We start from the raw sequence: 129158 nt of genomic DNA, 5'->3' as shown, positions 1-129158 counted from the left end.
AAGTGAAATATTTTTTCATTACAGCGTTAAGCAACTGTCAGGTAACAAAATAACTAAATAAATATCGTGATATTACCAGGATGTGAAATAGTCCGTTTAAATTTCAAAGCAGCACTATTATCCAGTTTTAAATCCGTGTAATAACTGTATCAACGACCTGCATGTACGTCGACATAAATTTCAGAATACGATAATTGTTTCAGTATTGCGAGCTTCAGGCCGATGAAGTCAAAAGCACGAATACAGCTCTCTCTGGTTCGGCTTGAAATCAGACATGAATGAAGAATGAATGAATGACTATGGCTGAGCGCCACATTGGAAATATTTCAGCCACACCGTGATGAGAATTAAAATCAGAAGGTTTGTCAAGAACTTGTCGAAGGCCCGTGGTTTATTTCGGATAATCTGGGTTCGTCCTTCCACAAACGTGGAGTGTTATCTATCAGTCATGAGTGGGCTGAAGGTGTTAACACCATCAAGTAAACAATGAATAAAATAAACTAATGTATAATCATTTTCCCCCACAGCTTTGAAAACTGTTGACTCCTTTTGCACTCCGCAGATATTCCGCCAAATTACGTGTATGTTATGATTAGCTAGCGTGTCCTTCAACTACTAAGCATCGCGAGGTGGCGTGCTCGAATCCAGCTCGAATGTTGCCCTGAAAACTGCTATCAGCCAGCTCTCGGACCGTTAGAACCGGCGCAATGCTTCCGACCTGTATGAAGGTTGTCATATTTGAACAGTGCAGGGTATAGGGCAGAACTCTGAAAGCACTTTCCACTGGACAACTCCCTACTGTATATGTCTGTAGGCCTCATTTTCACTTCTGTTAATTTAAAACTATAGTGACGTGGCTTCGAGTAGTTATTAGTCTACTTTGGAATCTTTTTTGTTTCAGGGGGATTTCTTCTTCATTATGCTACAGGGTTACGACTTGTAAAACACCCTGTGTATGCTACATTTCAGGTATAGGGCCTACTGCCAGCCTATTTCATTCACTTGAAATTGTCGGTGCATCATCACGTGCTCGTTAACTCGGCTCTGACTGGATCCTGCCACGAACCAAGCTCGCGCCACGTCTGCGCATCGGATAATCAATTTCAATGCCGACAACATATGAGCGAAATCTGCGGTAAATACAGGTAAAGTCGAATTGTCGCCAGCAGACTTACCCGTTCCCCGACTTCTGCATTCTAATACCAGAAGCTTCCCGGCGAGGCAGGTTGATTAAAATGCCAGGCACAATTTAACATCCGCCTGACAATGTTGACATACAGACCGTACATTCAATCTGTTATTTTACCATTACCTCTATTAGGCAGACAAACTGTTTAGTCCTGCGTGTACAGCTTCACCGCAAGGTCAGTGTTAATTGGGCTATTGCGATGTTACGCTGTTGATAAAACATGCAGTGTCACCAGACATTCTCAGAAGACCTATACGAGAATAACATGAAACATGAAACAATGAGACACTGGATAAATTGTGATGTAACACCTCGTCAACCTTAACGGAAGAACGAGGCAGGACATACCAAAACCTTAACTCGCTTACTGTCAAGTTGATGTGTGATTAGCGGACTTGTACATAACGTTTCCAAAAAAAAAGGGGAGGGGTCTCTAAATATTACGGCCTCACACACGCACCTGTCCAGCCTACTCCCTTGGAGGGCCCCAGCTGGCTTCACGTAAGTGAAGTTTTCCGCTCGAGACCACATTCTCCACTCCGAGCAGACTCTATTGAGGGTTTACGTAAGAACATTTCCCCAGTAGCTGGTGTCCTTCCCATCTCTGTCTACTTTCCGTTTGAGCACTGTCTGGTTTTGCTCTAATCTCTGCCTGGTTTCTTTCCGAGCTCTGTTGGGTTTGCTCTACATATAATCCTCCTCGTCACAATACAAGTGAAAAGTTGTCAAGTTCGGGGTTATGTTGCGATTCAGTGAATGCGTCAGCTATTAGTTTCGTATTAAAAACCAAATAATGCCTGACGCTCAGCATAAGATGACCAGGCCAAATACTGGTCGAATATCAGTACATAATGTCAAGCTGGACGTCATGCCTGGTGTTTTCGGCATGGCGTTCCAGTGAGTCAGCACTATAAATATGTCGGTGTTGTGTCCAGTCTGCTTCCAGTCTGACACGTAGTGATATGAATGAAAAAATGTTGAAAGCTACGTTAAAGCTCAATGAAACAAACACTCAAAATACGAAACAGCAAACCCTTGAGTGCTTTTGTCTTGTATGATACATTTAATAGTGCATTGACCGCCAGCAATTACTGGTGATTAAAAGTTTGCACTAATGTGAATTGTTTTCACAGTTTCTGGAAAAAATAAATTTATTTAATTAAGAAATCTTTCAGACTTCTGGCTTAACGAAGTTAGATGTCTATTAAGAACCAACAAAGGCATCGTGTATTTCTGTGACAAATATTTCGAAAGTCACGAGTAAGAAGTGTCCCAGGAAATTGACTCCAGAGGATTTGTCTTCTCCCAGATGGAGTTACTGTTATTCTAATACTGAACCAATTTTAATGGGGCTAACAGCACTTCTGTGGTACAGATTCACAGCTATCAGCTACGATCCATTATTGAGTGGCTTGAATGTCCTGCTGTCTGCCTGTCTCTATTGGAGAAACGTCGAGCTGCCCAAGTTTTTTAAGGTGACAACCATCGACTCTTTTTTTTTCAAGAATCGTGGGGTGTCATTTCAAACAAATATTTTTTAAAAAGCTACACCAGAGTCACCGTTAATGAATGCTCTTTCGTTCCGGCTGTGCCGCATTCATTTGCATAGTTGAATTTAATACGTAGCATAGTTGATAGTTTTCGTGGCGGTGTTACATGAAGTTTTAGCGCAACCGCATTAGGACGGTTGGTCTATGGGAGTCCAGTCGGTTGTACACTGTATAGGTTACTACATGAGCATACACTGGGTGTGTAAGGTTATGTAATGAAGCAAATCCCACCCTAGGTCCATTGCTTAATAATATGAGTGACCTCTTAGACGCAATGAAGTACAACACATTAGCGGATTATTTTAGGGGTCATAATTCTACAAAGACCGTTAAACATGACGTTAGAATTTATACTCTTACCATCTATCCATACACGCTAAAGAATTGGTAGACAACAATTCCAGACAGCAAAGCAATTAACTGTACCAACGAAAGTTGGTGTATTGCCATAAGAAATGAGAAAATAGCTTGCATTTCTTCCGTATACCGTGACAGCCACAAATTCCTAGCTGTTATTTTTTTTTCATCACTCTGCTGTTACATACAGTTTCTGTGTGAGTTTCCATTGCAGGTGATGCCTGATGACTGTGTCGCTTACAAAGATCGGCATGGTTTTGATATCGGCTTATATCAAGACACCTTCCCAATATCTGTACCCCTCTATTCTTCAAAAAGAAGCGGTTGGTGAGACAAAGGATTGACGTCACAACAGACGTTTAAAGTCGTCTAAAAGGTGTATGGTGTTCCCAGATAGCTCAGTGGGATGTCTACCATACACCAAACGAAGTTGCACTCAGGTGGTTCAAGTCGTCACACTTCACTACTCACACCACTAATTCAAGTGTGGATTCTTGAAAAATAATCAACTGCTCAGTCAATAGCGTAACGTCAGCGCAAACATCTGGAGACGATCCTGTTCTCTGAGTGTTCTGCACTCAGAGAAACGAAATAGAGTGGAGTGATTCAGGGGAATTAACTCGTCCTGTAACGCCTACTCTCTAAACCTGGCATCCTGTAAAGTCTATACGATGTCCTGTATGATTTTGTTCATCGTTATTAAGTTGTATTTAACTGTACGTGTATATTGCATTTAATTTCAAAACAGTGTTTTTCGACCTCTGCAAACGTCAACCGCTTTTCGTTGTTTCCTATTTGTGTCATTCATAATCATTAACGTATGCTCATGCATGCTGTAAGCAGTGAGCTATAGGCATATGTATACAAGCGAAGAACTATAGACTTCGTTTCGGCAAGGAACACTACAAACGAAACACCTAGAAGCACAGCTTTTAATAGCCTAAGTGAGACAAGGGAGAAAGACAGTGTAACAAAGTTCAGTGATGTGGCAATATAAGTAAGAACTTATCGAAGCATTTTTCTGCTCTTTTCAGAGAAAGGCACTTCAGAAGAAAAACCTTTTCAATAAAATATCACCAGATTTTCAGTATGGATTGTCTAGACGCTACACTATCACTGTTTACTCCTCATGCCCTGGATGTTTAAAATGCTTCAGTATCGTGCATTATTTGCCTGGCAAAATAAAATTTGGTATCGCCCCAAAATAATCTAGACGTTATATTTTCTTATATTTATAATTTGTTTCAAGGATGTTAATGAAATTATAAATATATCGAAAAGTTTGTCCTTATTTGTGAGATTTGTTCCTCAGGCAACGCGTCAGTTCAAGAAAGTCTCACCACAGGATTTCGACAAAAGCTTAGACTGAAAGATTCTACAGCTTGTTTGCTTATATCTGCTACTCGATAAGCATGACTGTAATACATCATGACGTCTAAGTTGACTGCGCATGCAATTCTTAAGTGAGACACGGCATTAGAGTTTTAAGTATTTTAAGTAATTTTATATATGATAGTTTTTATTAAGAAAGGCCTTGTAAGTATTATTAAAAGGTGTAAACTTGTAAAATCAAAGTTGATAAATGTGGCATATGGTTTATAATTGTGAAATTTCAATGTTGTATCACACTCGGGGAAAAGTACTAGTCACTATTTCGAAATGTCAACAGTTATGAAATATCACCATAACTGTTTGTGCCTCCCAAAGAAAGGCATAATTACATCTGCATCGTGTTAATATTACATAGCATCTACCATTGTAATCGCCACATCCTTTTATTTATCTCTAACTAATGAAAGGTTTAATCGCGTTGTATATCTCTATAATGTGGTCTGACGTACGATTTCAGAAAACTCAGAAACTAATGCTGTGATCTCAGTACAAGGGGGATAACTCTTGAGGAACTGTCAAAACCTGCGCTGTTTATAGGTTATAGTCTACTATAATCGACGTACAGTTTGTGTAGTAATTTCCCCAGGAATATTCTCCAGAAAATGTACTAATACTCATTTATCAAAATGACATATCCAGTATAATTATAGACGTACAGCATAGAGTAAGACCAGAGCAGCGACGACAGTGTGGTAGCTGACAAATAAGTCACACGTAACCGGTGAAATCCAATGTCCTGGCAATTTACCTCAGTTAGGCTTTTATTCTGTTTATGTAAATGCTTAAATAGTAGCAAACTACACACGTCCAGCACCATGGGTTAAGCAGAATTAGGTAAAAAAAAATATTCAGCGGTGTAATTTACAATGTATTAGATATCACTGGTTTAGATTTACTCAAATGTTAAATGCCATCACATTTAATATATAATCACATTTAAACCACAAAATTTCCACCATTTTTTCAAAATCAGCTGGGCTTCAGGCACTATCGTTTAGTCACCATACAAACAGAGAAAGTTTGCCTTGCTGACAATCACACACCTCTAATGAGATGGCGGGTTCTCTGGGTCCTAATGGTTAGCATGTCAGCGCGGAGCAAAAACCCGGGAGTTTCTCACCAATGTGGTTGCTGTCCAGATCGCGCTGGCTTCCTTTCCGCTCGTAGGTAGGAAGGTGTGGCAACATCCTGCGGATGGTCGTGGATTTCCCCCGGGCTCTGCCCGCTTTGCTCCCACCATAATGCTCTCCGCCGTAGTATAAGTAAGATATTCTTGAGTATGGCGTAAAGCATGAATCAAATAAATAAATAAATAGATCTAATTAGATACCTCATTGATGTCCTCTTCACATTTTCACTTTACGACAGATTTTTATACATGAACGATTAATGTTCAGATATACCTTGTAGTCGAGGTCATTCAATCTGACAACCACTAAAAAGATTCATTTGTTGGGAAAAGCGGTAATCCCATCTATGAAAATCAAAAGAAAAATAATTATAAATAGAAGTATTCTAGACTATCTGAAAAATAAAAAGAAAGGTAAGTGTTTGCGTGACTGAATCCAGACACGTGACATGTAAACAGCAAGCGGGAGGATATCTGGCGGATAGCTGAGCAGTGCTGTGTGGGGTGTTCTGTCCAGTGTTGGTGCAGCAACTGGGGAGGATATCTGGCGGATAGCTGAGCAGTGCTGTGTGGGGTGTTTTGTCCAATGTTGGTGCAGCAACTGGGGAGGATATCTGGCGGAGTGTTCTAATGATGCACAATCTGAGGAAAGTACCTTGAGAAATATTGATACCGTGTGTGTAAAAGCAGTGTTTGCTGAGGATGCCTTCTTACGGACATATAACCAACATTTTACCTGAAAGACATCGATATACCACAGGATGCTTTCACTGGCGTCCAATTTCCATAACTCTGGAAAGACCTTGCACTTTCCACCACAAAGATCCATTATACTGAACCTCAAAACACCAGACATCCATATATTTAACTCTGTTTAGAAGCTACGCGTGATTTCGATTTCGATGGTTTCGATTTTTCGAGGAAGTTTTGGAGAACAGTAGACACATTGTTCTAAATAGACGCAAAAACTACAGGCTTTTTTGATCAACATACATTGGCTTCCCACTACATGCGCAGAGTTACATGTCGCTTAGTTACCAAACGCTGGCGGATTTTCCTGATGTATAAACTTTGTTTTTCAACTAATCTTTTCTCGTCCGACGGCACGAACGTTAATGAATTATTGACGAGGAGCTCTATGTGTTCTGAGCATTTTACATACTTGTTCGCTGGTTGCATCTAACAATGCCTGGACATAAAGAACACGATTAAGTCTGCTGCCTCTGTCCCTACTGTCGAAATATGCATCTGCATGCTTCCGAAAAGAGGAATCAAACACGGCTTTGTTGAGGTTGACAGACACAACGATATGCCGGATGTCGACTCGATTAGCTCAATTTCATTCATAAACAAGGTGAATATATATTCCTTGAGTTTTGTTTTTTTTTTCGATTTGTGTGGTTCTCTCTAGAAACTAAAGCCTCTTGTGAACAATGTATAGCATATGAAGACAAATACCATAAAAGCCCGCCTTCCTGTATCGACTGAGCATTGATTGATTAGTCCGATATAACGTTGAAAATTTTACAAAACTAAGCGCCTGGTGAGCCACTTGCATCCCAGCCAGTCCAGCTCTTGTGAGTTAGGATGGATGGACGCCTGGCAGTGACAGCTTTGTTTCTCGTAACAAGTAAGTGAAGACAGCGTTAGTATAAATTTGCTCTTAAAATATAAATGCATGGGCAAATATAATACATCACAAAAGGAAATTTCTTTGCCTTTTCAATTAGGTCTCATAAATGAGGGAAAATATCACATTAATTCTGAAATGTTTTTCTCATAAATGTCGTCAAGGTAGGCCGTATCCTTAAAAAGTTATGTTCAAGTATATTGACAATTTCTTTGCTTTCTAACGCTTCACACAGTTCTGTTTTAGCTATGGTTTTAGGGAACGTATATGTTACATTTACATGAAAGTACAACCTCTAACTGAGGTAAATCGACAAGGGGCCATATTTCACCGGTTACGTGCGGCCATGCGCCATCACACTGGTTTTGTTTTACTCTTTGTACTATTGTCCTGTCTGTTATATTATGAAAAATATATTTTGCAGATTTGCCAGGGTTAACATGGTAAAAGCAACACTATTAATGGTGTCCTGAAATATGGCGGATATGGTTACCTGAAAATTAAAATATTATTTAACGTTTTCTCCGTAATTGTATAAGCCGTATATAACTGCACTATCACGTGACTCTCGGAGGAAAATGTCTGCAGAAAATTTGAGCCATGACAGTTGCCCAAGACAGTTGTCCATGACAGTTGCCCTTAATATCGGCTACTTTCTGACAGTCACCGTTTTTTGTTTTTTTTTTTGAAGATGCCAGCAGCGAAACACGGTCTCATAATACGTTCAAGGTCATGTGATCCCGCAGAGAGGCGGTACATACGTTTAGCCGCCATTTTGTCTATCGTCACATGACCTTTTCTTATCGTCGCTGATTGGTTGAACTAATAAAAATTGAATGAAGTGACATACGGAAAGTTTTCTCCGTAATTGTATAAGCCGTCTATAACTGCACTATCACGTGACTCTCGGAGGAACCATGACAGTTGCCCAAGACAGTTGCCCATGACAGTTGCCTTACTCTTTAAACTAAACAATGATATTTAACACTGTGAAGATGGCGAGGAGTGATTGCACATATAAGAGTTATCTGACCACTTTCATAACGTGTGAATATTTCAACACTCTTCAAAAGGTGTTCATTAAAAGTGTTGTTTATTTTAACTCTGTGTCAATTGTTGGTTTAAGATGTTGGCTAACCAGCTCTCAAGAATTCAAGAACTTTTATTGGAGACGGAATATGAACACTTAATAAAAAGTAATAATAAAATGGTCAGATAACTAATTGTAGTCATCCTAGAACTGAACATTTACTTAATTAGGTTGAAGCTTTAGCTGCCAAAGAGCTACCGCCACTGAAGCATCATACCGAAGAGACCAGACTTGATACCCCATCCAGTCAGATTACATTGACATCGTGTTAACCAGTCCTGTTTTCTTTCTCTAACCTCTCAGTGCTGAGTTCCAAACGAGGAAGCAACAAGTACCATTTTAAAATCTTTTGTATTACCCGACCTGGGTTTGATCCCATGCCTCCAGACGCGAGCGCTCGATCTAACCATTCGGCTACCAAAGCCTACCGTGCCTCAAGAACAAATTTTATGTGTTACGGTTATCGTAATACCGACCAATACCTTATATCATCAAATATTGTGTTTTGATTTATTATTTATTTATTTATTTGATTGGTGTTTTACGCCGTACTCAAGAATATTTCACGACGGCGGCCAGCATTATGGTAGGAGAAAAACGGGCAGAGCCGGGGGAAACCCACGACCATCCGCAGGTTCCTGACAGACCTAGTGTTTTGATTAACTGTATCTAAATAAAGATATTGAACTTTAATAGCCTACGCTCAATTGTTTTCAATATACCCAAATTTTTACAGTGGAATTATCTATTGTTTACCTTTCCGTCCACGGTTTAGTCTTACAGATTTGCAGTACACTTTGCATAGCTACAGGGGAGTACTACCTTGATCCATACAGTGGACGCTGTATGCAAGTATTTGATGATACATTCTCGTGGGAAAATGCTGTGAAGTTTTGTAAAAAACAAGGCGCAGAACTGGGAAAGATAACAAGCCAAAACGATCAAAACTTTTACAACGTCCTTCTACAAGATGACAAAAGAAGCTTCTGGACCCAGATGAATGACAAACACAAAGGTAATGGATACATTTTAATTGTCATGAAGTATCTAAATGAAACTATTTGTTCGTCGGTTAGGTCTGACACTGTCGCACTGTCGTCGCTATTCTGATTTTTAATCTCCATGCTGTAAGTCTTTTTATATTGCTTTCTTTTCAAAGCGCACCAGCTTCAGGTGAATAGTCTGTATAGTGTGTTGTTCGTTCCTTCTATTGTTCATTCCCTCCTTCGCGATGACGTTTTCTGAGCTAGAGAACAATGGACAATTCTTGCACCCGACTCACCATTGGGCAGGAAAAACTACTCTAGTGGTTTATCAGTTTTTGTGCCATAACGGTCACCAAAAACCTAGATATCATTCCAGCTGAAAAATAATTTAAAGTGAAAGAAAGCTAAAATATGAAGTAAGATTCAGCATACAGACAACTGAAAGTTATGCGTAAAAATACTTTCACTATTATTTTGGATTTTTTCAAATACTTAAACACTGTAAGGGGCTTTATGAGCCATATTGACGGTGTCTAAGAACTCTGACGTCACATCACCTTTTCATGATGACCAGAATGAATGGATTTTTGGGAACATTATTTCAGTAATCTTCTACTCATTTGTAAAAGAGCTATTTCAACATTCAGTGTCGTGATCAGAGATGGAAATATTTCCTATGACGTCAGAGTTCCTGAACAAATAGTTCTTAAAGCCCACCTTAGAATTCAAATGTTTGATCGCCTCTAATTCTTTTCACAAAAATCTGAAAAAAAAGGTTTTATTAACTGGTATTTTTAATGATGTCTACATCGATTTTCTTTAAATTTCGCTTATATGCCTCCGTGGCCGAGGTAGTTAACGTACCAACTCGGCGCAATGAACCAGGAGCCTCTCATCAGTGCAGTCGTTGTGAGTTCAACCTGTCGATGGCTGTGGGTTTCCCTAGGGCTATTTCACTGAAATATTCTTGAGTACAGCGAAAACAACCAACCAAACAAAATAAAATCAAAAATAAAAATATTTATAAATAAGTAAATAAATAATTAAATAAATAAATTAAATTCCTCTTATGTTTTACCAGAGAATACGTTTGCCTTTCTGGATGGGAGCATTTTAAGCTATACGAACTGGATGTTGGACCAGCCTGATGGCCACCTGGTGGGTTCCGCTGAAGGCGATTGTGTGCGAGTTTTGTGGTTCAAATCCTGGTCTGAGCAAATGTGGTTGGACAGTGCCAGATGGGACGATTATCAGTGTCAGAAGGAACTCGCCTTTGTCTGCGAGATACCAGGTAAGGATACGCATATGCCTAATACATTACTGATTTATTTTACTACTCTAAAAACTCGATTCGGGGGCCTCCGTGGACCTCCTCCCTTCCACCCTAATGGTGGCCGCCGTCGTATAAGTGAAATATTTCTTGAGTACGGCGTAAAAAAACACTCAAATAAATAAATAAATACTCTGAAAACTGACTTGTTTAATAGACGGAATGCTACGTTTTTTGAGAGATGGCAGAATAAAGATTATGTTATTGCGACAGACAGCAGTTATATATGACTGTTATATTATTCCAACAGAATACTTCTGTTGATCTAATGGGGCTATTGTGCTGACGGGGATCTCCGTGGCTCAGTTGGTTAGCGCCCTAGCTCAGCGTAATGACACAGGAGTCTCTCACCAATGCGCTCGCTGTGAGTTCAAGTCCAGCTCATGCTGGCTTCCTCTGCGGCCGTAAGTGGGAAGGTCTGCCAGCAACCTGAGGATAGTCGTGTGTTTCCCCCGGGCTCTGCCCAGTTTCCACCCACCATAATGCTGGCCGCCGTCGTATAAGTGAAATATTCTTGAGCACGGCGTAAAACACCAATCAAATAAATAAATAAATAAAATATTGTGGTGACTATCATCTATGACTATGTTGCAGTGACATGATTTATTCTATCGCCAGCCAGAAAACATAACATTATGTTTAATATAACAGATTATTCTTTAGAGTGTACGATTTTTTTTTAATGGTGTAAAAGATTGTCCGAACAATTCCTAGATGAAACTTATGCATATATCAACAGATTTACTGATACAGGTGTAGTAGTATATATACATTTATGATAAACTAAGTAATATAGCGATTAGCTGATAAAAAGAATATGTAAGAAAAAACCCGTGGAACATCTGCCGGATAGTCTTATCCTGATGATTTGATTTTCCGGCTTCGCAAGTTATATTGACAAAATTTCCATTTGTTATTAATATTAATACTGGGGGAAAACAAGGTTTGTTCAACGAACTTTAGACTGTCATCGATCGATTAATGTCACTAAAACCCCACGAGTAGTTAGAGCGTTGAATGTGTCCTTATAACAGCAAAGTCTATTCACCAGAAGGTGTTCTCGTTTCAGCAACTTTGCGTTTGTCGAATGAAGTCAATGTTGGAATATAACTTTCTCATCAAGTTTGAAGAATGGACGATCTTTTCTGGGTTCAATCAGTTTCCACCTCTTCATGCCAAACTGACCGCCATGGTATATAGGCCTGTATGTACGGTCATAGTGGTTGTCGCGCTTCTACAGATGCTTTTGTTTCAGACAAACAAATTAAAAGAAACAAAACAGGGGCGTGTTGAATTGATCTGCTTATCGCAAGTTTGTTCAGACGGTTGCTTAGTAACACGCACTCAGCGCTTTTTGCTTTGAAAACATACCTTGAATAAACCATATGTTATAAAAGAGGATGCTATATTATTCCCGTGACATAGTTTGCACAGCAGTGACAGTGGGCTGTTTAGCAATGTTCTTTACTGGCATTAGTGGCCCTTTGTCCTCTTCTGAGTTATCTGAACTGTCTCATACAGAATAAGCTGGGTGAAACATGCTGTGTCAAAACCCGTCAGTTTAAGATCCGCAAACCAATAGATCTCTTTTATGAATGGGCCTCCCATTTCATGTCATTCACTGAAATTGGGATATAATACATATTGTACATTGTGGCTTGGCATCAGTTCTGTGACAAGGACAATGATGTACTTCATACACTTTCATATTTCTTTGGTGGTTTGTGTTAGACGTTGTTTTGGGAATTGATCTTACTACCCTGGAACGTCCATAATGGTTGACGGCGGGTACACAAATGTCTGTTGCGACGCATACATCCAGTCTGTCCACTGTAGCAATGTTAGCGATTCTTTCTACCATCTCTATCCCATCGTGCTTTCTTTACACTGATTTTTTCCCAGACCCTTACCCCGTGTATGTTAGCGACATAATTAAAAAAAGTACAGCACTGAGAGTAAGACCACAGCATCGACGACAGTGTGATAGCTGGAAAATGGTCACACGTAACCAGTTAAAAACGGACTCTTGTCAATTTACTTGAGTCGGGGTTTGATTCTAACTATACATGTAAATGCATAAATAATAGCAAATAACACGCCCCCTAGCACCATGGCTTAAGCAGAAACAGGTAAAAAAAATAATTGCAATTTATTAGCCGTCACTGGTTTAGAATTACTCAAAATGCTGTTTTGTTTTCGTGCTCTTCGAAATAGTAGCCCAATGATAGAGTTTCCATGCTCGTCGATCTGCCTAAAGCAGGATGAGATTGTTATTACCCACTACAAGCATTCCCTACTCATAAAGGTGACAATCACTACTGAAGGCTCACACTTCGGGTTTTATCGCCCACTATAAGCGTTTCGTAGTTATTCATTGAAGCTCACTGCAGTAAGCCCATGCCACGAGACTTTTACAGATTTCTTGAAGCTCACTGCAGTAAGCCCATGCCACGAGACTTTTACAGATTTCTTGAAGCTCACTGCAGTAAGCCCATGCCACGAGACTTGTACAGATTTCTTGAAGCTCACTGCAGTAAGCCCATACCACGAGACTTTTACAGATTTCTTGAGCTCACTGCACATCTTTTTTTAACAGTCTTACTCAAATTATAAAGACCTTCACGTGTTTTTTTGAGTACACAGCATTTTGCAGTTTTAAATCCTAAGGCACCGAACACATAGGGTCCAACACTAAATCACAAGCAGTATGGAATGATAAATATGATGTCATAGTTATATATTTGCACACATCTAGTGAAGGAAGTTCATGATATAGTTTCCACTAAATTGCATTTGCCATCACTGCATTTTTCACCTTTTTCAAGCCATAGTGATTTGAGGCGTCTATCGAATTGTCGTCAACGCTCTACTTTTACTCTCTATAACTGTTGTCTTTTGTACTGCATACCTGTATAATCCAGGGTTCTGCCTGTAGATTATTGGTAGCCGAAAGCTGGATTTGCATCGAAGGGTAGATTATCAGGCTGACAAATCCCCCCCCCCTCTCCCAGGGTTTACCCCGTTTTACTTCCCTTACGTTACACCCCTGTGAATTAACACATGCATCAAAAGAATAATCTGAATTCCTCATGCCATTTTCAGCGAATCCGACTTGCGTCCCTTTACCTGGATACGACATTAGGACGTCAACGAAAGGTGTAGAAACGATAAGTTCGTCCACCCTCATTACTACCATGACATTCTCTTCAAGTACGTCTGGTATTGCTGACTCTACATCCACACCAGCAGCAACAACAACAACCAGCCCAGATGCCTCCATTGCCAGCACAGGAGGCCACAGCAACCACACTTGACTACGACGAAACAAGCACTGGCAGTGCAACTGAGGCAACCACTGAGGCAACCACTGAAGCAACCACTGAGACACCTGAAACTCAAGGTCACATCACATCTTCCTCGAGTCTTTGTGCACGCTGGTACTACTTACGTGGAGTCGGCGGCGACGACACCTATCCTTGACGCTGTCACGAAGATTACCGTCGAAAGCACTGTTTACTGCTGTGACGGCCCAAGAACTTCCGGCGCCACAGAAGAAGACGTCAAGATCATTGAGAGGGCGGAGAAGGCGGCAGATGTCCAAGTTCGTGAAAAAAAATGTCCCCATCCCTCGTCAGTACCTTACCTATATTGTGGCTGGATCGACGTTCTTGGGAATACCGCTTATGATCGTAAGTATATGTAGTATTAGGTAGGTCTACAGTTCTGTACCTATCCTACTGATAAGCTGATAGACGGCGAGCAAGTGACCGCTTCGGTGGCATTCTGGTTAGAACGTCCAACCCGAAATCAGCAGACCTGGGATCAACCCGTTTCGGATCATTCCAAAGACTTTTAAAAGGGCACTTGTTTCTCCCTCAGCGCCGAGAGGTTAGAGCAAGGAAACAAGACTGGTTGGCTCGGTGTCAGTATAATGTGAAGTTTGTAGAGTGTCATGTCTGGTGTCTTTCGCATCATACTTTAGTGGCTGAAGCACTTTGGCGGCATGAACTCGTACTGCCACAAAAAGACATATTATACGTATGCACCACCTAATGGTTCTTTGTCGTCATATGACTAAGAATTTGTTAAGTACTCCAAGGGAGAACTCCATGCATAGGGAGAGATACCAAAATTGGGCGAGTGCAGAGGCAGCCAAAACCCCAAAGTCAATATGGCGGACTTATGTTGGCGAGAAGGGCACATCATGTTTGATCATAAATGTTAGTAGCGTATGTAACAGGTGGTGGGATAATTATGCTTTGAAAGACTGCGCAAGACATGGTGTTATTGAAAACAGTTATTATTATTAAAGGTTGGGCCCGAACTTTTTCGTCAGTATGTAGCGTCAGTATGTAGTGTTCGCCCAAGGATCCGTGCTACAACTGGTAAGTTTCCCGCCCAATTTTCATGAGCTATTCATTGGCACTCCGTCCATCAACGTATCATCGGTAACAAGAAGATCTTCAACACTACAATACTGACAGCAAAAGGATCATACTTAATATCGCATAAATCAGACACTTGATGTGACCTGTACAGAGAACAGAAAGTGCAACGTGAACAATTATGGGCGAAGTTAACTAGACTAGAAATTGGCTCTCTACCCACTAGAATTCTAAAACTAATTTTTATTTTGGTCTTGCCAAGTATTAAAATATTAGAATATAACACTAATTCTTCATTCATTTCGCATATGAAGGCGCATATTTCAGAGCAATTTATACACATATATAATAAGATTAATAAAATAGAAAAATATAATTTTGTAGGTCTACACAGAATAATGCCACAAAAATACACTTAAACAAACATTTTGCTGGGTTGACACGCAAACCACTAGGCCCCAAAGATCTAGTCCTCACGACTATACGGCTCTAGCGTTTTAAAAACAACAATGTGTTCTGTTCAAAGAGACACTAATGTAGCTAGGTCTTGTCACTGTGTGGAGTTTTAACTGCTTGTGGTTCTGCTATAGTAAAACACACTATTCTCCACCCGCACTGTTCAGCACTCGAGGCAATGATGTCTCCGTCTCGAAAATAAAGTTATGGACTTTAACGTTACGAATTTGTAACTTCCAGTTACATGTAGTGATAAGGACACGAAACGTATCGGTGTGCAGGCCTTATGGTTTTATATGTCTCATTCGAATGACAATCCATGAAATCCTTTTGAATCAATGAGGCATATTGAAATCACCACACTTTACAAATAATCTAACAAATGTTACAAAGTAAAAGTTCTTTTTTAGTGAGCAATATATACAACAATTTTGCACCCACCCGCCAACGCTCCATTTTTCATTGTCCTCTCGTTAACATTACTCCTGTCACACCAGCGTATGTCATACTCGTACTGAGCTCGACCTGTCAGTGAAAATATAGACGTCAGTAGGTGGGAAAGTTAGGTGCCAAAGGCCTATGGTTTATTCCTGGGACTCAAGTTCCCTTTACCCATGAAGAGCAACAAGGGCGACTGCCATCGTAATAGTACAATATTCTACGCATAGAAGTATATAATCGTGTATCAATTGTCAAGGATGGGTCTCCGTGGCTCAGTTGGTTAGCGCCCTAGCGCAGTGTATTGACCACAGGAGCCTCTCACCAATGCGCTCGCTGTGAGTTCAAGTCCAGCTCATGCTGCCTTCCTCTCCGACCGTAAGTGGGAAGTGCGGACGGTTGTGGGTTTTCCTTCGGGCTCTCACCGGTTTCCTCCCACCATAATGCTGGCCACCGTCGTATAAGTGAAATATTCTTGAGTACGGCGTAAAACACCAATGAAATAAATAAATAAGCAATTGTGAAGGATCTAGGACGTTGTAGGTCAATAATGGCAAGGAAAATTGCCCAAAACAAAGGTCGACACAAAGAATAATAACTTAGGAAGTATATAATTAATGTCATGTAAAGAGAGAAAGTCAGTTCAGTTGTCAATGATACCTAAAAAAACGATGCTAATGTATTGGGAACATTGGTATAATGACTATCCGAATTGTGTGCCATGATAGGTTTATTAGTTGTCGTTAATCAAAAATATGTATCTTAGTTGCACTTTAATAGCACCAGTTCGTACACGATGCACAATCACATACCCTGGAGTTAAACACCATTAGCTTGTCTGCAGTTGACAAGAGTCGTTTTAGTTTCCAAACGAATGCGTCACGTGTCATGTGCTTCTGTACATGCCTTGTATAACATGATAGAACTTTCTTTACGCTATACGCAGATGTTTGTCCTTGAGGATATGGTGTAATAACTAATACTTCTCGTCCTGTATTCCCAAAAGGTTGCCGTGATCGTCTGCAGGTACTGCTGCCTGGTCGGAGGAGCAGGACGTAAAGTTGAAGACGACAAAGACGAAGAAGAATACCCTATGAAGAGTTTCAAAATGTAACGGTTTCTAGCCCATCCACATCACAGTGACTGTTTAAGAGGGTATCTACTGGTGTTGTGTCATGGTATTTTTAGGGCTCGGGAAATCTCTTAGCAATAAGGGCGTCCCATGTTGCAAATATCTGACGACACTAAATTATCAAGTGAATATGAAATGCTATATAAAACCACACGTCTGCACACGAATAGTTAAGGTTTACAGGTATGGAATACTGTACCATATTTTACACCTGGTATTTGTGAGAATGTCTTACTTTGTCATGTGGTGCATGGATAGCGTCTTGTAATATACGAAGCTCCAAGTCCCAAAAAACCACAGATTATTTCAGCTTAAACTTGTTTGCTACATTTCTACATCACAGGGATGTAAATAAGATACGGACGCGATAATTAGTGTTGCTCCTTTTGGCAAATTTTGCAGACACATGAATGTGTCTTCTACAGGCTCATTTTGCACAGATATGAATGTATCTACTTTTGGCACGTTTTGTAGAGATATGAATGTAGCTTCCTTTGGCTCATTTTCTACAGACGTGGCTAGTTTTGTATAGATATGAATGTGAATGTAGCTTTCTTTGGCATATTTTGTGCAGACATGAATGTAATTAAAAGAGAGAGGAGAGAATGATTTAGTTTCGTTAATATATTGAGAGAGGAATACCAAACTGTTGTAGTTTCTTAAGGCACCTTAGTACACACATACATTTGATTCTTTCAGTTTTTTAATTAGCTATTTCCATTTAACCCTGAATGAGAAAGAAACCGCATATCATTTTAAAATTTCGGTAGAGCTTTCTTTGTATAGACCTGAATGTAATGAAGAGAAATGTAAGAGAAGGGATTTACTTAATTCTCGGGCTTTCTTAATTGCGTGCACATGTGCGTGGTTATTTTCTTTATGCCAGTTCACTTTGATAAAGCTAGTCAGAAATAGGTATGGCTTCTTTTAAAAATGGTTTTATGAGTAAACAACTTTAAATAACGCAATGAAATGAATTACATCTTGAATTACGATGTCGGGCGAAATGGGCAGGGTCTGGAAGTTTTGCTAAAATTGTTCAAACCTTGATTTTTCACAATAAATCTCCATTCCTTAGCACACTGTGTGTTTAACCTCATCGATTTTTATCAATCATCACTCTCAGTTTCTTCTTGATATTTTATCATTCTTTTCTATATGGACTTGAATATCTATTTCCATTTAGGCATTCTTATAGCTTCTACAGTTAGTATTTATTTATTTATTTGATTGTGTTTTACGTTATACTTAAAGAATATTTCACGTACGACGGCGGCCAGCATTATGTTGGGCGGAAACCGGGTAGAGACTGCAATTACTGACGGCAATCCAATAATGCTATAAAGATGATGCTCTGTAAAGTGAGATAGCAACCGGTTTATTGATACGCACTGTTAAAAATTTCACTGTCAATGTAATCTGTTCATGTGCGTGTACACGTGGGCAGTGTACCACGGTATACGCATGCGTACACATTAATCGGTGGAGAATTCATTTGTACTATACAAATAAAGAAATAATTTACTGGCATCACAATGCAGACTACTTTAATTCACTTTGTTTAGACACACCGTGTGTACTTCTCAATGTCCTACCAAATGCACGTACAGAGTACTGGTGAGGAGATGAAAAGCACGGAATGAATAATTGTGTTTTTTAAGTCCTCTCAGCCCAGTTGTTTGAAAGAGTAGCTAATACTGGTATAAAGTCATATTTTATATTTAAATTTTAGCAAAACTCAGCAGCCAATTCAACTGTCCAAAGTCAAAGTATAACAGCAGCAGGTTTAGTTCATTTTTACTGGCAAACATTTTTTTAGGCTAACTGAAGACTTGGCTTAAAGTTAAATCGGGTACTAAGTATTAGACCAGTTTTGAACAACCGGGCCCAGGAGAAAAACTCACTGATCACTCTTCCTCCCAATTCTGAACACGGTTGCTATGGAGTTTGGACAACTTCAAGCTTTCTGACAGATCCCCAATCCTCAACACAGCTTCACTTTTGTCACAACCATTTCATCTGTGTCCTGGTCAGCCATTAATGAGGCAAACTCCTCCAGAACCCCATCTTCTCTCATGAGGCGACAATAATTACGCTCTACAATAAAACCAGGCGACCAGCTGTTAGTACCATATTCAGTATTTTTTATTCGAAGCACCAGATTCCTTTATTTATTTATTTATTTATTTATTTATTTATTTGATTGGTGTTTTACCCCGTACTCAAGAATATTTCACTTATACGACGGCGGCCAGCATTATGGTGGGAGGAAACCGGTGAGAGCCCGGGGGAAACCCACAATCATCCTCAGGTTGCTGCAGACCTTCCCACTTACGGGCGGAGAGGAAGCCAGCATGAGTTGGACTTGAACTCACAGTGAGCGCATTGGTGAGAGGCTCTTGGGTCATTACGCTGCACTAGCGCGCTAACCAACTGAGCCACGATATTAGTAGTCATTTGTCCCATTAATGATTGAAATTCAGGGAATTTCGTGGACAGGAAATTTTTGCTTTCCCCGGCATTCCCCCATTGGTTTAGATCTTTTAGTTGCTCTGCTTATTTAATTGTTGTTAAACTTTGTTGAAGACAAGTGGTTTTAGGGAAGATAAACACCAGTGTTTCTTTATTTATTTATTTAATGTTTTACGCTGTACTCAAGTATATTTCACTAATACGACGGCGGCCAGCATTAAAGTGAGTAGAAACCGGGGAAGAGCTTAGGTAAAACTTAACACGTATGACCGCAGAGGAAGCCAGCATATGATCTGGACTCAAAGTGACCACATTTGTGTCATTGTGCTAAACGGTAACATGGTAACAAATTGGCCAACTAAGATGTAACTAACCACACATACACGAGACTAGTTCATTTAAGGATTTACTGTAATTTTTTTTCAGCTCATTAGGGTAAGAACAAAAAAAAACGCTGATTCCATCAAACGATTTCTGACTTCAGTCAAAATGTGAAATACGCCATTAAAGCTTATTTTTCGGCTTTAGAAATTAAAATTTTGTCCACGACATTGATGTTATGTCACTTTGTTGTCGTTCCTCTGGTTTTACTCGCTATGTTGTAGTCTTTTATTTACTTTATTTATTTACTTGATTGGAGTTTTGCGCTCGCGCAACGGCAGCCAGTATTATGGTGAAAGGAAACCGAGTCGGAAAAAGCCCACGGCCATGCGCAGGTTGGTCGCAGACCTTCCCACGTACGACCGCAGAGGAAGCCAACATAAACTCACAGCAATTGAGAGGCTTCTGGGTCATTCTGCTACGCTGGTACACTAACCACTAGGCCTGTGAGGCTCCCAGTAATCTTTCATATTTTACTTATACGATGGCGGTAAAAGTTTATGACCGGAAGAAAACGCTATACTCAAATTATACCGCTATCAACCTGCTACAGTTAAACAAAGGAAAGTTGGAGAGGAGTCTGTGACCACACTGGAAGTGGACTCTTCGGCAGAAACAAGAAGAATACTTTAGGTCGGAAACCCATGGACTTGCTCGGGAAAATCAAATTCACTTAATTTGGGGTCAAAGTTGTCTCAGTGATATTTTTGTGGTATTTTATGCAGTAAGGGCATGTTGCAAAAAAACAGATACCTTTCTTTCAGATCTTCACTTACTCAAAATGGTACATAATCTCTGGTTGATGTTTCCCCCAACACACCAGAGCTGTCATCTGTACATGGAATATACGAAATATAGTTAGAACACAAGCGAACGTTAATAAAACAAAATGATTGTCCGTTTAAAGATATAATTTTCCTCCTCGTGGATTCGCAATTCCGACATTGTCGGAGGTGTCAGCTGTGTCAATCACTTTTACTTTAACCGAGGTTATTTACATGGACTTCTTTATTTTAACACAGCGAGTCCAGTTATCTTAACCCTCTGATCACGATTTATTTTATACTGAAACACAGTATACGTAACATTGCATCGGTTTATTAAAGGCGGTATATCTAGACAAACGAGGTCAACTGTCTTAACAAACTGGGTCAATTATCTTGAAACAGAGCATATGTCTATTGCCTATAAAACAAAACTCTGTTCAGTATTATAACATGTGTGAGAACATCTGTACATTATCTGTTCGAAAGGTGCTATTCATTTCAGCTGCGTTGCGCGATTGGGAGACTTAGTAAACAGCATCTAACTGGCTAAAAACATTTGAACACCTTGGACCGCTATCTGTTCCCTCAATCGCCTAAAGCTTGCCTCCCAGTCGCCGCAACCGACTGGCCAGTTAGGTCGCACGCTCGAATCCAGCAACAGAAAACATGGAGACGTACATGTAAATGTTAATATTCATAAAAAATACCGTTTGATTGATTGGTGATGAAAATTAAAGGCCACTTCTATCTAAGATTATTGTGAAGGTTTCATAAAATTGCTGTAAACTCACAATATCTTCACTCAAGTCGTCAATCTCTACCAAATACATCTTCTCCTCCCGTGAAATGATAAAAGCCAAAATTCCAGAGGCACAGAAACTGTTCGAATTCGGAAGATGTAACAAACTTCCTGTGGACAAATAGGGACATAAGTGGTATTGATGAAAACTGAGTGATAGGTTCACAGAGGTTAATGAAGAAAGAAAGAGAAGAAAAATGATGAGGAGTCGATTATAATTGTATTCTGACTGTTGGTGAATAACAAACAAACAAAAAACAATTAAAGTACATGCCCTTGAGCTGTGATGCATGGATGGATACCTGTACAACTAAATGCGCTAATTTTGTGTTGGAACTCATTCAAAAAGATATTCAAATATTAAACTACGCCGCTTATCGACTTTCGTTTACAACAGGCAAAAAAAAATTTGATTCCGCAGAGCAAAATTTCGTTGAGAGCATGTAAGATTTTAAGAAATTTCGCAGTAATTATTTTGATCACTTAATGGACTGCGGCAAGCGATGTAGATTATTTACCAATGCAGGGGTTTTTGTTTCATAAAACAAGCGTTATTTACTATTTAAAGTTTACTTATTAGACCTATACACCTACCTGAGAGGAATAACGCCATAGGATTCTGTAGGGATCAACGATGTCTTCGTAAGTATTGTACTACAGAAAATACAACGAAATTGTTTTGTGATATTTGGGAAATGCTAAATTATAGCACTAACTGGAACAACACTAATACGTTCTATATCGCCTGTTCATTTTTGCATTTGTTTTTTATACTTTCAATTGGTGTTTTGTTTGTTTACTGTACAGTTGTACTATAATATTTGTGTTTACTGTGCTTTCTGAATGTTTTTTTGTATTATTGTTCATTTTCTATATTAGATTCGCCTATATCCATCTGTCTGTAAAATCATACGCGCTACCAAATTTGCCTTTATTTAGAGTCACGTAACAACCCAAGCTCTACAAACCCCATCAGCTCAGTTTCGACACCAAAAACTCGTTGCCTCGGGTGACGTCATAATTATTCAAAAGCAAGTTGCACGCTGGACCATGGGCGTGAAGAGTGATTTGTTTTACAATGGCTGCACCAGCCAGCGGTTAGAACAAACTCCAAGCAATAACAAAGCCTACACTACTGTCTCTGTGAATAGCTCAGTCGCAGAAACTCCTAATAGCCATCTCTAAAACCATACTCCCATGAAATCATGGATATCATGAAAATAAAAATCCCTTATAAAGGTTATATTATACTAAAAGGTATAAACAATTTCCAACATGGCAGTGTCAAAGAGTTTACAGTAACTGGTTCCGCTTCTTCAAAACATGTTGAACTCCGCATGTTGAATATCCAGCATGCCACAGGTTTTTGAATGATTATGACGTCACCCGAGGCAATTGGTTCTCGCCGTTGAAACAGACCAAATGGACTTTAATATTACGATTTAGAAAAAGTGTTCTAACTGCAATGTCTTTGTAAAAATATGGATGTCCAACGTATCAAGGTTTAGGGCTTAGGTTTTTACGTGACACTGACTAAACGCAATTATGGTAGCGAGTATGACTGATTTCACAGACAGCTGAATACAGCCAACTCTATAAAAGAAATAGACTATAGGATATAGGAGCCCAAAGTTGGCTGCAGTCTAAAGTACACCGAACCAATGAGGCTAGACAACGACCCCCAAAATCCACCGAACCAGCACAGCTGGAGAAGCGACACACATTTTAAAACTCACCAACGGAGGGGGGATGGACAAGCAGCTTGCAGTCGAAACTCACCCTAACAGGGTGGTTCAAATTTTCCACAGTGTAAAAGCCAAGGACACCGTAAATCCCAGAATAAAACTCACGATACCAATGTAGCTGATTAAGCAGCCCGCAGTTAAAACCCACCAGACCAATGTAGCTGAACAAGCTGCCGCGGTCTAGACCCAACAGACCAATGTAGCTGAACAAGCTGCCCGCAGTCAAAACCCACCAGACCAGTGTGGCTAAACAAGCTGCCCGCGGTCTAGACCCAACAGACCAATGTAGCTGAACAAGCTGCCCGTGGTATAAACCCACCAGACCAATGTAGCTGAACAAGCAGCCCGCAGTCAAAACCCACCAGACCAGTGTGGCTAAACAAGCTGCCCGCGGTCTAGACCCAACAGACCAATGTAGCTGAACAAGCTGCCCGTGGTCTAAACCCACCAGACCAGTGTAGCTGAACAAGCTGCCCGTGGCCTAAACCCAACAGACCAATGTGGCTGAACACGCAGCCCGCGGTCAAAACCCACCAGACCAATGTGGCTGAACAAGCAGCCCGCGGTCTAAACCCAACAGACCATTGTGGCTGAACAAGCAGCCCGTGGTCTAAACTCACCAGACCAATGTGACTGAACAAGCAGCCCGCGGTCTAAACCCAACAGACCATTGTGGCTAAACAAACAGCCCGCGGTCTAAACCCACCAGATCAATGTGGCTGAACAAGCAGCGCACGGTCTAAACCCACCAGATCAATGTGGCTGAACAAGCAGCCCGCGGTCTAAACCCAACAGACCATTGTGGCTGAACAAGCAGCCCGCGGTCTAAACCCACCAGACCAATGTAGCTGAACAAGCAGCCCGCGGTCTAAACCCAACAGACCATTGTGGCTGAACAAACAACCCGCGGTCTAAACCCACCAGATCAATGTGGCTGAACAAGCAGCCCACGGTCTAAACCCTCTAGACCAATGTGGCTGAACAAACAGCCCGCGGACTAAACCCAACAGACCAATGTAGCTGAACAAACAGCCCGCGGACTAAACCCACCAGACCAATGTAGCTGAACAAGCAGCCCGCGGTCTAAACCCACCAGATCAATGTGGCGGAACAAGCAGCATCCTAATCCCAAGGCCACACGATCAGTTTTGATGGATAAGCAGTCCGCAGCCCAAAATCCATCTGATCAGGGTGCCCGGATAAGCAGTATGTATTCTAGATCTAAAAGGTTATGGAGCGACCGACAATGCTATAGTATATGGCCTGTTAATAAAATATCCTTTAATCCCTCAATTTATTGTTTGTTTTCAAAAGACAATATCAAACACAACAGCCTATAGTATGGTGTGGATTTTATTTTTACCAATTATTCTGTTGGCCAACCAATGTCCTTCAGATCAAAATCAATAACCTGACATTGATTACTGATAAATGATCTGCTACTGGTTGTAGGTCTAACACATGTGTAGCATAAAACACGTGTAAACTACGCTCAACTGTGCATGGTCTATGTTCAGCGTGCAGTTATTTCTTCCCTCTATTTCTGATAATCCTATAATATAATGGTATTAATAAAATTTATTTATTTATTTATTTGAGTGGTATTTTACGCCGCACTCAAGAATATCTCACTTATACGACGGCGGCCAGCAATATGGTGGGAGGAAACCGTGCAGAGCCCGGCGGAAACCTACGACCATCCGCAGGTTGCTGCAGACCATCCGCAGGTTGCTCTCACTCACGGCCGGAGAGGAAGAGAAGCATGAGCTGGGCTTGAACTCATAGCGACCGCACTGGAGTGAGGCTCCTGGGTCATTACGCTGCCCTAGCGCGCTAACAAACTGAGCCACGGAGGCCCCAGTATTAATAAGATATCTCTATACAGAGGGTGTATTTAAAAGAAATGTTCTGTTGTTTCAACTTGTAACCTTCTATAATTCGACTTACCAAGGACAGAAGTACATATCCTATCATCATCATCATCATCATCATCATCATCATCATCATCATCATCACCACCACCACCACCACCAGCACCACCACCACCACCACCATCGCCATCGCCATCGCCATCATCGTCGTCGTCGTAGTCGTCGTCGTCGTCGTCATCGTCATCATCACAAAAACAACAAGAACAATAATCACAACAACAACAGCAAAACATATAATAGCATATAATATAAACAATAATAATAATAATAATAGATTACCGATAACTTCAGACGTAAAACGGCCGTACGTGGGAAAGCCTTGCATGCGGATTGTTGTGGGTTTTCTCCGGGCCCTGCATGGTTTCCTCGCATAATAATGCTGATCGTCGTCGTATAAGTGAAACATTCTGGAGTTCTGTCTGTTAACCTCTTGTCTATAGGTTTATTTCCTCTTCACGTCTCCGTTTGCCTGACAGCTTATTAACGCTAAGTAAAGGTGAGAACAGAATGATCACCTCACATCAAAATGTAAATGGTTTAAATCTGAATTACGGTTAAACCGATATTAATCATAACACTGACGTCTTTCTTACATTTTGCAATGTCTGTCTGTAATTAAAAATAAAGTAAAATTCTGAAATTACAGCCTTACTTGTAACACTGCCATGCCGATTATGACCGCTTGCCAGCTCTTCTTTACAGCCGGTTTACGACCTTCGAGGGAAAGCAACTATTAAGTTTTCCGTATGCCAGTGTGCCATTGATAGGACAAATTTCTTTCTTGGTAATACATTAACGTCACTATTTCTGTATAGTTAAGCTATTGAAGCAAAATGGTACCGGTACGTTACAAGTACAGTAGGGTAAAAACCGAAAATGATGTGTTGGAACTCTCCTTTGCTGACAGGAAATGTAGAGCGATCTAGTCCAAAAATCACGTAAATAAAATCTTTTTTTGAATAAATAAAATGATTTTTGAATATGGTACCATATTTTTACTGAATTTTTTACTTTTTTACGGCGAAAAAGTCCAGGCGTAAAAGGCTGAATGGTGAATTCTTACTGCTGATGGCTGTTATTAAGGAAAAGACATTAAGGAGAGAGTTGGAAAAGACGACGGGACCGAATGATTCCCGGCGTAATACCCCCATTAACAACTTCAGGTTCTCACTCTTAAGTATTACGTCCACGTATTCATCTTCAGGTATCTGTGTTGCATAAAAATAGTTGAAAATGTGCGAGAAACTTCTGGTCTGCCAGTAACCTGGTGACAGTCGTGGGTTTTCCCCGGGCTGTGCCCTGTATCCTCCCACCATAATGCTAAGTGAAAAATTCTTGAGTACGGCGTATTTCTATATAAATGGCATACTAGAACAACGGCTGACAGGTATACGGGCCAAGAATTGATTGACTGATGGATTGTTTAGTGTTGAACGCCGTACTCAGGCTTTTTGCACAAAGGGATTCTAGCTATAATAGATTGTTAGCCCTACAATCAATTTTAAAATCGATTGTAAAGATAGGCTACGCTGCTTGCACAAATGAATTGTAAGTCTTGCCATATTTGACATGTACATAAAGATGTTGTGTGTAAATAGACAATGTACCAGTTAATGATTTTTTTCTTGCGTGCTAATTCAAAGGCAATCACGACCCGCCACTGGCATTTGTACTAAAAGTACAGCAGAGACATTATAAGATGTGCCTATGTCTAGTTTAATACGAGTCATCTGTATTTGATTTGCTTAAAATTTATTTCTTAACATGGATACTTTCTGTTATTAACGTTGATGATCAACATAGAGAAGCCAGATTGTCAACTCAGCAGCATCTCGTAACACAAACAGTCCATTTATCTCCACAATGCCTTAGTGTGTGTGGCAAATCATTGCGCTCAGAGTTGTCTTCATACAATGAAGGTAATCGTAATCCTATTTAACAGAAATCAATTATCTAAAATATAGTCTATGACATTCTTGATCGTTTGGAACAGGTTTTGAAACCAAAGCTATGGTACAGTACACGCTGTTCTGACCTGGTGCCTGGAATGGAAGATATTGGCTCAAAGGATGGATAAAAAGGAACTCTGCCCGAGTATTATGCATATAATAAAGCAAGTTATGCAAAAGAAAAAATGAATTTTTTCCCCATTTTAGGCATATTTCACATCTATGAAAATCTCATTTTTTTTATATTTTCCGTAATTATTCGAAAATTTGCGGAAATGACGTCAGCGATGAATTCAATGGGAACGCGGGACAAGTTTTTGGACTAACCCACAGAGTTGGTTCCACAGCCATTACCGTTGACGTCACATGATTGAAGACCACTTAGTTTCCTAATTGACCGCTGGGTCAATAAGATAATTAGTCTTCAAAAAGAGAGCTGAGACGCTTTTTTTACCGTTATATGCTGGGACACATCCTTATCTGCACATTATGATCAAAAACCAACTGTTTCATGTATACTATACCACCGGAACTATCTTATAACGGGCATTCAACTTTCAATATGTTTTGTAACACTGGGCATTGGGTAGCATAGAAAGGGTGGAACGGAAAATCTAAAAGTTAAAAATTAAAAGGAAACCCAAAATAATCTGACTGAATAATGTTCATGATCCATAGGTGATACCTATAGTAAAGACATCCGTATAAACCACGAAACATAGCAGCTATGATTACCTTGGAATCACAAAATTTGTAATAAACGTGTTTGTCTTATTTTACCATAGAACATATGAGAGATCATATATGTATGGTAAAGGTTAACTGTAAAACGGTAATTTTATCTGAACCTATAAGAAAGTGTTGAATACATACCAGAGCGTACATGACGACAATTCTCTGTAACGCTATAAGACCATTGTTTGCGATCTGAAAAAAGGTTTCATGATAAACTTTGATGACTGGCTGTTTGATGAACAGTAACGTTTTATGATAAACTTAAATGTTGTATGATGACGGGTTTATTGATGAACTGTAACGTTTTATAATGAACTGAAAGGTTGCATGATGAATGTTGTTTGATGAACTGTAACGTTTTATGATTAACTTAAAGGTTCTATCAAGACTGGCTGTTTGATGAGCTGTATTGTTTTCTAAGGAACTCAAAAGTAGTACGATGACGAGTTGATTGATGAGCTGTAACCTTTTATGATGAACTTAAAGGTTGTATGATGACGGGTTGTTGATGAACTTTCACGTTTTATGATGAACTTAAAGGTTGTGTGATGAAGGATTGTTTGATGAACTGCAACGTTTTAGGATAAACTTAGAGGTTGTATGATGACTGGTTGTTTGATGAACTTAAAGGCTGTATGATGACATGTCGTTTGATGAAATGTGACGTTATATGACGAACTTAAAGGTTGTATGATGACGGGTTATTTGATCAACTGTACCTTTGTACGATGAACTTAAAGGTTGTATGACGACTGGGTGTTTGGTGAACTGTAACTTTTATGATGAACTTAAATGTTGTATGATGACGGGTTGTTTGATGAACTGTAACTTTTATGATGAACTTAAATGTTGTATGATGACGGGTTGTTTGATGAACTGTAACGTTACATGATAAACTTAGGGGGTGTTTAAGAAACCGTAATAAAAAAAAATGCGGTGTTTATTGTTGTCAGATTGTCTGATCCCTATAGGGATGTGCATCGGGCCAGTATGTTTGGTAAAATGGCTTGCTGCGTATAGATTCAAATACATACTTTTCATTCAAAAACTTCATCTTTTTAACTCATAAGTCCTGTTACCGTGTCTCAACTAAGGCATACTAAGTTAGAAAAAGGTCACTTTTTCAACTCATCTACCCATTCTGGAAAATTGGTCAGTAAACAATATTCAAGCAAGATATCAATGGGTGCCTATTACAAACCTGTGATAATCTTTCATAAATACTTGTAGATATGCAAGCTTTAAACCTAAAAGAAAAGATAACACTAGTAGATCAAATGTAAATGTGCATCTATAAAATATCCCACCTAAAGTTTATAAAACGTACGTTTTTATTAGCGTGATCTTGAATGACCGAGATATTGCAGTTACAAGTAAGCCAAATAGCGCGCATTTCGAAAATCGAAAGCGAGACCATGTTATCATTTTTAACCAGTCAGGGGCGAGTTATGTTATTTACCCGGGATTACACTTGTTTCCGAAAACACCGTCAACGTGTTTTCGGTTTCTCTAACTCGTAAGTAGATTTTTAGATTTGAAGTCTATCTAAACAGTTACCTATAACACGACAGAACAAAATGCCTCTGGCCGTTTAGATCTGTTCCACATGTCTCCCGAAATAATATATCATTTGACGTCATTTCTTTTAAAGTTTGAGAGCTGTGTTAGCTTTAATGCTATCACACGTACATGTGTTACTTAGAACTTTATTTCGCACCAGTCCTGCTTCAAGTTTCAATCTGATATGGAAACCGCTCGATCGGATTTATATGTAGTAATTTTTTTCCTAACATTATTTGTTAAAAGCTGTTGACTCATCATCTTTTAGTTTGTACCTGGTCTTAGTTTCTATGTTTTGGTATTAATGTAGATTTTCAAAGGCACGTTGCGTTGACTTATTTATTTGGTTGATGTTTTATCTTGTCTTTTTCATGTACATGTTCTTATGAAGTATTTGATTCACTTACTTATTTGACTGGTGGCCATCATTATGGTGGGTGGAAACCGAGCATAGCCAGGGGAAATCCACGACCACCTGGGCTTGTGACAGACCTTCCCACGAAAATGTACGATCGGAAATGAAGCCAGCATGAGCTGGACTTGAACTTACAGCGCACCGGTGAGAAGCTCCACCGTCATTGCACTGCACAAGTACGCTGACCACTGAGGTCCCCATGGCTCACTGGAATTTAAAATAAGACCTTATGTTAAGATTCCCACCAGATAGAAAGTTGTTACACAAGGACACAACAATTATGCTCAAGTGAATTTGTAGTTAGCAGATGTACCTCTTTTAACATCGGGTACCTGTCCATGACCTTGAGTATGAGGTCAACCTGGGGACGAATTAAAGTGATGCCGTCTGCTGCCCCTGGATTCCCAAGACAGGCCAGCCCAGCAATCTGCACACACAAGTTTTCCGGATGTTGGCGTGTCGTCTGCATTACCAACTGGAACAAAATCCCTTCATTCAAAGATCATACGAAACAAGGGTTTCCAATAATGAGTTAATGGTTGACACATATGACACATACGCGTATTACGAACAACACAAATCAGCTAAAATAGATGCAATATTTTTTTTTAATATTTTACGCCAGACCCAAAATATATTTTTACTTACATGACTGCTGTAAAGACTTTATGGATAACGGAAAACTTGCGGGGGGGAGGCATTGATGAAACCACCGCACCTCGTTATGTACCCCATATTGATCCCGATTTAAAGCATCAACCACACCAACAAGAGCTAGATTCGACCTACAACCTCTCTGAACAAAGGACAGCGCATTCCCAGTAGACAGCACGTAGGCTACACCTGGTGCAGTCTGTTGTCTATACGACAACAAGAACTTCTGACAGGGTGATTAACCGACAGTGTCATTAAGCTAAGTACTGATGATGGAAATGTACAGGACTGTTCTATTTTAAACTCTTATAAGTGACACTGTTCTTCAAATATATGGCCGAGATGAAAAACCAATACATCCCAGGAGGGGGCATAACTCTGCAAATTTTACAGCCATGTGATGATAGAAACGTTAAAACAACACGTATTCTAACGCTAAGTGAATCGGTTCTGTAGATTTAATTTAATTTAATGCTTCTTTCCCTAACGAAGAAAGCCCACAACGAAGGGCCACTAGAGGTTCTCTTCAATAGACACAGAGGAGATATAGCGCCAAAATGTTTCCTAATGGGCAACACCATACCATAATGCAAACAGCCAAACTGGCGGGCGTCTAATAATGTACAACATCCTATATACAGGCTGGGACAAACACTCTATTAGAAGACAACCATACCTTAACCGATTCCGAAGTCAACGGCTCGGCTTCGTCGCTTTGGATGCAGATTGTTTTGAGCGCGTGATACTTGAATGAAGGCCTGTTAGGGTACTGCCTTAGTGTTTCAGTCAGCTGTCACCTGAAAACAATCGAAAATGACTAAATAAATCTTGACTTATCATCATTTGTTTACGCCAAGCAGTGAACACTTTTTCTTGTTTTCGGGCAAGGCCCTCTGACAAAGGAGTCCATTTGATTCCAGGTGTTTAACGATGATTAACGACTGTCAAAGTCTTAGGTATTAAATATTTTGTCAATCAAACCTTTTTCACCGAGAGGTGCGAAGTCTGTGCAGTCCTACACAGGAATACACTGTAAAGGGTGATTTTTCTTTGGTTCACTTTTCATGAACATGTCTATTTGTGTTTATATCTACTCCAGAAAGCAATCTGCGTGTTGGAGTGTCAGCAAACGTAAACACATAAATAAATATAACACGTCCAGCACAGCGAGTAAGAACACAGCAGCGACGACAGTGTGATGCTTGGCAAATAATCAAATGCATCCGGTGAAATACGGTCTCATGTCAGTTTACCTCAGATATAGGGTTTTATTCTAATCTAACTCTTCATGTAAATGCTTAAATAGTAGCAAATCACAGGCACCCCGGCACCATATCTTACGCAGAATTAGGTTAAAAAAAATCAGTGATGTCAAATGCAATATATTAGACGTCACTATCCCACAATTACACAAAATGTTGTCATCACATTTAACATACAATGGCAATAAAAAAAAAGTAGATTTAAAACATAAACGTGCGTTTAAACCATTTTTACGCATATTGGAATATACAGTAGAGAGGCATAGAAAGCTCAAAGCTGATTTTGTTGCGTCAGTGGGTGTTTCGAGACCACTCATCATATTCACCGTACGTCTCCACTGTATTTTTGGCCCAGTTCACGGTATGCTGAATAACCTTCTAAACCTTCCGCTCAAAAACGAAAACAATAATTCAAATTCTTCAAGAGGCCACATTAAAATGTTTACTATGGCAAATAAGGAAAAGGTAGTCAACTTACAATGACCGTTCTCGTTGAGGTTTCAGACAAAAACGTCTCGGCGACACTAGCAACACCAATGAGGAACAATCCTAAAAATCCTTTTTTGTAAGACAACACTAGATCAAATTTTATTTTATTCACTAGTATATTTTATATATATTTGTATACGCCATCCGAACCCTGATTTGCCTGATTTTTAGATATACGAGCGTGGGGTACGGTGACGCGACATCGTGTTCCCGGTTTATCTAACATCTATGCGTAGAAACAGACATTCACAGAATGGTGCCCCCAATGGAATTTCAGATCAAAAAGCTGATTTATTGAGGTATCACGCACGTCAAAAAAAATTGCCTGAGGCTGGGTAGGTGTGTCCTTCTTCCGACTTAACTCAAGTTACACTATTTGTTGTCATTTTTTTTAAGGGATAGAGAATCGAATCTGACTGGCTGGGATGAGAGATATTTATACTTAAACGTGGTCACTGCTGTGGAGTTTAACCCAGAAAACTCAGGATTATCTCTTCTGTCGGCTAGTCAGCGTCGATTCTGTATGCCTTTAAGATATGTAGTCCGCTATTCATTGCTGCTCTTGTCATGATGACATTTTGTGAGCAAACTGTTGACATATTATCCATGCATTAAAAACCTTCATTTTGGTACGTGTGTTTCTCATTGGGACGCCAAGCATTTCTCGACGATGATAACAGATCGGACAGCTACTTACACACTTTGTATAAATTCGCCACTTTGATACGCTTTACTTTCTCTGCAACAGACGATTCGAGTTTATCGATTCTTTGCACTATCGAAAAACCCTGATACGAGTGAAATTTAACTTCACCAGAGTTAAATCAGTGTTCATCAGAATCAGCTATCTTCACGTGAAAATACTTTGTAAACCGCGTATTCACAGTATTCACATAACAGGCATAGAGACAGGGTGGCGACTACCGAGTCTTCCATTTCCACCGTTAGCCCAAAAGTGAATAATAAATAGCCTTCACATTAAAAACCCAGTCACAATCAAAGAACAAGGTAAAAATTTGGCCGGTATGCACCTTTCCACCTCACTCAATCACAGTAACTTTACAACAACATGTTATGGCTTACAACGGTACAGTCATTTCCATTGGTCATGCTGGATTATGTTAATTAGCCATCTGTATCAGATTTGTGTGTTCTTTCAATAGAGGTAGTACAGACAAAATGCTACGGGCCTCTGCATGAGGAGAGTAAACACTCATCAATACGTGTCAATGAGTTCCATAATTACTTGGTCAAGACGGGGCATGTCGTTAACTCCAATCAACTAGACCAATGACCATTAAATTAGACGACCAGGCTAAATTACTAACAGGACCATTGTAAGGTATTTCCTGTCTGTCACCGAATAGTGTGTATAACAGGGTCTTTTTTACCTGCGTTCACGTTCTAGTTAGTTTCAACTAAACTGGTAGCTTCTATGGCTCATTTATTTATATATTTGATTGGGGTTTTACGCCGTACTCAAGAATATTTCACTTACACCGCGAAGGCCAGCGTTATGGTGGGACATATCTCAGGGGAAACCCACGACCGTCAGCAATTTGCTGGCAGACTTCACGTACGGTCGAAGAGGAAGCCAGCAGCATGAGTTGGACTTAGCTAACAGCCACTGCGCTGGTGACAGGCTTCCGGGCCATTGCGCTGCTCTGGCACACTAACCACCTCGGTCACGCAGGCTCCATCTGTGGTCTAAGATTTATTTATTTGATTGGTGTTTTACGCCGTACTCAAGAATACTTTACTTATACGACGGCGGCCAGCATTATGGTACGATCTATACGTACCTGATATTGACAATCACATACACGTATATATTCTTCACGTGAAAAATATATGAGAATTTCGCAGTTTCTTTATTCAATCCCCATGCAGCGATGCCCATTTTACCCGTAACTATTTCGTCCATTAAGACACCTGTTTGAGAAGTCAAATTTGGAAATTGTTTCTGTTTCGACACAGAACATGAATTGTGGTGTATCATTTTCAGTATAGTGACAGCTATTTTATGTCGCCTCACCAACAAGGATAAGTAAACCGATACCTGGAAATTATCTCAGGCAGCTTTACATGTTTTTTTTTCTTTGTTTATTTTAGTTTTTAATTCAATGTATCTTTCAAAGCAACGTCTGACATGTTACGGCTAAGTACGAAGCAAGACAATACAAAAATATTCGGGGTTGAATACAGATTTCCGGAACATTATCGTAAATTCCAGCTTGTTTATGTTCTACCGACAGCTGAAGGTCACCAAATCACATGAACAATCTTTTTCTTGTCCATCTACATACAAGCAATGTTGAGTATCTCAGTGAGTCTACAGGACCCTGGTTGGCCGAGTGGTCTAACACATCTAACATCTGGAGACGACTATTCTCACATGGATATGGCTGAAACGTGTCCTTGTTTCCAGTAATGTTCAGTTTCAATTCTTTTCACCCTGGCTATTAGCAGTCCGCTTCACCATGACGTTTTGTGCAAAAAAAACGACAAAAAAAACCCCAAAATAAACCTCTACTGTGGCTACTATGTCGCAGATTTAAGTTTTTCAGTAAGTAAACATTAAATTTTATTGTATGTGGAATAATAATGATTACTATATTACTGACGAAAATTCCCGTCGAGAGCTGAATGTAGACGACTCTCTAAAAGGAATAGACTATAGCTTGACAAAAGTCCTCGATTCCTCCGTGATCCCAGAGCCTGTTGTTTCACTGTGAGCAGCTTGAATCTGCGCAACCACCAAAACTTGTAGTGTATTATCTAGAAAGGTTTTCAATGACTAATGAGCTCGCAATAAACTGTCGCTGATTCAATCAGAAGGCGCGAGATAACCGACGAAAGGCGGTGGTTTACCCTTGACTCTTCGGTTTCTTCCACCAAACCCGGTCGTACTATAAGTGAAAAGCCTTAGGAACGGCGTTCAATATAATTAAAAAGCAGAACACAGAGAGTAGCCTAAAACCGGAGCAGTGGTGACAGTGTTATAGCTGGCAATGGCCACACGTAACCGGTGAAATATAGCCTTTTGTCATTTTACCGCAGGCTCTTATTCTAACCGTTCATGTAAATGCTTAAATAGTAGCAATCTACACGACCCATACCACCATGGCTTAAATAGAATGGGAAGCTGTCAAACGGCAGCAGGACCTTGACGTCATTTTATTGACGCCAAATATTCCTCAGTTCATCATGATGATGTCACAATAAAGACAGTACGACGTTACAACAGAAACTGATACATTGTAGCGGTGTGCACTTTAAGTTACAATCCATTCGTGACATAAGCCATAGTGTAATACTTTCCCGAGGTCCTGCTTCACACTAGCGCCACCTCAGGGGAGTAAAAATATGTCGCCTCTCCATTAGTTAAAATAATGCATTGATGTTAATTGCAATTTATTAAACGTCACTGGATTAGAATTACTCAAAATGCTGTGTTGTCATCGTATTTAACATACAATAACATTAAAACAACACAAGGGACCAGGGCCCAGTTTCACGAAGCTCTCTTAACGTTACGAGCTCGCATCTATCATGGCGACGCAATGTCAAAATTACTATTCAAATAATTGAATAAGTAAGCCTTATAGCATAGTACAACTTAAATGAATAAATGAATGCTTGGGCTTTAACGTCGTACTTAACAATTCAGCGATATGACGACGAGGACTCATTAGGTGTATGTATATATATACATATGTACTGTGTCTCCTTGTCGCTGGGCGAGTACTTGCCGCCTAGTACTCTGCCATGAACATTCTGTGGCCGTCTACTGCATGTATAGCCTCTTCGGAATTGAGGTATAGTTGCGAAAGAGAGCGTTGGGGTGGTGTCCTAGTTGCTCGGGGTGATAAGCAAAAGCACTACTGGAATATTCTTGAGCTCGGCGTAAGACGCAAATCAAAGAAAATGAAATAACTAAGGATCCCAATCAGATGGGAAATCGTCCCCTGTCGCTCAGGTCGATTACCAACCTGTGCACAGTGACAGATCGTCTGCGAAATGATGCATGGCCTTCCCCAATGTGCGGTTGAAGTTGTTATGTAACAGCTGTAGCCGCTGAAATAGGCCCGGATAAAATATTCCATGCTAACCATCAGTCTACTGTATGGTCTTAAATGCATAAGATAATTTTCCGTCCAATGTTAGAATTTGAAACTAGTGACGTCTCACGAATTATACCTTGAATATATGACAGTGTCTTTAATAAACATTTGTTAAGTGTACGATATGCTGTTAGCTGATGTAAATAGCGCTCAGCTTTCATTGGAAGAATACTGGATACAATAAGCAGAGATTTACATTATTACATTTAAATTTATCTAACAGATATCTTGACATTACATGAAAAAATATAAAAAAGAATTTCTTGTGCGGTTTAAATTAGTAACCCCCTCCATAATCTCATTTTGTTAAGCCCTAAAGATGTACGCAATTATAGGAATCGAACTCGTTATCCTATTCGACACAAGGTTTCAAGGCACCCGTGTTACCACTGGACCTATGGTGAATGTTCTCTGAACATTTAGATTATTTCTTTTTTCTCTATTTATAAAATATGATTGCTTGAACCTGCAGCATACTTCGTTATGGCTTACTACTCAGTAACTAGACAACATATATGGGGAAATGATTTTGGTTCACGTAATCATATTTTTATGAAGGAAATTCCGAAGGAAAACGCCTTAAAATAGCAAAATCTGCTATTGACCCTAGTTTTGTCTTCTGATAAAAAGTAAAGACACCATCATTCCAATTTTTCACACACATGTTCTTTAGAAATTGTACTTTATATTCAAGTAAGTTTTACCTGTATTTCTGCATGGAAAAAAAATAACACCTCATTGCTACACCGAAGTGGGACTACTTCCTAGGTTGTTGCAAGGGTCCTTTGTCCATATACATCCGAATAACTCTCTGATACACGCACATATTTTAGCTTAAACAAATTAATGAGTTAAGACAATATAAAAATTTTAAAAGTTTTGGTTCATGGCACTTTTTACCAGTTCTGTGTGCTCTATCTTGAGGATCAAGAGCTTTACTCTGCATACGGTCACTAACAGCTGTTGTTAGATTCTTGCAGAACGTCCATAGTTTGTCACTGAAGACTACGAGTAGATGGAACCTTTGTTTTCTTCGTTTTCATCATCATGAGACAACAAAGAGCCGACAGCAAAACCGACAATCCTGGAAAGAAATTCGTGCAAGCATCATTGTCAAAGCTGATAAAAAAATAGAGGCGAACTGACTTCATTTATTGATGTATTATTTAACATTATAACCAACCCTCAAACCACCAACATTTGAAAAGCTACTGACAAACTTTCTGTGACGTATAGATTCCATACCGGTCGAAGAGAAGTGGTCTTCAACGAACGTCAGACTGCGAGAGACTTCTGGGTCATTACGCTGCGCTAGCGCGCTAACCAACTGAGCCACGGAAGCCCCTGATAGCATATAAAAAATGACTTCACAGAGACTTACCTGCTGTGTAAAAAGAGAACTTGAAATCCCTTGAAATCTGCCGAAACCAACCTAAATGAACAAAATACAGAATTTAATTAAAATATCAGAGCGCCTGAAATGTACAAGACATCTTTTTCCTTTGGTAAAGGAAAAACACTCAACATCCAAAAGAAAATAAAATGCTAAGTTCCCGTTTTTGAAAATTTTCAGCAATTTCTTCTCTCTTTTGTTCTTCTAAAGGTAAAGCTTTTGTAATCATTGAACTGTTGTGTGATTTGTATAATACTACGTAATAGAGTAATGGCACATTTCACGCAGCAGTCCAACGCCTTACCTGCTAAGGGCGGTCCAATGATGAATCCGATGCCTATGGCAAACATCTCCAGGCCTACTGCTATGTGGAGGCTTTCCAGGCCGACTAAGTCCACAAAAATAGGTACGTACAGTCCAGGTTCCACGTTGTAATAAAACGACACCAAGTAGAAACAAATCAGGCGACCAAGCTGGGAGTGAGATACGGAAGGTAGAACGCACAAAGCGGATCCACAAATCGAGTACGCCCCTAACAGCAAGCAAAATTTGTCAAGACTTTCTCCGCGTCGGAGATTGCTGGAGCCTAACCCTGTCAAGAGCTTAGACATTATACCCGCAAGTCCCATTGTTAAGTATATCATTTGGATATTAAATAAAGAGGCCCCTTGGGTCAGTGAATAACTTGGTAAATAAACGTACACAATACTGATTGCTAGATTATTAAAACAGGACGACAACACCATGAAGAGAAAGGCTTTGTTCTTTAATAGTTGGTGGATCTCAGATAAGTATTCAGTCCGCTTCCTCCCAGTACCGTTATGGTCTGATAACGTTTCCAACGGTTTGCGCAATGCTGTTTGCCGGCGTAGTTCAAACGTTGATGGTCTTGATAATGATGCTGTGACACACAAATTGAGCACCATCCCCGAGAATATAAGTAAAGCTCCCCTCCAGCCGTAATGCTTTTCTAAGAGCGTAAGGCACGCTGGAGCTACCATGACACCCACGGGTACACCAATAACGGCGATACTACTTGCTATACTAAGACGACGATCAAAATAGTATCCGACAACAGCGAAGACTGGTGTAGTGACTAAACCAAAGCCCATACCTACAAAGAGAACACGTTTTAATTTGCGGAACCCCAAAAAGTTCTACATATATTTGTATGTTTTCTTCTTGGCGTTTAATGCCAACATATAACGATATGATGTACCACGTGGGCACAGTATATGTCACCACACCTACTAGCCCTTGACCTGCCTCATGGTGACTGGTAAGTCAAGAAGTACCAATACAACTAAATTTTAACGTTTTTAATATGACTAAAATTTGTACATTTATTTTTCCTTCGAAATAACCAAACACCTCATGGTGACTGGTAAGTCAAGAAGTACCAATACAACTAAATTTTAACGTTTTTAATATGACTAAAATTTGTACATTTATTTTTCCTTCGAAATAACCAAACAAAGTATTAACCGCCAAGAAACATGTCGTCAAACATTGCTAATGTAAACCGATGTGGTTCTCTGTGATGCACCCTTGTCAAAACACAATGTAATAGCGCAGTCAAAGTGCTAAATACAGTGTGACCTTGAAATACAGTATGACATTGCAGGTCTACGCCTGCAATAATCCTGCTATGCATAAGCATATATTCCACCTCAGTGTGATGCCGTACATATCGTTTAAGTTGGAGGTGGTCAACAAGGTATGCTGTAGTCCCGCAGTCACCCTTTCAACATTTCATAAGAACAATATTTATGATATTTTCAGTTGATTGCGCAATGTTCCATTTATGTCCTTTTAGGTTCAGATGACCTTCGACCTTCGACACCTTTGATTTACAGACTAGCATGTCATATTAGTGGAAGACATATGGTATTCAAAGAACGTGTGTCCGCGTTAACAGCTCAACGAGCAATGTTGACGGGTTTTTGTCACCCTAGCTGAACAGTGAGACAGACCGTATACAAATTCACTGCCCAAAGCCGTGTTGTGGATTGCAGTTGCGGTTTTTTGCGTCTAGTTTTAAACTGACCTTAACGTCTAACAACTTAACCCTGTGTCCGTTGTGACACTCTTTAATCGGCAAAGGTTGTCCAGGGAAACTTAATAGAAATAAATCACCTGCCAAAATGCCGACAGTGAGAAATGCCATGCCAAAGCTGTCAGTCTGCGATCCAACTGCGAGTGACCCGGAGCCAAGAACGCCCCCTATGAACATGCAAGTCCGACAACTCCATCTGTTGCTTATTGCACTAGCTACTGGGCCTGAAATCAAAAAGGGACAGGCAATTCACAAGACCAATGACGGTTAATAAATTGCAATTAACATCACTGCATTTTTTACCTAATTCTGCTTAAGTCACAGGGTTAAGGGATGTGTAAATTTGTGATATTTAAGAATTTAGATGAACAGATAAAACCCTAACTGATCTAAACTAACAAGAGGGCGTATTTCACCGGTTACGTCTGACCATTTGCCAACTATCACACTGTTTTCGCACTGTTGTGCTAGACTTATATAATTGATAGAAACCAACGTGGGTGCTGCATGTGTAACATCGCTCCAGATGTGGGTCAAAAGGACCCATACCACTATGTTATCATATAAATACTATTGTCCCTACTAGGAAAACTTCTGAAGTGGCTTCGCTTCAGACGTGCTAGTAGTTGTGTGTTGTGTCGCCCGATACTGTGTCTGTGTGTGTGTTTTTTTTTTGTTTTGTTTTTTTTTTTTTATATATATAAATGCGTGAGCTAATTAATATGACTGTTTAGAATACACACTGTATTAGGATGTCTGTTTGCTTGGTATTTTACGTCGTACTCATGAATGTTTCACTCATGCGACGGCGGCCAGCGTTATGGTGAGAGGAAACCGGGCAAAGCACATGGGACAGGTGAACAGATAAACGCATGTAGGTGTTTGTACCCTCGTGCAATCTGACGACAAGCTAACACCTAACACGTGACACGTCACTACGTACAAATTTTGGCAGCATATAGCTTTCATTATCTATAGTATATGTATACGATATATCATCCATGCATATTAGCACTAAAATACGATGTACATATTTATTACGGCATAAAACACCAATTAAATAAATATTACAATTATATGTATAATTTATTTAATTGGTGAGGTTATGTCTCACGGGATCTGACACCTGAATACCTTTGTCTTTCTCGGTCACTTCACTTCACTCTCACTTTATGGTGAGTGGAAACCGGACAGAGGCCGGGGTAATCTGACGACTACCCGCTAATAGACCTTTCTACGTACGAAAACCAGTGTAAGAAATGATAGGAATCGAACTCACAATCTGAAAAAGCCAGCTGGATTATTAGCTTCCCATGTTGCCACCTTTTCTTCTATGTAGAGTTCCTGCTGATCTAGCTAGATACATTACCATTTTTTCTTCTATGTTATATAGTGTTATTGCTGATCTAACTATATGCATTACCACTTTTTCTCCAGGTTGAGGGCTAATACTGCTACTTAAAACTTTAAGACAATAGGTTTAATCCTTACCACCAAGTTATGGTTTGTCGAAACGACATATCCTATGACCTTACATTTGATTCGAGTTGACATCTAATGTCAGTTCAACTTTGCGGAACAATGCAACTATATGCGTGTATCAGTTAAAAGCCTTCTCACTCCTACGCGTAATTTGGGTTCCAAATCGGTTTGGTTTATAAAGCTTTGTGAAATTAAACTGCCGCTGTGTTCTTGAGAAATAATGAGGCGACGAATATATCGGCTCACCAAAAAGGCTAAGTAGCCCTGAACACAACGACCCGATCCAAGCCGTTTTTACCGCGCTCTCGCCCATGGCTTCCATCAGATAGATATGAATGAAGCCCACAGCACTTACACATCCGCCAACGAACACCTGTAAACACAAAAATACTTTAAGCATATTAATCAACATCTACTATATTACAGATAAATATAGAATATAATTAAAAGCGTAGGGCAAAGGTAATACCAGAACAGGGACGACAGTATGATAGCTGGAAAATGGTCACACCTAACCAGTGAAATAGGTCCTCTTGTCAATTTACCACAGTCAGGGTTTTATTGTAACTTTTCACATAAATGCATAAATAGTAGCAATTTACCACAAGTCAGGGTTTTATTGTAACTTTCTCACATAAATGCATAAATAGTAGCAATTTACACGCTTCCTGAACCATGGCGTGAGCAGAATTAGGTAAAAAAAATGTTAACAGCAATTTATTAGAAGTCACTAGTCTAGAATTACTCAAAATGCTCTGTTGTCATCACATTTAACATACAAACACATTAAATCAATGCATGTATGTGAGGACGGTCACTGGGACATGCATGTGAGGACGGTCACTGGGACATGCATGTGAGGACGGTCACTGAGACATGTATGTGAGGACGGTCACTAAAACATTGATGTGGGACGGTCACTGAGATATGCATGTGAGGACCGGTCACTGAGACATGCATGTGAGGACGGTCACTGAAACATTGATGTGGGACGGTCACTGAGATATGCATGTGGGGACGGTCACTGAGACATGTATGTGAGGATGGTCACAGACATGCATGTGAGGACGGTCACTGAAACATGGATGTGGGGACGGTCACTGAGACATGTATATGGGGACGGTCAGGATTATGAGTGGAGGCAAGCAAGCTGTTAACCTATGCCAACATTTCTATGGCTCCTTTCTCACAAGCCTGGCAAGGCAGGCACCAATGCTTATTGCCCACACTAATCTTCACGGCTGAGTTTCAGCGCTAAAACATTAACATTGTCGCTATGGAAAATTAATAAAGGTCCGAGGCCACATCTTTTATAAAGCTCATGTGCTAGACCTATATAATCGATGAACGTAAAGTGGGTTTTTTATTCTACTATTTTGCAAGGGAACTACAAAAATTCCAACTCGCATGAGTATAGCAAGACGGCAAAAAAATGTATATGTGATTCGTAGGTTGTTGCCAGCCATTACCCATTCGATCGTCCTCCATGCAGACGTAGTGCGGATTTTAGCCTTCATCACAGACATGTCAACAGCCTTTGGCAAGTCATTCTACTCACCATGGTCACAAAGCCAGCGAACAAGGCCACCCACGCCCAGCCTTTGTCTACGTCATTAAGGTGCCTTGGAGTTTGCGTTATCTCGATTTCAATATCAGCTTTGTGGTTCATCTCCTCAATGTCGCTGTCCACATTATTGCAGGCGGCATCCATCATGACAGATCGTTCAAAGAGTGGTCTCCTTAAAAATATAACGCAAACACTGGATACTAGATAATTGTAAAGTGAAGTTTGAAAATCATAGATATTGTTCTCTTGATAGATGGAAATGCTGAGCAGGTATGGCATTTTCGATATTGTGCCAGTAAAGCATTATGAAATACTTTACGACTCCTATGCATGCAGTTACCATCGTGGTATGCAACATAAAACAGCACATAGAGTAAAACCAGAGCACCGACGATAGTGTGATCGTTGGCAAAGGATCACACGTAAACGCTGATATACGTCCTCAATAGAGTAAAACCAGAGCACCGACGATAGTGTGATCGTTGGCAAAGGATCACACGTAAACGCTGATATACGTCCCTACATAGAGTAAAACCAGAGCACCGACGATAGTGTGATGGTTGGCAAAGGATCACACGTAAACGCTGATATACGTCCTCACATAGAGTAAAACCAGAGCACCGACGATAGTGTGATGGTTGGCAAAGGATCACACGTAAACGCTGATATACGTCCTCTTATCATCTACCTCAGTTTGGGTTTTATTCTGGCAGATCATGTAAGTGCTTAAATAGTAGCAAATTACCCCACTGGCACAGCGACTTTAACAAAAGTAGGTTTAAAAAATGCAGAGATGTTACTGGAAATTTATTAGACGTCATTGGCCTAGACGGTACTCGAAATGCTGTGTTGTCATCTCATTTAGTTGAATGCAAACAATGCAAAGGACCTGGCCTCGGGGACGTCTAATCCGCCAACAGCATGCAAACTGCTTACATCAACGAAATTTTTCCCTATGGTTCGATTTGGTCGATTTGGATAGTTGGATTTTGGCTTGAAGACTGAATATTTAGCCTTTATGAAGTGAAAGAATATGAGATTGGTAAAGCCATCCTTTAAAATATTGCTAGCCTTTTAATATCTTTTACTGAACTCAGTACATTTTATGTTTTCAAGGTTATAGGTTTTGTTGCATGTTAGACGGTGGGCAGAGAATGCGTGATCAGATATGATGCGAATGTATGTGTTTTTTTTCTTCATTTTATTGGTTAATCGATCAATCAACCAAAGCAACTGGAAAAAAAGGGCGTTCTCAAGAATATTTCACTAATATAACAGTGGTCAGTTTCCTGGAAGTAGCTGGCCAGAGTGCCCGAACTAAACCACCGACCAAGTCGAGGCCAGAGTGCCCGAACTAAACCACGGACCAAGTCGTGGCCAGAGTGCCCGAACTAAACCACGGACCAGGGACCAAGTCGAGATCAGAGTGCCCGAACTAAACCACGGACCAAGTCGAGGCCAGAGTGCCCGACCTAAACCACGGACCACGGACCCAGTCGAGATCAGAGTGCCCCGAACTAAACCACGGACCAAGTCGAGGCCAGAGTGCCCGACCTAAACCACGGACCAAGTCGAGACACATTGCATTAATAGGCGAGGTAAGTTGCCAAATCAAAGATACTTAATAAAACACACAGCACATACAACAATATATTTGTTATAATGACGAACTCTATTTACTTGAAAGTCGTGGCTGATTAGAAACGAACCAAATGATTACAAACGCGCACCATTCCTGTACTCCTTAGTCCTTATTCAATGAACTGTAGTTTATTATATGAAAGACCACCATAACCGATAATGGTATCAACCATCCTGGTTGAATGAAACTGAAAAGAACTAGGAAAGTATATAAAATACTAAATTAGGAACAGTTTTTTTTTAATGATGTTGTAAAAGCGCTAAGTACGTTCTAGGCGGATGAGTGATATGAGTGTTCAAATCGAGTACCATGCTAATATATAAGTTGCCGATAATAAAACATATATCTCAGTTGCGTTTTAATTGCAACTCTTCATACATCAATGCAGCGAGCTAATTCAATGCGATGAATACATGCCCCTAGCCCCATGCTATGCAGAATTACACACATTCATATCATGAAGCAAAGTGCCAGAGATTACGGACGCCACATTTACTTAAAAGAGAATTATACACACTGTAAACAATATATACTCATTGTAAACAACATATACACACTGTAAACAATATATACTCATTGTAAACAACATATACACACTGTAAACAATATATACTCATTGTAAATAACATATACTCATTGTAAACAATACATACTCATTGTAAAGACCAAGGAGTTTGATTTCAGTTATATGCATAATAGACGTTGCAACATATCAACCGGAAGTATTGCAACTTGCCCCAAACATATGAGTTTTAACTGTTTGCGATTCTGTGGTTATCAACGATTTTGATAATTAAATCAGTTTTTGGGATGCTCAACACATGTATTAATCACATAATTCAGTTATAACGAGCTAAGGTCAAATGCAAACAAGGTAACGAAAACAAATTGGCTTTGGGCCCCTTTGAAAAACGATTTGGAGGGATGGATGTATTGATCACATAATCCATTTGTAACGATCTAAGGTCAAACGTTACCTTTAGCAATGGTGTTAACGCAATTAACATGTCAGTAAAACAGTAAGAAATATGCATCCAGGATAATTTGGGTACATTTGGGTAATTAATCCATTCGTCATTTTAGTTCATTTGGACAAGTATGAATCCCCTGAGTGTGTAGTTTCACGTAGGAACTATGAACATGTGTTACAGCTAGTCATTCATTTTTCACTGTAAGTGTTCAACTGATTGTTTGCTTAGGATTACTACAGATGACTGTTTTCAGAATCCGTGTAACAAGACTTGTGGCAGTGCTAGACATTGTGCTGTCTGATACCATGCTAGGTAAATAACTTTCCGTGAAGTTACACATTTTCTGAATATCGTGGCAGGTATGTACAGTTAATTAAGGGCCGTGTTAAAACATTCAGTGATGTCAGTTGTTTAGTTGGTTTGTGCAGACAGGTAAATGACAGCATTGTTCACATTACTGAATGCGCAGTGTATTGTTGTATTAGGTGATGTTCCAGTGAGATCTGACCACTAAGTCAAATATCATGTTTTTAATAGTTACATTAAAACATGTGTAAGTTAGCTAATTCTCTATTACCAGAGTTACTGTTCATGTTAACTTTAAAAGTCATAAAACATAAAACAGTTTATAGTTACACAGTCATGGTATTCATGCATGTAAGACTCATATAATGAAAGGTGTAACTGAGATGGCTGTATGAAAGCCACAGGCTAGTTTAGTTTAAAAGGATCTGCATGGACAATATGCAGCTTGTACCATACAATTAGAGGTTTTCAGCTACTGTGTTTTAATTGTTTACCGACCGTACAATAATATTTCATATGCATATCAGTTAATGGTGTGTATTGAACTAACCACGCCAATTACTTTGGAGTCTGTGGTACTACTCTGTGGTATGGGACTACTGGAGTTCTTATGTAATGGTATACTGGGTAGGCACGTAAAGTAAGTAACATATAGATATCACATTTGTTTTGGTCTTTTGCTATCATGGCTACTCAACAATTGTTTCTTTTGTCTGTTGTAGACACCACTGATGGGATACCCCGGTATCACTCCCTGGTCACTGTTCATTGCTCACTGTTTCTGATAGTTTGGAATAAATGCACTATTTCTGAAAGATACTATTTTGTCTTTCCATTTCTCACATTTTTAGCATTATATCGGTCAGACAATGTACGACGAAATATTTATTTATAGCTTGCGAAACAGCCCAATTGTCAACAAATTTAGACACGAACCGCATGTCGAAGAAATCTTATATGGCGTTCCACCAATACTTGACCTACCTTCTAAAGCAGAGCGCAATCTTTGAAGAACCAAGACGACATGCTACACTGAGAAGTCAATAGCTAGAAAAATCTTGGGCAAATCCAGCCATTTCCAATATTCAGGGTGGGTCCTTGAAAATTGACAAAGCACTCAATGGTTTGAAACCCAGCTAGTCACCAGGGAACTAAGATCGCTTCTCCGAAGTTGTAGTTGTGGTTCTTACTGTGGGTGTCGCCTGAGGCCCCCTACACAGCTGCCTTCACCGCCATGAGTTGACGAATGGGTGCAGAGTGTATCAAACAGAAGCGGTTTTCACATGCATGTAGGTCAAGCTGGCCCGTTTAAAGTCGGTATACGAATTGAGCACAGGTGAACTATAAACACATTTAACATTCATGAAAAAAAATCGTTGAAAATATTTTTCGTGAGCCAGTGAAATACAACAAGTGTAATGTTTCGGTGATCAAGGAAAGAAAAAAGTAGCATACTGGTGATTTCGTCTTAATTTAGCACAGGTAACAATGCCCCATCTCGGCACAGAACAATTTACCCTGATTTTTCAAGCTAGCTCAGCAGGTTCATGAAGGTTGTCTAAGACGATTTACACACTATCTTCTAAGGAAGCCGGACGCGGCCATATTCCCTCGTAAATATATGCCCTAAACCAGGTTGTATAAGATATATATACGACAATTCTGACAGTGCCTTATGGGGCAAGCCGGATGCGGCCATGCTCTCGCCAAACATCTGCCCAACGCCAGGTTGTCTAGAAGATAATTCAACGTACATGTATCTTCTATGGAATCTGCATGTGGCCAAGATCCCTCCAAAACATCTGCCTTACACCAGCTGGTCTATACGACAATTCAGACGATCCGCAAACACGTGTTTATCTTGCGACAGGGTCTGAATGTCGAATTTTTTTACTGAAGACTGTAACTTTCCCTTCAGTCTTAAGAGAAGGCGAAATTCTGACCAAAAAATGCATGACAGCGCAAGATTCGGCTGTGATTCAGCCGATATTTAGTGTACATCGCAAGATTTAGTCATGATTCATTCGAGATTTGTTGGCAGAACGTGCTATTGCTCAAAATATCGTGTTGTCCACAAATCTCGTCAGGATGTTGCTTGTCCAGAGAAGAGTTGCCATTTAAGCTTGAGCACATACATCAGTTATTTCGAGCAGATTCTCACGCAAGTCCGAGATTTACACGAGATTCTTGACTAAAACTCACGTAAGTGACACGCTGTTTTCCTTATCACGACAGAATCTCGAATAAATCTCGCCCTGCCGTTTAAATATCGCTGTTTCTGGTTTGGGGGGCAAGTGGCTGAAAGAGAGTATGTTCATATCAAAAACTTTTTTCTCTCTAAACTAACAGAGCACGAATTTCGGATCAAGTAGAGCGTCCCCGATCCATGCTGGGGTATATTTAGCTGCAGTGAACTAATTAAACGGTTAATTTACTGACGAAAAAAAGGAACAACCTTGCTCGTCTAACAACAAACTCTCCATGCAGCCTTACAAGTAAAGATAACAACACCTTCCACCTCCACCCGCCCAAGGTCAGACATGCGTAATTCACGCGCATTTTTACCCGCGGCGTGATTAGTGGTGGGGCTTTCAAAGGCTAATACTGTTATACAAATAATATTCATTTTTGTACTGTTATTTTGCCTCTAGATAAAATATGTCACAATTTTGCCTGATTTTAATAGAACGGTTTTTTTCCCCTCAGGTCTGCTACCCACTCCCTTGGGTGTTGCCATAATGACAAAATACTATTACTTCACATACCTCTGGAGCGGTTTAAAAATGGAGATAGAGAAAAATTACAAGATGCGTGGCGATATATAATTAATCATATAAGTATAATTAAAGACATAGGCCTACAGTATAGAGAGTAAAACCAGAGCAGCGACGACAGTGTGATAGCTGGCAAATGGTCACAAGTAACCAATGAAATACGTCCTCTTGTTATTTCACCTCAGTAACTGGACAGTTTGTACATATACATATCCATATTCTCAGATGAAGTCGACCATTTTAAAGGAAAATCAACTCGCTCGTTTGATCTATAAACAGTTACCATGTGAGCATATATCACACAAAAGCAGTGTAAAGTAGAACCCGACAGTCGATCTAACACTCTTACTGTAAAGCGACGATTTGATTGCCACGGTCAGTCTATCCATTACCTTTAATGTCCAGCAGACTTGACTTCGCTTAGGTGGATATGCACAAGGCGACGTCACTTGCTAGCATGGTTACGAAATACAGATTTACCCAGATTTGTGAGAGTCCTGTACTAATGGCACGACGTGGATGTTTTGGGCAAACATCAGTAAATTATGGATCTATTCGTGTACCAGGCGTCAACCAATAAGGACGTTCTAGGTCAATGACCCCAATGCCAATTCTCAAAAACGACGTGTAACACAAACTACCAAAGAACTAAGAAAGTATATAAAGTACGAAAAAAGGATTGAATCATGCAAAGAGAAGAAGTCAACAGTTTTTTATCCTATTAAGTTAAACACACAGGGTTCGATTTTTTAAGAGTATTTTCGAATTTTCAATCAGCTTTTTGCACTTTTAGAACATTAGCTGGTGTATTGCTTTGAACTGTATACATCTTGCATTGTATGAGCAATTGTGTGATTAAGCTTTGTGGAAATCATGATTACAAAAATATGTCCTGGGAAAATCGGCCCTAATAAAACAGTAAATACAGGTTAAACGAAAACCAATTTATTAAGACTTTTCATAAGACACCATTTTGGTTTTCTCCAATATTGTCTCTGGTTGCAGAAAGTCTATTTTTAGGCAAATATTCTGTTTTCTTTGTCTTCATCATCATTATACCACAGAAAGACGCAAGGATAAACGATCCACCTGGAAAAAAATAAACACATATTTGTGTCAATAACATGGGTGTTATCAATTCCCGGTACTTTCAAGAAGAGAAAATTAAGAAGTCTAACTCCAGTATCGGAACCATGAAAAAAGTACATGCATGGAGAAATGTCGTGTCGTGAGAAATGTATATCCTTTTCTTTTTCATTCAGCTTATTGCCATCACAGGAATTCTTTAGTTATACAACGATGATCAGGTTTATGGGTGGAAGAGGAAAACCGGAGCAACCCGCAGTAAACCACCGTGCTTCTCCATGTATACCATCAATTTCTCAGACTTAAATCCACGGTCGTACATGGGAAGGTCTGTCAACAACCTGCGGGTTTCCCCCGGTCTCTACCGGATACCGTGAGCAGGCTAAAACAAAAATCAAAAACTAAAATAAACAAGAAAAGTTTTAGTCGATGTGAAACAGGCTAGAAACTTTTTTCTAGTTGGCTAATTAAATTAGTCCTATAAGCCAAATGAATTGGCCTTTAAGTGATTCTGGCCCAAGGTTACACGTCACTACTAGGCAGTTCACTCACCCGCTGAATAAATGGAATATTCGTAGTCGCCAGAAATCTGTCGAATCCAGGCTAAATAGAAACAAAACATATAATGTAATTCAAATTCTAACTTGCAGGTGTGAGCTATGGTCATCTATAAATTTTGATTTTGGATGCTCACATGGAAGGCCAATTGCCTCATAATATATAATTATAACAAGTATCATTAGATATGTGAGGGTTTTAGTTGTTATAAAATTTTGGTATTTTGTGAAACTGGCTCGAGTGATAACAATCAGATCAAAAAGACCTCAAAGGGGTCGTAACGTTATGCCAGTCGTAAATACCAAGGCGGCATATGCCGTTAGTATGCGACGTCATGGTGATTAGGCCAGCGTAACGTTACGACCCCTTTAAGAAACAGCCCCCAGATAGATTACATTGGACGAACTGTGCTTGAATCATGTCTTCTCTGCAAATTATTCTTAGATCGGAAACTTAAAATCTGTTAGCTACATGCAGATATACCTTAAAGCGACCTACTGACCTTGAACATCACTAAGTCAAAAGGAATTTCGAACAGCCGTAATTACTATGAGCGAGAGACCTGATAAATATGGTCTGAACAATACAACTATTTCTCTTTTTCTCGTTTTATTTTTTGTAAAATTCCTTTATATCAGCTTAAAACATTTTGAATTTGACGCAAGTGATATATTTTAAATCGTAAAACTTGCACAATTCATCCCCCAACGATCACCCCTCCCACCGAGCCCCCATCTCCAGTAATACCTATCAGTATTTACCATTAAAGTATGATCCTTACAGTTCATGTCATTTCATTTCATTTATTCCACCTGATGTAAGTGTACATAGGTGTGTGAAACACAGCTTGTGTGTAAATTAATAACAAATATCAAATAATTGTAAACACTGTATCAAAATGATCCCTGGCTGGAGCGGAAACCCCGAGGAGTTTATATTATCCCATATTTGAGGAGAGAAGGTATATGGACACACAGCATTTCCAATTATATGTCAAATAACTGTATAAACAAGAATAATGCACACACGTTCAAATATATTCATATACATTATATAGTGAGGAAATATTAGCTACATATCAAATATCTAGATGGAGACAGAATTTTACTTAAGTAAAAAATGATGACACAGGTTTAATCTCTCTAACAGGAACTTGAAAAGTGACAAAGATGGCATACACACGGAGAGTACCAGAATTTATGGGTTAATAGTAGTATTGCGTAAGTATTAATTAGTGCTAGCGGCAACATTTTCTGCTGAATAAATAAAGGCTTGGTGTGTTCAAGTCTTTTGGGAAAAGTTATGATTCGCAGAGCTCTTATTTGTAGCAAGATAATAGGGACTAAATATGTTTGATAAATATTACCCCTGACAACACTGCAATAAGAGAGACAGGGGTTTACAAGGGTATAGTATAACGTAACCAAGGCTTTTTACTTAATGACTCTTTAACAAGGTTAATACAGCCTAAATTTTAGACGCTTTTTTAGAAATTTCGTTTATATGTGTGGTCCAGGTAAGCTTTTCATTTAGGAATACAACCAAGAATTTAAAAGTTTTAGTCATTTTTTATTTCTGATGCGGCAATTACAACATAAGGCAAAAAGTCATTTTTCTTCTTCTTACGTACAGGAGTGAAGTACATGAATTGATGTTCTTACAACATTTAAGGATACTTTATTGCTGCATAGCCATAAATAAATCTTCTCTATTTCTTCATTTATTAATGTGGTTAACGTACGCGTTTCATCGTGAGACAAGAGCAAGCTTGTATCATCTGCGAACAGTGTTTTATCAAGAAACTCCGATGAATTTATGATATCACCTACGTAAAGTAATGAATAAAATAGTACCTAAAATGGAGCCCTGAGTGACGCCGCATGTTATGGAATCTTGCCGAGTAAGATTCATGGTCTACCATGTCAAATGCTCTAGACCACTTACGTCTAATAAATTGCAATTAACGTCACTGCATTTTTTCTTATTTTTTCACCTTATTCTGCTTACGCCATGGTGCTACTATACATTAACATGAACAGTAAGAATAATACCCTGACTGAGATATATTGACAAGAGGCGGTATTTCACCTGTAACGTGTGACCATTTGCCAGCTGTCACACTGTCGTCGCTGCTCTGGGTTTACTCTCTATGCTGTACGTATTTAATTATACTAGATAAGTCAAGAAAAAGTGCTATGCTATATTTTTTTATGTTCTTTAGCCGCAATAAGCTTTTAGGTTAAGCAATAAGGTAAAGGTTAATGCTTGTATGCCGTGCGGAATGATAAGATCTGAAGCCGAATTGATTCGGATTTAGTATTTTCGTTGTTAGAAGTCATTAAACTGATCAGCAATTAACTGCGGAATTTTTTAAAACAGTTGTGTTAAATCTAAATGTGTCAGTGAGACGCTGCTTTTCCTATTCAGTATCTCCGAGGTAAACTTCTAAGTCCCTTTGATGCTGTTGTTAACTTCACTAAACTGTTTATCACAGTATGTTTTGCGTGCAATCCTAAGTGTGTGATTAAGTTTATTTCTATTCTGGCGATATTGCCTTGTTATTCTATGGTAGCTGTTTCTAAAATGAAGTTTATAACGTCTGTTTTCTCCTTTCTGGATTTTAGAATTGCAGGTGTTTATTCCAAGGTTGATATTATTTACCCCATTCTGTGTTGATGAAAGGAAAGCTTATATCGTATATGGGGGCCTCCGTGGCTCAATTGGTTAGCGCGCTAGTGCAGCGTAATGACCCATCTCACCAATGCGATCGCTGTGAGTTCAAGTCCAGCTCATGCGGGCTTCCTCTCCGGCCGTGTGTGGGCAGGTCTACCAGCAACCTGCGGATGGCCGTGGGTTTCCCCTGGGCTTGGCCCGGTTTCCTCCCACCATAATGCTGTCCGCCGTCTTATAAGTGAAATATTCTTGAGTACGTAAAACACCAATCAAATAAATAAATAAATGCATCGTGTTTGTCACAAACGGTGTCCGAGAGTGACTCGTTAGGCTCGTTATTATCAAAGACGGATTGCCAATATACGCTTGCCACAAGGGATTTAAACTCCTCTTTATTTTTTCGAGAAGTATCCCGAATATGGATTGGATAAGGATCAAAAATTGTCATTGTAAGTGGGCATGGATTTATTGAAATGAAAAACTGGAAGATGATCTGAAATATCCGTTAATTGTATGCCAGAGATTATGCTATTTTCGTGGTAATTAACAAAAATATTATGTATTAGAGTTCCTATGTTTGAAATGATTCCTGTTGATTTCGTGATTTTCGGGAAAAAATAAAACGATTGTACGGTGAGAAAATAAAACATTTAGATGACTGATGATTCTCGCACTTGAATAAATCAATGTTAAAATCTTCAAAGTGCCGAGTTTCCTTTCATGTTTTATAGTGTTTAAAATAGTTAGTAATCTAACAGTTAGTACATGTAATTAAAACAGTTAACATCTTTCCCTGGAGGTCTGTCGAAGATTCCTTGAATATCTTCAGTTATTATCAATAGACTTTCATATTCGCCATTATCATGAAAGTGGGTTAAATCTTCTCGCACAATATAATTACCAAGAGAGTCGTATATATACAATGCTCGCCCACCACCTTTGCGTTTGGAACTCGAAGTGGAGTACAGAGTATAGTTACGTATATCAAACATGAAGGATGTTTCTGAGTTCAGTCAGCTTTCAGGAATACCAGTTACTGAAAATTACTGACACTGGAGGTTTGAATTATAACGCATTATTTCGTCAAAGTGCTTTTGCAGACTTCTACCATTAAGGAGAAGTAATTTGAATAGCTTGTCAGGACCACTAAGAAAGGGTTGTACAAGATTATTTAACCAGTTCTCTTGGTAATAATTTCATTGATGTGAGATTATGCCACTCCAGTACTCCTGCTCTTCTAGTAAATCACTAGTCATATATCGAGTATCATCAGTGTCATTAATATGAATGGGATTAAAGCACAAGTCCTCAAAATTTTTAGGCCCTTATCTGTAATGTTGCTAGCCATTGTCAAGTCGACTAAAAACCGATATGGTAGAGAGATAAATCTACATCACAATGTCATTTATTTATTTATGTGAGTGATGTTTTACGCCGGACTAAAGAATATTTCACTTATTCGACTGCGGCCAACATAATATGGTGGGAGGAAACCGTGCAGAGCCCATGGGAAACACATGATCATCTGTGTAGGTTGCACCACTTATAGTGTGATATAAGACTTACAGCATGAAAAGCAATTCCAGAGCAGCGATGACAGTGTGATAATTGGAAAATGGTCACAAGTATCTGGTGAAATACAGTCTCTTATCAGTTTACTCCACTTAGGGTTATCTTCTGACTGTTTATACAAATGTTTAAATAGTAGCGAAATACACGCCTCAAGAACGATAACTTAAACAGAATTAGTTGACTGTAATGTATCAGACGTCATTGGTTTAGGATTGCTCAAAACGCTGTGCTCTCATCACATTTAACATACAATAATATTAAAACAACGCAAAGCGACCAGGGGCCTCTTGCACAAAGCAATTGTAGCCTGTAACTACCAAGATATGTCTTTAACATGAGTCGCCATGGTAGTTACAATCAACTTGAAACGATCGCTTCGTGCAAGCGACCCGTGGACTTCTTGTTCACTGCAGTAACTTACCTGCCAGTGGTGGGCCAACCATAAATCCCGATCCAATGCCAAACATCAACATTCCCACCGCTGTGTTCAAGTTTCTCAAACCGACCAAATCAACGGAGAGAGGCACACAGTGGAGGATCAACGCTGAGGTAAAAAGACACACACAGAAGCAAATCAGACGGCCTATCTGGGAGTTCGAGACCAAAGGCAGGATACACAAAGTTGTGCCGGCCATGGAGTGAGCCCCTAACAGCAAACAAAACTTGTCCAGACTTTCTCCGCGTCAAAGTTTGAAGGATCCCAACCCTGTCAGCAGTTTTGGCGTTATATTTCCTAAACCCATAGCTAGATATATCATCTGTAGCTTGCTGAAAGAGGCACCTTTGGTCATTGTGTAGCGAGGCAAATGAAGAATCAAAAATACAAATACTTATATTACTAGGAAAAGTTGTCAGCATGAAAAGAATGAAAGCCTTGTATTTCAGCACCTCTAAAATATCAGAGAACAATGAAAAGTGATTGCCGATGTGGCGCTTCCCTTGCTTCAGAACATGATTCGTTTGCGAAGAGCTTTCACGACGTTCGAGAACAAATGGTCTCATTAAAGCCGCAAAGACGCAAAAATGTAATAAAACGCCAGAGAAAAGGAGTAATCCCCCTCTCCATCCGTAATCTCTCTCCAGCAGGGCCAAGAATGCCGGTGCGGTCATGGAGCCCACGGGTACCCCATACTTAGAGATACCGCTGGCAAACCTCCGACGACGCTCAAAATGGTACCCAAGCACCGTCGACGCCGGGGTAACAACCAGCCCAAATCCCACACCTGAAAATTGAAAACGTCAATGATTACACTGTAGGGATTTCATCCATGAAGTGTTACATTAGTTACACAGAACCTTTTTCACTTTTGCTTTACCAGGCGCAGGACAATCTGATGGCAAAACGTTTAAGCAGTTTGGCATATACAACATCAACGCTCACCCGTGACTGAATAATACGTGTGCTCAGTATAACAGTATCAAAACGCACGTAATGTTTCTATGTATTGTACAGCAGGAGAACATAAGAGCCCAAGTCTTTAGGCGGAGACTCAGTCTCAAAGTTCACTGATATCATAAATATGCTGTTGTCGTGTTTTCAATTTTTGACTGCTTCATTGCAGGACTGTCAAGGAATGTTAGGTTTCGCATGACAGCAGAGGGATTTGTGGGACTAGGGCAATACGGGGGAACACTTGGGCTGACTAGATATTGTCTTTACAGATAACTCAAAGTCAATAACCGCAAAATCAATGTCAATAATGTGTCAATAATAAAGTCAATACATATACATGATTTGCCCAACACAGCGCAGCACCTTTGCTGCCTCTTTCCCATGCCCTTCCTATATACTCTGTTGATTACATGTCATTCCTATATCTACAAACGTGGTAAGGTTTTTCAGCCACCTGCGGATGGCCGTGGATTTCCACGGGGATCTGCCCGGTTTCGTCCCACAGTAATGCTGGTCGCCATCGTACAAGTGAAAAGTTCTTGAGTACGGCGTAGAACACCAATCAAATAAATAAATAAATAAACAAACATATCTACAAATGATATTGCGAATGGCTCGTGCTGAAAGAATTCCTATTTTGAAGATAAAATACCTCGCTCTGTATTACAAATTCCGAGGCAACGACGGAGCGAGTTAATAAGGCTGTGCAGTAGATGGGTAGCGATGCGAAATAACGAGGTAGCAACGCAAGGTAGCGAGGCGAGTCATCTCGCTACCTCGCTGCCTCAACCTTTGTAAAACAGAGAGAGGTAGCAAGGTAGCGAAGTAACGTATCAGCGAGGCAAAGACGTCACGAAATGTCCTATCAGCTTCCATACTTGGAATATATTATTACCTGGTAAAACGCCTATTGTGAGGAACGCCATTCCCAGGCTGTTTGCTTGTGAGCCAAGAGCTAGATAACCAGGCCCAAGTACGCCCCCTATGAGTAAACAAGTTCGACAACTCCATCTGTTGCTTATAATGCTTGCCACTGGACCTAAAAATATACACATGTTCAGAATGTATGTTCCCAGTTGTTTTCAAGTTCTTTCCTGAGCTGTGACATTTTATAAGGACTTCGACCTCAGCAAAGTATTGCGTTTTTTTAAACTTGTTTTTTCTTAACTATGTATTTAATTGTATATATTGTAGCTGTATTTGATTTATATATTTATTTGATGGGTTTTTTACATCGTACTGAAAAATATATTACTCATGCGACGGCAGGCTGCACTATGCATGGGAGGTGCAAACTAGGCACGGACCGGGAGAATCCCACGACCATCCACAGGTTACTTGCAGACCTTCACACGTACGTCCAGAGAGGAAGCCAACATGAACTAAACTTGAACTCACAGTGACCGCTTGGCTGAGGTAGAAACGATGATCACAGCGACGCTCAAAACCAGAAATGTGTAAAGCCATAAAAATGTATATGTACATACAATTTGAGGTTTACACACTCGTGATTTTAGGATTAAGTGGAAGTGGAACTTACCATTGACACGCAAGAAGCAAATAAGACCACCCACGACCATTTCTGTCACCAAAGCAAAAGTCTAAAAGCAAAAGAAATACGTTTAATGCAAGCCATGGAACCATTGCAAACAGTAACATTAGATAGCTCAACCATAAAGAGACAGACTTCAAAATTCTGCACATATAAATATGTATTTATTATTTGATTGGTGTTTTACGCCATACTCAAGCATATTTCACTTATACGACGACTGTCAGCATTATGATGGAAGGAAACCGGACAAAGCCACGGCCATCCGAAGGTTGCTGCAGAACCTTCACATGTTCGTCCGAAGAGGAAGCTAGCATGAGCTGGACTTGCTGGAATCTACAACTTTTACAAATCCTGTTTTCACTGGTTAATTCGAAGTATATATATTTGTTCTGTGTATCTGTTTATTGCTCCCATTGTTTATTAAAGCCGTACTTAAATTATATATATGACATATTAAATTAAAGAGAATTTAATATTCTATATAACAGTGATGAGGCAGTTAATTGTCTGGATAAACGAACTAATTGTATGAAAGACAAGCAAATGTTGATACTGTTGATACAGGGTTTCTTAAGGTTTGATACAACATGAGACCACTCCGCCCAACGAAAATACCCGTTAATGCTATTGAAAACAAACTATGGCTGAGTGCATTTGTCCTAAGAAGGGCTATTACCAACCTGTTCGTATCGTCGGGGTTGCTTCTCTTCAAACTGTCATTAAGGGAAGATCATTCCTAAGTCAGCGAAAAATCCGCACAGATAATCCTTCCTTTATCACGTGTCATTCATCGAGGACGAGATTTTGACCTTCTAGGTTCTAGAAGATAAGACCTTTTTTATACCTCTCATATTACATCCCCTATTAAACTAAAACCAACGCATCTGACGCGATCATATTAACAGAGCCTATATAAACATGCCAATGACTAAAGAAAGCGGTCGAAAATCTGCAAAGGAATAAATATACTCATATATTCGCGTGCATAGATATAAGCATTGCACACTAACCTCAGAGAGTGTCAACGGCCAAGTCCTAGCTCATTTCCTCCTTGAACTAAACGTGTTATAGTCCATTTCTTTTCGCCAGTCGTCTATATTCAGCTGTATGTAAAATCAGTCATGGTACCAAAATTGCCATAAGCCAGTGACAAGGAACAGCACAAGCTCTACACATGGATATGTTGGAAGTCCATATTATTGCAAGAAATATGAAGTTAGAAAACTTTTTCTAATCCATAATGTTAAAGTTCATAAGCTTGGTTTCGATGGTAAGAACCCACTGCCTTGGGTGAGGTCATAATTATTTAAAAAAAAAAACAGTGCCAAGCGGGATACTGGGCGGACTTCAGCGTGTTTTGACAAGGGGTGACACCAGTTACCTAAACTGATATCGATTTAACTGTAAGCCGTGTTACTGACACAGCCATATTTGAAATTGTTTACACGTTTTAGCATGATATAACCTTAATAAATGAATTTTGTTTTATCTCTTGTAGTATATGATATCGCGGCGGTATGGATTTAGAGACGGATGTTAAAGCCATGTAGTCTATTCGCAGAGACAGTAGTGTATGCTGTGTTACTGCGTGTAGTTTGTGAGGCAATCCATATGATTATCCCCATACTCACTGATAAGGTATAACCACGCAAAGGGTGATTGGAGTTGACAACCGACTGACATATGCTTTGTACTGTTAAAGAGTTTATTTATTTATTTGATTGGTGTTTTACCCCGCACTCAGGAATATTTCCCATATACGACTGTGGAAACCATTATGGTGGGAGGAAACCAGGGAGAAACCCACGACTACCCGCAGGTTGCTGGGGGATCTTCCCTCGTTCGACCGGAGAGGAAGCTAGCATGAGCTGGACTTGAACTCACAGCGACCACATTGGTGGGAGACTAGCGGGTCATTGCGCCGGGCTGGCATGCTAACACTCTCGGCCACACAAGCCCCCTGTTAAATAATTGTGACCTCAGCAAATTGCAAACTGCCTAATTATCAGTGGCTTCATTGCAACGTCACATAACAACGCGCCATCGTTATCCAAGGCAGCTTGGCCACATGGGATCAACATGTTAACAGCTTAGGAGATAAATTGTTTCAGTTTCATCAAAACAAGGTTAGTATCCATCACCAAGTAAGCAAATATTTATCCATGTTAATACTGATGACCAATGAGAGCATACTTGATAAACTTGTGACGGAATGGTATAGATATATACCAACGATCTTGTCACATGACCAAACCAAACCCAGAGAGAGACTCCTTCCAAAGCCCACAGTTCAGGAGTTAATGACTACCAGATGTGGGATCGAACATTGTCACTTCACCATGCCTCAGCCAGAGGTTAGCATGCCTGTGACTAGCTGCACACAAAGGACACTTGGCTTTGCAAAGAAATGGTTTAAGCGTACTCAGTACTACAAACTTTGCGTTAAAAAGTGTAGTAGACCCTACATGCAAGCATTCCAGAAAAAGCACAAAAATATTAACAACACAGGAAATAACATTACAATACATGTACCATCTTGAAATTACCAGCGAAAATCTCCGTTTTACCACAGTCCAAAGCTGGGAAGTAATAAATTTAGAAAGTTTCAGTGATTTGCTGATAAATATCTCAATAATAAAAATCCTAGAGCACTTACGTAAACATGACTTAAAACTTTTAGATAACTTCTTGGTGAGTTACACAAAAGATAAGGAATGTATGCGTAGAGACATTGGTACATCAGCTGTCAACCAAGAAAGACTTTCTAGGTCAATAACTACAAGGCCAATTCCCAAAACGACGTATAACACAAAGAACCAAAGAACTAAGAAAACTTATGAAGTACGATAAAATGACAGGATCAAAGAGGAGCAGTCATCAGTTTTCAATGATGTTAGACTGAGTGAAATCTGTGTTCAAATCGTGTATCATACTGTTGTACATATAAGTTGTCGATAACAAAATACGTATCACAGTTGCTTTGATTGCTATTAACTGTTCCTATGTCGAACGTGGCGATCTAATTAAACACGATGAATATATTGTCCCTAGCCTCGAGATAAGCGGTATTAGGCACAACCATATCAAATGAGTGTACCAGAGATTCTGGACGCTCTGAACTCGAAGTGAAAAGGCGCTTGATGAAATTGCCATAACACAGTAGATTTTGCAGTAATAACTTGTGACAAGGCGAGATATGTACACGCCATATGCAAGACCCTTCGGTATACTATTGTCCAAGGAAAGATAATTTACAATGTCAAAATGGAAACTATCCCTCTTGTCGTAAAATCTAAGAGTGCGGAAAGCGTTTCGATCTTTGTACAAATATAGGTGCAGTCGAACGGGTAGAATATATACATATGTATATATGTATACCCGCTTGTTGTACACAAACAATTAAAACACGTGTATAATGTTTAACAATTAAGGAGCATACGAAATTACCAGGATATGACACGAGATTGAACCACGGATGTCCCCCTTACATGGCGGGCTCCCCACCAACCGGTCATCGCAAGAGGGTTTTTTTTGTGATTCAGACAAGACATGATTTCAGGTTGTAATTAACTGCTGAATCCATTCGGTTCTCAAGAAGGTACAAATGAAAACGCAAACATAACAGGAATTGAATTCTACTAATCACTGTCCGGATGGTAAAAGTTGACTTCAGTTTGACTGGTAGAATAAACTCTCTCGAAACATAGGATAAAATCAGAAAGCCTCATGACAAGCTCGGGCTACAATTTGGAACGATATACGGAAACAAACTGAACGCAATGCATTTTACAGTAACTGGGCATGCGCCTAGCTGACTACACGTAAAACGGCCCTCTGTCTTGGAATGTACGCAAAAAAAATGTCGGTGACTTTCACGGGTTTTCAGTCACTTGCAGCAAAATATTGCAATAAAAACTGTTGCCATCTGTGGGTTTAGTGCCCAAAGCTACACCAAATAAATTCACATGATCTACTTAAAATAATTTACATACAGAAAGGCTTCATACTAAAACGTTTCAATTGCCATGGTACTGTAGTCACATACGCCAATTTTGAAGCCTATCGTTTCAATAGTTCTGGAGAAGAAGATTGTTCAAGGGTTTTTATATAAATCCAGTATGGTCGCCAAGTCGTTTGATCTAGGCCACTACATTTTTATAAGCAATACTTCACATCATATGAGAATTAAGTAAAAACAAATGATTCACTGGTCTAGAATTACACGTACTCAAAATGCTGTCATCACATTTAACTTACAATCACATTAAAACAGTGCAAAGGGACCAGGCCTTGGGGATGCTTAGTCCGCCAGCAGAATCCTGTTTTAGGCAGGAATACAATATAATTAAAAACGTACAGCACAGAAGGTAAAACCGGAACAACGACGACAGTGTGACAGACGAACGACATGGAGAGTAAAACCAGAGCAGCGACGACAATGTGCTAGACGAACGACACAGTAAAACGAGAGCAGCGACCACAGCGTGCTAACAAACGGTCACACGTAACCGGTGAAATATGGCCCTTCTCAGTTTACCTCAATCAGGGTTTCATTCTATCTGTTCATATAAAAGCATAAATGTTAAGTTTTTTTCAACCACGAGACCCACACAGAATTGGTTCTTCCGCTCAAGCCAATCGTCGGTTAAACGCCCACGTTATATATTTCTTACCCGATTCCTCCGAGAAGCAGACGTGTAGAGCAGCAGTCGTGTTATCCCCATTCACCACGGGTGCGGTACTACTATTAGAGGCGCCTCATATATGCGCAGTCGGCGATTCCGCATTCGAGGGATTAGCGGGCGAAGGTTATAGACCCAGTATTGCGGGACCTTCGGGAGATTAATGATCAATATTTAGCAGTAGTTTAAGTGGTTGCCCGCTCCCAAGTGTATTAGCGAGTAGGTCTATGGTGAAAAAGCTAGAACTCTAAGACACATAAGAGCCACTTCGGCCGTATATAGGCGGCTGGGTGAGGAGCTGGAAGGAGTGTGTTACAAGCATGGCCCTTGATAAGTGGGCTAGGAATGTTTAATGCATAAGTAGCAGAGAAGGCACACCAAAAATGCTTGACTAATTCTCAAGCTTACTTACCAGTGCAATCCCACTTTAAAAATCACCTGGACTTTTGCAAGGGCATGGGGCTACAGACGCTTAAATGCAAAACTCGCTCACAATTTTTGACAGAAAACGGCTTCCCGCTTGCGTGATGAACTTTCTGACCTCTGCTGATCCAGATGTTTGTACGGTCCATTGTGCTCTTCAGCTGGCGGTCAGCGTGAACTTCATTATACATCCACGCACACAGCCTGCCGTCTATAATCGACCGATACCTGCATTATGCATGGCTGGCTAAGAAGTCGTCTGCCACGTGCCTGCGTGACCGCGAACGCTCCTGCACTTCGCTCTTGGGAGTCAGCTGACAGCAGACGACGAGGGTGAAAGATAACATGGGAAAGTCTAGAGAAACCAACAACACTGGAGGATATTCAGGGAAGTACGTCTGATAATAACCAGAAATTATAGTATGTAAGATAACAGGACAATGTGCACGGCATATATAAATTGTGAACATCAGCAAAATCCGGTTTTAGACTTATGAGGCCGTAGAGTTTTGTTTTAACTCCCATGTTATTTAGACAATGTTTTCACCGCCCTGTCTAAACGAGTATTCGTGTTGGCGCGAGTAAAACGGCAAATGCCCGGATGTCCGCGGTCTCGAATAGCCAGGCTAGGTTCTCAGGCGACATTACGCTGTAAGATGCATCGAGACTTGTAACCACCGCATTGCTGATGAAGACAAGAACATCGAACATACTAGCTAAGCATACAGTGTTATCTAAATCATCACAACTCGGGCTTTTCAAATTGTTCAATATACGATACCAACACAACAGGACTCGGGCTTTGTTTTAACAAGGGATTAACCTCATAATCCTTACAGCCCATGCGTCGCTCTCTGCTTATCACTTTATATCACTGTCACCAGCAGACAAGCTTGACCTTTGGAGCTTGTAAGAAGTACGTACATGCTGGATTGTTTAAGCTTAGTCTCCTTGCGTGTGCCCTCCCGCGGAACACTGTAGAAAGATCTGGTCAAATCGACTAAACAGATCTTGGTACAGGCGCGTCCCATCAAATAATGTGGCGACCAAACAATGAAGGCTCGAAATGACCAGATATCTTATGGTCAGATTTTCTTCGGCCGCCAGAATAGGGTCAAAGTATTCATTAAAAGATTGATACAAAGAACCAATACAATTTTGTTAATAATATTTGTTATGACCCTACTTTGTGATCAAGAAAATGCGACCACAGAAAATGCGACCTCATCAGTTTTGGTTGCTTCCACCAAAAGTAATGGTTATGTTGACCCTATTCTGGCGACCAATAAAATGGGACCAAAATGGTCCTGGTCGTTTTGACCAATCTTATAATTGTTACCGGGGCCTCCGTGGCTCAGTTGGTTAGAGCGCTAGCGCAGCGTAATGACCCAGGAGACTCTCACCAATGCTGTCGCTGTGAGTTCAAGTCCGGCTCATGCTGGCTGCCTCTCCGGCCGTAAGTGGGAAGGTCTGCTAGCAACCTGCGGATGGTCGTGGGTTTTCCCGGGCCCTGCTCGGTTCCCATCCACCAGAATGCTGGCCGCCGTCGTATAAGTGAAATATTCTTGAGTACAGCGTAAAACACCAATCAAATAAATAAATAAATAAAATAAAAAAACAAATAAAATATAATTGTTACCTTCACCCTGTTCTGGCGACCAACGAAAATAAGTTCTATTTCGTCAGTTATACAGACGAACATACCTACCCCCATATTAAGCAATTCTTGTCATTTTTATTATTCTGACATATACTGTCACCATTGTATAGGGGTGGTGAGATTTAAAGTCCGTTGTAAAAAATACTACCTGATGGCAATTTCAACTTAATGTTTCATAGATTCAAAGAACGATTATTCTTTCTTATACTTTCTGGATAAATGTAGGTGGCTTCAAAACACAAAGTGCATGTTGGTTCCCATGTGTCGCACAGACACGTCTACGCCTGAATAAAAAGTTACCATTTAACTTTCTTCTGAAATCACGTGGATGTGTTTTCTAATGGATGTAAGGGGGCACTTTAAATAACCTCTTGAGTAACATGACACACATCCTTTAGGTAGTCCAATTGTCGATAGAAAGCCGATGTTCTCTTTCTTGTATGAATTACTTTGTTTCATACCATAACATTTCAGGTACTATTACAAATATGGTTTCCCTTCTGACACTTCTGTGCGCGTGCAGTTAACATCAACCGCGCTATATATACTAATGACTCAAAACCTTCAAGCATTTCCAGTGCAACGTGAATAACACGGGATGAAACCTGGGTTGGGTCATACCAAAGACTTTTAAACTGATGCTTGCTACTTGTTTGGGGCTCAACAATGACAGGTTAGAACAAGGAAACATGACTGGTTGGCCCGGTGTCAATATAATGAGACTAGATGGGAGGTCATATCTGGTGTCTTCGGCATGATACTTCAGTGGCGGTAGCACTTTGGCGTGTCCTGTCACAAGGAGATACAGTATATGTACACACCTATTGACTCCTCGTCGTTGTATGACTGAAAGTACGATGTTAAACCCCAAGCAAACACATACATACACACTATCGATTGTCCATGATTATGACCTAAAATATAGATAGTCCAGTTATATGTGGTTCAGACCTCAGTAAAACATCTGCAATTGATAACTTCAGAAAGAAAAGAGCAAGCTAATTCAGAAGTGACCACGTGTGATTCAGAAATACGGTGAACAATGTGCTTTTGACCGTTACCGTGTACTACATATGCGTGATTCGGCAGAAGGGTCTTTAGCATAGTGAACAACATGTGAATCAGAATTATCTCGAACGATGTCTGATTCAGAACATGCAAGAAGAATGAGTTATTCAGAAGTACGGTGGACAATGTACGGTTCTAGCCTTAGTGAAACACCCGCCATTTATAACTTCAAAAAGGAACGGGTGATTCACAAAGAACCAAATCTGATTCTGAAAAAATTTTGAACGAAGCGCGACTGAGAAGCAACATGAACCAAATGTGATTCAGATAGATCTTGTGTCATACTTGATGCAAAAACATCGTGAACAACGAGTGATTCAGAGTTCCAGTGAACGATATGTGATTCAGAACAGTAAACCATGCTCTTGTTCAACTATGTGTTGTTCAACTAACGAAATATACGCGATCCATAATGGTATTGTATATAAACAGCTCTCAATCGGTAGGTTAAATCACTCAGTGATGTTTTAACATCGGTCAGGCAATGGTTTAGTTTTAAACAACACGTTGAAACAACTCAATGCATTTACATAGGTAACCATTTGCAATGATACATGTGTATGTCAAAAAAATACAAGGTTACATTTAGCAAGTAAAACTATACCTTGATTACATAAATGTAATTACATAAACACGTTGTATGAACGTTTAGCGTGATCCAGGTTGTCAACGTCAAGATATGTCACAAACATAATAACCTTTAACTTCACCGGCACCACACAGCAGGTATGCGGTGACACTCAATTGGAAAACTGTCATATTCAATCCCATTCACTTTTATCAGTGTACTGTGACTTAAAAAAAACAATAAAATCCTCATCGAGACCAGCCATCTGTACACCTCAAGTATATCAATAAAGTACACGGTCCTCTTATCCTCATCGAGACCAGCCATCAGTACACCTCAAGTATATCAGTAAAGGGCACAGTCCTCTTATCCTCATCGAGATCAGCCATCTGTACACCTCAAGTATATCAATAAAGGGCACAGTCCTCTTATCCTCATCGAGACCAGCCATCTGTACACCTCAAGTATATCAGTAAAAGGCACAGTCCTCTTATCCTCATCGAGATCAGCCATCTGTACACCTCAAGTATATCAATAAAGGGCACAGTCCTCTTATCCTCATCGAGACCAGCCATCTGTACACCTCAAGTATATCAATAAAGGGCACAGTCCTCTTATCCTCATCGAGACCAGCCATCAGTACACCTCAAGTATATCAGTAAAAGGCACAGTCCTCTTATCCTCATCGAGATCAGCCATCTGTACACCTCAAGTATATCAATAAAGGGCACAGTCCTCTTATCCTCATCGAGACCAGCCATCTGTACACCTCAAGTATATCAGTAAAAGGCACAGTCCTCTTATCCTCATCGAGATCAGCCATCTGTACACCTCAAGTATATCAGTAAAGGGCACAGTCCTCTTATCCTCATCGAGACCAGCCATCTGTACACCTCAAGTATATCAGTAAAGGGCACAGTCCTCTTATCCTCATCGAGACCAGCCATCTGTACACCTCAAGAATATGAATAAAAGGCACAGTCGTCTTATCCTCATCGAGACCAGCCATCTGTACACCTCAAGTATATCAATAAAGGACATAGTCCTCTTATAACAAGCCGAATCCAAAACATATTCAAAAATTATAAAGTATTTAATGCAACACTTAGTACACCATATTTATCTGTAGGGTTGAAAAGATTAAAGCTTGGGGACATGGGGACACCAATAAAACAACAAGAATAGTGAAAATATGATAACATAACAACATACACTGATATCCATACGTTTAAAATCATATGATGGAATGCAAGTTTAAAATATGCATTCCATTGTGGGAAGTCTATTTGGAAATCCGATTGAATAAATGGAGGAGTGAGTGATTATGACCTAACGCCAGTTCTGCAATATAGATCATGCCGAGGACAATCAAGAAACTAATGTGTGGGAAAATGGTGTCCTTTGTTTGCAGAGATTTACAGAGGTATACACGTATATATCTTTGAACAGGCTTACCTGTTACATGAATGGTGGATTGATAGTCTCCCGACAACGGCAGGACCCTGGCTGAATAGAATGAAAATTATGTACAAAATCGAGTTTCAAATACCAACCAGAAAAGTGCATGATTTCAAACAACGACGTAAGTGTGCCAGTCCACAACCATATGGTTAGTTATGGTTGTGTTTGGACGAAATTTGGTGGACAGCTTCTCCTGGGCATAAACATCAATACATTAAATTTTGGTGCTGATCCGGATCTGAACTCTTCACTCCTTTAACCCTGGAGTTACTACTGGGCATTTACTGACCACAACACACTTTACAATACGAAGTCGGGATATCCCGGGTTTAAAGTCGAGTCGGGTCATATCAAAGACTTTAAATATCGTACTTGCTCCTGCTCCGCTTGGCGCTCAGCGCTGAAAGGTTAGATCAAGGAAACACAACTGGTTGACCCCGAGTCAGTAAAATGTACTTGGGTGAGGTGCCATGTCCGGTGTCGAGGATAGATTTCAGTAAATTCACATCTAATGACTCCTCGGCGTCATATGACTGAAAAATTGTTAATTAAGACGTTAAACCCCAAGCATACATTCAGAGGTTATACAACGAGCGATCCAACGTTATGATGGATATCACTATTGTCTACCAATTTTTAGAATCACCTCCAGATCATTCAGAGACGAGTTTCGCTGGCTTTCTCATAGTCTTGAGGATGAGAGGCCTTTTTGCCGTCTGAAAACAAGATAATAACATTACACAACACAACATAGGCCACCAAAACAAGCCTCGCAATGAGTAATAGTTATAGCTGACAAGTAAAAGAAATGTACAGTTTTATTCGAAAGCACATTATTTACATCTGTACTCACTTTCCTTCAAAAACAGTTTTTAAATTTCTCGGTTGCTAGGGTGGACTCGGCTGCACTTCCCAAAATTAAGATCATCGTTTTCACAATATAATTGACTATAGTTCATTTCTGTTCATTATTAACACACAAATTAAAGACTTTTAGCAAACAATTTGTCAATCGCCTTTTTAGATGGCGTACATCTCATTGGTTTCAATCAAATCATTCCACGAGTTAATCTTTTTCCGGACGATGCCGAATGCGGCCGACTCAAATTGAAAATGGCTGTTAGCGAAGTTTGGCTTGCCGCCGATGTAACAGATACGTTTCTTTTAATTGTGACGGTTATGGTGTTCATTATTCTCGAATAACTAGGTGATATGAAGTAAGAATTACTGCAGGATTACGGGTAAGATGTTTTTGTTGCGTACAGCTTTGACATGTCAAGGACAGCACACGCGGAAGGACCCAGTCAGTAAATGTTAGCAAATGGACAGATCTGTATTTCTGAAAACAAACCTGGGAAGAGTGAAACAGTTCTCATATCTATCGCTGACCCAGATTGCACTGGTTCTTGGTAGCCGGAGAAAACGAAAGTAAGTCAAGTTTTTTGTCGAGTCCATATCATCAGTTTTAAAAAAACACAGTTGCAATAAAAGTGAGATACCGTAAAAAGGAAATAAGGTTAAAAGGAAATGTGTTATTAAAATAACAGCAGTGAATGTTAATTTATAATTAGTACACTGTGACTGACCTGCCAAACACGTGCAGGCCTCCATCCCCATTGTAACAACATACAAGACTTCCTGTATGTAGGCAGTTGTGACAATTTTATTTGGAATAATTTAAATAAGCATAGATATTTTTTTGTCTTTCTCTTTTCCAATATGGATCGGGGGTGGGGGGGGGGGGCGTTTGCTACTGAAAAGGGTTCAGTTTTTCCTCATGAAATCTGCTTTTTTGAATGAATGTATAATGTGTAATAACCTTTTTTCATTGATATTAGGCCTGCTGATTTCTTCAGATATTCACTAATAATAATCTAAGTTACTTTTGAGTTACATCTGTCTATATAATGTTTGTAAATTTCTTATGCAAAGTAATGCTGTTTAGAATCATTCCATCAGACTCGATAATAACCAAATCCAGGTGTGAAATATTTTTATAAATTTGCTATGATTTCACTTCAGACAGGTTGATGGAACTTGCAATATCTGAGTTCCCCCGGCCGGTATATCTAAAGAAACATACAGATTTAATTCATTCACTATGACCACCTCTTGTTTCCTTGAAGTTTTGAATTTTTAGTTAAAGTAGTGTTTTCAGTTCTCAAAACCAGTGGGAAAACATAGACAAACAATGGTGAAACCATTTACCTTAAGGAATCGCTGCGGTGGTAACTCCGAGTGGAAAGGTCAAGGCCTGCTATTTTGCCTAAAAATAGTCCCAATTTTTAAACGTTTTTTTCATTGGTTAAAACGTTATGACGTTAACCAGTTAACATGCCTTGTTTAACTACATAATCTAGGCCACAATATCACTCCGCCACTTCGAAACATTTGTTTTGATTAACTACTTGAAGCCAGAAACCATAATTTCACTTGTTGATTATTACAACAATAGCGAATCGCTCGCGAGTGGAAATATTTGGTTTGTAGTGTGAGAAACATACATACATACATACATACATACATAAATATAAATATATATTTATTATAATATATTTATATCACAATATAAAGTGCCTTTCCTTCTTGCCATGATTTAATTGATTGGGGTTTTACTTGATATTTCACCTACCCTATGGCAGCGAAGACATGGTGTTATCGAGTTGCAATTACCAGAAAAACATCGACTGGAGAAAGATGTAACTACGTCCACAAAGTGATGGAGCGTAGTGTAGAGATGTCTGAACTCTTTACCGTTATGAAATACAACACAAATACAGAGTATTGCCCCTTCGTCTGTAGTTGTGGATTTGATCATTGAGCTGTGGTTGAGGTTTGCGCTTCCACAGTACCGTCCAGTTCATGGTCCAGTTTTCACACTCTAATTGTCTGACAAATTTTACGTCGGGCGGTCTGACAAATTTTTGACATTCTGTTTGTTGACCTGTGTCATTCACGTCAAGAAAGGTATGAGCACAATTCGACATTTTTATCAGCTTGTCAAGTCAGCTTGCTGCAGGTAAAATGTTACCTTTCCTCCAAGTAATTCACGTCTGAAGTTTGATCAAATGCATTAATTAAAGCCACAGAACTGACAGGCCGCGCAATAATATGTATGTAAGCATTGTCATGAACTCTTAGAATTAAATTTCGACTGAAGTCACGTGACTATTTTTCGCTACGGTGAATTTTTACACTGTTTTGATGATATAGTTTGCATTTTTTTTATTATTTCATCTATATTTGTAGTGAATAATATAATTTTTTGAATGATGTTTAACGCCGTACTCAAGACTTTTTTCCATATATATGTATATACATGGTGTCGTTACATTTCATAAAGAATATCGCCCTATTCAGATGCCGAATTTTACGAACGTTACTACGATTCTCAGAGAGGGGTATGGTTTCCCTTCTTCACAGGTGCTAGCGTAGAAAGAGGTCATGGACCGGGGAATGTCATAAGAGGCTTATTCAACTCAGAAGTACCCATCTTTAAATCAGTAGGTGAAACAGTGGGTAAGCAGGCCTTACACACGGGTTTACAAATAGCGGGGGATGTGGTAGGACGGGAGAATTTTAAAGAGTCGGCCACACGTCGAAAGCGAGAAGCGGTTAGATCTCTGATAAACAATGCTGTGCATCGTTATGATCAGCCTGCAAAAAAAATAATAATTCGCAATGTATTGCTGTTTCGGCACAAGGACATTGCTTCAACACGTTCTTTACCATGTCACAGACAGTGTCAGAATTGATCACTCTGGGGTTATTGACATGGAGGGTAAAACTACGTACCTTGGTTGTGGAATGTGATGTTCAGATCTGTGGAATCTATATTAAAAATGATGCCTTGTGGAGTCAAACTAAAGCTAATTCCAATCTCTGATCTGCAGGTTACGAATCAGGATGACCACTGTCACTAAATAGAAGAAGTGGATTGTTTGAGAGGTATCTCCGTCGTTTTGGAAGACAAACTCTCTCCCGAAAGCTCAGATGTCCCCTTCGCTTTCGTTATCATTAACGAAGAGGCGGCAGCAAGAAGAAAGGATAGTCCTGAAAGTGCAAGGTTTAGAATACAAATCAAAAGTTCATAAATGTGCATTGCTTTATCAATGATAAACCCTAAGTTTTCTATCCAGGAATGCGTTTTTCGAATTTAAACCATTGGTAATGGTGGCAAAATGTCAGCCATCTTAAGATAAACTGTTCTATTATCTTATTTATTTCTTCGATTGCAGTTTAACGCCATGCATACTCAAGAATATTTCCTTTATTCGGTTGTGGTCAGTTTATGGGCTGGAGAAAACGGGAGTGTGAGGCGTAAACCACCGATCGTTGACAAGTTATTGATGAACTGTCTCACGTGTGACGTGTAGCTACGCTGACGGGACGAAGTGTTAGAAAGGGAGAATGTACAAATTCCTTGTCAAAGGCCGGAAATGAACTCTTACTTCGTGTGTCCTCACGACTGAAAGACAAGCGGCTTTAACAACTTGACCACGACCCGATCCACAAAATATTCTGGTATTTCTGTGTGCTTGCTTAAGGTTTTAACGTCGGCCATGCCAAAAGAGTATCACCATTCACAAAGTTGGTCCAAAATATGTGTAGCACTGTCTTCTGGGAAAATCATGCAGAAGACATCGCTCCACCCATCGTAGAAGTACTTACCATGCCGCCTTATGCTCATGGCCAAGCCAGGCGAGAGTCAAGTTTGACGATTTTGACACTCAGGCATGACTCAGCGTAGGATTGAACGTTGATATAAATATATATTTATTATAATATATTTATATCACAATATAAAGTGCCTTTCCTTCTTGCCATGATTTAATTGATTGGGGTTTTACTTGATATTTCACCTACCCTATGGCAGCGAAGACATGGTGTTATCAAGTTGCAATTACCAGAAAAAACATCGACTAGAGAAAGATGTAACTACGTCCACAAAGTGATGGAGCGTAGTGTAGAGATGTCTGAACTCTTTACCGTTATGAAATACAACACAAATACAGAGTATTGCCCCTTCGTCTGTAGTTGTGGATTTGATCATTGAGCTGTGCTTGAGGTTTGCGCTTCCACAGTACTGTCCAGTTCATGGTCCAGCATAAAAGTTCATAAATCAACTTTTAATGGGGTTAGGAGGTAGACAGAAACCAGAAAACACGATGTTGTGATACCCCAGGGTTAGCGACGTCAGCAGAAACAGCTGCTTTCTTGCTTTACAGAAATAACTCGTCCTTAATTGGTTAAAACATATAATTTGCTGGCGCTTTCAATTCCCTTAGTGGGCTTGTTTTAGCTTACTTTGAAGTGCGAAATCTCGGTTTTGCAACAACACTCAAGTAAAATATGTACGCCTTTTAAAAATTAATGTGGGATACTTTATCGATGGATATATAAATTTGGTGTGTAGTGTTGTCTTTAACATTAAGTTTTAAAAACCCTAGCTAATAACTATGTCTGTGAAATGAATGAAAACATTCCGTCTTAATAACATAGCTAGCTATGCCTTAAGATCCCCATATACATTTGCAAAACTTCGCTTGATTTCAGACAACCTACCTCCTAAGTAAAGACAGGAGTTATAGTCGTTTGAAATCTGCTGAACCCAGGCTGCAAAGGAAAAAACGACCTGAATCAGACATATTTGGTTCATTTTAGCTTATATGTGGACAAGTCACTAAAAAAATGGACGATTATATAACCAGCTAAGGGAAATAGATGCTTAATGAGATGTACTTTAATACGTTAAGTACGCAAGTTAAAAAAATATTCATTGTTTTTCCTTCTAATGATCATATTTTATTTATATTTTACAGGGATTGTGATGTCCACCTTCTTAATTGTTTTCAGAGGCATTTAGATGCTGATGCGGGAATACACTAACACGTTGTTTCTTATGGATATAAATCTTGGCTTATCAACACAGAGATAACGACGATCTTGATATCGATGTCAGTAACTAGATCGAAACGTTGTTTTAATAAACCAAGAAATTGTATACTGAACTGAATTTGCTGGTGATTAGAAAAAAATGTTACAAATGTTGGACCTGAACGTGCAGTTGAAATTCTCCAGGAAGGCTGTTCCACTGTAGCTCTTGCACGTGCCATTAGATGCAGTAGAATTCTGTTTACGCCCATAAACCAGACTTATCCACTAGCAACACACTTCATTCTATATGGGTATGTTTGGAACACATGTGAATTTCATTTTTGGTTCAGTATATATCAATAGGGAACATCGTGTTAGTGTCCACCCCTTTAATACCTGCTAATGCAGGTCCAAAGATGAACCCGACACCTATGGCAAACATCTCAAGGCCCAAGGCCATATTCAGATTCCTCAAGCCAAGTCCACGGAGATAGGCACGTACAGCGGAGGCTTTGTGTTGTAATAAAACGACACCAAAAAAAAGCAAGCCAGACGGCCAAGCTGGGAGTGTGACACGGAAGGTAGAACACAGAGTTGTCCCGGCCACTGAGTAGGCCCCTAATATCAAGCAAAACCGATCGATCCCTTCCCTTGATCGGACTTTTCCGCTTCCTAGCCCAGTGAGGAAATCATGTTGGCACAGCCTATTGCCATATAAATCGCATGAAAATCAGGCAGGGTTGCTCCTGGCACCAAGCAGTACTTTGGCAGATGTAAATATGCTCATTGCCAACTTACTAAGAAACAGGGTTATCACATAAAATATAAGACTTTTGTTGTTTAATACTTCATATGTCTCTTTAGTGACAGAGCAAGATTTGCGGACGTAATTTGTGCAGATTATTTTGACGGCCTAAGAAGAGCTGCTGTTACACAAATATTCAGCGTTATCCCTGCGAATAGAAGCACATATCCTCGCCAACCGTAATGGGTCTCTAAAAATGTCAAGCAGACCGGCGCTCTCGTAATTCCCATTGGAACACCGACAAACACTATGCCAAGGGCAATATTCAGACGACGGGAAAAATAGTAACCCATGACAACCGTTGAAGGTGCTAAGACCAAACCAAAAGCAACGCCTGTAAAGAGAAAATTGCTTAACAGTTAAAGGATAAATTACAAATTTGCAAGTGATATGTGTATCAGTGGTACAAAAATCATTGTGAATGTTTCACAAATTACACCATTTGTATACTGGTCAGTACCATGTTATGTAGACGTGCAATATATCAATATCTCAGACGTATTGTACATTACCTGCCAAGAGGCCGATTGCAAGGAACGTCATACCGAGACCGTTTGTCTGGTAGCCTATAGCTAGAGCCCCCGGTCCTAAATCGCCCCCTATAAATATTGAAGTTCGACAACTCCATCGGCTGCTTATCGCACTAGTCAAAGGCCTTTCAGGGGCAAAATAAAAACAGAATCACATATGTACACTGGTATATCTCAAAACGGACAGGTGCTCTTTGAAAATAACTTTGGGAATGAAGGAATCTTTCAGAATCAGTGCACATACTTCAGATAGTGTTGTTTTCTGATAACCCTTATTGTTGTGCTCCTGTTCCCATTTCTGACTACACTTGTGGTGTGCGATACTACAACATATTTCAGGCTGATTTTCGTAACTCTTGAATTTGAGCAATAGTCCTGTAAGACGTTGAACAGTCTTTACATTTGAAAACACGTCGAATTTAGACAATTTATCTACAATGAAAATTGGATATATTTAGAACTATACCTGCTAACGGATGCAGAGCAATGAAGATAGCCCCCACCCAGGATGTTTTGGTGTCACTCTCCCCAAACGCATCGAGCAGGTAGAGATGTATGAAACCCACTGCACTGATACATCCTCCAATAATTATCTGTAAGAAGATATTTTCATATTCTTTATTCTTTAACACCCCAAACAGCAACTAATGCAATGTGAATTATGCAAAAAGCGTAGGAAGAAGGGGGTCTACAAAACACTTTTTAATTCTCTTAAAGAAAACTAAATCCGACTTCGAAGAGCAGATTTCATGAGTCATGGTTAATTATGAGTTGTATGTCGTCTTCTCGTGCCCTACATGCAGCAGAAGAATCTCAATTAACTCTCGTGTCAAAACACTTTATATCTTGAAACACAGCAAGTGAAGTAAATGATATTAACAGCTAAAGTATCAAAACGTGTAACAGAGCAGTGTGATAATCATTCAAATGCTGAGCATCAAATTTTGCGATTAAATATCTTTGAGCCATTTATTTTGGAAAACGAAAACCTATAAACTTCTTGGAATTACAAATTGAAGTCGTATAACTGAAATATTCCTTAGTATACGACATAAAACACCAATCAAATAAATTAAAAAATCAATCAACTATGAACAGTAGTAATTATTTCTTTTCACGGCTCACTAAAAATTTATTGTCAGCAGCACTTTGATGACAAGGGCTCGCCCTGCCACAAGAAGACACGTTATATGTATGCACACCTCTTCGACGTCATATGACTTGAAATGTTTTAAGTACGACGTAAAACCCCAAGCACGCACAGCCGGTAACGCTACCCAGGAGCAGCCCTGGTCTGTGTCCTTCACCTTCTTTCTTCCATGAAAGCCCTCTATGTTAACATCTTCCTCATGACGACTCTTGCCTGTTTCAGTGGAACACAGTATCTCCAACTCCTCCATTTTGTTACCTGGTGTACACCTGATCCCGCAAAAATCTCGTACTCACTCACATTATCTGGGGTCCGAGGGACAGTCCTGTAACAGTATAATGGACAGTTTCTGAATACAACAGGATGGTGTCAGGGAACTCGGACTGGTTTTCTGCCAGATGGCCTGCCCCCAGATGTCTTCTGTTCGCCATTATAGAAGCTAGCTCACGTGCATTAGACTTATCATAATTTCTGCCGATTCCTGGTTTCAAAGGCGACAGCAATAGACCTTATGAACATATGCACAGATAAAGTATCTCGCATTAAACTGAAAATGCATATCTCTTTATTTTTGTGATGTTATAGAATTATATCGCTGTTTTGCCTTTTAGCCATAAATGCGATACGAATGACTCGACATTGTGTTCCCGGTTGCTCTAACATACGACCTCGTAATGATTCCTGGCTAAAAGATTTATTCAGGATTTTGTGGATCTTCCAAGAATGTCCTTCAGTTGCAGTTCCAAGAAATACCACTCCTGCTTAGGCAATGCCTTTAAAGTAAAGCTAGACTGGGTATTTCCCGGTTTAGATTATGTTAATCACAACACTTTGTATGTAGATGTTTCCTGCTTGTCTTATGTTTTGTCACTGTAAACAAAATATTGTATTTATCCGGCTGAAGGCCAGAAGCCCCTCACCAAAGCAATCACCGTGCATTCAAGTTCAGCTCATGCTGACTTGCTCTCCAAATCGTACACGGGAAAGTCTTCCAGCACCCTGCGAATGACAGTGAGTTACCTCCCACAATAATGCCTGCCGCCGTCGTATAAATGAAATAAATAAATAAATCCCAGGTGGAGCCGTGATATCGTACAAATCAGCCCACAAGTCCGTAAAATACTGACAACGCCTGAAGAGCTTTTATCACAAAACTAGGATGTAGGATGTAGGATGGTTCGTATATTCATAGTCTCCAAACACGAACTATTTTCAACAAAACACAGACTAAATTGTTAACATTCAACGCACCCTCTACCAAGGAATCTCTTGAACTATCACCCAGATTTGGCCTGTATAGAGTAACCACAACAACAATCGACGCAATTAAGTTGTCAAGAAGACACTTTTATTGCTTTCAGTTTAACATACAAACAAAGGAGACACAAGCACGTTCGCCACAGCTTAAGACAAATAATGTGCCTTTTTGAAAAATTTGAGAGAAAATTGTACGCAGTTTGGTCACGTTTCCTAACATTTTCGAATTTACGTATGCGTCGTTCACACTGCAGCTGGGTGGAATTTGAAGTGTATTAAAAGTTTAGTGAATATATGACTGACCTTCTTAGTGAAACGCCTTAATTTGGCCAAAACAGGTCCAACCTCATAAATATCCATAGGATATGTTGATCAATACATGTAGGCTTTGCATCGCTGCTCCCAGTCAGTCACGTCATGAAGTATTGTTATTGCATATTAATTGTGATGACAACACAGCATTTTGAGTAAGTCTAGACCAGTGACGTCTAAATATTGCAATTAACACCGTTGCATTTTTTAACCTAATTCTGCTTAAGCCATGGTGCTAGGTGGCGTGTAATTTGTTACACCTTATCGTGTACGTCTTTAATTATATTGTATTCCTCTCAAACAAGATCTGATTTTAAACTACGGCAAGTACACACTCGCATTACCTACACCTGGGTCACGTGACGACAGGGTGTGAGGGGATTCCTGCGGCGTATGGATCGACACCAGCTTATCCTATAGTAGTCGCTGTGTCATACATGTAGCTTAAGTTCGTGTGTGTCTGCTGTCTTGATTTAATATCAGTAAATGTGGTTTGCACTTTAAACTAATGAAATTGAAATACAAAGTAAAAAAAACATAGTCGAGCTGAAGATATTGTGCTCATTCATAGGAGAACTACATTTTTTCAGTGTAGGCTCTCTAGTTGTGACAAGTCAGATTATACTGAACACATACTCCTTACAGCGCATGCGCCGCTCTCTTTGTTCGTTTTACATTACTGCGACCATGAGCAAATTTTGTACAAAAATCTTGAACAACGTCGAGGCTGTCTGTTATATTAGTCCCAGGTCAAAGTCCTTGTAGTCACGGTGATATGCAGGAGGTGATGTCAGAAACCTTTCTGTCTTAACCTTTGGTTACAGTGATACTCCCTACATTCTCCGTACGTAAAGTATCCCCAAGATGATACTAACCAACACCAGATCCGTTTTTGTAGATGAATGCTGAGTAAATAGTACGGCGCGAAATCCAAGTGGTGAGCCAAAGGCTAAACAGGCTCCAAAGGTCAAGCTTTTCTAGTTGTGGCAGTGATGTAAAGCGAGTGTAGCGAGCGGCACATGCGCTATAAGGAGTATATAATGACTGAAGGGAGACCGTTAGCTTTTTGATTATTTTATTCGCAATACTAAATGTTCGTGTTCACATTTGGTTTGTGTTTCGAGCTCAACTCATACGACAAGTCTAAGATAACAAAATCTAACAGGGTTACATTATTACAGATCATACACTCTTGTGACAATCTCTGTGTAACTTCAGCTGATGTGAACCAACCTATACATAAACATCCCCGTCCCCGGGGCAAAAATGATATCTATAGGAACGTTTTATCTACATCTTGGAACGAGAATTAATGAACCCAGTTAAAATGTATCACATGCACTTGCCTCTTCCATTAATTTCACCTCATCTCTTCTCAACACATCCATTCTTCTGCTCACGGCGGCCTTAATTAACATTGCCCCGTTTTGCTTTATCTATTTTTCTTTATTTATTTTTTTTTCCTTTTTTTCCGCACGTCATGACGCATGACATAATGCTGGAGTTTTTTTGGTTTTTTTTTTTTGGTTTTTTTTTTTCTTGTTCTGTTTTTTTTTTTTTTTTGCCAAGAAAAGAAAATAAAAATTTAAATTAGCTTGTCAGTTGTTTGTTAGATGTGTGCAGACGACTATGCCATATTGCACTGAAATGTATGCTAATTTAAATTTAACCAGTTTAATGGGCTGGATATATACTGAAAAATTAGCAATGTAAACTCATTAATCCTTAGTTCCATGTTTCGCCTTAGTACAACTATTCAAAAATGGAGGTGCGTTGATTGTTGACGTCAGAGAGAGCTAGGTTAGTGGATTATGAGCTATGGTCAAATTTCTAACAACAATCTACACGAGCGAGTGGTAAGTTCTAAACGCTGCACTGTATGCCTTATAATTATTTATTTGATTAGTGCTTTACGTCGTACTCAAGAATATTTCACTTATACGACAGTGGCCAGCATTATGTTGAGAGGAAACCGGGCATGCAGAGCCCGGGAGAAACCCACGACCATCCGCATGTTACTGGTAAATTGCAGGTTACTTTAAAACACCAATGATAATTCATGTGTTGAGTGTATCTGTAGAGTCTTAATGCAGCTGTGGGTCGTGCTTTCAGTTCTTGAAAAATGATCGATCTTACACACAATGGATTTGCTCATAATATCATCCGTGGATAAAATGCTTGTCATTATTATAGCTGATAAACATAGGCTCATTTGCCGTTAAAACCGACTGGTGACTCAATCACCAGAGAACCAGTAGAGCCGGAATACCTTGGAAGCATGGAAAATCCATACACAAAATATTATTGGATGGTTTACGTCATGTGATCCATTTTAAAGCACTCACAACATGACCGAATCCACGTGCATGGCGTTACGTGAGTACACCCGCAAATGTGGCCAACCTAACCTTATCTGCTTGTGTTTTAAAAACTATGTGTCTAACAACTGGTCTGCTTTTTAAAAACTATTTTCAGATACATCAAAGTGCCCAGAGACAGGGAAGAGTGGTATTGGGTTTTCAGTATCGGATATAAAATTGTGCCAATCACTTAGAATGTCTGATAAATCGTCGGTCTTCACATGTGAGTTATTAGCAATCCTCTGTTCTTTACGCTGACTTGAGGAATATAGACCAGTGAGGGCTGTGATTTTTCTGATTCACTTGCTGCATTGCGAGCAATTAAGAATTACTCTTGGCAAACTGTATCTCCTTTGATTTTGGAGATATTATGGTTGATAACCTCGTTCTACTTTCAGGGGATAGAGGTTTGTTTGGCATGGGTACCAGCCCACGTCGGAATAGCGGGTAATGAAGAAGCGGACAAGGCTGCAAAACAAGCGCTACTGCTGAATAATACATCTGTCTCTTACACGTTATCATGTCGAGAGATGTTCAACGAAGTTACACTTTTACTCGCTTTGGCAAAATGAGTGGGATACAACGAATAATGGTCGTCTTTATTTTCAATTTCAGCCTTTTATTTCCAGTGGTAATGTAAGCCTATCTCCAAGACGACACGATGTCCTATTTTTCAGATTAATGTCTGGTGTCTTACCTCTTAACTTACGCCTTTTCAAGATAAACTGTCACCCAACTGGCTGGTGTGATTTTTGTGATGTAGTTGAGTCCGAAGTACATTTTCTTTTAAGATGTCCCAGATAAAATGTAATCAGAACTCAAATATTTGCAAAGCTATCACATCATGGTATTTTTCAGTACACATTACAGGCATTTCACTCAGGTCTGTTTTTATCTCACGCCCATCCAAGAACGACTGATTATTTGGAACCCTCTTTTCACCTCACGTACAGCGGGTAAAGCGATACTGGAGTAGTATAATACTAGTAGTCTCGAGTCTGCAAGATGTGTGAAGTTGCGAGTCCCCCTCTATCGTACCAGTATATACATATTCATACATAAGATAACAGGTTAAGCCAGACAGGGAACATTAACACCTATTTTGTCGTGTCTACAATGAATCAGGCTCCAGGGCTATTTTTGCTATTTATTTCATGATTTATCCTCTATCTACATTAGTAAAATGATTTGTTTGTTTTTTGTTGTTGTGGTGAAGTCAGTTGTCTCGTGACATCCTTAATAAATCTTAACAAAAATGGCCAGTAGAAGAAATGAGGGAAACAAACAAAAACCTGAATTTAGCACATAAAACAAATTGTTTTGTTTTTATATTTTACCAACAAAAAATCCTAGTGAATGCGATTATTTTTATGACTGGTCGGATTTTAATGCATGTCTGTTAAAATAATAAAAGTAAAAGTTTTTTAATGATGCACAATCTTTGACTACCATATTTCTAGTATTTGTACTATGCCCCTATTGCGCATGACAGTTTTATTAAACGGGAACATAAATGTATTAAATCCACGTAATGTATATGAAACTGTTGCAGGTTTCTTCTGCAAGAAGTTAGCTAGAGTAACGTGCCTTGGTCAGCATCCCCTGTCAAATAAGATCAGTTCCAAAACATGGGAATTTCAAATGGAAATTCATTAAATATGTCATTTAAGACTTTAAGCTCTATCTATATATTATCAACTGCAGGATAAGGCAATTTGTCAATACTTCCACCTACTTACATTTCACGAGAGGATGCTATATTCGATGTGTTAATGTTATTGTATGTTAAATGTAACGACAAAGCAGCAATTTGAGTAATTGTAAACCAGTAGTGTCTAATATATTGCAGTTCGTATCACTGCATTTGTTTTACCTAATTCTGCTTAAACCATGGTGCTAAGGGATGTCTAAAATGCTACTATTTAAGCATTTGCATGAACAGTTAGAATAAAACCCTAACGGAGGTAAATTGACAAGAAGCCCTACGTCAACGGTTACTTGTCATAATTTACCAGTTATCATGTTTTCGGGGCTCTGGTTTTACTCTCTGTAAAGTTAGTCTCTTATTTTAATTACAAGTCTGTCCATGGACGGGTGATTTATCTTTTTCAGTAATTCAGTCTTCTTCTTAATTCAACCAAACGTAATTAAAAGTATTAATTCAATGTTTGCAGAATCTCCATACATACAAGCAGAAGCTCCTTATCACACATACAAAATTATTTTAATACTGTTGCTCTTAAAAAAAAACACCCATATGTTATTTATTTATTTATTTATTTATTTATTTATTTATTTATTTATTTATTTATTTATTTATTTATTTATTTATCTGATTGGTGTTTTACGCCGTACTCAAGCTAGAATATTTCACTATGGTGGGAGGAAGCCGGGCAGAGTCCTGGGAAAACCCACGACCATCCGCAGGTTGTTGCAGACCACGCATATCCATGAAAGTACCTAACCTGAGGTTTGGTGCCCAGGCTCAGGTAACTCCTAGATTCCCCCAGCTCTCACTGCGTATGGGGACTGTAAATGTGATGACAACACTGCATTTCTGATGGGTTAACCATCCCCGAGGCCTGGGCCCTTTGCATTGTTTAAAAGTGATTGTATACAAAATGTGATGACAACACAACATGCAAACATCGCTGCATTTTGATTCAGTTAAGTCTGTTTAGGTTGAGGTGCTGGTGGCTTGCACGTGGCTACCTTTTAGACATACACGTGAACAGTCGGAATAAAACATAGAGGGAAATTTGCAAGAGGCTGGCTTTCACCGGTAATACGTGTGACCATCTGTCCTCTATCGCATTGACACTGGTAATACGTGTGACCATCTGTCAACTATCACATTGTCAACTATCACACTGACACGGGTAATACGTGTGACCATCTGTCAACCAGCACACTGACACCGGTAATACGTGTGACCATCTGTCAACCAGCACACTGATACCGGTAATACGTGCTTTAATCTCTACACCATTATATTATTTTGGTAACAATAAGCTGCGAACGTTGCTCTTGTGGCCGTTTGTCAGGCTTTTCTCTTCGTTGAAGACCACTTCTCTTCCATCAGTATTGTGCACATATCTATGCGTCACATGACGATAAACAGCAATCAAATCAAATGATCTAAGTTGTGATAGTATCTTTTCACATTTAAGTCATCAGGTTAAACAGAAGTACAATATGCCAAGGCCGTTTCGATCTGCCTGTTAGCCAAATATGACACATACGCCTGTGTGTCACAAGTGTGAAATTTTTCCAGATACTTGCCGGTGGTCCGTGGTTTTCTCCAAAACTCCACTCTCAACGACCCATTAAAATGACAGCCGTTGTACACGTCAAACTTCAAAACGCCCTTTAATCCTTACCAATTAAATAAATAAATGTAATAAATGTCGGCAAATAGCTGCTGTGGAAAGAGTAGGCATTGTGATGTATATTTTTTTATATAAAGTTACATGTAAAGAACATAAAAATCAGATAAAACCAATATCAATGTGAAAAAGAAACAGGATGATTACCGTTGAACTGGAACAGCTTGGACACTAATTCACGAAATGTAACACACACACATACACACACACACACACACACACACACTCACACACACACACACACACACACACACACACACACACACACATACACACATACTCACACATACACATTTATCTATATAGGTATAACAGATTTGGAGATTTCTGATGTGAAGAAATGATAGAATAAAAACTGTCTATATCTTTGTACTCCGACTGCAGTTCCGAATGCCTTGTTCTTATTAAAGAATGAAATATAACAGTTCGACAGGCTTTATATATGGGCATATTTTCAGGTAAATTATTGGGACAACAAATCTCCTTAAAATGGCAGCCTTTGTGTAAGTGAAAAGTCCTTGAGAACGGCATTTAACCCTGTCGTGTGGCTGTTCACAACGCTTTGGCATGTCCGTGCTTGAAAATTTGTTGTCCCAGTGACCATTTACTCCCTGGAAACATAGCCATACATAAAACCTGTCTAACTGTTATACTTCACTCCTCAAGAATATTTCACTTATACGTATTATGGTGGGAGGAAACCTGGCGGAGCCCGGAGGAAACCCACGACCATCCGCAGATTGTTGACAGACCTTCCCACTTACTGCCGGAGAGCAGCGAAAAGAGCATACGCGCATCTACATACCGTTCCCAACTGTATCTGTAAAGGTAGATCTTTGGAAAATGCATAATGAATTGCTTTGAAAAGCTCTCAATTAAATAAAGTTTAAACAATGAAACAGAGAACTGATTCGGAATTTAGAATAAACTAACAGAAATGCTGTCTTCACATCCGGAGATTTCCCAGAATACGCGTTAATAAGGAGTAAGGTAATTGTGAGTTAGGGCTATTAGACTTTGACCTGATGAAATCACAATTTGACAGTGACTTGGTACAATCGCAATCAGACGGTGGAATCACACCTTTAAATTACAAGAAAAAAAATGTTTCCGTGCAACATCTTTGACTTCACTACTCATCATGTGTTAATTATTCAAATATATATTTTTGCATCATAAGGCTCAAATATGTTGACTTTTGATCCAAAATTCACCTAATTTTGACTGTACCATATTTCTTTTAAGAACGTTTTTATCAGTGCATAAAATTATCGTAAAACGGACAGGCATTGAACACTTGAATATGCAATGACAGGCATAGTTACTTTGGATCTTTAATGGAAGTTTTCAATTTTGTTGTGAGGTCTCAAATACTCATTGTAACAGGTGCCTATTATGATCGTATCTAATTCGTTTTCAAAATATGAGTAAATTTCAGGACATCTAAACCTTGGATCTACAGATTCAGGAGCATTCGTTATATACCGCTCTTTTTCATGAGTTGCAATCGGAATACAAAGATATAGACAGTTTTTATTCTATCATTTTTCCACGTCAGAAATCTCCAAATCTTTTATACCTATGTATATGAGTGTGTGGGTGTGTGTTACATTTCGTGAATTAATGTCCAAACTGTTCCAGTTCAGCGGTAATATTCGGTTAAAAATCATCCTGTTTCTGCAACAAGTTACGTTACAGATGGCATGTACATAAGCTTATAGAATGGCAGAATGGCAGTGTAATCCAAACACCTAAACACATGGAATCACCTAAAAATCATATTCAGTTTAGATGTTGAACTATCTCACGTAGAATTATCTCTCTTATTAAATGGATGTCGTGGAGTGCTTGGAACACTTGAGATTTGCATCACTATTTTTTGTAGAAATGCTGTCTTCAGTTAAGTTTGGTTCCCTCTTCGTTTTCATCATCATGACAAAGGACAAAGCACCAAAAAGAAAGGCAGCACCTGAAAGTCAGACTTACAGTGGAAGTCGAAATACTTATAAATGCATCATTCTAAGTTTAGGATGAAGAAATTGTCGATCAAGAACTAACATTTTTTATCTTTATCTTTTAACAAGTATTTCAGGACCTCAAAATGTTGACATTTTTAAAGAAGATGAAGTAAATGAAAACAAAGGCACATTCTTTTGTACGCACTGTAATGTGAAAAAAAATTCTGTCTTCTGAGCAGAACGCCCAAAAAATAAAAGTCTGCATGTCCTCATTACGTTCGAATCACGTGGGACAAGCATTAAGCTGTACAAGCCACGACCTCATCCACACAAGAGGCCTTCCTGCTTAAGGTGGCAGTTGCTGTGCGAAGGCACCCGTGTAATTTGTATTGCGCTGAGTTAATGAAATTTTACAGCAAAAGAATGAAATTTTAGTAAAAAAACATATAAATAAAAGTTTCATTTGGTTGAGCTACATTGTATATCGTAATAATGAGACCAGTGGAAGAAAAAATCAACGTCAGAAACCCGTAGATGTGGTTAAACTAGTCTATGTATCAGCTAGGAGACTAGGTGGTTTATTTATTTTTCAACCTCAAAAGTGAAGACGAGGAAATATTCTTCTCTTACACCAGAATGTCCGTGGCTTCATTCCACGAACACCGGCCTCTCACTGGAGAAGAGCAGCAGGGATATTAATCTTTTTGCTCCCAATACAAACCCAAGTTCAATAACCTGCTTTTACCTCGAACAAAGTTTTTATCTAAACAAGGAGGTTTTTGTGTCTTCAAACTTTTAATTATACCGTTAATTCATAATTATTAATGTTCAGTGTAGTATTCGAGTATTCACAGCCTCATCCATGTTCTTGCAAATCTGTATATTCCTATTTTATGTTTTGGTTCTGTTATCGTTCGCATACGATAGATTTTATACACTAAATAAAAAGTGGGGCATCCCATATTCATAGGCTAACTACAGAGAACTCTCTTTCTTTCTGATGTTTTCTATAAACCGAAAATTAAATTAATAAATTACTATGAGAGACGTTATCGCATTGCTACAAAATATTATGATTTATCTGAAAGACTTATTCTGTTATTCTCACAGATTAGTTTCCTTGGTATAAGGGGATATTGTGTTGTAAATAACATAAATACCATGTTGCATTAACATAATTTATTCTAGCATCACTCAAAACATAATGTTTTGTTAAATTTAACGGATTATTTCTAGAGTGCAGGCTGTTGGTAACCCCGATTCCTCAACACCATGCTTGTTCTTTATTCAAACCCGCTACTTCCGGTAACGCCATGTTTGATCATGTACAAGACATAATCATGGAACGCGATCTGACACATCGTCTCCAGACTGACAGCTGGGGGGGGGAGGGCTTACAAAAGGTTTTCACCCTCCCAGAATAAATGTAAGAAGCCTGTGTGTACTATTATATATTAGAATACGTCTTAAATAAAAACTGAACGCTACATGTATTCTGTAAAGGATATTCCTTTTCCTGCGTGAATCGGAGCTATGAAATGAGCGCACATTGCGTGGTCTTTTACTAACATAACATAAAACTTTTAACGTCTTGTTCGGATTAGGCATAAAGATAACTGAATTATTCCAAAAAACCTTGCTTACCTGCTAAGTAAACAGAATACTTGTAGTCGTTAGATATCTGTCGAACCCAGGCTAAAATACAAAAACAAAATTTCCTTAATAGCTCGGTTATCTTTATCTGCATATCAAGATTCGACAGCACTGTGTAAAACGCAATAATATATGATGAACTTGGCAGGCTTGCAAATATACAGTCATATACGGTTTGGCTACTATCAACACGTAACTGAGGCGCCACATTTACAAACTGACTCACTGCTACACTTTGAAGTCGGAGACCCGGGATCAAACCCAGATCTTGTGATATTAAAGATTTTAAAATAGGGTACTTGTTACTGCCTGGCTTGGCGCTCGGCACTGAGAGGATAGAGGAAGGAAACAGGACTGATTGGCTTGATGTCAATATAATGTTATTGGCAGGGGTGCCATATCTTGTGTCTCTGCATGATACTTCATTGACGGCAGCCCTTTGACGGCAAGGACTCGCCCTCCCACAAGGAGACACAGTATACCTATATGTACTAAGACGTAATGACTCCTCATTGTTATGTGACTGAACAGCTGTTAAGTACGACGTTAAATTGAAAGCAGACATATACACATCAGTAAAAACCACAGCTGAGAAACACATGAAGATTGACATGTCTACACGGCTACTTGTAAATGTATATCTTAATCATCATACATGGGAGTGTTGTAGTTGCCCTAGTGACACAAACCGTTCCTATCCTTGAAGCCAATTTGTGCCTGACCAATTAGGTTTGCAGGTTCGAATCCAACAGTAGCCTTTATTGTCTGTATCTTTAGGACAAGATGTTTTAAAGATATGTTGAATTAGTCCGTCATCGCCACCCCAGGCACCCGTAAACCTGACCGCCATCATATGATAAATGAAAAATTTCTGATTACGTTTCTTAACACCAATCAAATAAATAAACACAACCACAGGTAGAGTTTAAACAGTTACAGCTGGCGCTAGACTGCCATCCAGTACAACTGAAATCTATCAATTTCTATATGCAGTATTATCTGTATATAAAATGAGAAATTTATCGATATTTGTTGAATTAATTCTAATCCAAATAATTACACTTTTATTCGTTTTTTTTTTATCGCTACAAAGATGTCAACCATTTTATTACCTGCTAATGGAGGTCCAACGATGAACCCGACACCTATGCCAAACATCTCAAGGCCCAAGGCCATATTTAGATTCCCCAAGCCTACCAAGTCCACGGAGATAGGCACGTACAGCGGAGGCTCTACGTTGTAATAAAACGACACCAAAAAGAAGCAAATCAGGCGGCCAAGCTGGGAGTGTGACACGGAAGGCAGAACACATAGAGTTGTTCCAGCCACCGAGTAGGCCCCTAACATCAGGCAAAACCGATTGATACTCCCTCCTGACTGTACTTTTCCGCTTCCTAGCCCAGTAAAAACCTTGGAAGTTATGTTTGCAAAGCCCATTGTCAAATAAATCACGTGCAAATCAGGCAGGGTTGCTCCTTGCACCAAGCAATACTTTGGTAGATGTAAATAGAGTAAACTGATTGAAGTATTGCCAAGAAAAATCGCTATGATATAGAATATAAGGCCCTTGTTTGTTAATAAAGCACGCAATTTATCAGAAACAGGGAATGTCTTGCAGAAATACTTTACACAGAAACCATTTTTATTAGACTGTTCATTCCTCTTTGGATTTGGTTGATTCCCAGAGTGTCGTAATTCTAACTCAGACGGCTTAAGAAGAGCTGCTGCTACACAAATATTCAGCGTTATCCCTGCGAATAGAAGCACAGATCCTCGCCAACCGTAATGGGTCTCTAAAAATGTCAAGCAGGCCGGCGCTCCTGTCATCCCGATTGAAACACCAACGACCATAATGGCACACGATAAATTCATACGCCGATGAAAATAATAGCCGAGGACAGCAAACGTAGGCGTTAAGACCAAACCGAAACCAATACCTGTGCACAGAAAGTCAAACTGCATTCAATGGTTTAAGTATGAATGTATGCTTGGGGTTTAACGTCGTACTTAAACTTAAAATTTTTCAGTCATATGACGACGAGGAGTCATTAGGTGTGTTTCTTCTTGTCTCAGGGCGAGTCCATGCCGCCAAATCGCTGCCGCCACTGAAGCACATGGATCATGTTGAAGACACTAGACATGGCACCCCACCCAGTCACATTATAATGACACCGGGCCAACCAATCATTTTTTTTCTTTGACCTCTCTCTGCTGAGCGCCAAGGCAGCACCAAGAACCATTTTTAAAGTTTTTGGTGTGACCCGATTTCTAACCATTAGACCACCTAAGCGGTTCACAGTGGTTTAAGTTCCGCCATTTGTTTAAATGTTATCGATTTGCAGGCACATTGAAATCAACCTGGTAAAAATGCTGTACTTGTTGCGGTATCGCTTGGCGCTCAGCACTGAGAGGTTAAATGAAGGAAACAGTATTGGTGGGTTCGGTGTCGGGTGGTTGTCATGTCTGGTGTCCACATGTGACTGACTTAAAACTGTGCCGTGTGACATAAAAACCCAACCACATATACATATAATCTCTTGACTATTAATGTCTAAAAGCCAAAGTATTTCATCAAAAAGTACACATAAAGCTGTATGTATTTCTAGCGTTTGTGCGTTACCTGCCAAAATGCCGATTGTGAGGAAAGTCATGCCAAGGCTGCTTGTCTGTGATCCTATAGCTAGAGCCCCCGGTCCTAAAAAGCCCCCTATAAATATTGAAGTTCGACAACTCCAATTGCTGCTTATCGCACCAGCTATAGGACCTGCAAAGGCATAATATAGATGTACATGCACATGTATACACGAATGTGATAACTGTCAGGTGCTCTTTGCGAACCATTGCGGTGTATTTATTTACGGGCCTTGATTACAGTAAATATATTTCGAATTTACTGGAGTAATAACGAGTCGCTTGAAGTCATGTGATGACTGCTGTGTCATATTTGAAAAAGAAATTAAATAGTATATAATTGCATATATTTAGAACTGTACCTGCCAGCATCTGTAAACCCGAAAACATTGCTCCGACCCAGGCCGTTTTGGCGTCGCTCTCCTCGAATGCCTGGAGTAGGTAGAGATGTATGATACCCACGGCCGTCAGACATCCACCCGTGAACGCCTGCATACATGTTAACACATTACAGCTGTAGTGGTAAATATATCCTCAGCAATCTACTGCAGACTCTGTAAGTGGATTTTTTCATCAGATGCGCGGTGGCCAACAAAAATCTTTAATTAGTAATAACACAACTGAATACACCAGTCTATTGAAATCTTCACATGTCTTTCATAGACCACACTGATACTGTTTAGCATATTTTTCTCCCTCTTGATCTCCTACCAGTACACATAAATGGAACAGTGCTGGCGTGTATGTATGTATTTATGTATTTATTTATTTGTTCATTTATCTATTAAATGGGATTTAAATAACGAGTTTGTGAATTAGCAAATAGGCCAGCATGGATCCTCTTTTCGCTATAAACCTGCATGGTATTTACCTACAACAGTCGCTGGCTGCGATACATACTTTCATTTAATGTAAACTTCACCTCATTTCGAAGCATATTTAAAACATAACCAACAACATACTTGGCGAAACATTCGTTTATAAAAGATTATAGCAATGAGAGCAAAACCAGAGCAACGACAACAGTGTAATAGTTGCCAAATGGTCAAACGTAAGCGGTGAAATACTGCCTTCTGTTAATTTATCTCGTGTAGAGTTTTATATACTAATGGCTCATGTAAATGCTTATGATCGACGACTTTTTCCACAAATGTTGTACAGTAAGCTTTCTTAGTCTTATTTACAGAAAATATCCTGCTGCAGTGTTCCTGCTTACATCGGAAGCACACACTCAGTCCACTTGAGCAAATCAGAGAACAAATTACTGAACATTTACTGAACTTCCAAGTGGCAAAGTACAACCTAACTTGGGCTCACCATAGATATGAAGCCTGCCAGTAAGGCCACCCAGGCCCAGCCGTGATCTAAGTCTTTAACCCTGTTTCTCCCGTGAAAGCCCTCTATGTGCACGTCTTCCATATGGTCACTCTTTCCTGTTTCCCTTTCCTCCATTTTGTTTCGTGATGTACACCTAGTCCCGCAAATCCGCGTTCCGTCTCGCGTTATGTGGAGTCTATCTAACAGCCTTGTAAGCCAGTAGTGAATAAGTGCGGAGTGTACAACAACACATAGGTCTAAACAGGCAGTGAACTTGGGTTGATATTCTGAAGCATGACGAGCGCTGTAAATGAGTTGCGCTCATGCATAGCGGACAAGTTCCTCAGCCTGTTCCTCAAACAGGTGTAAGCTTACTAGAGAATCCTATCAGACTGCCTATGGAAACAAAAGTACAGCTGGGTTATCAAACTGTTCGTCGTCTGAGAAGATCATCCCTTGCTAATGCTGGAGTTCATAGTACCCCGTTTAAGTCACCCAGATCTGCTGTACACTGATCTTAAACATTACTGAATGCAGTATGTTGTATATATTATGTGTTGAGGCGTAGTTATCTGTCATGAGGACACGACAGACATTGGGGGAGGTGTATGTGGCCACAAACCCCAATTAATTTCCCATAAGCGACAATGTTAACGTTTAGCCCTCTAGCTCAACAACAAACATTCTGTGACCAATAAGCTTTGGTGCATACCTGGCCCATCTGTGAGACAGAAGCCATAAAAATCTTCACATAGCTTGACCGTCATAATCTGGACCTTTCTATGCCGGCCGCTGGGAGGGATGCTTGGCAACGCCAAGGGGGCGTCATTCGCAGCCTCTTCACCACCTGTCTCCTTCTGTCCTCTCGTCCAGAACATCAAACTTTCATCATTAAAGCTCATACCTGCCCAAAGCTTAGATAATTTCCACCATTTTGATACCAAGCATGCGCCTGTACACCAAACACGGCAGGCTGGCAGCAAAAAAAGACTTTACACCCTAAAATACACAGAATTACATTCTCCCAAAAAAGGCAAGTTGTAATGGGGGTCTGTGTCCACCGTGTCTCAGTCCCAGCTCCGTTGTGTGACTTGCTGGTCGCTTTACTCTAACGTGGAGGGTATGGTGTTTTCGTCCCTCGCCGTCAGCCTGGTGGGTCTAAGGCATTTGAGCACAGCCGTTGGGGTGGATCTGTTGGCTTCAGGGGTTGGGTTTATTCTTGGACCTCCGCTAATGGGTAAAATTTAAACTCTAGCTAGAGCTAGTGGGTATTTGTTTACATACAGATATATTTCTAACTACTGTAAACCTTCAACCTTTTCAACCATGCATTGTAGCCTCCCGAAAAACGGAAGTTGTAATGGGGGTCTGTGTCCGTGTGACAGGTGGTCACAATGATTATGTGGAGTTACCTCCCCTTCTTAGCTCTGCTCGTGGAAGATAGAGATCCTGGTGCTGCATAGTTCAGCGCTGCATATTGCTGTTTGAAGTTTGTTATTTTGTTATTTTCTTAGTCTTTCCAGTTTTCTAGCCATTATGTGAGCCATTATCGGATTTCAATGACAAATGAAATTGAGAGAGCGATAATGTAGTTCGGAACTTGTTCGCTGTTGTAAAGATGTTGTTGACGGCGGCAAATCTTGTAAAATGCCATGAATGCGTAGATCCAAGAATTTTGTCACTGTAAATATAGCATGAGCTAAAGACGTTATAGTATATAACTGACACAGGACCAATCTAATGCATACTCAGTATGATTTAATGCAGATGTGTGTGTAGATTTGGTGAGGTACTGGTGTAGTACAGGATTTGGATAGTGCAGATAGTTAAACTGTTGTGGAACCATGGATGTTTCATTGAGGACCACTGTGTCTTAGTGAACCATGCATGTAGTGTTCATTATTACCTAATGTAGGTTACAGTTCTAATAAATATTGAGGTGTTCTCGTTATTGACCTAGTGCCATTAGGCTTTCATTTCATTAATGTTTGCAACAGTATATCTGCAAATATTTTCTTTTGTTTGTAAATTTCTTGAAATCTTGACCTGATATAAATGTAGTTTTGGAGTTAATAGTTAATTCAATACAAGCTGATAATGCATGGCAGCACTAAAGTGCTGGGTCAATGATATTTGAGATGTGACACCGGTGAACTCATGGCTGTAAGTTAATAAGGTTATAAGTGAATTAAATTTCTGATAGTCCTTGTCATTCGTTCTACGGTATACCAAAATACTGCGCAATAATGTATGTGAATGTTTCCTCTTTTCAGGTAATGACTTCCTGATTGACCTAGTGTGATTTATTGCTTTTAACAGCTCATGATAATGTTGTATTGATATATTGGGTATACTGATAGGTTCTGAGTTCTAGGCGCAGTGTTTTTACACAGAACTAATTACATTGTTCTGTCATTTATACAGGCCCCATGAGGTCACTTTTCCCATGTTTCACTTTCACTGAATAAACTTGACCATGTACAGCAGCCATGATGGTGTCTTCATTATTATGTGACATTTTCTCCACCAACGGACCTAATCGGTTACAAATATGAAAGCTCACGTCACGTTAACAAATCCCAATTGATTTACACCATCATTTGTAACAGCCGATTGCTTGAATCTTTTTACCGCTATTATACTGCTACCAGGCTCTCCCCTACACGTCCGAGAGTGACGAGTCGTGCCAGACCAATGAAGACACTTTCACTTGATACTTTCAGCACAACATTCCAGTCACCAGTGGTCTCAACTCTGCATACTGGAAGGATCTGTCAAGATTTGCGCGAGACATATAGGTTTGTTTAGAATTAAACCCACCACTAACGTCATCGTGCGCACCCATAATCAGCAATGCAATTAACACAATTTCAATAGGTATTTGGTTGAATCGAATGGTGCATACTTTAGATAAAGAGGATGCATGTGTATGAGGTATTAGTAGAAAAGTAAAGGCCCAGACAGTGTTTTTATTTTGTTCTGACTTCACATCCCGACAGATCACCGTGAACCCAGCGACTCTTGCAAAATTTGCTTGTAGTGACAGTGATGTAATGTGAACGTAGAGAGCGACGTGTGCGCTGTAAGGGGCAGCCTCACGCATAGGTGACTGGTAAATCAGAGTTATCTACCCTAACAAACTGCCGTTACAACACTAAGGTGTAGATAGGTGTCGGGGGATCTATATCCATATTCAAACACATACTCTCGTCAAGAGACAAAAGTACAGTTATTCTCGGCCATGACACCATTACTTGATTTAGGTGAGAAGTTACATTGTGTCTTAGGAGATCCGTTAAAGGTAGAGACCACTTTCAAATTAATTCTGCATTCTCTGAAACGTCACACCGTTCAGATTCCAAATATTAATGTTTTCATATACTGTTTTTTTGTTTTCAGTGAATAAAGTATAAAAAAAACATCGTGGTTCTTCGCATGACGTTTTTGGCGGTGTTGTACCTGCTGAAATCCCACCACGTGGCAGATTCTTTTGCTTTCTTGGTGCTAAACAAGCTTTAACCCACCGTATGTGAAGACAAACGTGACCAACTGAACAGCTGGCTCATATTTGATTGGTGTTTTACGCGACCAGCATTATAGTGAGTGGAAACTGGACAGACCACGGTGGAAACCCACGACCCTTTCTAGTTTTGTGGCCAGCCTTCTCATGTACGACTAGAGAGAAAGAAAAAATGAGCCGCTCGATTTTAACTCACAGCGGCTGCATTGGCTATAGCGGTTCTTGGGTCCTTCTGCTAGCACTTTAATCATTATCATATTATTATTTTACCAAGTTTCTTATCGTGTGTTAGTCTTACATCTTTGTCACAAAGCAATTTAAATTGACATATCACTTGTCTATGAGTCTTTTAGTGTACCATCTGTTTAAGCGACCTGCATTTCACAGCAAGCAAGTCTCGCTGGCGGGTGAGGTCCTCGTTCACTAACAACTGCACGTCTGGATATTTCGTTTTGCCTGTGAGAAATTCTTTACCACAGTGAAATATCTCCTTTTCCGATACGTCGAACATTTGACAACGATGGCCCGTGGAACATCATTAACAGTGTCTAGAGGGCCTACATGCTGGCCACGAATGGCATCAACTGTCGACAGTTTGACGTGCATCATTTTGGCTACATCCGTTATTATTAAGTCAGTATAATCTTGTTCATTAAATCTGTCAACTGATCCGTACGTAATCTCGTCGTCGAAATATAGCTCGAGATTATCCACTCAGGGTTCAAGTGTTTCAGTCATTCTAGCGGTCTCAGGGGTTTGACCTGCCAGAGCCTCTATTTTGTCAGTAATGATGTCCACCACCGCACTCTCAACGATGCTTGTAATAATCTGCGAAACAGCTGGAGATTGAAGCCACAACGTCTTCTTCAGATAGGAGAATTGCAGGACGCATTTTTGATTTATTTATTTGATTGGTGTTTTACGCCTTACTCAAGAATATTTTACTTATACGACGGCGGCCAGCATTATGGTGGGAGGAAACCGGTGGAAACCCACGACCATCCGCAGGCTGCTGACAGACCTTCCCACGCGCATTTTTGTGACAGATAAATGACCTGTATCTGTGGTCACAAAACGTTGCAAAGAATGCAGATTTCAAAAATGCACCCGTCATAAAATCATCGCCAGTAACAACAAATAATGAAATAATTTATCAGGCAAGATTGCAGGAGATACTGATGAACGGAAATTGTAGACGGCGCTAGAACACTGACACAAGTGTTGAAGCCTAAAACAATTAAGAGCAAATGCTTTACCAGACCCTCCTCCCCGCTCCCCCGTGCCCTCCCCTCCAACACAGTATACGTCCCGTGTTTACACACACACACACACACACATATATATATATATATATATATATATATATATATATATATATATATATATATATATATATATATAATTGTGACATGGCATCTAGATCGTATTACAACATATATGCCAGTGTATGACACCCATTAACCTGGCTTGCTTTGCATAATATGGATAGGAGAATAGACTTTGACTCGACACTAAAGAAGGTCATAATAATTAAACACTGACAAGTATAAAAGAGAAAAATCTCGATTTCGTGCATATAATATGGGGGAAGGGGAGGTTAATTAACGTATTACAGGTGAACCTTAAAGGAGTCATTCAAATGTTGACATTGTCTAACCTGGACTGTTAGGCGGAAGGCCTCAATGTGCGCCTGTTACAGATTTGCTGGGACCCGTTAATACATAAAATGGAGTCAGTTAGTAGTATTACAGGAGTCATTGATGTGGGAAATGTGTCTGGGTACAGCTTTTCCCTGGAGGCAGTACATTAATCACAACCTCTGCAGTCAATGTGACGTTCTGGAGATGAGGTAGGTTCACACAGTTAACAGGTAGGCTATGCTATCAGCAAACACTAACACTTGCTTGGACACGAACTGCTCAAATATACACTGCCATTGTTTAACGGCCAAGATAGATAAAAAGTGCTTTATGTACAGTATACAACACGTGGCATGCCCCAGTATTGTAAACGGAGCTTGCACTGTTAGGGGTATGGAAGTGTGGCAGAAAACTGCAGTTGTTGCAACCAGGGGGCCACTTCGGCAATAGCCGTTCGTAATAATATTGTCTGTTGTAAAGTAACAATATGTTGTAAATTTTACTGTCTCACTGTTCAGTTTTATAGAAGTTTTTCCTTAGTTCAAGTAGGTGCCTATGCATCTGGCTCGTGCAATCTGATAACCTAATGCTAAATGTTGCACACTAACTGGTTGACAAATGTTGCACAATAACCTGATGTTAAATGTTGTACAATAACCTGATGCTTAATGTTGCACAATAACCTGATGTTAATGTTGCACAATAGCTTATGCTAAATATTGCACAATAACCTAATGCTAAATATTGCACAAAAACCTGATGGTAAATGTTGTACTACAACATATGCTAAATGTTGCACAAAAATGTGTGCTAAATGTTGCGCAAAAACCTATGCTGAATGTTGCACAATAATGCATACTGAATATTGCAGACAGCAACAAAGAAATACACAGAAATATCAATATTTGAACACATTTTTCAGAACTTCTTCCGATTATTAAAAAACTAGACAGGAAATCGTGTGGTGTAATTTTTTTAATGCAGTAAAATTTCCTTCAATATGAAGTACAGTTAGTGAAGAACATGTGTGTGAAAAATTGGAGCGAAACGACTTATACCTTTTGTTTTATAAAAAGACCAAGCTAGGGCAGATTTTTCTAATTTAAGGCGTTTTCCTGCAAGGATTCCCTTCATAATAAAAATATGATTACGTGAACCAAAACCATTTTCACATATATGGCGTCTAGTCAGATAGTAGTAAGCCATAAGGAAATATTGTGCTGGTTCACGTGTATTATATTTCTGTAGATCAAAAAAAAAAACGAAATAATTTGGAAGTTCAGATAAATATCGTGCTGGTTCACGCAATCATATTTCTATTCATCGAAAAAAAAAAGAGAAGTAATTTGGAAGTTCAGAGGAACTCTACATTCACATATTACATTCATAATATTCCAGGGCTTCTAAAGCACTGTCCGCACTGATCCGGTGGTACCATCCGTTTCCTGAAAGCTATGTGTTGAATAGGATAACGAGTTCAATTCCTATAATTGTATATTTCTTTTTAATGCTTAACAAAGTGGGGTAATGGAGGGGGTGGTTAATTTGGACCACACGAGATATTTTTTACATTCCCTTGTAGATTGTCAAGTATACTAGTATGTTCGATAAGTTTAAATATATAATTAGAAATCTATACAGGTTATATACAGTATTCTTCCAATGATAGCTATTTACTTCAGCTAATAGCATATCGTACATAGAGACAAAGGCACCTGTTTATCAGTTTAGCTTCGTAATAAATGTCTATTACATTCATATATTCACGGTATAATTCGTAAGACAGAACGTTTTTCAAATACCAACATTAGACGGCAAAGGACATTATCCTATGCATTTAACGGCATACCTTAACGAATATTTTAGCTTGGCTTATTTCATCGGCTACAGCTGTTACATAACAACTTCAATCGCCAACAGGATGGCAATCAACCAGGTTCAGGTTGTTCAACACTGGTTGAAGACTTAATACCAGATTTTACTTCAAGCCAAGTCTTCAAGTTTGTACTTAACCTAAAAACAATTGTTCTTATACGACGGTTGGGAGGAAACTGAGATCGGGGGAAACCCACGACCATCCACAGTTTGCTAGCACACCTTCCCGCGAGAGGAATTCGGCACGAGCTGGACTTGAACTCAAACCGACCGCATTTGTGGGAGGCTCTTTGGTCATGGCGTCCAGGTGTCCTCCTAGCCCCCTCGGCCACGGAGGTCCCTGTTGTACTGAAGTGAATCCTTAGGTTGTCCGGTGACAGCTGGTGTAAATAAAGAAAGAAAACCTCAGTCCTGAAGAAAAAAACAAAGCAACGAGGAAATGAGAGAAAAAAAATCGATACGGTGTGGTGGTCCATATTCAGTATAGCATAAAATTCAAGCGTGATTTACAATCAGAGAAATTCTATGTTGATACACTCCGATTGGTCCCTGCCACAGTAAGACACGTGATATATACACACATCTTTAATGACTCCTAGCCGTCATATAAATTGTTAAGTACGACGTAAAACCCCAAGCATACATAGAGATTATCATCGCCCTGCGCGGGCAAGGTCGATACGGCGATGCAATGGCAGAGAACGAGAGTAGAAGCGACGATGCAGATCTGCACAGTGTAATGATAATCTATTTATCATATACCTTCTCTTGACACTACTTTGGGGGGCATAAAATCCAGATATTTCTTCAGACTACTTTGCTTAGCGCATAGTGTCTGGCAGTGCACAGGCCGCCATGACGCTCACAAACTATTACACGCACATGGATTTCGTTCTAAATATAGCATATTTCAAAATAGTTGACCACCGCCGAAGACACAAACAGTGGTTTAAAAAAAATAATAATAAATAAAACAAAGACTCGAAAAACCGTGGAAATATTATTTATACAACATCAAGTAAGTATAGCTGGCTTTTCAAAACACAGATGTTATCTGAAAGCAAGAACTGTAACGTTTATATAAACGTCATCTCAAACTTGACAAGTGGCATTTTGAAATTGAGTATAGCAGCTGTAAAGCGTGCTACAAAAATCAGGTCAACCACCAATTTTAGAAGTGAAGACGTGATTTAATTACATGTGGATGACTGAAAGTTCTGTAAATTTGCTGAAGTCTTTGTGAGTTTTTGAAAGAGTTTGTCAACAAAGTTAATGGGCAGCTGATCCGCAGCAGAAATTGAGGTGGAAAGTGCAATTTGAGAAGGATGCACCCTGGAAAATACCGGCAGTTGTACATGTTCTAGTGGCATGGTTTACATTGTGTGTGAAATTCCGTAAAACAAACAGATCATTATGTACTGTAGAAGATGATGGGACAGCTGCATCAATTTCTGTGGATGTCCTGGGTTGGGGAGGAAGAGTTGCGCTCGCAGCGGAAGGCTGTGTGACTGGTGCATTTGAAATGATGTGGCTCATCTTTTCCTGCGTACCATGAGAAAAAAAAAACAGCGTAATTATTTCTACGATGGTGATACGAAAAAATATCTGGGAGGCTCTGTATCAGGCGGGTAACACGCATAGGTATATGATAAAAATGCATACAACTGATTGTTGGTACAGGTCCTCTTGGGTTTGAGAGTTTGTGGGGGGGGGAGCGCAGGTCCTGTTTAATTTTGTGTGACGTCCTCCAAAAGGAAGCAGGAAGTCACACTACATGCTGCGAATGGCGAGATGAAAACCACGGGCGAAGCTTTGCCATGTCCACCACGGCCAGCTGACCCGCCGACCGAAAGCTGTAGTAGTGAGCCTGTGATAAACTTGAGGATGACAGCGAGCCTGTCAAGACTTGTGCCTGACCTTCGTATCGTCTGAAAGAACGGGCCAAGCTTTTGTTCGTAGTTGTAGCAGCCATCCAGCTCCCCTGTCTGACGGGAAGAAGGTTGATGTAATGTTCACGCAGTCCATCAGTATGGTAAGAGTTAATACAGTGTATAAATGTACATGGTTATGTGAGCATCGGTAGTTACTACTAACTTGACTATACCATTGATAACTAGCTCTGATTAGATCAAGCTACCGCTGTGTGTCAAGTGGGGGAGTGAGAGACAGATCCCAGTTTCACACAGCGGCGTACGGCATTTTTTTATTCGTACGTTTGTCTTACGATATTTTACCGTACCATGTCTTGTATGTGCGATTATCGTACATGCACTGTTTGAAACTGGACCCAGAGCTGCTGATCGAGGGCAGCTGTCGTGGGCTTACAGTACTGCTATACTTTGTTCCACTGTCCGATGCACCATAGCCTCCATCAGACAATAGCCGTCATACAGTAGCCCCCCTCCCCAACGGCACGTCCTGGAGTCCAACCATGTAAGAGGTAAGGAGAGAAGCGTTGATTAGACTAGTAAATGTTGCAGTGTAAATAATAGACCCCCCCCACCCCCCACCCCCCATTATTTTTGTTAATTTTATGTTCAGATTAAAACACCATGTCTGTAAAGTCCGTTTTCGTTGCACTTGTAAGTGGGGTGATTCACCGTAGCACCACGCTGCTGTGAGGAGTATTTTGAACTGAAAACGTGTGTGTGTTTGCCTGAATATCGCTTATTTACAGGTATGTAAACTGTAAGAAGTGTAATTACTATGATTTTATCTCACATGAGTGCCTAAGGTAGCGGTACAGATAAGTGGTCAGTCTCCACGAAAGAGATTTGTATGTACATTTCGGTAATTTCGCTGAGCATAGAGGGCTTGCTCGAGCAGACATTTGAATCAGTAACTTCTGGTGAGCCGAATGGTTCTCGTAAGAAAATTCCATGAAATATGTCTTTGTTTGATTGTTTCTCAATGAGCTCAAAATGTTTAATTATAGTTTTAAATAACTGCTGTCTGCAGCACGAACTGCATCATGCCGTAAATGTTGTGGAAATGTTGTGCAGATACTCCATCATTGAGACCTTGATTGTTGTCATGGTAACGGTTTCAGTGAGGTCACATCGGTGCGTTTGGTAAGGAACAGTAGCTGAAGTGTAATTGCGGCTTATTCAAACACACATAGACGTTTTACTGCGGGTTTATACCATGCTGTTCAACAGTACACTGATGTGTTTGTACATGCCAAAGTATTTGTATTTGTGTGTGAGGACATTGATTATGTTACCTACAATAAATACGCTGTTGTGACGAGTATTTCGAACTACAAAAGTGTGTATGTTTGCCTGATAGGTGAATGTCGTTTATTTACAGTTACAGACGATCCTGGGTGTAAGATAAACAGCAATAGTTTAATTTTCATGCTGTGAATTATTGTTTTTTTTTTGTTTTTTTTTTTTTTTAGTTAATTTGCTATGTTAAATTGCTTGTCATCTGTTTAGTAAGCGGGTTCTACATATGGACCTATATACAGCATAGGGCTACTTGAAATAAATAAAAAAAAAAAACAGAAAACATGGGTTCTGAAAGGTAGAATTACAAATTGTGTTTTAATTGGTGTTTTCTCAGCTTTACCGTCTGTTAAGTTCTCACCGTCTATTGTAGTTACATAACTTACAACCTATATCCCACCACAAGCGAGTTTACCGAAGTAGACATCATTTAGACATCAGCATGATCACATCTCTGTTCCTTACACTTAATTATTTTTAGGATATGTAGAAGAAATCGTGGAACTCCCCACAGCGATAACTCCAGTATCGATACCCGCTTGACAGACATGCATACTCTTCACCATGCAGATGAGTCTGGATGTAAAGTCATTGTTCACACAAGATCGCGATTGCTCGACCCTTGGATTGACATTTACGCATTAGGTTATCCTGATAGATAAACGTGTATCTTGGTTCAGCGTGACCGAAAAGCGTTTAAGGTGCGTGTCACGTGATCGAAGGATTAAATAGGCCGTTATATAAGTTATCTCGGCAAATAATCCACCAGCACAAATTCAATGGTAATATTTTAGAATGGTCCAAATAATTACATCGTATGCATCATTTTAACACAATAGATATAGTACAGATAGGAGTCTGATGTATCTGAAAGGTAGTAATGTGAGCCTCGTGTGCGCATGTGTTACCGTTCAAAATCGGTAGTAATGTTCATAACATATATCACGCGGATTCTTCAAACTTTACGATCATTTTAACACAATGGATATAGTACAGGTACGAGTCTGATATTTTCTGAAAGGCAACAATATGAGCTATCAAAGTCTTAGTAAATCGACACATTTTGATTGGATGAGCGTTTTTTTTTTTTTTGGTTTTTTGGGTTTTTTTCGGTCTGTTTTTTTTTTCGGTCTGATACAGTTTCTTTAAAGAAAACATAACAAATACTACAAATTTAGTTTTTTCGGAAGAGAAGTGGAAACACACCTATACAGACTAAATCATTTTGTTTTGACGTGCTTGTTAGCTCTAGAAATGAACGTTTTAATCCGAAATTTTTCCAAGGCCATTGCATATGTCACATGCGTAACCGAAAACACTCAGTTGCGTCACTCGTACCCCACCCTCATGTCGCTAAAAGTTATAAAGGGTTGGGTTTGCGTGACATCAGCGGAAACATCTATACGTTTGCGTGTTATTATACAGTATCATCCCAGGTAGCTTGCAGTTTTCTCACATGTAAAAAAATTCAGTCAAGCGTGACAATTTGTTTTAATTTTTTTCTGCTGAGTGTGAAGTCAGTGTATTTTGTCACCAGTGGTCTTGATCAGTGATCTCTAGGGGGCAAATTCGTTAAAAAAGAACAAAATAACCGTGCAGAATTATATAGTGTATAACTGCCCCATTTTACTTTGGAATATCCTTGTATATATCAAGAAATGCTGAGGCGAAGTCTTTGTTTTATTCCGACAGTGACCTTGGTGTTATACCGACAGTGACCTTGGCGTTGGTCGAGATTCATGTACAAACTTTGCTGCCTAGGGAGCGGTGCACGCGTTGTAAGAAGTTGTTTTATTAACCCCAGGCTATTTAAACGAATTGCACTACCAGTGGCTATAATACCAGTGACTGAGGAGTTCCTGAGTCCCATGTACATGTTAAACGTCACTCTCTACCTTTCGCTTTACATCACTGCCACCAATAGAGAAGGTTGACCTTGGGTGAGACGCATGTAGGCTTGTTTAGGCTTAGCCTCATCAATTGTGTCCTCCCGCTGAACTATTTAATCATCATTCACCAGTAAAGTTATTATAGGTTAGAATTATGTTGTACATTTGGAGAATGCATGTGTACAAAGTATTATTAGAGACAAAGGCTGAAACGGGTTGTTTGTGTTTTCTGACATCACTTCCTGCCTGATCACTGTAGCCCCAGTGACCTAGGCCTTGTTCAAGATTTCTGTACAAAATGTAGCAATTGTGACTATGATGTAAAGCGAAAGGTGAAGAGCGACACATGCGCTGTAATGAGTACTGTCTCCACTGGATAAATAGCAAATGAAGGCCATTGTGCTCTAATATATTTCCTTTTCTTTTCTTTTCTTGGTTAACTGTAATTATGAAAATAACTAGGGAATGACGAACTCCAACTTCAAATAAAACGAAATTCCACACAGAAACAACTAACTATATATCTATACGGCAAGATGATGGGTTTCCCATTGCACCCATTACTTCTATTGATATAATATACCAAATAAATGTATAGACCGAGCTATCAAATCTTGCAATATTAACAGAAATTGTATCCATTTGCAATGAAATTCATTGCAATTTAGCAAATCGCCCTTCCCAAATGCTTCCCTTTAAATGGTCGTCCTCTTCCAGTGTAGGCCTATATAGAACAGATCATTATCATTTTGATCCCAGCCGCCGTCGTGTTAGTGAAATATTTTTGAGTAGGGCGTAAAACACCAATCAAGTAAATAAATAAATTACATTGATGCCAGAGGCTGACTTTTATAGGCGTAACTATCGCTGAATGGAATTGCAAACTTGGTTCTTCTTTATAGATACTACATTACTGACGGGCCCTATAGTCAACATTAGCCGGTGGCATGGCTATAAATATGTATGTATGATTTATGTAAAGTTTTACAGTTAAATTACATATACCTTGTATATCCTCCTTTATAGGTAAACATATATATATATATACAAGCATCTGTTAAACACGTGTCCTTTTTGCCTCTGCTCTTGGACTGCGCCTATTTTCTCGCATACTTTCCAGTATTTCCACAAAGTCGTTACCTGAACTTTATATACTAGACGTCACATTTAGACTTAGTCAACGTTTCGGGAATCTCAGAGTTTCAGTCAGCTCTTCTCAGTTTTTAGTACATCTTCAGAAAACTCTGTGGACATGATAAACGTGCTTTGAAGACACAGACCTCTTGATTCAGAAACGATATAAGTTTCCTTTTTTTCTCAACATTACCAGGTCTTTAGTATTCAAATTCAGCTGAAAATTATTATTACAAACACTGCAGTTTATCTTGCTGATTGCTGACTGCAATTTCAAGGTGCGTTTTCGGTTAACGTTTTTGTCTTTGCCTTGTCTTGGTCATAATCTTGTATTTTCGCGATGTTTCCATGTTAACCTTTATCCTAACCTTTACATTTGCTTCGTCCAGGTCACACTCATTTCAAGTGATGAAACTATTCGTTAGACAACTTTTGGGTATCTGACGGAGTGCCGGCTTTTATCACACACGAGGCTCAGAGGACTTCGTTACCATGGTAACCACTGCAGACTCACGTGCTTCCTTGCACTGATTTGCCTCCATTCACCAGCGCGAGGAGACTCTGCACCAATACAAACATGAAGAACGCCGCAAAAACGCTGCTGTTTGCTTTGACCCTGGTCTGTACAATGTTCCTGATTTACGTCGTATACCCTGCTATTTCCAGGCGTTACCTTCTACGCCCAGTAGACAATACGGCTTTCCAGTCCGATCATTGGCACGGTAGACCAGAGGAAACTGTCCTGGCTCGCTATGAGGAGATACTAGCTGACTACCACAGACTGCTGACGGCTATTCCAAGACACACGTTCAAACCTTCAGAGCTCTTCAGGGAAACAGGACCGCCATTATCGTCTGTTCTTAAAAATAGGGCGTCTAAAGGGTCAGATTCAGGTCTCAAACGAATTCTTGCTTGGACCCCGTTTTTCGGAGCGGCGGACTGGATACCGAAAACAATGTGTGATGGGACGAAAAAATGTGTAAGTACGTCCGACAAGAATGATTTAGAAATCAGCGATGGCATTGTGGTCCATCCTAGAGACTTGAGCGACTTGCCCCCTGTGCGACTGCCCCATCAAAGGCTTATCTATCTGATTCAGGAGTCTCCGTGGGCAACGGGCATTGATGTCAGCGGGTATAATGGCGTATTTAACTGGACGGTAACATACCGACTGGACTCCGACATCCCGTTCCCTTTCTTCGTCACAACGGCTAAAGATAAACTCATGCCCGAAGCTGAATTCAACCAAACTATGCAGACCATACTCCAATCAAAGACCAAAATCATTGCCTACATGAATAGTAATTGTCACGCGTCGCACACGAAGAGACTGGAATTTCTTTATGATTTGAAAGCCTACTTAAACGTGGATGTTTATGGCGCCTGTGGAAATCTCGAATGCCCGAGACAATCCGATGTTTGCACGAAAACTATGTCACAGTATAAGTTTTATTTATCAATGGAGAATTCCCATTGCAGAGATTATTTAACGGAAAAAGTAACCGAGCCCTTATTACAATGGAACGCGGTGCCTGTAGTCATGGGTGGGGCGGATCCTTCAGACTACGAAAAAATCTTGCCGCCAAATTCGTATATCCATACGTCGGGATTTAACTCAGCTCGTGATCTATTTGAATACCTTATTCTGCTGGACAAAAACCCATCCCTGTACGCCAAGTACCACTATTGGCGGCGAACTCACGTTGGCAATGCGGAAAGCAGTTGGTGTAATCTCTGCCTAGCTTTGCACAACGCATCTTTGCCTGTACAGACGTATTCTGATTTCAGTGACTGGTACAGGCAGGATACATGTGTTCCTTAATTTCAGGGCTGAAACAGATGTGTGTACCGACTTCTGAAAAAGAAGATACATGCGTACTCTGATTACAGAGCTGAAACATATGTGCGTAGCAGCTCCTAAAAGAGGAGGTACATGTGTTCCTTGATTACAGTATTTAAACAGATGTATGTCCCGGATTGAATATGTGAAGATACATGTGTTTTTCGATAACGTGGATGGAACAGATTTGTGTGCCGGGTTGTAAGTGAGAAGGTACATGTGTTCCTTTATTACAGGGATGGAACAGGGTTTTTTTTTCCCTAACTGTTAGTGAGAAGATACATGTGTTCCTTGATTACAGTGATGGAACAGATATGTGTGCCGGATTGTAAGTGAGAAGATACATGTGTTCCTTGATTACAGTGATGGAACAGATGTGTGTGCCGGATTGTAAAAGATAAGATGCATGTGTACGCTGGTTACAGATATGTGTACCGGCTTTTTAAAAAAAATACGTATGTTCGGTGATATAAATGTATATGTGTACCGGTTTTCAAAAGAGAAGATTGGTGTGTGTGCTGCCCTCATTACTCAGCTGAAGTTGTTCTGGCCGTAACAGATGCCTGTGTGCGTCAAGAATACAGAGCAGGGTTAGGTATGTGTGCAGACTGTAACAAATGAGATACGTGTGTGCCTTTGAACATAACAGTGTGTTTGTGCAGGCTGTAACAGAAAAGATGTGTGCCCTGATCACAGAACCGAGTGAACTATATATGCAGGCCATAACAGGTGATAGATTATACCAATATGTGCATGCTGTAACAAAGAAGTTACGTGTGTACGATGGTTACAAAATAGGTAATAGCAATCTGTCCATGCTGTAACAGACCATATACGTGAGTGGGCTAGTTACAGAATAGGTGAGAAAAATGTGCATATGCTGTGATACATCAGATACGTGTGTGCCCTGGTTACAGAACAGGTGATAGCAATGTGTGCATGCTGTAACACACCAGATACACACCTGGTTACAGAACAGGTGATAGCAGTATGTTCTTGCTGTAACAGAGAAGATACGTGTGTCCCTTGGTTACAGAACAGATGATAGCCAGATGTATGCATACTGTAACAGTGAAGATTTGCATGTGCCCTGTTTACGGAGTTCAGTTAACGATGTGTACAGGGTACAAGGAAAATTACACAAAGAGAACACATGCGTATGCCTTGATGACAGAATGAGAACACACGCGTGTGCCTTGATGACAGAATGAGAACACACGCGTGTGCCCTGATTACAGAATGAGAACACACGCGTGTGCCCTAATTACAGAACAGTAATAATAAATACAGTTTACTATTATTTGTATTTAAAAAACACTACATGTAAAAATTCATTAATACTAATATTTAATTAGTATTAACATCTAACGCATTCCGGTACAACCACTGGCCTAGGCGAAATAGTCCGATTTCTCTTTTGCGATAAAAATTGGACGTAACTACTCAGGACAAAAGTTTATGTGATACTTGAAACGATGTCAAGGCAGTATACAGCTGAGGATGTTATCAACAGTTCTGCCTACTATCTCCGCTATTAATGGTTGTCTACATGTTTTATGTTTATTAATAAAACTCTTTTTCACAGTTATTAAACAAAAAGACAACTGAGTGATTTTGTCCATGTATTATTATTGAAAAACACCTCGCTTGTTGTTTACCTTGGCCGAAAATGGGTTCCTCATGTGAAAAAAGCCTACGACGAGAGAGAATCAATCGTATATAGTCCGCCATGTTTCTCCATGTTTTGATGGAGGAGACTGTCAATCGTCTCGCCTTTATTTTTGTTTTTCCGCATCATATCTCCAGTCGGTTGTTACCTGTTCGCATTATTTGGGCCCAACCCATCCGATTAATTAGGAGCATGATAGAGATCAAGCCCATCGGGAAGAATGTAAATTTTTTCATACGTAGATTTTGAATGCTGTTGTGTGGCTCGTGGTGCATTGAAAAGGCACGAATATTTTCACTTCAGTATATGAGATAAACAATATATTTCTTTTGTTTCAAGCAAACACGGTTGAAACAGTACATTACTTGGATTATCACACTTTGAACTCAGCAAAAATCTGAATTCTCTCTAGTTTCCATAGAACTACTACTACATATGCAATTCCATGTATGTGAAAAACTGACATAATTTTTATCATGTTAACATTTCAAAAATAGAAACTGTAATTGAAAAGAACAAATCATAGAATCCAGAATATCAGTTATCATTTGCAGTGATAGTGGCAAATAGGGGGGAAAAAATTCACTGTTACTTTCTACGTTACTTTATGCAAGGGCCTTTTGCAGATCATTTGAAATCGGATTTGTGACTGAAGTGGCTAGAACACCTCTCAACAATGCGGTCGCTGTGAGTTCAATACTAAGTACAATTTCACTTATACTATGGCGGCCAGCATTATGGTGGGAGGAAACCGGGCAGAGCCAGGAGGAAACCCACGACCACCTGCAGGTTGCTAGAATACCTTCCCACCTTCGGCCGGACAGGAAGCCAACATGAGACCGCATTGGTGGGAGGCTTCTGGATCATTGCGTCGTGTAACCCCCTCGGCCACGGAAGCCCTCAACAATACTAAATGTGCGACCCTATTAGAATATATTCATACTAATAGCAGTTTGTGTACAGGTTGCTGGAGATGAGCATATAATAGTAATAATTACATTACTATTAGTTTTAAATTCAGAGAAATAAATATTGCAATGAGAACACAAGACAAATTTAACGGAGACTATGCACCATCTGAGAATGTGTATGGCATTTAAAAAGAGCTAGCATAGGTGAGCAAAGTCCTCTGGAATTCATGGGTTGAAATGTCATAGGGATATAGTTGATTTCATAAAAGCTATGTCAAGGTCAGAAACAGCTACTGGTTTCTGCACACAGGCCTTCATTTTACTACCGTTCCGAACATCATGAATAGATACTTCTGTCCAGTCTTTGAACTTTGGTACACCATTGCTGAAGTAAAATGTCATTAAGCCTGAGGTTAAATACGTCCATAATCTGCTTAGATGTCTCGCCTTTTTCGTTCAGTGTCAATCGCTGCTTCTTACACCACACGTGCATGATACACGAACTTTCCATCTGAAATGTGATGCGTGCGTGTAAGTAAAATGTTTTAACATACTTCATCGTGACGTGATACAGGTTGATTTTGAGCCCAGTGCATATGTAAATTTATATTGCCTAGGCGTCTCTAGTTTGCGTACCCAGACAAGAGATGATTTAAAAAGCACAAGAGAAATATGTTAAATCTAGTAATTATTTGTTGGAGTGTGGAATTGTTCCCAAAGAACATCATATAGGAAGATGGCTTGATTTGCTGGGTCCGGTTATTCTAAACTGGTTATAGGCTTCATACCAGATTGAACTTTAAGCCAAGTCTTCAATGTTGAGCAGAAATTTAAGCCTACGTGCGTATCAAAGGGCACTGGAGCCGGATACCAAAGGTCCAGTTTGTCTAGTGGTGTCTAGCAGTCGTGTAAAGCGAACGTAGAGAGCAGTGCATGCACACTAAGGAGTAGACACAATCAATGCCGTGTGTGTTGGTAGTTTAAATATACTTGCCTGTGCCCGAAGACGTTGATTTAATTCCTATTTTACTCCGATCCAAAAGTAAACATTCAAACATGAAATACAACAAGAGCCGAATTTGCTGTCTTTCTAGCCACACCCAAAACGTGACTGGGGTCTTGAATAACCTTAAAAATCTATGGTAGAGAAAAACAGACCAGAACGGGGTCCAAATATTTACTCTCTAATACGGGTTGTAACAAATCTGTCAGCCGACCAGCCCAGGTAGCCGGTCATACGGTTATAGCCCTTGCGTTTTGTGAAACGGCCTCAGAGGGCCTCTCTAAGCGTATTGAAGTGGAACCCCGTATCCATTATGGCTATTATTGTGTCCTGTACGATGATTGTTGTTGCATGGCCCTTATTTATATGATGAAGTATTTGTATCTTAAAACAAAGCACTGTGGAGGATAAAAACGACCAGTCAATCCTAATTCCATTAGCAGAGAGCTTGTTGGAATAGAATATATGTATGTATGCTTTGTGTTTCACGTCGTGCTTTACGATTTTTAAGACGACAAGGAGTGGTTAGGTGTGTGTACATTTACAGTGTCTTTTTTTGTTGCAGGGCGAGTCAATGCCGCCAAAGTGCTGCCGCCACTAAAGTATCATGCCGAAGATACCGGACATGATACCCAACCCAGACTAACACCACGTCAACCAGTCCTGTTTCCTTGCTCTATCTTTTCAGCAACAAGTGCAATTTTTAAAGGTTTTGGTATGATCCAACCAGGGCTTGATCTGGGTTTCCAACTTTAAGGCGGAAGCTCTAACCATTTGGCCACCGAAGCGGTTTGTGGGATTAGACTAACAGCAATTGTAAACACCACAAAACTTATTTATCACCATGTCATTTCTTCACTTGAACAATTATTCAATGAATACGTCGGCCCGAAACCAATGAGATCGCTGGCTCGAATTCAGAGCTCGCCGGTTCGGCTGAAGCTTCAGGTCAAGAGGTTTGTGATGATCCTGTTGAAAGGCGGTGGTTTAATCCCGCCAGTGCCGTTGTTTGGATTCAAAAACCTGACCGTAATCTGATGGTCGTCAGTTCTGTCCGGTTTCCTCTCACCATCAAGATGGCCACCGTCGTATGAATGAAATATTTTTGAGCATCCAGCATGAAACCTCAGTCAAATAAATAAATAAATAAATAAACCTGACCTTTGTCCCATAAGTGGTCAAGACTTCAGGTGATTTAAATATACGCCCGAACAAATCTTTATCGGAAACGCTCGACTAATCGTCTCCTTTGTAATGTCTATGCATCCACCAAATTTTAGACTATACATACAAATAACCGGAGTTGTAGCGGGGATACGGAGTAAAAGTTATTTCAACTGTGGAATCTATCCACAGGAAACCCACTAATACTGGACTTTATACTAGGTGAAGTAGTTTCACGCCCCAAATCCACAAAATCACCCTCATCAGGACATTACTTCACAAATCTAGGCAAATATACAGCTGATATAAATTTTTTCACTCATAATTACAACATCTTAAGAAAAGCTTACAACAGAATAAATGCCCACAGCATGTAATTGACCAAACCGTTTAACAATTTCCAGAAAATAAATTCAAATCTAAGGTAGCGAAATTAAAACAGTTTGGCCCTGAAAAGACACTTACCTGTCTTAAATTACGATATCTCGGACCAATCACAACCCAGCGTTTTACTGTCACTCAGGTGACAATGGCTCAGTTGCATGCTTTTATGTGTTTTTTGTCATTTCCAAGCTGTATATATACCATGTCACATTATTGTCATTTCGCAGTTTGCCATTACACATGATGATGGGAGAAGTCACTTCTGAAAGCTTGTGAATAAGTCATTATGCGCAAATTGTTTTTTGTCGTTTTGTTCATCAATAGCAATGTTAAACATATCCATTTTCATTCCGTGTCCAGAACATATCCAGTCCCTGGCTGTCAACTAATACGTTGCTCTTATGACTACGTTACCTGCCTGAGACAATCGTCGCGTCCAACACACACACAATATAGGCCTGAACTGATGTAACTCTCTCCACCGTGTATTCAATCCAGTCTCCCAGATACAATTTTGTAACAAGAGTGGCCTCCCCTACCTCAGGGGTAGCCTGGCATGGAGGAGATGTCCTTAAATTAGTGTACCTCTATTTTTCCGAATATATGTGTATGCCTCAAAAGTTTCCTAAAATAACTCTTCTGTTATAATTAAATTATTTAATTCAAAATTATGTGTTGTATGTTTTGTTTTGCAAATATCTGGACGCTGTAAAATACAAATGACAAAATTTAACTCTCATCTGATTAGATTCGAATGTCAGATATTAATGCTGCATTTCTCTATTATGCGTTCTTGCAACCCACCATGATAAAGTGGGTCTAAAATAAAAGTTGTTTTCGATAACGGGAAGCAGAGGGAACGTCCACTCCGTTTTCTCAGTGTGTGTTAATGACACATTTCAGCCCTATGTTTCGAAAAGGGTTTTGTGGGCTGTTAAAGTACAATTTCGAAACGAAAGATAAGGACAGAAAAATGTTGTTTTTATCTTTCGCATTATCCGCACACACACACTTTCCGCATAAAACAAAATAATATTACAACTTTGCGAATCAAATAGCTGTACACGGATTTTGATTTGATTTTAGTTCATTATCAAGGATGGATCTTCAAGGGCCAGTCTTAAAAGGCGTCGTTCTCGTTGGATCAAAATGGCTGTATATGGATTTTGAATTGATTTTACTTCATTGTCGTGTAAAGCGTCCCTCTATCTGGATCAGGGGTGTAAGGTGTCTCTCTCGCTGGATCAGTGGTGTAATTATTCGCTTCTATGAAACTGTTGTGTAATGCGTCGTTCTCTTTGGAGCAGTCGTGTAAGGCGTCGCTCTATCTGGATCAGTAGAGTAAGGCGTCGCTCTCGCTGGATCAGTGATACCGTTATCAAGCATGTATGGCATAACGGTATTAGTACCCATACCGAAATGTCACGCACTAAATAAATAGTAGTTATCATGGCTTGATGACGGTATTAGTACCTACACCGAAACTATAATAGAAACTGGGATCCATGTATTCGTTTTGTTATCCAACTTCTAAATGCCATTTAAAGAAGTGGATCAGTCGTGTAAGGTGTTGTTCTCGCTGGAGCAGTCGTGTAAGGGGTTTGTCTCGCTGAAGCAGTCTTGTAAAGCTTCGTTTTCGCTGGAACAGTCGTGTAAGGCGTCGGCGGTTTTATCGGGGTGCAAGCAATGGACCTGGTATGGTAAGGCGGAAAATCGGCCCCAATGCAGTGCAAGAAGCTTTCTAACTCCAGAAGCGAAACTGACCCTAGCTGTGATTGACATCTGTTTCCACCTTCGTAAGATGACTGGTTTTTCAGTTCTGTCTCAATCCTCTTTTCCTGGTGTATGACAAGCACGTGGCTTATAAGCTCCATACCGTGAGTTTCCCAGGGGTTCTGCCCGGTTTCCTCCTACGACAATGCTGGCCGCCGTAGTATAGGTGAAATATTTTGAGTACGTCGTAAAACACCAATCAAATAAAAAATAAATATAAGCTCCATGCAAAGATGTACTTAAACGAGCCTATATCCGGGTGTAGCGATGTATAGGCCATAAAATCGATAAATTCTAGCCCACTCCAGTGACACTGAAATGTGCTTTTAGTATTAGACTCTGCAGACTGGGGAAATTCAACGCACCATAAATGTAACTCTCTGGAAAATTCCCGTGCACAGGGTTAAATCCCCCAAAAAATAAATATATAAGAAATGTAAGCTTAACCCTTATAACCTCGTTACATATTACACATACCATAGCAAGAGAATAATAGACAAGCACTTGCGCTTCCAACCCGGATTCAGGGTTTGTTTTGGTACAGATGACACATGCATGTTGCGTATTAGCATGCATTAATACTTATCAATTCTGGTTCATAATAATACTTATTTAATACAAGTTAACCTGGCCTATACATGTATTTTTACGCACACAAATGTTTGTTTCCAAAGGACAAAAAGAACCATTAATAACTGCCTTTTAATTCGTTATGTAGTTTCCAAAGTAACTTCGTTAGTTCACTGTACTGTGCAGGATGCCTTACAGACTTTGACCAAAATACGGGTGTTAAACTTGCCAGAATATGACAAAACTGATCACATTATAAAATTAAGATTTGCACATGAAGACAAACGTTAACCAAAACGAAACTTTGACAGCACATAGGAATACAGGTGGCGAGTGCATTTTCAGCAGCTTTTTACTAAATAACCATTTGTTCTATAACCATATAACTTTCATGGGCGCTTCGACCAAGTTTTATACTTCTGATTCGAAAATTTACCGAACTGTGGTAACATTTTGAAGTTTGCTCTTTCTTATCATACCTATCTGGGGCCGATTCTCTGCCTTACTGTCCCAAGTTCTTTGTTAGTAGTACATTGATTGTATATTAAGTCATGTTAATAATGCTTCGTTTAAAAACACAGAAACACTCAATTTTTAAAACAACATATAGGCGTGGAGAAAATTCAGGCGCGGCAGTTAAACCTCCCAAGGGTATCAAAAACACTAAACTCTCGACTGTTTTAATAACGAGATTGTCAGGATATTGAATCTTTCTAAGAATTGATCTTCAAACTTCAGACTTTGATCTATGGCTGTGTTATCTTATCATATTTTTATTTCTGTTTTGTAAATTTATTAGAAATGGTGACGTGAGGTGGAAATTGGATAGGTCTGGTTGTTTTCGAGGCATGAGTAAGATTGTGTGATTCGTCTGACGCCTGGTTTCTTTAGCATGGCCTTTCTTGATACATGGATAGGAATGTATGGTTGGTAATCTGTGTAGGGTCTTCCACATAGTTTTTCTTGAAACATGCGTTGTTCGTGTGATACCCGGTGATTTTTGGCATACCTATTCTCGGTCGGTACACGACATGCTTGTATGATGTCTGGTCTCTTTGACATGGCCTTTCTCAGCACAGGTGTAGGAATATATGGTTCGTATTATACCTGGTGTTTTTGACATGGCCTTTCTCAGCACATGTGTAGGAATATGTGGTTCGTATGATACCTGGTGTTTTTTGACATACCTATTCTCCGTTGGTACATGATATGCTTGCATGATGTCTGGTGTCTTTGACATGGCCTTTCTCAGCACAGGTGTAGGAATATGTGGTTCGTATGATACCTTGTGTTTTTTGACATACCTATTCTCTGTTGGTATATGATATGCTTGCGTGATGTCTGGTGTCTTTGACATGGCCTTTCTCAGCACAGGTGTAGAAATATGTGATTCGTATGATACCTGGTGTTTTTTGACGTACCTATTCTCCGTTGGTATATGATATGCTTGCGTGATGTCTGGTGTATATATATATATATATATATATATATATATATATATATATATATATATATATATATATATATATATATAGGACTGATCACCATGGCTTAATCTACCTGCATGTAGATTAAGCCATGGTGATCAGTCCTAATTACAAATTACATATGATAAAGTTCGAACTTGCCCAGGGAATTATCCATTCGGAGATATATATATAATATGACCCAAATAATGCTAATAAACACGTTAAGCAACTGATCAAGCTTACAATATAGACATATAACAACCTTGTTAATCAGTCAAGATTCAGAATATCTGTTATCAGAACAACCTAAAACAACGGACATGATGAGACTTTCCAATCAGAGTACGATGTATGGGAATATGTGGCCGTTATAATGTCTGGCCTTCAAATTATGCAGCTCTGTGAAGGCATTCAGACAATCCTGTGGAAATGCGTGACCAAGATAATGTCATTAAAGACGTTAAACCGAATGCAAACAAAGAAATCTAAGAGTATCTTCGAAAATATTTCACTGATACAACGGTGGCCAGGATTATGGTAGGAGAAAGCCGGGCACGACCATCCGCATGTGAATGGTAGACCTTCCCACTTAGGACAGGAGATGCTTTGTCATAAGATATCAACTAATTTAACTGTTCTAAAAAGAGGTTTGATGATTTCTAAAAAAAAAAAAAAAGTTTGTTGCCAGGGCAACTTTCCACGATTAATTTGACATTTCTTAATTTCCGCCACGGCTCTGATAGTTGACGAGCGAAGCGATGTGTAATGACATTGGAATCTATGGGACGTTATAACAATTGCAAATCCGCTCCATTTCTCTTGCTGCAAAAAAAAAAAAATACCGCCAGCATACTTCGTTACAGATGGGCGTCTTACGTAACATTCCAAGCAATCAAGGCCCGACTCCTTGGGTGAGTCACGCTATCGTTAATTTCTGCAATCCATTGTCAGCTAGACGAACTCATCGATTAGGCTCACTGAGGCATCCTGACATTGTTACACAAAACTCCCAGCTATAAAGGCATCCGCTGAGACACAGTAAGGTTTTTAAAAAAGGCACTACCGTCGTTACTATGAAACACTGTTCTGCGCAAACAGTAAGCGTCAAAAGGGATGGTTTAAAAATTGCGGAGTTGGTGCACAGTTAGCTAGTTTTGAGACGTTTTCTTTGTTTCCTCAGCCTGCTAAATTTAGCAGCTCCTGCTAAATTTGCATGCCTCCAGCTTTGCCCGGTTTCCTCCCACCATAATGTTAGCTAGTTTTGAGACGTTTTCTTTGTTTCCTCAGCCTGCTAAATTTAGCAGCTCCTGCTAAATTTGCATGCCTCCAGCTTTGCCCGGTTTCCTCCCACCATGATGTTGGCCTCCGTCATATAAGTGAAAAATAAATAAATAAATAAATAAATAAATTTGCTTGTGGAAATTTTGAAAACTATTGCCTGAGTAAAGGATGTTTGTTTGTTTTTTTTTTGTTTTTTTTTTTGTTTTGGTACCTCAGTGTATGTCACCTTCAGACAGTGTACTCTAATACTGATTATATACCGATTACATCGACGTTAAAAAATGCGCACTATTTTCACCCTGTGTAAAAGATCTCGAAGTGTACAGTGCTATAATAGTTCTGTAATAGTTGATAAATATAGCGGAAAAAATTAACTTCAGACTTATTTAGTGCTGAAATAAACTAATCAACAATTGAAACAAGCCCTTTTCAGTGATCATCACGTTTACTCGAGGTAACTAATCTCCCCTTTCACACTTCTATTTAAATCGTTTGTCTTCTTTTTCCAACTGGAGTTGCTCCCCTTTTATCACAGATTACTACCTGGTAACTCGGGTCCACTGTCTTCGCCCAGCATATAGGTTTACGCCTGTTGAGGTTGCAGTCATGCTATCAAGATGTGTGTGTCCGTCGGATCGCCCGCTGATCCTTATTTCCATTACCCTGGTAGTATGGATTGATTGAAGTTTAACTGCATACTTCACAATTTTCCAGTCATATGATGAAGAGACTGGGTGGGGTGTCATGTCTCGCGTGTCTTCGGCGTGATAGTTCATTAGCAGCACTTTTTTTGGCATGGATTCGCCCTGCCACAAGAAGACACAGTATATACACAGGCCCAATATATCCTAGTTGTCAGTTGACTGATAAAATTATACGACGTAACACCCGTAGTATGTATATACATACATCTTCATTTACAACACAAGCCTATCGATACAAAGTGATACTACATGGAAAATGTTTATAACCTTCGCTGGATTTCAAAGACACAACAGATTCCCCAGATCATACATCTTATCTGAACATATATTTTTGCAAAGACCAACACGGTTTCCTCTCTAGAGGGATAGTTACAATTTTGACATTGTAAATTATCCTTTCTTGAACAACAATATACCGAAGGGTCCTGCATATGGTGTGTACATATCTCGTCTTGTTGCATTTGTTTTATTCTGTGTGTTTTGGGATGATTTCAATTAACGCCACAAGTTATTACTGCAAAAAGTAGTGTGCCAAGTTTATTCCATCAAACGCCTTCGCTACAAGTATCTTAAGTTTTACAATGAGTATAATTCTGTTGTAAGTAGATATGGACAGAACGTCAAGATATCTCTGGCGATCTGCTTCATAATTGTGTTTAATTCCACTTAACTCGGGGATAGGTGCTGTATGTTCATCGTGTTGAATTAGATCGCCACGTTGGAACAGTTGAACAGTTGCAAGCAAAGCGCACCAGCGATAAATATTTTGTCGACAACTGATATATTCTAGCATGGTAGACGATTTGAATGCTGATTTCACTCAGTCGCCTAGATCATATCATGGGTCAACACTATTGCGAAAACTATTGACTACTTCTTTTTGCATGATTCCGTCCTATTTTCGTACTTTACATACTTTCTTAGTTCTTTGTTGGTTAATGTTAAAAGCCGTTTTTAGGAATAGGCCTTGCGATTCGTGACCTGGAATGTCCTTATAGGTTGACGGCTGGTATACGAATGTCTGTTTCGACGCATGGATTTGTAATGCTCCTTTTATAATGAAGTGAGTTAGACCTAATGTTTGTACTGTTCAGCATCATGCCTTCATCAAGGAGATCGCACAGTCGAGACAGAGGCTGCCGGATTTGTATCAATTGACAGCCCTATGTCTGGAGGTTCGTCGGGTATTTTAGCTATTCCGGGCTATGCCTCTATCATAAACCTGGATGTCATCATCATTATTATGTTAAACAGGGGTCTCCGTGGCTCAGTTGGTTAGCGCGCTAGCACAGCGTAATGACCCAGGACTCTCTCACCAATGCGGTCGCTGTGTGTTCAAGTCCAGCTCATGCTGGCTTCCTCTCCGGTCGTACGTGGGAAGGTCTGTCAGCAACCTGACGATGGTCGTGGGTTTCCCTCGGGCTCTTCCCGGTTTCCACCGACCATAATGCTGGCCGCCGTCGTATAAGTGAAATGTTCTTGAGTACGGCGTAAAACACCAATCAAATAAATAAATAAATATTACGTTAAATAACATTGCTCATGTTATAAATCTAAACCATACCGGTTATACATACACTTCAAAAATGCGTACAAAGCAAGAACGTTAACGGACACCATTAAGGATGACACTTAGTGATAACCCGATGTCTTAGGTAAACGTTCAGTAAATGTCAGTAAATGCTGCCATCATACCATCGTACCATCCGACCGGCCCGGATAGCACTGTTGGTAGAGCGTCCGCTTCGGGACCGGTAGATCCAGGATCAATCCTTGGTCGAGTCACACCTAAGACTTTAAAAGAGGAAGTTGTAACTTCCTCGCTTGGCGTTCAGCATGAAGGGGATAGTGCAACGACTGGTTGACCCGTATCAGTATAATGGCTCGGGCGGGGCGGCTTACTTGCCTTCGGTAAGTCGTCTCAGTGATGCAGCACTAAATAAAAGAGCGGTGGAAATCCGTCCTGCAACAAGGAGGCACATTACACGTGCATGCACCCTAATGATTCCTTCGTCGTCATATGACTGAAAAATTGTTGAGTACGACGTTAAACCCCAAGCACTCACTTACTCACTCGTACCATCCGATCGTAGTATAACCGGACTACGGTACAAACCAATGGCACGGAGCGATGACACGATTGTATAACAAGGTTTGGGACAATGGCGCGATGCAATGTGGCGGCGGTACGAAGCGAAGGTACAATGGTACCATGGCATGGTAATCATTTCAACAGGCTCCCATGTACTGACTGGCTGGTCGTAACAAGTCAAACTTTAAAGGTGGACTACGGTATGTTACGTTGTCAGGATAGTGTTAGTTGGATCGTCATTGTGTTATTCTTTTTTTTTTTAATAGTTAAGCCTTCCTTTGGCATTGGAAAGTCTTGGCGTTAAAGTGGTTCTTGCTCAAAAATCCGGAAAAATGAAGCAAAACGTGAATCATTTACAGAATACCGTCTGAACGAGACTGTACACTAGAGCTTTGAAGTTGAAGTGGATCATTTCAGCTTTAATTGTATTTGCGTTTCACGTATTAAACAATATATCCCTCACGTATTTATAATGTTAGTTGTATATATGGACACACAAGGAGAAATATGGTGGGTCGAAACGTGCAGAAGATTTGCCAAGCTACAAGGTGTGTATCTGCAGACAACTGTATAAACTTACAGCCATCTACGCTACAGTTACAGCACTGTTCTGCGTTGTGGGTATAAATTGTCCGTGATGCTCGCAGATGTCGCTCTTTATCCAGTACTTCACAATTTCTGTCTAACCCAAGACTGTGTAATATTATCATTTCGATGCAAACCCTTGAAAAGGAACGGTGGAACGACTTATCGGTTTCTGTTAAGCTTGGGAAACAACAAACAAAGCTTAACATATGTTACGAGATTTTTTTACATCCTATTCAGAATTCCGGAACAAAGCGCCAAGATAAGAACCCAGAGGGGAAGGCTCTAGTTCCCATCTCTGGCCAGAAAGAATAACATGGCCTCCTTACTGAGACTAATCGGTTACAGATGATGTTAGCAACGTTATAACGTGGAAACAAGTGTAGCCTGCTTTTTCTTCTCATCCCTGTAATTGTTTACCCCCTCACATCTTTACACTAACCGTGTCCTAAGTGGTTAGTCTACAACTTCTATACTGGCATGGTACATGCTATGGAAATTAATTTCATTCATTCGCCGAGAATATTCCTTCATTCTTTCCAACATCAGTGAAAAATGGTGACTGCTTTTCTATAAATGGTTCTCTCCTGAGTTTGTACTTCATGTACTTTCTTACTTCTTGTGGCTCAGTTGGTTGGTGCGGTAGCGCACCGTTATGACCTAGGAGTCTCTCACCAAAGCGGTCGCTGTGAGTTCAAGTCCAGCTCATGCTGGCTTCCTCTCCGGTCGTGCGTGGGAAGGTCTATCAGTAACCTGCGGCTGGTTGTGGGCTTCCCCCGGGCTCTGCCTGGTTTCCTTCCACTATATTGCTGGCGGCTGTCGTATAAGTGAAATATTCTTGAGTACGGCGTATAACACCAATCAAATAAACAAGTAAATAAAAATTCTTACTTCTTTTGTAGTCTCTGTTAAACGTCGTTTTGGGAATTGGCCTTGCAATTGTTGAATAAGAATGCTCATTTTGGCGTAGTGTTCTGTAATTCGGTGTGATTGATACCATGCATCAGGTAATATTTATATAGAGTACACACGCTCTACTTGGTTATTGTGTAGGATTTAGTCAGTCTACTCTGGGTGCGAAGGTGATATTATAGTTGTTCAACACGTTGTTGTATGCTGTCATGAAGGCGTCAATAGAGCTTATTGTCTTAGAGCAAAGCATTATATGAGTTTGTTGAACCTGTAAATATTGTAATTTTAAACTTTGGAGTCAAAGCTGATCGGCTAAATTAAATACAATACCCTCCACATACAATACATAATCATATAAATCCTGTATGATATTCAAAACTCTCCGATTGTTTCATGAATAATTTTCCCGTTTTGTTTTTTTTATCTTTTTTTCCTGAAGTAAAACGTGATTTAAAACCGAGTCGTCCATCAGAAATTACAGACGTCAAATCGGCTATATTCAGAGTTAAAACTGTATCATCATGATCAATAATGGCCACTTTTGATATTAATAAACATGGTAATTTTAACCTCGGCAGTCCAGGCTAATTGACTAAATTATGTACAATGTCCTACACATAACCATGTAAACGTGTATACTCGATGAGGATGACACATTACCTGATGATGACACATTACACGGTGATGACGTATTACATGCTGATGACACATTGCATGGTGATGATATAGTACCTGATGATGACACATTACATGGTGATGTCACATTACATGATGATGACACAATACCTGATGATATTACATGATGATGACACAATACCTGATGATGACATTACATGGTGATGACACATTACATGGTGATCATAAATTACATGATTTTGACACATTACATGATGATTACAAGCACGCCCGAAATACAGAACACTATACCATAATGCCATGTACCGTATCCGAATACGATTATACTGTATGGTTTGTTTGGAAAATCTGATGGCAGGTTATATACGGGTATGATGCGCAAAATTATTCTTTTATTTTCGGATTCTTTTTTCAGTCTTGTTTTAGTTCTCTTTTTCTGAAGTAAAGCCTTGGCTTTATACCAGGGCGTCGATCTGGAATTACAGGCGACAAATCGGCTATGGTCAGAATTGAACTCGTGTCCTTAGTCATGTTTGCTGAATGGTTAAGGGCACAAGGCGCACGTGTGCATCAGTCGAGTTTTATGCATGTAACCGTAAACGGGTAAGTACTCAAAGGATGAACACATGTTCGATAGAGGTCTGGTCCCGGTTCTAAATCCAGACATCATGCTTTGTGTTTTTGTAACATCAGGTAGAATGTTGACAGAGCTGTACGTAGACGAAGCGGAACTTGAAGGAAAACACGAGCTGTCTACCATCGTTAGCCGTGAACAATGAAGCGATAACCTGGGGGAGACGAAATACATTCTTCTCCGTGTAATTTCGTCTGTCAGACTCTTCTAAGGCTTCAGCTCTGATTTAGTGCTCGTACCTATTTCTGTCGATGCATTGTTCAGGTTTCTTGTTTATCACTTATTCGATCTTTTCAAGGCATAACAGTGTTCTGGCTTTCTTATGTTTGTTTTTTTTTTTTTTTTTTTCGTTTGTTTTCGTTTGAATCTGTGACTCGGGCGTCACATCCGGTCGTTTTCGACATTTCCTAAATTTGACCTATTCGTGCAAGAAAAAAACCTCTGTGGAAAGGTGCTACTGGCTAATGTTCAGGAGTGGCTTCTACATGCATCGAAAGAAACAAGTGTTGAATCTGTTTCAGAATAGACTTTTCCGCACTGTCAATCAAGAACACGCAACTGACCAATGATAAACAGTATTGTTACAAATAGGTCAACTGGATTTCCCACTCATTGGTGTGTTTGGTCTTTTCTGTGACGTCATGACGTCACAATTTCATCGGAAATGGAATAAAAAGTAACGTTGTCACGAGAAAGGGTGGTGGGACATCGAATGTGTTGAATCCATCCATTGTAGTGTTCTTCAGATCTAGGGAATCCTTTCGTCCCTGCACATAGTGCATATATAGTTTAATGACTATATTTGGTGGCGTGTGGGGATGATATTGTAGAAGTCTGTATAGATTTATAATGTTCTGATTTGGTGTCTTCGAAAATAGATCTGACCAAGTAGGCTACAGTCTGCTTCTTAACAAAATAAATTTGGCGACTGAAAACATATTTATTTCTTAACTTCAAAGTCAACGGGAATTTATCTTGTTAAATGTGAAATAATGGGGGTGGGAATAGTGAACAGTGCGTAATGCTGTCTATGAAACACACCATTTGAACGGCAGTCAATTAGTTGATGTTACTGCAAGTCAAGATTGCATGGTTTTCTATCTGTATGACGTATAGACGGAATGCCGGTAAAGGGCTGCAGTTCACCAAGCGGGAGAATAATACATTAATACAAGACTTCAAAATAGCATGCATCTTCACATTTCTAACTGCGACATGCATTTTTAACAAACACAGTCTTCAGTGGGCTTAAATGGCAGTATTTCTATAAATACACGTTTTATGTGTATTATGTGAACACATAGTGTGCCCTTTCACACCAACCCACCCCATGGCTGAATTCTTTGGTTTCAATCTTCATTATTTGTTGACAAATGACAAGTATACATTCAACATATTTATTTGAATACTTGCCGTGATTCGCCGTTTCATATCGGGATTCAGTCTGTCAGCATTATACTACATTGGCAACAATCTGGGTGTTATGTGCCAGCCTTATCAGCTTTCAAACTATATGTTCAAACGCCGATGACGAAACTCCATCACGTGATATCAATCTATCTATCGCGGATTTGTCCTTATGGAAATCCTGAATCTGCGGGCGGATGTCCCTATAAAATAATCTTGACATCTCCTTTAGAATTGAACGACCTCTCCTGGTCGACTCTTTGTCCCACTTCATTTCCCTGCATGTTATCGAGTGCATTTATCTATGTTAGAGCCAGGAACGTTTTTTGTTTACAGATTCCGTTATAAGAGGAAACCGTTTGATCGGTTAGGCCTCCCTTGGGAAATCACTCGGGTTTGAGTAGTGACCCAGTTCTTCGGGGTGAGCAATTTGACCATTTGTTACTTTCTAACCCATTGTTAACAACAACTTACACGCCTCGTCGCCCGAAGGCGATGTGTACGCCACACAAGCTTCTGTCGATCGAGATGAAGTCATTATTTCATCCGAAATGAAAATGCAAGGCGGAATATATACTGTTTTTGTGTCGATTATGGTGGACTTCCATAAAGGTTGCTCAGATCGATTCAAACTGTGTTTGAAGGTGCAAACGCGACGGGGTAAACGAAATTATAGCGTATGGGAATCAGGTAATCAATTCTAATTGTCAACCCGATTAAATTGCTCCTCTGTCATCATCATTGAATACTGCAAACGGTTTCATTACTGCAAATTACGTGCATGCCGTCATGTTTATGCCGTTACATTGACCCAGCCTGGAAAGTCATTTCACTGTACATTATGGAAGATGAGTCTTAAGACGAATCTCGTACTCTGATTGACTGCAGTTGTTGTTGTTGAACCTTATCGAATAGTGCAAGTGATGGTACTAATTTCCATTCTAAGTTGACACAGAGGTACTGGGTGCTAACTACATCTAAAGAAATATCCGATAACACATTTCTCTTTGAGTGACCAAAGCTTAGTTTCCATCAGAATTTTCTTTTCACTGTACAGATGAGTGAAAGAACGGACTCGTCATACCCAAATTATGGAAATGATTAATTAATCCATAGGAGTTTCATTTGTCGATCTACAAGATATGTATGTCAGTGCTCAGAGAGCTACTAGTTTTGACTTCAGTAAGAGCAATGTTACTTCAGATCTGGCTAGCGACAAGTCAGATTAGGGAAATGATACTATGTCTGACTTCAGTGAGACTAGTAGTCCTTCAATCTACTTTAGTTAAGACCTATTTTGTACACTGAGCTTTAGTGAAAAAAAGTTGAATCGAATAGTGACGTAACTATTGATCGCTTACGTCCCAGTTATTACCTGAGGGGTGGGGGGATTGGGGGTAGGGCGTAGAATGAGTGATATGGAATCTGCACTGTTTAGATGTTAAAGGAGAAGAACATTTAAATAGTAATCAAATCCCATTGAAAAGAGTATGCATTTCCTTGTAGGTGCATGCCATAAAAAAAATTCTAGTATGTACCTCAAGTTGATAAATTATAAATAAAGTCGGCGCCAAAATCCGCTGTGGGCGATTCCATTTTGCCTAAGAACTAGTCCTGAAGTCTTCTGTGTTAGGAGGAGAATTGCCGTCGGAAACTGCCGAAGTGCAGTTCGTACATTTCCGGTAGAACTCTTCTTCCCAGAAGGTAGCGAACAGTACAGTTCGTTTTCCGCTTGACGATCGGGAAACTGGAATGTTGGACGTAGGTTCCGAGTTTACACGAACAAGCCGGCAGTTTTAACGACTCTCATTGGCTGAGAGGCAACACACTCCCAGCATAATATTACAGGGTGTTAAAGATGGAGGACGCGATGGACGATTTATGCCAACTTTGGCGTTTTCAGGCTTTACGTGTATGGCGAGGAAATATGGCAAAATTATGCAGCACGCACCACCAGATAGAAAAAAAATGTGTTCATTTCAGCCTATAGTGTCATGTTTTTAGGTTTTCTTCTCCCTAAACCAAAGGGCAATCACCTGCTTCTGGGCAGATTTGCCTTTATAATTACAATACACGAAGATAAAATAAAAAATGGAAAGCTTTTTTTTTAGTACAAAAATGCTAATTGGAATCTTTGTGTTAATAAAGAGGATAAAGATGAAATTTCAACTCAGTAATGACTCTAACGAACTAATTAAACCATATCATCGTTTACACCTATTCAGATTCAATAATGAAATGTTAACGTAACCTGAACGGAGCGGTATTCATCTGTTATTTTACATGGTTTTTACTTCTGAATGCGGTACACCGCTGTACATATAGCCGGAGAACCTGTATTCGCACTTGGAGGCCAATTCCCCAAGTGGTACTTGTCAAATGACAGAAAGCTAATTGCATCGATACAAGTTAATCTCCATACGGGAGTTCAAGCTGTATTACCAGGGATAAAAAATGGAATTAAAACCAGGGCGCATGTCAGTCACACAGCAGCCTGCTATAGGTACGGGAAAGGCTGGCATCAGCCTAGGTGTGTGATTCAGAGCTATATATATGTGTCCAAAAGAACGTAACCAAGACTTTGAGAGATGACTGAACAAAAACATACACATGATGCATATGCAAGAGATATGTATTCAAGAGAGTGAGGTTTTAGCATTGTGTGAACCAGATGACACTCCATGACAGGAGAAATCTTGATGAACAGTGACATAAAGACACGTGAGTTTCTAATGAAACAAGTTAAAATGATATTTGTATCGTTTCTTTTAGAAAGTCGGGTTGCAGTATGTCTTTGCTCAGCTTTCAGAGTCATTTTAACACTGTAAATACATATCTGATATGCACTGGCAGGCTGTAATTTGAGCTGTTCTTGGTAAATAGAGAAAATTTCAATTCATTAGCGAATATGGATTTTTTACTAGAAATCTCAGGTATAACTTTTTAAAAGAAATATTCAAGGAAAGGAAAGAACTGCTCATCGGTAGACAGACCACTGAACGCCGTATTTGATAATATCTTTACTTTGGAACATAACTAAATGATCTGAACTTAAAGGTGGCCATACAAATGGCGAGCCTTTTTGACATCACTTTCAGCTTTTCGTCTTTTTTAAGGCATTGTTAAGACAGTATTTATGATCAGAATAGCTCTTATTGTGTTTTGGTACGCTTTGCATACAACACGCCTATCATTATCAATGCCGTCCAGTGCAAGTTCACCATGCAATTCAATTATTTTCCTCATTGTCTGGACTGTACGTCGTCTAAGAAGCATTCATATGCATCCCACTCTATTCAGTTGCTTTGCCACATCAGACGACTATCACACGGAGTGATTCTGCTTATCAGCGTGTCTTGTTCACCGTTAGTGAATATTTATTTATTTGCTTGGTGTTTTACGCCGTACTCAAGAATATTTCACTTATACGACGGCGACCAGCATTATAATTGGAGGAATCCTGGCAGAACCCGGGTGGTCACCATTAGTGGATGCCTCTGTATTATGCAGACAGATTCCCAACCTCACATTCCCTGTCTAAATTATTACATCATGAAATAGAAGCCAGAATTCTGGGATCGTCGACCAACGATTCGGGAAACAGGCTTTGGTTGATCTGACTTTTTCATATACATGCATTCAACGGGAAGGCGATATTAAGGAATTAGCTGATAATTCTTATTATGCAATTACTGATAGGTTATTGTGTCTTTGCGAAGCTTAGCGCATCGGAAATTTTCATGCAATATCAGCTGGGTATTTCAACAGCAGGTCAACATGACTTAAGAATCCATCAATAAAACAGATGATCAGCTGTGGCATCCAATGATAATTGCTATGCATGCGAGTTGGTGGCTGACATGGCTGCATTGTACGGACTTTATGGTGGGTATTTCGCCACGCTGACGTGTACGGCACTAATGGCTTGTCTGCTGTGTGTTGAGGATTTTTTTAAGTACATTTTTCCACCGACGTTGTATGATAAGAACAAATGCACTACTGCAACATCTCAACCCTCTGATTTTATTCCACGCCCCCGCAGGTTGCCTCCACTATCCGCCCTCCCCTTTCTCCCCCTTGGCGTACAATAAATCGACTTTCCGGAATCCTCCCACAGTCAGCCTGATGAGACGTTGTTGTTACATCAGATGTTATCTTCGCAACTGTCTTCCATATGGACAATTTCCTATTTCCTACTTGCATTATGACCCACGAGTTAAGAGCTCTCTTGAAGGAAAATCTTCATACTAGCAAACTCGATAAATATTATATTCGAAATTTTTCAAACAAATGGACAATCATGATTTGTGTTTTGACACGTTTCGTGTTGTTTTCTTTCCTTATTAAGAAAGTACTTAATTGTCCATTGAGAAACAAGTGTTTGTTCAAGTTTTGTACAGAGTGGTTGTTCTTTAGTCACCCGAGCAAACGTTTTCGTGGAGAGAGAAAGTGTTCATGTTCGGAGATTGCCAAATCAGAAAGTTTTATCTGTAATCTCATCGGTTCACGTCAGGGACCTAATCTTGACAGAAAACAGAAACACTTAGACTGATTGTTTTGACACGGGAACAAACTGAAGCAGATTGTCATGCAATCAGCTTTACAACTAAGTGAATGATACAAAACGCCATTTTTCTTCTGTTCTGGAGCCTCGCTGTGTAAAGGATTCAATTCAATGCTCAGACACGTCTTCTTTATTCATACTGTTGATGGAACCTTGCTGATATCGGCCGACAACGCTCGTATGCGTTTTTGCTGTCTATCGTTGGTTGAAGACCAACTGTAACCCACTATGTTGTGGCGTCCATATTTATACGACTCACCCATAAAATTTACTGCCATCGTATAAATGACAAATTCTTTACTATTGTGCTGTACAACAATCAAAATCAATCAATCAATTAGTCAATTAATCAATAACCAGAATTTGACCGACAGCTGGCCGCCACCAGCAGCGTCTACGACGTGAGTGATAAGAAAATATGAATGATTTAAAATCTGTTGCATTTGAAAGTAGGTGTTCGTTCAAATTTTTTTATTTATAGTTTATACAGCACAATGAGTCAGCAGCATCTCAACGATGCGATCGCCGTGAGTTCAACATCACCGCTTGTTTGCCAACAATCTGGGTATGGCGCTGGGCTTCCCCCTAGCTCTGTCGGGTTCCCAAAAAATAAACCGAGTTTTTTTGATTTTGTATTTATCAGATGATCTATGTAACGTGAAATAGGACTTACCTGATTATGATGCCAGCAAGTATATGAGTTACTTCCGTTCTGTCAGTATCCCCCGGACTCTGCCCAGTTTCCTCCCACCATAATGCTGGCTGCCATCGTACAAATGAAATATTCTTGAATAGGGCGTAAAACACCAATCAAATGAATAAAATACCTGGTATTTGATGACGTATTTTATAACACGTTGCCTTTGTAACCGCTCAGTTGGTTGAACATTTAGTCAGGAGAGAGCAGTGTGTCTACAGTAAAAGTGCAAATTTGTTTCAAAGAGATGAGATGGCCCAGTGTTGTTGAGTTATGGTCAATGTTGTCCGCCATGCTCAAGAGTATTTCACTTGTACGACGGTGGCAGGCATTACGGTGGGAGGAAACCGGACAGAGCCCGAGGGAAATCCACAATCATCCCCAGGTTGCTGTCAGACCTTACCACGTACGGCCGCACCTGAAGCCAGCATGAGCTCTCTAGGGTTTTTACACCGCTGTGGCGTGCTAATCCCTTAGACGACAGTATCCCCCTCAGTGTGTTTATATCCAAATTTAAAGTTTAATGTGGAGAAATACACAAGATATGTTTAACTGGGTCAAAAGAAACCAATCATTATATATACCAGCTGTGGCCTGGGGTTCACTTCTCGGTATAAGTATTACTGTCACCATTACGCCACTATATGGAAACGTTTTTGTTGTTTTCTCATACACAATGACAGCTTGAATCATATATTTCGTTTTCTATCATCGGTATAGTTAAGTATTGTTTGAAAACAAAATCTTTTTTCTCTAGTTATAAGCCTGCAACTAATAGTAGGAGGAGCGCAAACAGGAGACCTCAAAATATTTCGTACACTGAATACATGTATTCAGATTTAACACATAGTCAAACATAATAATCCACCAATGCTATACCAGGTAAACACTGTAATGTTTAAGTTTTGACCGGCTCTGATTGAAATCAGATGACTCCAGATTTTACTCTGCTTTGCGAGAATGTCCATTTTTATGAATTCCTTTTTTGTGTCCCATCAGTATATACATGCAAAACTGGTATTAAATTTATCTGAAGTGGCTAATTTACTAGAAATCACCACTTAGGGCAGAAAGTGAAAAAGAAAGCCATATGCTGATGTTTTAA

The 129158-nt window shown here is 39.7% G+C and overlaps 3 protein-coding genes and 1 long non-coding RNA gene across 6 annotated transcripts; 1 reads left to right on the top strand and 3 right to left on the bottom strand.

Annotated features, from left to right (window-relative positions):
• Nucleotides 1–37342: 37342 nt before the first annotated feature.
• On the bottom strand, nucleotides 37343–42989 carry LOC135470668 (monocarboxylate transporter 14-like). The gene is made up of 7 exons (XM_064749702.1): nucleotides 42837–42989; nucleotides 41525–41651; nucleotides 39877–40020; nucleotides 38739–38854; nucleotides 38045–38213; nucleotides 37729–37779; nucleotides 37343–37431 (listed from the first exon to the last, which is right to left on the bottom strand). Exons 1-7 carry the CDS (start codon nucleotides 42987–42989, stop codon nucleotides 37343–37345), a joined length of 849 nt encoding a protein of 282 aa, XP_064605772.1.
• Nucleotides 42990–49531: 6542 nt separating this feature from the next.
• Nucleotides 49532–55103, bottom strand: LOC135469883 (uncharacterized). The gene is made up of 3 exons (XR_010444364.1): nucleotides 54849–55103; nucleotides 50177–50227; nucleotides 49532–49627 (listed from the first exon to the last, which is right to left on the bottom strand). It is a non-coding gene; the product is annotated as an uncharacterized LOC135469883 (long non-coding RNA).
• A 12791-nt stretch (nucleotides 55104–67894) lies between these two features.
• Nucleotides 67895–90597, bottom strand: LOC135470667 (monocarboxylate transporter 9-like). The gene is made up of 6 exons (XM_064749701.1): nucleotides 90474–90597; nucleotides 89519–89645; nucleotides 89146–89289; nucleotides 87638–87757; nucleotides 86517–86567; nucleotides 67895–67953 (listed from the first exon to the last, which is right to left on the bottom strand). The coding sequence occupies exons 1-6, from the start codon at nucleotides 90573–90575 to the stop codon at nucleotides 67895–67897; spliced, it is 603 nt and encodes a 200-aa protein (XP_064605771.1). The 5' UTR covers nucleotides 90576–90597.
• Nucleotides 90598–99346: 8749 nt separating this feature from the next.
• LOC135470358 (alpha-(1,3)-fucosyltransferase C-like) lies at nucleotides 99347–110002 on the top strand. 3 transcript variants are annotated; one of them, XM_064749242.1, is made up of 3 exons: nucleotides 99350–99540; nucleotides 103527–103585; nucleotides 104148–107163. In XM_064749242.1, exon 3 carries the CDS (start codon nucleotides 104336–104338, stop codon nucleotides 105578–105580), a length of 1245 nt encoding a protein of 414 aa, XP_064605312.1. In that variant the 5' UTR covers nucleotides 99350–99540; nucleotides 103527–103585; nucleotides 104148–104335; the 3' UTR covers nucleotides 105581–107163. The 3 variants fall into 3 exon arrangements, 2 of the variants coding, with proteins under 2 accessions (XP_064605312.1, XP_064605313.1); XR_010444387.1 differs by lacking the exons at nucleotides 103527–103585; nucleotides 104148–107163 and adding an exon at nucleotides 109747–110002 and having other exon boundaries at nucleotides 99347–99540; XM_064749243.1 differs by lacking the exon at nucleotides 103527–103585.
• The last annotated feature ends 19156 nt before the right edge of the window (nucleotides 110003–129158 follow it).

Source organism: Liolophura sinensis, chromosome 7, assembly GCF_032854445.1.
Source record: "Liolophura sinensis isolate JHLJ2023 chromosome 7, CUHK_Ljap_v2, whole genome shotgun sequence".
Lineage (NCBI taxonomy): Eukaryota > Metazoa > Mollusca > Polyplacophora > Chitonida > Chitonidae > Liolophura > Liolophura sinensis.
The sequence above is the reverse complement of the archived record's forward strand: the minus strand, read 5'-3'. Positions and strand labels throughout refer to the sequence as shown.

Excerpts from the sequence above, each read along its gene's own strand:
- LOC135470667 (XM_064749701.1), bottom strand. The coding sequence starts at position 90,575 with ATGGAAGACGTGCACATAGAGGGCTTTCACGGGAGAAACAGGGTTAAA. Across the intron at positions 86,568-87,637 it reads CGTTGGACCTCCATTAGCAG|CCTGGGTTCGACAGATATCT; the intron begins GTAATAAAATGG and ends TTTGTATTTTAG. Across the intron at positions 67,954-86,516 it reads GTATTCTGTTTACTTAGCAG|ACGGCAAAAAGGCCTCTCAT; the intron begins GTAAGCAAGGTT and ends TCTTGTTTTCAG.
- LOC135470358 (XM_064749243.1), top strand. The coding sequence starts at position 104,336 with ATGAAGAACGCCGCAAAAACGCTGCTGTTTGCTTTGACCCTGGTCTGT.
- LOC135470668 (XM_064749702.1), bottom strand. The coding sequence starts at position 42,989 with ATGGATGCCGCCTGCAATAATGTGGACAGCGACATTGAGGAGATGAAC. Across the intron at positions 37,780-38,044 it reads CATTGGACCGCCCTTAGCAG|GTTGGTTTCGGCAGATTTCA; the intron begins GTAAGGCGTTGG and ends TTGTTCATTTAG. Across the intron at positions 37,432-37,728 it reads GTTCTCTTTTTACACAGCAG|GATTGTCGGTTTTGCTGTCG; the intron begins GTAAGTCTCTGT and ends ATTTCTTTCCAG.